Consider the following 124,697-nt stretch of genomic DNA (forward strand, 5'->3'; position numbering starts at 1 on the left):
GTGAGGGGATAAGATAGAGGGGACAGGATGTGCAAAGGCTTGGTGGCAGCAGAGTGCTTATGTGGGGTTGCAGTGTGGACCCTTTTAGGTGTGTGAGACCCACAGATCCCTGTGGCCCATGGAGACTTTGCCTTCGGCTCCTTTTTTGCTTGAGATGAGCGACTGTGTTGACAGAGACCACAGAGGTACAAGGTGGTGGTAGGGAGAGAGGATGGTGGTGGCTTAGCACCCAGGACACTCAGAAAATGCGTACTGAATTGAACTGATCTGCTTTGGTCAAAGCTGCTTCAAAATCCCAACCTCCCGGCTCCTTCCAGGGAATGGAGAAACCCCACAGGAAAGGGGTCTCGATTTCGGTGGCTGCGATTAAAAAAAAGACTTGATTCCTTATCCGGGGACCACAGGGCTATAAAGCAGAGGGGGCAGGAGAGAAATGCCTGGCCAGACCCTGAGTTCAGGAGATGCCTGAACCAGGCAGGTGAAGGGACTCACCCAAGGTCACACAGCAGCTTCGGGGCCACCTGGGTTCTAGGAGGAGAGCTCTTCCTTCCTCTGCTCGCCACTGTTTCTCTCCTGCACTGTCGTCCAGGGTCTCTCGCGGACCTGCCTGCTTGCTCCTACGACATGGATGGCCTCGCCGGGGTTCTGCTCTGGTAGAATGTGCTGTGTCCATCAGCTCAGCCAGGTCCCGCCCAGTAACCCGCACCCTGCCCCGTTGGCCCAGGACCCTGAGCCAGCTCTGGTTTTCCTCCGCGAGGCAGTTTCCGGGTCCTCCCACTTACAACCCAGGGCAGAGGTAGATCTTGTCTGTGATGAACTTTCACGTGGTGTGAGCGGGGGTGGGGGGGACATGCAGCATCTATCAGAATCACAGTCCCCTGCCCTCTGACCCAGAAGTTCCACCTCGAGGACACATCCCCTAGCCGTGCAGGGAGATTCATGTTTGAAATAGCGCTGTCGGTAGGGACTCCTGTGGCCCGGGGTGACACCCTTCCAAATTCCAGTTCTTCCTGATCTCTCCTCTTCCACCTCCACAGGTGACCCTCTTCTGCCACCAGGCTCTAAACCTGAGAGTCTTTGGGATTCTGCTGATTTTCTCGCTGTGCGGGCTGTCTGCGTGGGACTCTGCCTTCTCAGGGTTGTAAGTGCCATCTCTATGCTGACTCTCCATGGTCAAGTCCCCAGTGCCTCCAGTTTCAAATGGCCAACCACCTTTTTTTAAAATTTATTGAGATAGAATTCATCTATCAAAAACTTCGCCTGTCAAGATTTTGAAGTGTATATTTCAGTGGTTTTTAGTTCATTCACATGGTTGTGCAAACATTACCGTTATATGACCCCAGAACAACAAAAAAGTGGTCATTCATTTCCCTTGTCCCTAGACCATGGCACTAGTCTGCTTTATTTATTTTTTCATTTGGTACTGGGGATTGAACTTGGGGCTGCCTAAGCACTGAGCCACATCCCCAGCCCTTTTTAATATTTAGAGACAGTGTCTCGCTGAGTTGCTTAGGGCCTCACTAAGTTGCTGAGGCAGGCTTTGAACGTGTGATCCTCCTGCCTCAGCCTCCTGAGCTGCTGGGATTACAGACATGAGCCACCATGCCCAGCACTAGTCTGCTTTTTGTTTTAGGATTTGCTGATTCCCGTCATTTCCTATAAATGAAATCATACACTATGTAGCCTTTGAGTCTGTTTTTTTTTTGTTTTGTTTTGTTTTAGTTTTAGTTTTTTGGTACTGCGAATTGAACTCAGGGGTGCTTAACCACTGAGCCACATCCCCAGCCCTTTTTAAAAATTTTTTTTTTTTATTCAGAGACAGATTCTCACTGAGTTGCAAGTGCCTCGCTAAGTTGCTGAGGCTGGATTTGAACTCGCAATCTTCTTATCTCAGCTTCCCAAGTGGCTGGAATTACAGGTATGTGCCACCACTCCTGGCCTGGGTCTGTTCTTTCATTTAGGGAATAGACTTGTAGTTCATTTATGTTGTAGGATGTATCAGTATTTCATTCTTTTTGTATCTGAATAAAATTTAATTGCATACCGTATTTTTTGCATTCATTCAAGTTGTTCCTGCTCTTTGGCTACGATGAATAGCATTGCTATGAACATCCAAGTACACGTTTTCCTGTGAACGTATTCTCAGTCCTCTTGGTTGCTCCTTGGGAGGACAATTGATGGCTCCTATGGTAACTCACTTTTTGAGGAATTGCCAAACTGTTCACGCCAGCAGCCCCACCGTTCTGCATGCTCTTCAGTCGTGCATGAAGTTCTAGCTTCTCAAGAGGTTCCAGAAGACTCACACGGGTCAATAGCTGAACACTTTTCCATCTGGGGAAACAGCACATGAAGGTTCAAGCTAGACACCTGGGGCCATTCCTCAAACCTACACTCCCAACCTCTCTGCACCTAGCATCAGGTGCTCTCTCTTCTGCTTACTAAGTGAACCTGGGATCTATGGTAGCTTTTCTCCATTGTCAAAATGACTCACTGGGTCTAGCTTAGCCTCCTGTCGGGTGCTCACTCCTGAGCTAACTTCTTCCCATCTGCTCTACAGTGGAGTTATCTCTTTTCTTTCTTTTTTTTAGTACTAGGGATTGAACCCAGGGGTACTTGACCACTGAGCTACAGCCCCAGCCCTTTTTATTTTTTATTTTGAGACAGAATCTAAGTCACCCAGGCTGGCCTCAAACTTACAGTTCTCTTACCTCAGCCTCCCGAGTCTCTGGATTATAGACATATGCCGTTTAACTTTTTGAAGAATTGCCAAACTGTTTGCCAAAATGATATCATTTTACATTCCAGTCAGTAGCAATATTTCCTTTTAAGAGCACATAAATTAAGTAGTAAGATATTGTTTACTATCTTGAAATGATCAAGGTCAATAATATAACTTTTTTTGAAGTGAACCCAGGTATGCCTTGTCCCTGAGCCACATCTCCAGCTCTTTTTATTTTTTATTTTGAGACAGAGTCTTCCTAAGTTGCTTAGGGTCTTTCTAAGTTGCTGAGGCTGGCTTTGAACCTGTGATCCTCCTGCCTCATCCTTCTGAGTTGCTGAGATTACAGGCATGAGCCATGGTGCCTGGAAACAGACTTATTTCTTAAATATAAATCAAGACAATATTATGGATCTCTTATCCAAGCTTCCCCAGCTTCATCTCCTACCTCTCTCCCTTGACAGCCACACAAATCTCACTGTTCTTCCATCCACTGGGGTCACCCCTACCTTAGGGCCTTTGCACTTCCTGTTTCCTCTGCTTGGAATGTTCTTGTCCCAGATACATACACGACTCTCTCCTTTTTCATGTCATTACTCAAATGTCACTTGCTCAGTGATGCCATCTCTGGTCCAGCTATCTAAAATGACACTATCCTTCTCTCTCTCTCTCTCTCTCTCTCTCTCTCTCTCTCTCTCTCTCTTAATATGTTTTCCCATTGACTTACCACCCTGTAACATAGTGTGGATTTTACTTATTTATTTCCTCCCCTTCTAGAATATAAACTCCACTTTTTGGCTCTTTTACTTCTCTGTCCCTAGTGCCTAGGATAGAGCCTGGCAACAGAACAGCTCAGGAAATACGGGTGGAATGGATGAAAAGCACCAGTTCTGCTGATGGTCTCTTTCCCCTCCTCAGTCCTCTTCCTGGGAGGTGACTGATTTCATCCTTTCTTCTTTTTGTTGAACTCAGTGTTACTAAATAACGTGCCAAGGCCGCCAGTTTTGATTTATCCATTTTAGACATCGACTGACTTTCTCTGATCCTTCTACCATCTCTCTGTCATTCCCAGGCTGGTATTTTACATTCAGTTGAATCCTCGGGGCTGTGTAAATATTGTTCAGTGCAAAGATGTACTTGTCCTCTGTATTTCCTTCCCTTCTCAGCCATTTTCTCTTCCTAGAGCTTCTAATTGCTTGTTTCATTCTCTGCCATGGTTATTATTATTATTATCATAATTTGGATAATTTTCCAATGTTGCACCATATTAGGGATTCTTAGGATCTCCCCCCACTATGATACTTATTGCAATTTGTAATTATGTATTTGTTTGGCTGTTTACTTTCTTAAATATCTCTTTCCTTCACTGGAACCAGAACTTCTAGACAAAGCCTGCCGTTTCTCAGAGCATCCCTGGCACCTGGCACCTGGCACCTGCTCCATTCCTGGCACCTGGTGGGTCCTCAACACTTGTTTCTGGAATAAATGAAGAACAAAAAACATATCTGACCACTAGTTACTGGTCAGTTGGACAATCTGTGAATATCTCTGTAATGGACCAGCACTCAGCATTTAGAAACTGCGAGAACCAAGGCTGGATGCTTCTGGATCATCATTGTTTTGGTTACTGTTGCTGCCAGTGCCCCCAAACTTAGTGGCTTCATATTGATTGCATTATGTTCAAGGATTCCAGGAATTCACCTTCACATTTCATTGTTCTTTAAAAAATTACTTTGTTTTTTATACAAGATCAAAATATGCTTGTCATAGAAAAGTCAGAAAATATCGGCAAAAAGAATGAATAGAAGAGACTCCACAATCTCACTCATTCTAGCAGGAAGCACTGGTCAGTGCTTATCTCAGTGTGTGCTTTCCAAACCCTGTGAGTTTGATTTTCAGGTAAACTCTTCCAGGCTCACACCAATGCTTATACAATTCCACGTCGTGACTCGTATTTTCTACTGAACACCACACAGTTGCAGGCAAAGCCGTTCATTAGTACAAGAGCTCAGTATTGTTCTCTCCCTCTCTCCCCCGCAACTTCTCTGTACCAGGAATGATCCCAGGGGTGCTTCACCACTGAACCCCAGCCCTTTTTATTTGTTATTTAGAGACAGGATCTTGCTGAGTTGCTTAGTGCCTTGCTTTTGCTGAGGCTGGCTTTGAACTCTCGATCCTCCTGCCTCAGCCTCCTGAGCCACTGGGATTACAGGTGTGCCCCCCTTGCCTGGCTCTGCATCTTCTCTTACAGTGCTGCTTAACAGTGCTTTCCCCTCTGTCCACTCTTCCTTCCTTCCTTCTTTGAAGAAATGCCTACCAGCTGCTCTTTGTGTGAGTGACCAGACACACTCTGTGATCACGGGGCTTCCAGTCACAGAAGGGGGCACTGGGATTGGTCACACCAGTCTCCTGGTGGTGGATATTTATGTTTCTATTTTTTCCATCACAAATACAAGCAGCCTTCTAAGTTCGTCCTGAAGCACCTTTTCCAGTGTTTTCTTGATACCAAGTGTTAGAAAGGGCCACCTGGAGTGATGGGCGCATACCTTGAAGGTGTGGATGTATAAATCCAGATTGCTCCCGGCCAAGCCGCTTCCATTTAAATTCCCTGAGCTACAGATGAGACCATCGAGACCATCGTCCATTGGCCTCTCCCCTGGTCCTGGGCCCTGGCCTACTCCCCACTCTGGGATGTGAACGGTGGAAAATGATCATCTAGGTGTCGACTTATTTCCTGTTGTGTCTTGTTGGTTTCTTTCTTTCTGGTGCTGGGGACTGAACCCAGGCTTCTGTGCGTGCTAAGCAGGTACTCTACCACCGAGCTACACTCCAGCGCTTTCTAAATTTTATTTTGAGACAAGATCTCCCTATATGGCCCTGAACTTGTGTCTTCCTGCCTCAGCCTCCCCAGGAGCTGGGATTACAGGCGTGGGCCACTGCACCTGGCTTCCTTTGCGTCTTGCGTGGCCGGAACTCCTGAGGCATTGCCGGGGTGGTGGGTGCGCCTGGCTCTGCTCTTTGCCTCTGGTGTGCTTCTTGGTGCACGCTGGTACTCTGGCCTCCCTAGCACGCAGCCATCTGACTTGTTAGCGAACAGAGACTGCTTTCAAGCTGGCTCTTGGCACACAGCATTGCCCTTTGCCTCCCAGCAGAGGGACCTAATTCAGTCTAGGGAGGGCTTTGGGTGCCCATGTTGGCAGCACCTCCTCATCCATCATTCTGGGAGTGCTGGGTAAGAGAATCCCTGCTTCATACTCAGGCTTGTCTCAGGATTCAGGGGCCACGTGTGTCCTTGCCCTTCTCTGGATATGGAGGGCACGCCTTGCCCACCACGGTGAGCCTTGGCACCTGGACTCTGTCATTTCAGATGGCGGGGGGAGTCCAGGTATGCTGAGTGGGCAAGGAGGAGGGTCAGTTGTGGAGGAGAGACCCCAGGTCCCCCGAGAACTTTTGGAAGGTGGCCCAGCTCCCTCCTGGCTACTCCACCCCCATGCCCTCTCCATCCCATTACCTGGCTGCTCGTCCTCAGCAGCTAAAACATCCGCAGGGTCTCGGTCTCTGGGCTCCGGGGCCTTTGTTTCCATCCACTTCACCAGAGTGCGGCGGGCTGAAGGCCACAGCACAATGGCAAATGGTCCTCCTGCCCGGCTGCCTGGTGCTGCCCTGAAAGCCTGGCCCCTCCCGAGCCGGGCCCACAGCTCCATCAGCCCGGGACCGCCACCCACGTCCCCTCTCAGACCCTCAAGCCTTTTAAAAGCAGAGCGAGATGGAGATGTGACTGCCCTTTGTGTGGCTCCGTGCCGGCCTCCCTGCGCTTTGCCAGGGCAACAGGGGGCCCGGCTCCCAGCCTCTCCCCGGGCTTCAGCTGAAAAGGCAGAGCCCCTGGCGACCGGCTTCCTCTCCATGACCGTCTTGGGGACAGAGGCCAGACCACAACCTTCCAGGGCCTGGTCACCACAGACTGGAGTCTGGGTGGGGCTGGGGGCCAGATGGTGGGCAAAGCTGCTCTCCCAGGAGGAGCGGGAGGCTCTGGAGGGCAGCCTGGCAGGGGCCAGGCCCTTCCCAGCCAGTCCCCTCTCCATTCCCGGGGACAGCTGCCCACCCCATGGCCCTCGATGTGGTGGAATTCGCCTCTCCTAGGGCTTCTGTAAATGAACCTACAGGCTGGTCCCTTCTGACCCCCTGCACTCAGTATAGTGCTGCTTGTTTGTTTTTAAGTGCTGGGCATTGACCCAGGGCCTCACACATGCCAGGCAAGTGCTCTAACCTTTACGATGGTTTGGGGGTTCATCCATGCTGTTGCGTGTATCAGTAGAGTGTTTTGGTGCTTGGGATTGAACCCAGGGCACTTAACCACTGAGCCATATCCGCAGCCCTTTTTTTTTTTTTTTCATTTTTTATTTTTTTAGTTGTAGACAGGCACAATACCTTTATTTTACTTATTTATTTTTATGTGGTGCTGAGGATCGAACCCCAGGGCCTCAGACATGCAAGGCAAGCGCTCTACCACTGAGCTACAACCCTAGCACCCCCTTTTTTTGGTACCAGGGATTGAATTCAGGGGTACTTAACCTCTGAGCCACATCCCTGGCTCTATTTTGTATGTTATTTAGAGACAAGTTCTCTCTGACTTGCTTAGCGCCTCTCCATTGCTGAGGCTGGCTTTGAACATGTGATTCTCCCGCCTCAGTTTCCAGAGCCTCTGGGATTATAGGCATGCGCCACCGTGCCCAGCCCCAGACCCCCTTTTTTTTTTTTTATTTTGAGACAGATCTCACTAAGTTGGGGCCTTGCTAAATTGCTGAGGCTGGCCTCGAACTTGTCATCTTCCTGCTTTAACCTCCTGAACCACTGGGATTACAGGCATGCACCATCACGCCAGTTCTGATGGACACTGACTGTGTTTCTGGTTCATGATTATGAAGAAGAAATCTCTATGAAAAAGTCCTGTAAAAGGCTTTTGTGGACATAGGGCTTTGATTTCTCTTGGATAAATGCCTAGGAATAGAATGACCATGTGATAAGAGTATGTTTAAATGTTTAAGGACTGCTGAACCGTTTTCCACAGTGCCGTTTAACATTTCCACCAGCAGGATATAAGGCTTTCAATTTTTTCACATCCTTACCAGCTCTTGATGTCTTCTGTTTTTTGTTGTTTGTTATTATTTAAATCTCCTCATCCAGTGGGGGTGAAGTGGGATCTCATGGTGGTTCTGATTTGCATTCGCCTAGTGACTAATGATGTGGAACATCTCTTGTGCCTGTTGATCAGTTTTCCATCTTCTTTGGAGAAATGTCTGTGCAGAGCCTTTGCCTATGTTTTAATCAGGTTATTTGGTTTTTAAAAATTTTTTTAAATTTTAATTTGTTATATATGATAACAGAATGCATTACAATTTATATTACACACATAGAGCACAATTTTTTGTATCTCTGGTTGTACACAAAGTAGAGTCACATCCTGTCTTTATACATGTACTTAGGGTAATGATGACCACTGCATTCCACTGTCTTTTCGACCCTTATCTCCCCTCCCTTCCCCTCCCTCCTCTTTCCCCCTTTGCCCTATCTAGAGTTCACTCAATCCTCCCATCCCCATCTCCCACAGCATATTATGAATCAGCATCTTTAAATCAGAGAAATCATTCAGCATTTTGTTATATGGGATTGGCTAACTTCACTTAGCATTATATTCTCCAACTCCATCCATTTACCTGCAAATGCCATGATTTTATTCTCTTTTAATGCTGAGTAATATTCCACTGTGTATATATACCACATTTTCTTTATCCATTAATCTACTGAAAGGCATCTAGGTTGGTTCCACAATTTAGGTATTGTGAATCATGCTGCTATAAACATGGATGTGGCTGTGTCCCTGTAGTATGCTGGTTTTTTAAAATTTTTTTTGAGAGAGAGAGAGAGAGAGAGAGAGAGAATTTTATTTATTTTTTAGTTTTTTCGGTGGACACAACATCTTTGTTTGTATGTGGTGCTGAGGATCAAACCCGGGCCGCACGCATGCCAGGCGAGCGCGCTACCACTTGAGCCACATCTCCAGCCCTAGTATGCTGTTTTTAAGTCCTTTGGGTATAGACTGAGGAGTGGGATAGCTGGGTCAAAAGGTGGTTCCATTCCCAGTTTTCCAAGGAATCTCCATACTGCTTTCCATATTGGCTGCACCAATTTGCAATCCCACCAGCAATGTATGAGTGTACCTTTTCCCCACATCCTCATCAACACTTATTGTTATTTGTATTCTTTATAGCTGCCATTCTGACTGGAGTGAGATGAAATCTTACAGTAGTTTTGATTTGCATTTCTCTAATTGCTAGAGATGTTGAACATTTTTTCATATGTTTGTTGATAGATTGTATATCTTCTTCTGGGTTATTTGTTTTTTTGGTGTTAAGATTTTTTGGTGTTAAAATTTTTGAGTTCTTTATATATTCTAGAGATTAGTGCTCTATCTGACATGTATGTGGTAAGAATTTGTTCCCAATTAGTAGGCTCTCTAATCCTTTTTTTATTTTATTAGAGAAAGTTCTTGCTGAATTGCTTAGGGCCTTACTAAGTTGCTGAGACTGGCTTTGAACTTGAGATCCTTCTGCCTCAGCCTTCTGAGCTTCTGGGATTATAGGTGTGTGCCACTGTGCCCATCCAGGGTGTTTGTCTTTTTATCCTTGAGTTGTATATTCTCCAGATTAAACTAGACTCTTACCAGATATATGATTTACAAATATTTCTCCCACCCTTTGCACTCTCTCTGCATTCAGGCCAACGGCGGGGTAGCTGGTGAGAGCAGACTCCATGAATGTGGCCCCCTGAAACCAAGTTCAGGCTTCTCTAAAGTTGTCAGCTGCACTTGGCATGGCCCTCAGGGTTCTTGTGAAGTTAATCAAGTGACTAAAGGACATGACCAGGCCAGGCTGCTTCCTGGGCTGCCCTTCGGGATTGTGGGAGAATCCTCCAGGGATCATGTTTTCTGGCTCTCTCCACTTTACTTTAAAAAAAATTCAAGAAATTAATTTTATCAGTGCATTATAACTGTACATAATAGTAACATGCAATGTGCCATAGTCGTTCGGGCTGGCTGTTCTAGTCAGCTTTTTCGCAACTCCTCTGCACTTTTCTCGAGGTGTAGATATTATCACATCACCTCTTCCCTCACTAGGGGACCATCCACACTCCTGTTCTCTGACCATGAACAGGCCAGGACCTTCCCTCTGCACCTAATTTGGAGAAAGCTTCTGGGGAGAGGCCAGACCAGCAGCAGATGTGACCACAAGGTCAGTGTCAGATAAAGAGCTTTCAGAGGAAAGATGTTCAAATAAATTAAGCAAACTTTTACAAAAATGTTTTTAATTGTTCTAATTAGTCAAATTAAGCAAACTAATTTTTTTTTGGAACTAATTATGAAACCCAGGGGTGCTCTAACACTGAGCTACATCCTCAGATCTTTTCTTTTTTTGTGTGTGGGGGGACTACCAGGGATTGAACTCAGGGGCACTTGACCACTGAGCCACACATCCCCAGCCATATTTTGTATTTTATTTAGAGACAGGGTCTCACTGGGTTGCTAAACCCCTCGCCATTGCTGAGTCTAACTTTGAACTCATGATTCTCCTATTTCAGCCCCCCACCCTACCCCCAGCCACTGGGATTACAGGTGAATGCCACTGTGCCCAGAAGAATCCATTCTTTTTAAAAACACCAGTACAGATCCGGCATTCACTATCCTAGGTTATTTATAGTCAAGGGCTGCCACATGTTGCTTCGGTGGCGTCTAGGACAGTGGCCCCCTAAGATTATAGGCCTAGTGATGTCAGAGCTGCCTTAATTTATGTGAGTACCTGATGTTTGCGCAATGATGAACTCAGCCAAGGATGCATCTCTCAGAGCGTGTCCCTGTCATTATGGGGTGCATGACTGTACTGGAATGAACCGAAATAGCAGCTTTATTCACTGTCGCCCAAACATGGACACAGTGGAGAAGTACTTCAGTAGGCGAATGGGTAATCTGGCTAAGCACATCCAGAAAATGGAGTGCTATACAATGATAAAAATAAAGGAGCTATCAAGCCATGAATAGATATGAAGGAAACTTGAAGCTCATATTGCTAAGGAAGCCCGTCTGTGAAGGCTACGCTGCAGGCCAACTGTATGACGTCTATGAAAAGGCACAACTCTAGAGAGAACAGAGTGGCCAAAGATGAACACAGGAAGAGAACCACGAGGAGGGCAGAACCTCATTGAGGAAAAGAATGAATGAGACAGATTGCAAACAGGATGTGGTGTGCTAAGTCCCATTTGGACACATCAATTGATAAAAGAGTTGGGTGAAATTTCATAGTAAAAGTTGAGGGGCTGGGGATGTGGCTTAGTGGCAGAGCACTTGCCAAGCATATGGGAGGCCCTGGGTTCCATCCCCAGCATCGGAAAAAAAAAATCTATTGAATATGTCACACATTACAGGAATAGTGAGGGAGGAAAGTGGGCAAGGGAGAATCTTAAGGATGCATGAGGAAAACATGAAGCCTTGAATCATAAGAAAAAGCATGTTTCTGGAACGTTCTGTCACCTTATCAAAGAGGTTTCATGCCTTGGGCAGACTCTTCCTGGATCCTGATGAACAATCCATAGCCTCAGTTCCTGAAATGGATCTATCTGATCAGGTAGATGAATGTGCAAGTAATATTTCTTCAAGCTGAAGAAATGATTTGGATTGAGGACAGGATGGGTTTAAAACATGGCTGTGAACTTTGATGCTCTTCTTATTTAGGATTCTGTGTTCCCTCTGGATCTCGGAGGGCTTATGACTGCTTGACCAATTAAGTGTGGCAGAGGCGATGTGGCTTCAAGGGCAGGTCGTTAAAGAGCCAAGCAGTTTCTACCTAGCTAGCTGGAGCGTGTGCTCTTGGAGCCAGGAGCTGCTGGGTCATAAGTCAGGTTCCCTGAGGCTGCCATGCTATAAGGGTTGAAGGCATCTGACAGCCCTGTGTGGGGGCTCAACCAACAGACCCAGCTGGACCTGGTCCTCAGACCACCCAGCCCGGGCACCAGACGTGAGCGAAGCAGTTTGGGGATTATTCCATCCTCGTATCATGGTCATTGCAGTACAGCACTCGTAGCTGAGGCCCTTGATATTGTGAAATGAAGACCATCCCCGGTGTGTCCTGTCTAAATTTCTGATCTCTAGAAATTCAGGAGCATACTTGTTGGTTACTGTTTTAAGTCACTACATATGGGTGGTTTGTTGTTGTGCAGCCATAGAAAACTGGAACATGTGGTATTGATACATTTTGAACGTTTTATTTATACAGGTGTCTTAACACATTTTTCATTATTATGTTGGTATTTTCTTTCTTTCTTTCTTTCTTTCTTTTTTTTTTTTTTTTTCGGTGGCGGTGCTGGGAATTGAACCCAAGGCCTTGTGCATGCTAGGCAAGCACTCTACCAAATTAGCTATGTGTGTTGCTTTTTGTATACTGTGATGTCAAAAAAAGATCATTCACACCCTTAAGGAGAACTAATTCAATACATTATGAGGGCTGGGACTGTAGCTCAATGGGAGAGTGCTTGCCTAGCACATGGGAGGCACTGGGTTCGATCCTCAGCACCACTTAAAAATAAATAAACAAAAGTATTGTGTCCATTTACAACTAAATATATTTTTAAAAAATTATGAGGACTGAGGAATAGCTCGGTGGTAGAGCACTTGCCTACCAAGTGTAAGACCCCTGGTTCTATCCTCAGAATTAGCAAATATATAAATAAATACACAAGATTGATTCACTAGCTTTTAAGAGTTGCTATAGAGCTTACTAGAATTTGGCTTGCGATATTTGTTAAGGTTTGAAGTTTGAAGATATATTCCATTTGTAAACACGGTTTGCAGTATCTAAGGGAATTGAATCAGCACAGATGGAGCTCAAAGTTTAGGAGATTGAATTTACCACATTCACAAGCTAATTGAGTCTCCATTCAAGATTAAGTAAAAACGAATGATTATTTGATTTACAAGTAAATTTAAGATTTTTAGGTTATGTCTAAAGTTTTTGTTGTAACAAAACAAAACAAAACAACCTAGTTTCTAATTCTCTAAATACTGACCAACACCCCAATAAGTACTTCCTTCTCTGCACAGAAGCCCCCTCAGACACCACCTTGGATGGACACAGCAGTGATGGAAAGTGTCAGAGGAGCCACTCTGGTGAATGGGCTCAGGTGAATCAGAAGGATTCCTTGAGAATAGATATCTTTGTGTTTACAAGGACCTGCCCTTGCCTGTGTTGTTGGAATCAGCGAGTTCTCCAAATATGTCGTAATTTAATAGTTTTAAAACACAGTTCAGAGGTATCAGAGACTAAAAAATAAGAGTTCAGATATAACATCTGAAAAATAAAAAAATAAAAAAACAATAAATAAGCAAGGTGCAGCAGTGCACCCTGCAATTGCAGTGACTTGGGAGGCTAAGGCAGGAGGATCATAACTTTGAGGACAGCAACTTTGCAAGACCCTGTATCAAAACGGAAAAAAAAAAAAATGGGCTGGGTTGTAGCTCAGTAGGGTGCTTCTGAGTTTAATGCCCATGACCAAAACAAACAAACACACAAACAAAACCCAATAAATATATTTGAAAAAAGGAATGTGAATTCTGGCCAGAGGACTCAGTGTGAAACTTCTATGTCCATTCTTGTGGCAAACGAGGCCACTGAAGACCCTTTCCAATGAACATGTCTGAAAAAGCCTTATAAATTATATCATAAACATTTAATAAAAACACATTGCCAAGCTGACAAGAAAATATGGACTTGGAGAAGGACAAGACCAAAGTGACAGCAGGAAGCTGTGTAGGCGTGTGAGCTGGGAACCGGCCTTCCCAGAGGGAGGGTGTCTGTGGAACCTGGAGCAGTGGGTTCCTGTTCTCACCATGGCTGCTGGGCCAGGGCTACACCCAGCCGGAGCTCTCAAGAGGGAATCTGATGGTAGTGAGATAACACTTCTCTTTTTCAAAATATTCTCTCTCTTTTTTTTTTAATTTTTAATGTTATTTATCCTTCTGGATGCCCCTTAGAATCAGCTTGTCATTTAAAGAAAACCTTTGAGGAGTTTTCTTAAGGCTTCACTGAATTCCATCCCTAGCCTCCCATATCACCCATGCATGGATGACTTCCAAACTCACACTCCTATCTTAGGCTTCCTCATCTTCCATCCGGGAACTCAGGCTAAAAACTTGGATGGGTCTTGGACTCTTCCCTTCCTTCACACTCATCCATCCATGGGCCAACCCTGCTGGCCCTACTTTTACAGGACACCCAGCTCTGACTCCTTCTCCTGACCACTCTACCTCTAGGCTGGTCTGTGTTGCCGTTGTATCGTCTGCTGCCTGGACATCTCCTCCATGAGTCCCCCTTTAATCTGTCCTCAAGCTCTCAGCCAAGGGGATATTGCCCTCCTCTGCCCAGCACCTGCACAGAGATTTGTGAATATTTTTTGAATGAATAAATGAATGTTTCGGGGGAATCTTAGTGCACCTTCCACTTACAGAGACACAATGTCATTTATGGGTCAGATGACTCCTCAGTCTGGCCCAGACAAGGCTCAGACCCACCCCACCCCTGGCACCACATAAAAATAAATAAAATAAAGGTATTGTGTCCACTCATAACTCAAAAAAATATATATAGATAGCAAAAGGTCAAGAGATGGTTGCTGGCACACCGGGGTTATCTGTATGATTCCCTCCTAAGTTTGTGTGTTTGAAAATTTTGTCTAGCTTCTTCCAGTCTTGCTTTTAATATTCATCTATGTCATAGCTTGTGTCTGTACCTGATTTCTTTTTATTATTGCTTAACATTCCACTGTATAGATGTACCACATTTTACTTATTTTTTCATCATGAATGGACATCAGGTTATTTTCATGTTTTGGTTATTATTCATAAATAATGCTGCTACAAATAATAATAATCAATGAGAATAAACTCTTATAAAATTTGTATATAAAAAATTTTGTGCATAAATTAGGAGTGGAATTGCTAGGTCACAACTTGATTTGTGTGTGTGTGTGTGTGTGTGTGTGTGTGTGTGAGACTAGGGGTTGAACCCAGGGGTGCTTTACCACTGAGTTACATCCCTAGCCATTTTTAATTTTTTTTTTATTTTGAGACAGGAGCTCTCTCAGTTGCCCAAGCTGGCCTTGAACTTGCAATCCTCTTGCCTCAGCCTCCAGAGTCTCTGGGATTATAGACATGTGCCACCGTGCCCGGCTATGTTTAACTTTTTGAGTAATTGCCAAACTGTTTGCCAAAATGGGCTCATTTGACATTCCCTTCAGCAGCAAAAATTTCCTCTTAAGAGCAAATAAGTTAAATAGTAAGATATTTCTTACTACCTTGAAATGATCAAGATAAAGTATAATTTTTTTTTTGGTACTGTGAACTGAACCCAGGATGATTTGCCACTGAGCAAATCATCCAGGTCTTTGTATTTTTTATTTTTGAGACAGGGTCTCACTAAGTTGCTGAAGTTGGTCCCGAACTTGTGATCCTCCTGCCTCAGCCTCCAGAGTGGCTGGGATTCCAGGTGTGCACCATCTCACCTGGCAATATAAGCTTCTTATGCCCATAATGAGTAGGAGAAAAATCAATAAAAAGACTGACTTGTAATATAAAGGGGACATAAAAGAAACACAATTGATCCATTTAAAAAATGTGACCAGGAAATTCAACTGGCCTTCTCAGGTGAATTGGACCCAATCTGGGAGCTTCTCCCCCACGGGGGGTTGGTGGGGGCTGCCGAAGGCTCAGACCCACCCCACCCCTGGCACCAAGGACAGCTGTCTCTGGGGATGCTTTGAAGGGATTTGCTCTCCATTGCATGGGAAGGTTTTGGTGAGATTGAAGAAAACACATCAAACTACCTTTCAGACGTCTTTGCCCTGTTCACATTGCTTGCTCGCTCTCACACACACATGCACATGTCAGAGAGTAATGGGCTCTTGGAGCCTCTAAAGAGCAGGTCACCCTGCACCACCTCTGCCCGCAGCCTGGTGTCACTCCCTGCACTGAGGGCACAGTGAGGGTGCCACAGGCTCAGTGGCTGTGTGGATCTGCAGTCCTGGCTGCTCCTTCCCTTTGAGCAGCTGACATGAAAATAGAAGCTGGCCCCCAGCGGGTGGGGCGCAGGGGCAGGGCTGAGCCAAGTGCACTTCAGGCCCCATTGTTGGGCCTGGAGGGAGGAGGACAGTTCCGAGGCTTCTGAATGCCTCTCCTGTGATGTACTAATGGATGTGCATTACCAGTGTCCTTCCTGGCCACCACGTCACTCTCCTACCCTCACCCCTTGCTGGAGAACTCTGCATTCTCCTGGAAAAGCAGAAGTCATGCCTGAGGCCCCAACAAAGGCATTGCCCCTACAAAAGGACCATTGTGGTCACGGCTGAGTCAGAATGACGGCTGCTGGCACCTGGGCTCTGTCTGGAACGAGTGGCTGCAGGGACATCACTTAAGAGAGCCTGGTGTGTCTATAATGTCCATGACGTCTTCAACAAAGATCCCACCTCCAGGAAGCCCATTGTGATTGCCCAAGAACAAACCCTCAGTTTGAAAAAACTGAGGGGTAAGGCAGTGCTTCTGAAGGAACACCGGTGTCTTTACAAGGTGACAAATCCATGCACAGAGCTACCCAGGGAACAAAAGAGCTGAACATTACTTTCTTTTTTCCCCTTGGTCCTGGGGATGGAACCCAGGGTCCTCTGCGTGCAGGGGCTCTACGACTGAGCTAGACCCCGGCCCTGAGAGCTCGACGTTTGTCGGGCGGCACTGCCTTTGCAGTGGTGCCTCGTGCCAAAATCAGTCAGCTCAAAGCACGGCAGAGTCTCTTCAACCTGCGGCGGCTGTCCACCAGCCACCTGGCTCCTGGAGGTGGCTGCCTGCTTGAGGAGCCCTGGAGCCGTGGTAATTAGACCAGTGACCCCACCGACTTCCTCTGGGATTTGGAGTGGACAGAACAGAGAATGGGTCACCCACCAGAGGAGCAGATATTCAGAGAGAAATAGCATAAGGAAGGCCTGTGAGACCGAGGACAGGGCTGGGCACAGACACAGGGCTCTGCCGGACCCATTAGGGGCCATATTCTCAACATCCCAGCCCTTTATATTTTTTTATTTTGAGACAGGGTTTCAGCTTTGTTGCTGAGGCTGGCCTTGAACTTGTTATCCTCCTGACTCAACCTCCCAAGCCTCTGGGATTACAGGTGTGGGCCACCTCGCCTGGCTTAATGACTATCGTTTCTGTCACTCCAGAGCTGAACTTAAATCCACAGAATGGCCATAGGGCCCCCCACTAGTGTTCAGATGGGGAGGTGTCTGGCCCAGGTGCCAAAGCTGGTGAGCAACAGAACCAGGGCTGGAACTCAGGTCACCTCGCCCCTCCCCCTACCTCTCCCTCCGCTCTGAGGCTGCCTTTTCCAGGGAGGGGCCTGACCTCTGGCCTGGACCCCCAGCCTGCCCCCTTCTGCTCTGCCGGCATGCCGACAGTGCAGGCTGTGGCTGGCTGCTGCGCTAATGTGTGCATTAGCGGATAAGAGCAGTCTCAAGGGTGTCTTCATGAGGCCCCTTCGGCTGTAATAAAGCAAATTAAAACCCCATTCAAAGGTCAATTGAAATCTCTTTTATTCTGGCTCTCTGAACAAATTGATTCCTCTTTGCCCTTGGGGTCAAACTGAAGGCCAGTAAAGGGGCCCAGCTGTGCACTGAATGAGAGCCGCTTGTGAGTGGCAGGGAGGAGGGGGCAGTGGAGTCTCCTCATTCCCTGGGCCATCTGGAGCACCAGGGACCCTCTCCTATGCCATATGCCAGCTTCAGGGCCCTTTTCTGGAAGGACAGTTCTGTACCTCTCCTTAAAACTCCACCAGGCTCCCTTCACTGGAAGGCTTAATTAGTGTTTGCATTGACCAACTTGATAGTAGTTGGGTTTCCTCAACTTGCATGAACCCTCTCAACCCTCTCAGTCCCTATTAAGCGGGTCAATTTGCCCAGAGAAACTCAGGCTAAGTAACTTGCTCAAGGTCAAAGAGATCATGGTTTCCTTTTCTTTTTTCTTTTTTTTAAAGACAGAGTGAGAGAGGGGAGAGAGAGAGAGAGAGAGAGAGAGAGAGAGAGAGAGAGAATTTTTTTTTAATATTTATTTTTTAGTTCTCGGCGGACACAACATCTTTGTTTGTATGTGGTGCTGAGGGTCGAACCCAGGCCGCACGCACACCAGGCGAGCGCGCTGCCGCTTGAGCCACATCCCCAGCCCGATCATGGTTTCCTTTTCCAAAGCTATTTGCCCCTCTGTCTTCCTTACATCCTTGAATGGCACCAATAGGTACCCAGAAGTTCAAACAAGAAAATCCAGAACCAGAAGACAATTAGAAATTATTTTGAAAACCTATATTCCAATAAAATAGAAGATAGTGAAGACATCGATAAATTTCTTAAGTCATATGATTTGCCCACACTGAGTCAGGAGGATACACAGAATTTGAACAGACCAATATCAATGGATGAAATTGAAGAAGCCATCAAAAGACTACCAACCAAGAAAAGCCCAGGACCGGATGGGTATACAGCGGAGTTTTACAAAACCTTTAAAGAAGAATTAATACCAATACTTTTCAAGTTATTTCAGGAAATAGAAAAAGAGGGAGCTCTTCCAAATTCATTCTATGAGGCCAACATCACCCTGATTCCGAAACCAGACAAAGACACCTCAAAGAAAGAAAACTACAGACCAATATCTCTAATGAACCTAGATGCAAAAATCCTCAATAAAATTCTGGCGAATCGAATACAAAAACACATCAAAAAAATTGTGCACCATGATCAAGTAGGATTCATCCCTGGGATGCAAGGCTGGTTCAATATATGGAAATCAATAAATGTTATTCACCACATCAATAGACTTAAAGATAAGAACCATATGATCATCTCGATAGATGCAGAGAAAGCATTCGACAAAGTACAGCATCCCTTTATGTTCAAAACATTAGAAAAACTGGGGATAACAGGAACTTACCTTGACATTGTAAAAGCTATCTATGCTAAGCCTCAGGCTAGCATCATTCTGAATGGAGAAAAGTTGAAGGCATTCCCTCTAAAATCTGGAACAAGACAGGGATGCCCTCTCTCACCACTTCTATTTAATTTAGTCCTTGAAATACTAGCCAGAGCAATTAGACAGACAAAAGAAATTAAAGGCATAAAAATAGGAAAAGAAGAACTTAAATTATCACTATTTGCGGACGACATGATTCTCTACCTGGAAGACCCAAAAGGATCTACAAAGAAACGACTAGAACTAATAAATGAATTCAGCAAAGTGGCAGGATATAAAATCAACACGCATAAATCAAAGGCATTTCTGTATATCAGCGACAAAACTTCTGAAACGGAAATGAGGAAAAACATTCCATTCACAATATCCTCAAAAAAAATAAAATACTTGGGAATCAACCTAACAAAAGAGGTGAAAGACTTATACAATGAAAACTACAGAACCCTAAAGAGAGAAATTGAAGAAGATCTTAGAAGATGGAAAAATATACCCTGTTCATGGATAGGCAGAACTAACATCATCAAAATGGCGATAATACCAAAAGTTCTCTATAGGTTTAATGCAATGCCAATCAAAATCCCAATGGCATTTCTTGTAGAAATAGATAAAGCAATCATGAAATTCATATGGAAAAATAAAAGACCCAGAATAGCAAAAGCAATTCTAAGCAGGAAGTGTGAATCAGGCAGTATAGCGATACCAGATTTCAAACTATATTACAGAGCAATAGTGACAAAAACAGCATGGTACTGGTACCAAAACAGGCGGGTGGACCAATGGTATAGCATAGAGGACACAGAGACTAATCCACAAAGTTACAACTATTTTATATTTGATAAAGGGGCTAAAAGCATGCAATGGAGGAAGGATAGCATCTTCAACAAATGGTGTTGGGAAAACTGGAAATCCATATGCAACAAAATGAAACTGAATCCCTTTCTCTTGCCATGCACAAAAGTTAACTCAAAATGGATCAAGGAGCTTGATATCAAATCAGAGACTCTGCGTCTGATAGAAGAAAAAGTTGGCTCAGATCTACATATTGTGGGGTCGGGCTCCAAATTCCTTAATAGGACACCCATAGCACAAGAGTTAATAACAAGAATCAACAAATGGGACTTACTTAAACTAAAAAGTTTTTTCTCAGCAAGAGAAACAATAAGAGTGGTAAATAGGGAGCCTACATCCTGGGAACAAATTTTTACTCCTCACACTTCAGATAGAGCCCTAATATCCAGAGTATACAAAGAACTCAAAAAATTAGACAATAAGATAACAAATAACCCAATCAACAAATGGGCCAAGGATCTGAACAGACACGTCTCAGAGGAGGATATACAATCAATCAACAAGTACATGAAAAAATGCTCACCATCTCTAGCAGTCAGAGAAATGCAAATCAAAACCACCCTAAGATACCATCTCACTCCAGCAAGATTGGCAGCCATTATGAAGTCAAACAACAACAAGTGCTGGCGAGGATGTGGAGAAAAGGGTACACTTGTACATTGCTGGTGGGACTGCAAATTGGTGCGGCCAATTTGGAAAGCAGTTTGGAGATTCCTGGGAAAGCTGGGAATGGAACCACCATTTGACCCTGCTATTGCCCTTCTTGGACTATTCCCTGAAGACCTTAAAAGAGCATGCTACAGGGATACTGCCACATCGATGTTCATAGCAGCACAATTCACAATAGCTAGACTGTGGAACCAACCCAGATGCCCTTCAATAGATGAATGGATAAAAAAAGTGTGGCATTTATACACCATGGAATATTACGCAGCACTAAAAAATGACAAAATCATGGAATTTGCAGGGAAATGGATGGCACTAGAGCAGATTATGCTTAGTGAAGCTAGCCAATCCCTAAAAAACAAATACCAAATGTCTTCTTTGATATAATGAGAGCAACTATGAACAGAGTAGGGAGGAAGAGCAGGAAGAAAAGATTAACTTTAAACAGAGACATGAGATGGGAGGGAAAGAGAGAGAAAAGGGAAATTGCATGGAAATGAAGGGAGACCCTCATTGCTATACAAAATTACATATAAGAGGTTGTGAGGGGAATGGGAAAATAAACAAGGAGAGAAATGAATTACAGTAGATGGGGTAGAGAGAGAAGATGGGAGGGAAGGGAAGGGGGGATAGTAGGGGATAGGAAAGGTAGCAGAATACAACAGTTACTAATAGGGCATTATGTAAAATTGTGGATGTGTAACGACGTGATTCTGCAATCTGCATTTGGGGTAAAATTGGGAGTTCATAACCCACTTCAATCTAATGTATGAAATATGATATGTCAAGAGCTTTGTAAAGTTGTGAACAACCAATAAAAAAAAACTGTAAAAAAAATAAATAAAGTCAGGAAACACTCCTTGCCAAAGGCGAGGATGTTTTCAGCTTTTTTTTTTTTTTAAAGAGAGAGAGAGAATTTTTTTAATATTTATTTTTAGTTTTCGGCGGACAACATCTTTGTTGGTATGTGGTACTGAGGATCGAACCCGGGCCGCACGCATGCCAGGCGAGTGCGCTACCGCTTGAGCCACATCCCCAGCCCCAGAACCATCTTTAAGCCCTCTCTTTGCTTCAAATTCCAGGCGGAGAGAGGTCCTGTCAATTCTTCTCAATGGCTCTCCAGAGACGTCCAGAGGCATCAGTACAAAAGAGTCCTACTGAATCGGGTCCCTGCCTGGTTTGAAACCAGCAATAGTCCTTCCTCTCTTGGCATTGTATGAACACTTTTTCCCAACACCTCAGGTATTTAATTGGAATGATCCCAGTAGATTAAGAGGAGAGAAATAGGGGCTGGGGTTGTAGCTCAGTGGTAGAGCACCTGCCTAGCCTGTGAGAGGCACTGGGTTTGATTCTCAGCACCACATATAAATAAATAAAGATCCATTGACAACTAAACAATATTTTTAAAAATATTAAAAAATAAAAAAATAAGAGACAAATATGGCTGAGGGGAGTAGCTCAGTGGCAGAGCACTTGCCTAGCACACATGAGGCTCTGGGTTCAACCCCTAGCAACGAAAAGAGAGAAAGACAGTCAGACTTAATACGTGTATTTTATACCCAGGGAATGAATTGTTCTCAAAGAGGTGGCTTTGGATTCACCTTCAACAAAGACAGTAAATTTTCAGACAAGCACCATGAAAAAGGAAAAGCACTTTGAGTCAGGACAGACAGCTTGGAGAAAGGCTGATAACCAGTCGCCGTCCTCCCTCTAGAAGTGGGCAGGATACCTCTGACTTTGTAAATCTCTGTTTTCTTTTTAGGCAAGTAGAGGGAGGCCAGAGAGCTTTCCTGTACCTGCTTTTTCTTAATGGTCTTTAACTCAATAATCTTTCATATTTTGGGGTGATATATTCTGTTTCTACAACATAAAATCTGTCACCTAGCAACCTTATGGCCTCTGAAAATCAGCCCTTTTGCCCTCCTTTCCCAGGACTGCTTCTCCCCCTCCCTTCCACACTCTAGCAGTTCCTGGAACCTGTCAGATCACGCGGGGCAGGCAGCAACCTAAGGAGGCAGATTTAAAAGGCCCGCTGAACAGGCTTTATTGAGATAGCACTCCCAGGCGGAACTCCATCCGACCCACAGAGGGGACAGGAGAAGGATCTGAGGCGAAACCGTGTGGAAGCTCGACCGGACTGGACTTTTATGGGGCTTACAGCAGGAAGGGGAGGGCTTGGGACAGGAAAAGGTGTTTCTAGAGTCTCTTGCCCCCTTGGAGTTGGTCAGGGAGTTGGCTGAACTCCAGGATTGTCCAGGGGGTCCTGCTGATTGACAGGCATTTCTGAGGCATCTGATTGGTGTTCTTTTCCGTCGCGGGCTGCTTTGATCTAAGTCGCCACCACCGACCTAACAGAACCCTCTGACATTTTTATGCTCCAGGACCCCCGTTGAACCTCTATTTCTTCCAAGAAGCTTTTATCCTACCCTTCCCTATCTCCCCCTGTTTTCTTTGTTGTATTTATCACCATTTGTAATTTTCTTTGTTGACTGTTATTTCAGGTCTCCCTGATGGAGCACGCTTGGGAGCAGGTCTCACATAGGGGTCAGTCAATATTTGCAAGTGAATGATAGAACCAAATCCAGGCCCTCCAGACCAGCATTTCCCCCCGCAACACCTGTGCTGTTCATGAGCACAGTGTGAGCACCCACTGGATGCCTGGCCCTGAGAAAGGATTGGAACAGTAGTAGTGTCAAGGTGAACAAGTGTAGGCTATTCATCCCCCCAGTCCACCCGCTCCCTATCCCTCCCAGGTCCTCCTTATCCCCACCTGTGAAGCCAGATTTAAAGTTAGGCCGTCAGTGTAGTTAGGTAAATCGGGTCTAATATCGAGTAAGATCCAAAATGGAGGCCATGTTGAGAATGAATTCCGGGAAAAGTTGAACAACTCTTGGAATGTTAATGAAGTCCCGGAAAAGCCCAAGGCCAGAGCCCAACCCAAAGAAGTGTTAATGAAACAGCCCCCAGCAAACTCGAAGATGCTGACTCAGAAGTCCTTCCTGCCCAGATTACTTCTTTGGCCCACCTGTGTCCCACCCTTCGGGCCTTCCCACCTACGTGCCATCACTGAAAGGACTAAAAGGGGAAACAACAGCCCTTCCACGGATTCCACCTCTTGGGTCCCCTTCTTCCTCCGGGAGAAGTCTTTTCTGCTGTCCTTTAATAAACTTCTAATTTCCACTCTGACCTTGCCTCGGCGTGCTTCTCTGGTGTTATTCTTCAACATCGGGGAAGCAAGGACTCGTCACCGGTCAACAGCGGTAACACCTGTAAACGCTGCCCACCTGCTTTCTTTCTTCATTCCCAGCACTGTCCGGCTAGCGCCCTTTTCTGACCCTTCTTCTGCAGGGACCCTAGACTTAACCCTTCCTCCTCTTCTCTCTCTTATTACCTTCCTTTTCGGCCTCTACCCCCAAGGCACAGGGCTTCTGCAGAAGCATTAGCCACCCTGATCATCCTCGCTGCCAGCGTCCCACCCTCCCTCTCTCTCCAGGGAAGGGCTGGCCTCCCTGACCTGTGCCTGTGAGACTGCGCCTCTGCCCTGCTCTCTCATCAGGAAGCCACTGTCCTGACACCGTGGTACACGGGTAGGTGGTGCCTCCGGCTATCAGACCGCACCTCAGTATCCACCTCTTCTTACCTTGGAAAGGGGGAGGGGCCTGAAAAGCAAGAAGCCTGTGGTGATTTAGGCTGGGACCATGGGGACAGGAGTGACCCCAGAGCTGTCCATGGTCCCAGGGTTGCTGCCACTAGGGAGGGCTCTGGGAAAGCAGCAACTGGACAGGGACAGCACACATCCCACATCCCATTTTCACAACCTGTGTCCAGCGTGAGCGCCCACCCGCTGCCCGTGTAATTGTCACACTCAACAAAGGGGCAGGCGCTGGCCCTGTTCTGTTCAGACGCCACGCAGGCAGGGGCCCCTCCTGGTGTAAGGCTCTTCTCCCCACCAGAGGGCTGTGGAGAGGAGTCAGAGAAGCATGAACTTCCGCAAACTGGGAAGGGCTCCTGGCCCCTTCCTCCTGGCTGGGTCCCACCCGCCCCTCCACTCATCTCGAGGCCTTTGCCAGGAATTCCCACACGCTGGCTTTTAGACCTGTGTCCCTGAAGACAAGGACCATCAGCCCAGCCACCCGGAGGCCCTGAGACGGTACAGTGGTCCTGATGCAAGGCAGGGCTGGCAGCCACCAAGCTGTCCTCAGAGACCACAGAGGGTGGGCGAGGAGGGTGGGCAGCACGGAGCCGGGCTTCCTCACCCCCACCTATGGCTTGAGTCTGTGCTTGTTCCAGCCCAGTCCCTCAGAGACAGGTGGACAGCAGCCTTGTCCCTAAAGCTTCTCTTCTCCCAGTGAAATGAATGTCCCCTAGTGTACCAAGCCACCCTCCTTGTGCCCCCCAGCCTGGCATTGAGCCCTTTGTCACCCTACCCTTTTTGCTCTCCTCCCAGTCCTTTGTCTCCCTGAAGAGGCCACCTCTGCACCTGCCTTTGTAACGCAATCACACCATGGTGACATCTCTTTTCCAATTAAATCCTCAGAGGTGAAAATCTGGGATGACGAGCGAGCGGCCCCAGCTCCACACCTGCAGCCACCTGGCGTGACTGGAGCCAGGGGCAGGGGCAGCCTACCCCAGAGCCCCCACGATCAAGGTCTGCAAACCAACTCATCTGAAGGACCCTGCAGCTGCTTGGGTGTCCCCCCTTCCTTCCTTCCTTCCATCCTTCCTTCCTTCCTTCCCTCCTTCCTCCAATCCCCCCTTCCTTCAATCCCCCCTTCCTTCCTCCACCAGAACGCCCATGACATCAAGGATAAGGGCTGGCACTTGTCTCTGGCTAACCAGGGGCCAGGCCTTGCTCTGAGAGCCTGATATGCAGTATCTCATTAAACCCACGTGACAGGCAGTGGTTGACCTTTGATCCCCTGAAATACTACCCTACCGCCTGTGCCACCATTGTGTGTGGGGTGTGGGTGAAACCTGCCTCTTCACGTTATGGGTCTTTAAATTCAGAAGAAGTGTTCTCAAGGCACATCTGCAATCTTTAGATGAGGAGCTAAGGGATTTCAAGCTGATGTCACAATGTGCTGAGAGTTGGTTATTTTGCACTGAGAAGGGATTTGAATGATTGTGGCCACAGGCTGGGCTTTAGCTGTACCCCGACCCACCTGCTCTTTTTACAATGCCATGGGGATCTATATCCCTCTCTCTTGAACCCGAGTGGAACTTTGGGACTGCCTCAACCAACGTGGCAGAGATGCTGCTCTGGGACTTCCAAGGCTGTCATAAAGGGCAACACAGCTTCCGCCTGACTTGCCCTCTCTCAGACACAGGCTTGTGAGGCCTGAGCCTATGTGTGAGAAGTCCAGCCACACTTCCGCTGCCATGCTGGAGAGACGACATGGCAAGACTCCAGAGAGACAGAGAGGGGTATCCTGGAGGCCCACCTCTTCCTGACCCTGGAAGTTTGAGCCTTTCTAGTCCAGGAGCCAGACTTGTGAATGAGCACCTTCCAGTAACTATAGATCCTACCTCTGAGCTATCAGGATGTTCCCAAGTCACCAGGGACTGCAGGCCTTGCTGAGCCCTGCTCATGCTACAGTTCCTGAGCAGAATAAATGTTGTTTTAACCAGTATATTTTAGGTTCAACAGGATATATTAGTTTGTGACTTAGGTAACCGGATCAACCATCATTATTAATACTTTAACATCTTTTAATCTTTATCTGTTTCTATCCATATCCACATCTTTATCCACATTTACATTTCTATCTTCTACTCCCCCCACTTAACAATATGTAGTAGTTATTTTCTATGCCTAGAAATAAAATATCCACATTATTTTGAATTGACTGAAACTCATGTATGGCTCTATCATAATTCTTATATCCTACTGTAAGTGTTTAATTTATTGTATTTTATAGTTACTATGAATGATATTGTATGAGGAATCTTTTTCTATGAATTTTTTTAGATGTTTATGGACCTTTATTTTATTCATTTATTTATATATAGTGCTGAGAATCAAACCCAGTGCCTCATACGTGCTAGGTACATGCTCTACCACTGAGCCACAACCCCAGCCCTGTATGGGGAATTTTGAGCAACATTTGGTGTAACTACAGGACTGTTTCCTTGGGGGTAATTCCTAAGAATTTCTGGGTCAGAAGGTAAGGTCTCAGAGTAGATGGAGCCCCTCATCCCCCTGTGGCTTATCCTGCCAGTCTACCTGTTTCTTCACCTCCTTCTCCTTCATCCTGTTATGGAACAGGAGGACCCCCCCCCCCACCACACACACACACACTGTCTGAGACATCAGTCCTTCCTCTGGATTCTCCCTGTTCTACCTGGGACTTGGAGTGTCCGGCCTCTCCGGCTCTCACCCACAGCACCGCCTTCTCCCTGTCCCTGGGCCCTTCCCCTCAGCATGCAGGCGTGCACTGGGACATACTGGCTGTCTTTATCCTTGATCCTAGGCTACCCTCCACAAAACCCCCATTCACCATTAGAATTCTAGAAAGACTTCCTCAGTGTGTGTCCTGCTTCCTGGTTCATACAGACACACATTCTTTTGAAATGTATGTGAAACATGGGTCAAAATGGACCATATGCTCATCTATTAAACAAGTCTTGAAAAATTCTAAGGACTGAATCAAATAGAGCATGTTCTCTGGCTACAGGGGAATGAAGGTAAAAATTGGTTTGAAAATATTAGAAAATATCCAAGGTTTGGAAGTTAAGCAGAACACATTTCAATAAACCATAGGTTGAAGAAGATATTGTGATGGAAAGAAGATATTTTGAAACAAACTGAAATAAATATACAACATATGAAAATTTATAGAATGCAACAAAAGCCATACTTAGAAATTCGTGGCCACATCTACATATGTCAAAAAAAAAGATGGTTGGGCTGAGGATGTGGCTCAAGCGGTAACATGCTCGCCTGGCATGCGCGGGGCGCTGGGTTCGATCCTCAGCACCACATAAAAATAAAATAAAGATGTTGTGTCCACCAAAAACGGAAAAACAAATATTAAAAAAATTCTCTCTCTCTCTCCCTTCTCTCTCTCTCTATATATATTGAATATTGATGATCTAAGTAAAAGTAGTTATTTAATATTCATTTAAGAGGATAAAAAATATTGATGATCTAAGTAAAAGTAGTTATTTAATATTCATTTAAGAGGATAAAAAATAGCCAATTGAACCCATAGACTATAGAAAGCAAGAAGTAATAAGCGTAAATATTTCAAAAATAGAAGGAAAAAATATATATATATATATACACACACAATAGAAAAAGTTAACAAAATCAAAGTTAAATCTTATAAAAGACCAATTAAATTGTTAAGAAAGCCAATGAAGGAAAAAAGAGGATACAAAGAGATGAAAAGGAATCATAAATACAGTGTCCACAGATGCTAAGAAGAAATAGACACAATGTTAAGCCCATAAATTAAAGAATTTAGATGAAATGGACAAATTCCTGAAAATACACACCTTATAGCCAGGGACTGTGGCTGTTAGGTGTGTATTCCCAGCCATTTGGGAAGCTGAGGTAGGAGAATTGCTAGTGTGAGGTCTGCCTGGGCAACTTATTAAGATTCTGTCCAAAAAAAAAAAAAAAAACCCACAAAAAACAAAATCAAAACCAAGCAAACAAACAAACAAAAAAACCCCAGAATATACATCTTATTAAAACTGACACAAGGCTGGGGTTGTGGCTCAGTGGCAGACGGAGCACTTGCCTCACACATGTGAGGCACTGGGTTCAATCCTCAGCACCACATAAAAATAAATAAAATAAAAATATTGTGTCTATCTATAACTAAAAACAAACAAACGAACAAAAAAATGAACACACGGGGGCTGGGGTTGTGGCTCAGCAGTAGAGCGCTTGCCTTGCATGTGTGAGGCACTGGGTTCAATCCTCAGCACCACATAAAAATAAACAACCAAAATAAAGATATTGTGTCCATCTACAACTAAAAAAATTGAAAAAAAAAAAAGAACACAAACAGAAATAAACAATGGGGGGGCTGGGGATGTAGCTCAGTGGTAGAGCGCTTGCCTAGCATGTGTGAGGCACTGGGTTTGATTCTCAGCACCACATATAAATAAATAAAGGCCCATCAATGACTAATAAAATATTTAAAAAAAGAAATAAACAATGGGAATAGTGCTATTTATGCAGCTAAATCTATAATTAAAAACTGCCACAAACAAACAACCTTAAAGATGTAGATGGCATCAATGATGAATGATCCCACACCACTGCACACAAATTCTTCTGCTTAATTATAAAAAGGAATGGGGAGGGGCTGGGGATGTGGCTCAAGTGGTAGTGCGCTCACCTGGCATGCGTGCGGCCCGGGTTCGATCCTCAGCACCACATACAAAGATGTTGTGTCCGCCAATAACTGAAAAATAAAAATATTTTTTTAAAAAAGGAATGGGGAGGGGTTTTTAACTTGTTTTATGAGGACAGCATTATTTTCTTGAGGGATACTGAAGACTGAACTCAAGGGTGCTCTACCACTGAGATACAGCCTCAGGCCTTTTTAATTTTGAGACAGAGTCTCACTATGTTGCTGAGGCTGGCCTGGAACTTGTGATCCTCCTCAGTCACCCCCACCCCCAGAAACTGCAATTACAGACCAAAGCCACCATATTTTGCAAAGGACAGCATAATTTTTTCTTTTCTTTTTTCTTTCTTTCTTTTTTTTTTTTTTTTTTTTTTTGTGTGGTGCTGGGAATCGAATCCAGGGCCTTGTGTATGTGAGGCAAGCACTCTACCAACTGAACTATATCCCCAGCCCCAAGGACAGTATAATTTTGATGCTAAAATCTGACAGGAATTCCATAAGAAAGGAAAATTACAGGCCAATCTCATGTAGATGCAAAAGTCTTAAATAAAATATTGGCAAATTGAATCCAGTGCTACAAAAACTAACACATTATAATCAAATTGGGCTCAACTTCAGAGTGCACAGTAGGCTTAACACAGAAATATCAACAATACAAGGATGCACCACATTACTAGAATAAAGGGGGGGAATTGTACTATTATTTCTGACAATCAGGGGCACCTGTTTCAGGCTTTCAACGAGGAGCTCACTAGTGAGAGTGGAAGGGCAATGGTGACCTCTTCCCTGTGGTATCAGGTAAAGTGCAGCAAGTTCCCACCGTGGGGATAGAAGTGACAAGTGACATCTATATTCAATGCCTGTGGTGTTGACCTTGCTGCTTGGGTTTTGTTCCTGGTACTGGCCTGGTTTTCTTTCTCCACACAGTCTAGCAGCCTGATTTTGGTCATGGTTCCAGCCATCCTTTGTCCCTGCCCAACTTTGGATCTTGGTTCCCCAACCTGCCCAGTGATTCCTAACATGATTCAATGACCTTTCAGTTCACTGGGGCCAAAATGGGTTCTTCCATATGTAATTAGGAACCCAGTTGACAGAGCAGGACTGACACTAGGCCAGTTTGAACCTTTCCTGGTCTGACTATTATGCTCCTACCAGCTATGTACCTCTTAAAATTGTAAAAACAATACAAAGAAAAAGAAGATGTAGTCATTACCTGATTGAAAGAGCTCACAAGCCTATGATGGTAACGGGAGGGGCGGATAGAAGACAGAAAATGGAAAACAGAGGTGAAGTAGCCTGAGCAGTGCAAGCTGTGTGTATAGATGTGAGCAGAATAGGCTTTATGGAGAAGAGAAGGCCAGGTTTCCTTAAAAAAATTAAAGAGAGCCACATTAATGTTTATAGCAGCACAATTCATAATAGCTAAACTGTGGATGACCTTCAGTTGATGAATGGATAAAGATTATGTGGTATATATACACAGTGGAATACTATTCAGTATTAAAAGAGAATAAAATCATGGCATTTGCAGGTAAATGGATGGAGTTGGAGAATATAATGCTAAGTGAAGTTAGCCAGTCCCCCCAAACCAAATGCTGAATGTTTTCTCTGATATAAGGATGATGATTCATAATGGGGTTGGAGGGGGGAGCATGGGAGGATTAGATGAACTCTAGACAGAGCAAAGGGAAGGTAAGGGGAATGGGGGTAGAAAAGATGGTGGAATGAGATGGATATCATCACCCTAAGTACATGTATGAAGACACAAATGGTGTAACTCTACTTTTTGTACAACCAGAGATATGAAAAATTGTGCTCTATATGTATAATATAAATTGTAATATATTCTGTTGCCCTATATAACAAATTAGAATAAAAAATAATTAAAAAATTAGAGAGAGAGAGAGAGAGAGAGAGAGAGAGAGAGAGAGAGAAGAGGTGATGGTAGGTAACTAAGGGAGTCCAAGTTTCCCAGGTGGGAGGGAGGAAGGGTGTCCTAGTTGGAAGCCCGAGAAAGGAGTGCTCATGGAAGTGTTAATATTGGGGATGGCTGGGATGGCTGAGATGCCCCTATGCAAGATGGAGGGTAGGGGTGGAGTGGGGAGGTTACCCTGGAAAGAAGCCAGACCTGGTACTAAAACAGTTCACTTATTAATAAGGAGCTTGGTTTTCTCTTGTGGTCCAAAAGGAAAAGATTGCTGAACATAAAGTCAATGTCACAAACCAGAAAAGGTGAATTATCAAGGGAATCTTGCGGTCCCTAAAGCATCTAACTGGGAATAGAGGATGTTCCTGCCAGATCAAATAAGCAGCTGGATTTGAAGTGGGTTCAGTCATCCAATTTTCCCTGCCACACACACAGCTCCTGGAAGTCTGATTCTCCTCCTCCTCCTCCTCCTCCTCCTTTTTCCTTTTTTTTCCTATTTTTTTTGTTTTTTGTTTGAACCAAAAAGGGTGCTCTACTACTGAGCTACATCTCCATCCCTTTTTACTTTTGATTTTGAGATGGGTCTTGCTTAAGTTGCTGCGGCTGGCCTCCACCTTGCAATCCTCCTGCCTGAGGGAGCTGGGATGACAGGCATACTCCACAACACCTGGTTTTATTTCTTTTCTTTTTTTTTTAAAGAGAGAGTGAGAGGGGAGAGAGAGAGAGAGAGAGAGAGAGAGAGAGAGAGAGAGAGAATTTTTAATATTTATTTATTTTTTTTAGTTCTCGGCGGACACAACATCTTTGTTTGTATGTGGTGTTGAGGATCGAACCCGGGCCACACGCATGCCAGACCAGCGCGCTACCGCCTGAGCCACATTCCCAGCCCTGGTTTTATTTCTTTATCCAGGTTCAGGTAGGTTCTCTTCCACTACAGGGGTGAGTGCTGTTTTCTCCCTGGTCTGGCTTATGAGGCTAAATTCAAGATAGGCCAGATGTCAAAGGCTGTCTGAAAGTCCCCAGACCACTCTGCGAGCTCATGGCCTCAGGGAGGGCTCAGAAGCCATAGGGAAAGTACTTCAGCTGCTCTTCACAGAGTGCCACCTCCTTCCCATTAGGGGCCAAAGATCTTCAGTCCCCTTTCCTTGGAGCTGGGGTGCAGGAAGGCTGCCCTGGCTAAACCTTGGAGGGCAGTACAATTCACTTCCACATCCCCAAGAGGCAACCTCTCCTTGGCCAGAGCCTCACCTTCTCTGCTCCTTCCCTCTGCCCCTAAATGGAATAGAGAAATTGTGATTCCCCACTACACTTTCCATACACTGGGGAAATCTGAGGCATAACAGACGCACTTCTTGGTGGTGATATTTACCTGCAGTCGCCAATGAGGCAGATTCCGGCTTTAGCACGCACATAGATAATTGTCGAGCTAGGCCTGCCTCACACCGGGGCGCTAAGCCTTTGCCTGACCTAGGCTGAGACCCAACACCATCCTTAATTAAGTTCTTCCTGACCACAGGCCGCCAGGTGTGCCCTTAGCGGGATGGTGCTAATGCCAGCCTCCGGGCTTTCCGGGCACGTCTGCCCTGGCGCTCAGCCCCTGCCTGGAAGCCCCCTTCCGCCCCGGCCCCCCTTCGCAGGGCCGGGAGTTGCTCGTCGCTGCAGAGCGCGGAGGCTCACGTCCAGCGCCCACCGGGCGAGCCCTGCAAGTATATAAGGACCGAGGACAGCGACAGGGACAAAGCAGCGGTGCCGGAGGAGAAAGAGGGGGAAAGAAGTGACTGAGAGAGGCCACGGAGCATCCTCGCACCCCAGAGAGCAGCCTCCCCGCGACAGGTAAGGGTGCAGCGGCGCCAAACCTCACTCTCACCGGGATCCCCTGCCCCCGGCCTTGGGATGTTCGGTGCTGGCCCCGAAGGAGGACCGAGTGCAGGGGTCCTGAGCTCATTGCAAAGTTTCTGAGCTGACTGAGGAGTAAGAAGCCACCGGCTGCGGAAGAGCAAGGCCAGCGTCCCGATGGTGGGTGAAGGGCTGCGACGCCGCCGGCAGTGCCTCCAGGGAGCCGGTGGCCTCGGGTCCCCCGGGATCGCTGCTGTCCAGAGTTCCTGAATGGGAAAGGGGGGGCAGCGGACTTCTAGGACCCCTTAAGACTCTGACCACTCCCTAGGGAAAGCTAGGGAGAGCTCCCTCGACTCCCGCCTTGCGTTCATCCTCTTCCCAGTTTTCTGGATGTGTCACTTCTTTAGGGTAAAATGCCATACACTCAAGCGCAAATTAATGTTAGAAATGGGGCAAGAGAAGAATTTGCATTTTAGATTTTTTTTGCACTCAAAACTCCTGAATCCTCATTTCCCTGCCCACCTTGATGCCTAGGTGGTTGCGTTGTGATAACTACATGCTTCTGGGATCAATTACAAGACTAGGCAGTTAAGAGTCCCTCCGTCTCCAGGACCCAGATGGGGTTAAAACAGGTGGCGGGGTGGGAACTGTCCGAGGTCCTGAAACACCCCGTCTGGCAGCGAACCTCCGCAACAGGATCGCAGAGTGAACCGTTCATCCACATTTCTGCACTGGACAACCAGCGGAACTGACTGAATCTCAGGCAAGGGTCATTTCCAATGAAGGAGGGACAGTCCGCTGAGCATCTGGATCCCCCAAATTCTTCATGTATAAACGCAACTGGGGTAGTTTTCACAGAATGACTGGAAGGAGCCAAGAAAAATTAAAATGTGGGTTTTGTCACTTTATAACATATGTACAGATTACTGCTAAGTTAATTTCTTTGACACTTGTTATAGGACCTGTCATGTGTGCATTATGATGCAAGGACTAAACTGTCCCTCTGCTCCTCTCACCTTAATTGAAGGGCATGGCCAGTGTACAGTTTTAGAGTAACAAACATAACGTTTTGTTTAGTTCAGAGACTCCCACCACTCTTTATATTATAAAGGTAATGTCAAGATAACAAATTGTAAGTGTCTATTTTTTCCAGGGCTTTCAATTATTGGATTATATACTCCTCTACTTCAAAAAGTAAAACTTTTGATATCTCTCCACCACTCTGTTGCTTTAAAAAATGGTACGAATATGATGACATGACATTTTTTCAAGGTATAAAGATGGAAATAAACATAACCAAAGCAAAACAAATTGCTTTCAGGAAACCATCTAACTTTTTACAAATAGGAGCTCTGAGAGGGTGGGAGTGAGAGTACCACCATGCTATGCAGCATAGTCAGTGGGGCGGTAGGACAGGCACTGCTCTTTGGGGAATTTTCAGAAAAGTCTGAAATCATGAGGTTAGCCATTAGAAAATGGAAGCCATGCCAGAATGGCCAGCTTTGAAGAAAACTGGAGTGCAGTTGAGGGGACTGTCAGACCTGAGTGATTTCATTTTTTCTACTAATATGTTATTTTATACTATCATTTTTCTGGTTCTCCTGTAACATCTGGTTATACCTCTGACCCAAATGTGTTGTGTGACCTCAGCACTTTGGTCTAATTGTCTTGTCCACCAAGTTCATGCTGCCTGCTTGAACTGGAGCGTCAGGAGAGGAGAGCTAATTTGACCAATGTTTCCCAGTTGCCCTCTATGGCAGAGGCACTGCTGGCCCAACTCTCTGGCTGCCAGCGCCATCTAATGGTGGCTCTGAAAATGCTCCGCCCGAGTGTGGTAACAATTCTACAGCCAGCTCCTTTAGGGTGAGTTAGCCTAGCTCTTGGGGAATGGGGCAAGGGTGGGGCAGAGAGAAGGAAGCGCCTTCCTGAAGTGGACAATGAAGGCCTGGGGGACTTGCACTTCCAAAGCCTCATCTCTGAAAAAGATTTGGCCCATGACTTCCCAAATGAGAGATTTCTTTTAGATAAACTTATTTTAAAATGCAAATATTCACTAGGAGTGAGAAGACACTTAGTCATCCACACCTTAATGTGAATTACTTTTCTCATCTAATTAGATTTCTTCCTAACACCTGGTGGGGAAGATCTTCTGAAACCTTAATGATTGTAGAGTGGGTGGTGAGCTGATTACAGACTTAGGGATGGCTTTAAGGGCCTACCTAGGTAAGGAGGAATGTGGCAGACTGGGAAAGGGCTTGGCACAGGGACCAAAGGCACTGTAGGTGCTCCCCTGGGTGCTGCATTATGATCTCTTGCCCCCAGTATCATCCAAAGGTACTCCCTGGATTCTCGAAAAGTGCCTTTCGTGGCTATTCAAACTGGAGGTAACTCCCTTCCAATCCATTTGTCCTTCTTCTCCTGGCCATCTACATCCTCTTTAAGTCCAGCTACTTCAGACCACATCTGAGAGACCCAGAGAACAAGAGGCCTGATGTGTAACATGTTCAAAAGATGAGCCACTTTTAAGAGAATTGTTTTGTAAACTAAATCTCTCTGAAGTTACTAGGGTCTGGGAAATGGTGATCACCCAAGTGACTTGTGTGAAGGACATCAGTTGGGTTGCCTAAGGTCTTGACCAAATGTCCCAGGAGTTTTATTTGCAAACTAATAGTCATGGATAGCAGAATTTCAGAGGAATGACAGGATCCTGGTGGAGGAGGAGGGGAAATGACCATCCTGGGCAGGAATTTTAGAGTCCTTTGTCTTTCTCATGTTATTCTCATCCACGTATGCAGGGTGTTAGAAATCTAGCTTTATGCAGGCAGTGAAATAAGAAAGCTCTGTGCTGGAATCAGGGGTACTTAGCTTTACCTTATCTCTTTTGAGCTTTATTTTTTCCATCTGTCAAGTGACGGGCAGGACCAGATGATTTCCAAAATACCTTGCAGCCCTAATCTCTTTAGGGGTCAGGTTTTAAGAGGAAATAAAATTGCCCATAGTTTTCCAGGTCCTACTCCCCTCCTCCCTATCACAACTCCACCTTGCACATCTCTCTTCTTCTCAGCACAGCTCCTGTCCTCAAAAAGCCTTGGACTCCACAAGTGAGTGTTGTTAATTTTGGCTCGCAGTCCTTCCTGGTGAGTGGCCAACATTGTTCTGCTCCTTGCAGGGGTCCCTCCAATCTTGTTTGCCTCTGCAGAGCTCAGCCTGCCACCTGGGAGATGCCGAGATCGTGTTATAGCCGCTCAGGGGTCTTGCTGCTGGCCTTGATGCTTCAGGCCTCCGTGGAAGTGCGTGGTTGGTGCCTAGAGAGCAGCCAGTGTCAGGACCTCACCACGGAAAGCAACCTGCTGGTATGTGGGCCTTGGGTGCCACCTCTGGGCATCAGATGGGACTGGGGCTGGGACAGCTCAAAAGAAAGGGACATGGGGAAGAGGAGATTTTACTTCCATTGATTGGGGTGATTCAACCCAGGGCAGGAGCAGAACTTTGCTATGAAGTCAAGATTGAGCCAATGAGAGAGAGGAGGAAGCAGCCTCAAGGATATGGGTCAGAGCCACAGTTTCTGTTTGATTAACCTTACTCCTTGCCCTGTTTTCTAGTGAGACCCCAGACCATTTAACCTATTTAGAGACAGTGCCATAATAATTGCTTTTTTCAGTTGACCCTTCCCCTTCAATTTTTTGGTCCTCAAATTATTCCTTTTAAAATATCCTCATATCACCATTCTTACTCCATATTTCTTTCCCTTTTATCTATTACCAGTTATGAAGCCAGCTAGGTATTTCTACAAAACATCTGTAGAGAGAGAAGGAAAGACCAAAGTACCTTTATTTCAGTAACTGGTGCTGAATGTCTCATGCTTCCAAGTTCTCTGCAGTCTTTCCAGAAATGTAAAGGATGTTGTGCCAGAATAGGGTTTCCTTCAGGTCACCACAGTGGTGTCTGTGTGTATGTGTGTGTGTGTGTGTGTGTGCGCACACGCAAGCTCATGCACACACACCCAGCACCTGCCAAGTGTGGGTGGAATTTCCATTACTGTATCCTATGTTTCTTGTTGGTGGAGAAGCTGAGCTAGGATGAAGAAAGCGATTTCCTCATACACAGAGCTTTCATGTGTAAGTTAGAAACAAGAGCTTGGGGTGTTCTGTGATTTCTAGTTCAGAGAGACCCAAGAGACATCCACTACACAGCCTCTCCTGTTGAGAGCTCACCAGAGTAGGAGCATTGGACAGTCAGAGTCCATGGGCTCTAGTTCCACTTCTGTCACCAATGAGTGTGTGTGTGTGGGGGGGGGAGGGGTTGACCAGTATCTTCCATCTCTCTGAGCCTCCTGTTTTATTATCTGTCCAGGGGAGGGGTGTTTAAATTAGGTAGTTTTTATTGTTCACTCTTCACATTCTGTAGGGTTATAATTCTAAATCCCTGGAGTAGAAAATTCCCAGCTTCACAGAGTGGTTGGAATCCTCCTGTTTCCTCCTTTATAGTTTCCAAGTAGCCGAAAAACTCAAGGATGCAACCTATGGGTCATTTTCCTCAGCAAATATGTACCATAATTGAGTCCTCTAAGGTTAGGGGGCAGAGACACCAGCTTTTGACATGTACTAGGAAATAACCCTGTCTTTCTATCCCTCCCCCGGGTCAGAATGAAGTGATAGAGAAATTAGCCATTATGTTCCAAAGACTACAGGCTGGGGGAAGAGGGTATGGTGAGATGAGCTAATAAGACTCAAAGGAATCAAAGCGAAGATAGAAGTGGGACGTAGAAAAAATTTGAGACATAGGGCAGGAATAGGACTGGGGTGGGATATAAAGTAGATTTGCAGATCACAGGGTAACAGTAAGACATTCTATCACCTGGAGAGCTCCAAATTTCAGCCCCATGCCCCACTTGGACTTGAATGGAACTATAGCTATTTACTCAAAACTCCTGAAGTGCCAACTGCTACCACCATCTGCCCTTTTTGCAGCAGTTCCTATATATCAGGTGTACAGTGGTCCAACACGGAGCGTGGAGGGTGGGTTCCTCATTGCCGCAGTAGGATGGGGTGAACCAGGGTGTTTGCTATAGTTCCCGGACGGTCTACGCAAGAGGACAAAAGGGCCACGTGCAGGGTGAGTCTGGGAAGATGACCATGAGTGTAGAGAGGGCTGCGCGGCCCACGCGCTGGGCAGGCGGCCTCGAGGGGCAACATGGCGCGCTGTCCTGCCCCATCCCGGGAGGGCGGCGGTAGCAGGGCCCGTGCCTCCCTCACGCGCTCGCTGTCCCTCAGGCGTGCATCCGGGCCTGCAAGCCCGACCTCTCCGCTGAGACGCCCGTGTTCCCCGGCAATGGCGACGAGCAGCCGCTGACCGAGAACCCCCGGAAGTACGTCATGGGTCACTTCCGCTGGGACCGGTTCGGCCGCCGGAACGGCAGCAGCAGTGGCGGCGCGGGGCAGAAGCGCGAGGAGGAGGTCGCGGCCGGCGAAGGCCACGTCCCGCTGCCCGCCGGCGGTCCCGAGTTCCGCGACGATGGCGCCGAGCCGGGCCCGCGCGAGGGCAAGCGCTCCTACTCCATGGAGCACTTCCGCTGGGGCAAGCCGGTGGGCAAGAAGCGGCGCCCGGTGAAGGTGTACCCCAATGGCGCGGAGGACGAGTCGGCCGAATCCTTCCCGCTCGAATTCAAGAGGGAGGCTGTGCCCGGCCCCGACGGCGCGGCGGCCCTCGCCGACCTGGAGTACGGCCTGGTACCCGAAGCCCAGGCGGCGGCGGCCGAGAAGAAGGACGACGGGCCCTATCGCATGGAGCACTTCCGCTGGGGCAGCCCGCCCAAGGACAAGCGCTACGGCGGCTTCATGACCTCCGAGAAGAGCCAGACGCCCCTGGTGACGCTGTTCAAGAACGCCATCATCAAGAACGCACACAAGAAGGGCCAGTGAGGGTGCAGCGGGGCGCAGGGGCTTCTCTCCTCCGGGAAGTCCATCCTAAAGCCCCCTGTCTCATCTGCCCTTCTGCCTGGCCAGCTTCTCGCTGGGGCTGGGGGTAGCGACAGACATTCAACCCTTAAAGCTGTCTGTAGTTAGGAAATAAAGCCTTTCAAATTTCACAGCCGTCTCTGACTTTGTGTGAATAAAACTAAAATACAAAGATCAGCATTTACTGGAAGAGAAACATAGTGGTTTCCATGTGACCACGGTGTTTCATTAGATGGGGATAAAATGGAAAGACGACCTTCTCCTCCCCCCAGCCATGGATCTTCAGGGGACCAACTAGTTTGAATGACTCAGGGTGGCTTTCAGTCCAGTGTTCCTAGGATGGCTACCTTTCTCACCCTCCTGCACTGAGTGAAGATGTGCCAAAAGTCACAATTCCTACAAGAGTGACCATGGGGACTCAGGGAGCCAGGCAGGCACCTCGCGAGGCCTACTCATCAATGGGAGGACTCTGGACTGTCAAGTGGGAAGCTGTGGTCATGCTTTTCTCGGACTGTGCCCTTTGCTACTTGTGTGACCTTAGGCAAGTCCCTTAGGCAATTTCAAGTTGAGTTCTTTCATTTACTTCTCCCTTCTTAGCATAAAGGCTGAGAGTTGGTATATTCCCAGACACATGGTCTCACTGCCTTCCACACATGCTCATGGAGAAATATCTGTTTAAATACAACACAATATGCAGATGCCTTTTACAGTTCTTAGGCTCAAACCTGGAGATCCCTGACTGTTTCCCCACTGGCTCAGGCCCAGCTCCTCATCTCCATGTTGCCTGAATGCAGCCCTTCATTCTCAGTCCTCCCCACTCAGGCCTTGGTTCTAACCAACTTGTCTCCAGGTGCTCTCTTCTCCAACCATCATACACAAATTACTCATATTAACATATAAAAATACTTCTCCATATTCTGACTTGTGAGCCAAAACAGTACTTCCACCTCCTGATTTTCTGTTAATTCCAAACTATTGGGCAGGGCATGCAGGGTCCTTGTCAACCAGGTTCACTTCCCTTCCAAGACTGTTTCCTTGAATGAAGGCTCTGCCTCATGCCTACTAGTCTTTTCATTGTTCCTCTGCCATCCTTCTTCACTCTCTAGACCCTCCCACCCCCATTTTAAATGATGTCGTTTTTCAACACAAGCCCAGGCTCAAGTCCAGCTCTGCTGGGCAATGTGATCTCTTCCAGCTACTCCTCATCCCCGGTGTTTCTGCAGTCAGTCCCCTTCAGCATGGAGGGAATGCTCTGTGGCTAGAATGGCAAGTTACTTGCTGTCTGCATGTCTTGTTCTCCCAGGGAAACTTCAGCTCTGTAGGGCAGAAGGCAGGTGTTGTGTGTTATGTTTCTTTTCAATCTCCCTGTGGCATTCTCACAATGCTGGGGCCACAGGTTTGCAGCCACACATTTACAATACACAAGAGATTCACAGATACCTACAGGGCTGCAGGCATATCTGTCACCTGCATTCGGCACACCAGTGGACAGAATATATCAAAGCCAGCTGGGAAACATTTGTATATAGCATTTACACAAATACCCCTGTGGTTGATGCTCTGGGAGTTTGCAATGAAAGAAAATGCGGATTGCACCTGGGAAGTCCTGATATGAGGAGAGTTAGAAAATCAGATTAAGATAGGGTCTCCCTCAATAAGGGTTATAAGAAAAGAACTAGAATGAAGAATGGCCTGAGCCCAGTAACTGAGGATGCGCCTATGTTGGGAATCCTGGCCTCAAGTTTCCATGTTGGTAGCATCCTTTCCCTTACCTCCTTGGTTCTGGGACAGGTAAAATAGGGTCAGTGTGTGTGTGTGTGTGTGTGTGTGTGTGTGTGTGTTGGAGGGGGGTGCCTAAATGTCAGTGGTACACAGTTGGTATTTTCAAATTCTGTTTTTATCCCTCCAAACCATTTACCTTAAAGAAATCAAACAGACAGCCATGTAATGACAACATTAACATTTATTTGAAAAGGGCATCGTGAAGGCTCATTGGGAGATGGCAACTAATAATCCTAAAGAAGGATTTTGCTAAGAATCCTTCCTACGCTCCCCCTCATTCCCCTTTCCTCCCTTCCCTAAAATAAAACTAATTTGATTCAACAAATTTAAAATACAGAAAACTGCCACAGGCACTAATTCTGCACTCACATATAAATATGTCAGCTGTTATATACATATATTATCAACTATGAACTACATTACACACATGCACACATGGGCACACACACTCAGCCAGGTGTTGAAGGTCTAAATGGACACAGATGTTAATGTATGGGCTGCAGCATTTGTAGATTTACAACTTTGCACTCCATATGCCTGAATCCACAGTCATGGAGGAGTAGTGCAAAAGGGCAAGGTGACGGGGCTTGGGTAGCCCTGTGGTCCGCTGGAGGAGAGAAGCCCTGAACTATCAGGCTGATGTCCAAAGAGAGCACAGAAAACTTCCTTCTGGCCACAAAGCCCTTCCTACTGCCCAATGTCTCCTTCTCACCATTGCTGCAGCCAGCCAGGCCTCAGGAAGGGCCTGCCATGAATCTCCTTCTGCAGTCTTCAGATCTACACTGAGCTTGGGGTTAAGGGTCACAGTAACCAGAAAATTTCTAGGGCCAATGGGATGAAGAGGCCCTGAGCCTTCTCCCCAGATATAAGTGATGTCTTGTTTTGAATGATCGGCCTCCCAGGGCTCAGGGACATAGGAAGCAGGTGTGGCCTGCCCTGATGAGACAACCTCCCTGCACACCTTAAAACATGGCACTAAACTGGCCAGCTGCCATTTTCTGGTCATGAGGAGGAATTGGGAAAAGTAGTCTCACTTTTCAATAGCACTTTGCATAGCCAGGTTAGAAGGCCTGGGGACAGCAGAATGGCAATTGGAAGGCCTGGTGAACCAGGAGCCCCCAAGCCCAGAGGTCTGCCATTTAAAGGAAACCTAAGACTGTTCTGACTTCTACTCCAGTTTAGTGTCTTGGACCCAGAACATCCAGGGCAAAGAGCAGCGCATGTATGACATTGGGTTCCTTTGAGTACATTCGTTGGTCCCAGGCCCCACTTTCCCCACTCATCCATTTGCATTTGTGGATGGGTGGGGCTTTAAACAGAAGGGAGTATCTGAGGACTTTTCTGGTTCTTCTCCTGACCTACTTGGGCTCCTTCTCTGTTGAGGAGGCCATTTAGGAGTCAAGAAAATGGGAACAGGCCCAGGCATTGGAGGTCCCAGGGCAAGGAAAATAGAAGATGCCCTAGGAATACACAGGTGATTTCCATTCATCTGCTCCTTGTGCTTTTATGACTCAACCAAATTAACAGAACCTGCAAATCTCAAATACATTCATGCCTATTAAGTTCTACCAGCCGATGACAACCATGCTACCTTGGTCACAAAGCTAGAGTTCTCAGAAGCATTTGGGGCAGCTGGATTGAATGAGCTTGCTGCCTTCTCTTGATTCAAGCTCATGTGAGAGAGGACAGCAAAAAGAGGCAAGAGAGAGTGCTGCCATGCCAGAGGGCATGAAAGGCAGGTGCCGGGACGCTAAGCCAAAGCACCAGGTTCCTCCCCCTTGACCCCGCCCAACTCTGCTCTGCCTCCTTCCCAGGCCTTGTCACACAGTGGTGGACACTTCTGCATTCACTAAATTTTTTGTCCAAGTTAGCATTCACCTTAAACTCTCTGATTCTAAGGCATACTTGGCTAAGATCCAGATTCCACCCCACACCAGCAGGCAAACTAATACTCCACTGAGTGTAAACTGAAACTGAAACTGAGACACACAAGAAACAGCCAGGTCTCCAAAAGCAGCATGGTGTAAAGAAAAATCTGCCTTGGATCAACGAAGATGAAAGACCAGAGGTGTCTCTTTAGAAAGGAAACCCTGTGCCTTTTTTTTTTTTTTCTATTCTCAGGAGGCTGGTGAGGGACAGACATCTGAGTAGACCTACAGGTCTCTGGTTCTGAAACTGGCTCTAGAAAGAAACTCCAGGGAAATGACTCCCAAGGCTCAGAACCAGGAGCAATTGCCATGGGGGTGGACCCTAAGGCTGCATGGGAACAAGAAAGAAACAGAGGGTCTGAATGATGGGGAGATCTGGTGTGGTGAGGAAAGGCATTTTTGTGGTTCAAGGTTTAGGTTTTCTTTAATGTTTCTTCCAAAGGTTACTTTTTAAAAAAAACTTTAAAGTTAAACTTTTAAGTTTGTTTAAAGTTATTTTAAACATGATTTCTTAATATAGAGATATTAAAGAGAAATCTAAGTTCATGCTTGCAAAGTTGGGTTGATCACAAGCCAAAAGCCACAGAACAGAGTTAAAAACCCATGGGGGAACAGAAGTCTCACCCCCTGGGCCTGAGATCATGCAGGCCATGCAAAAGACACGTTCCCACAGCATGGGGTGGTGGCCATGGAGAAGAGCTGCATCCATAGTGTGGAAACTACAGGGATGAGGGTCCATCAGCCCCATGACAACATTTACTGCACACACAATGAGAAATTGCATGTGCTAAGTTTTTCCCAATTTTGGAATAGGTACCCATCTGCCCTAATGACGAGGCTCTCACTGTGTGTGTACACAGGGCCATGCGCAGGGGTATGATCTGAGGGCATCCTGCCCTCCCCTTAGCAGAAGTAGCCCCCTTTGACCCCATGCCACATTGTCTAAAAGTATACCCTAAAAAGTGATTCCTTTAGGTCAATAAATCGATTCTCCCTCCCTTTCTTTAAAAAGCAAATTCTCCAGGGAGGGAACGTTTGACCGTTCACACCTTCCTGTGTGTTACATCAGCACAGAAGAGTTGTGGGAAGTTTGGCTCTAAAGAAAGGAAAGGGCTCCTTCGACCATGGGTGCTTCCAGTAGAGAAGACCCAGGTGGGAATCTGCCAGGGACACCCCAGGAGGAATAAATGTACCTGGAGGTGGGATGGGGAAGCACAGGCAGAGAGGAGGCAGCAAGTGGCCTCCTTTATGCCCTGCTTGGCTCTGAACATGCAAGTCACACAGGGTCAGGCAGGCAAGACTTGGGGAAAATGAATCCCAGAACCTAATGGGGTCTTTACCATGTTTCCCCAGGATACAAGCAAGGTCTGTTGGCACTGATGTCCCAGACTTTGTCCAAAGAGTGAAGAAATCATTCCAATATTAGGTGATAGATCCCTCTTTGCTCAAATGGAACATCCCTAAGGTTAATTTCAGACATCCTTGAGCCCCAAAGTGCCACTTGTCCCATTACCCTCTCTTCTCCCCTGGCCCAGGCTGGAAGCCTCTTCCATGGAAGGTGGCTGGGGCAGGCCTCTGGGCTTCCTTCCCTTTTTTGGGTCATCAAGAATCAGATTATCTTGTTCTACCTTCCCTCAACCCAGAGGCTTGGAAATGTCTTGAGTTCCTTGGAAAAAGACATCAAAGAGAGAACATGACTAATTCAGAGAAACATCCAGAAGACAGAACCACGGAGGGACACCAGAAGCCCCCTCTGAAGAAAAGGAGGAGGTGAGACCAGGCTACACAAAGACAGGACTTGCCCTGCTTGTCCTTTCCAACATAGGAGGCAGGTCCTTGCAGCAGCCTGCTGCCCGGTCTGGGAGAACCAGCCCTTCTATCACCAGCCTGCCCGCCCTTCCCTCTACCTTTGCTGTCCCCCAGGGTATCTCCACCCTAGAAGGACTTGGAATTCATTAATAGTAGAAAGAGACATAGACAGCTGAAGGGTGGACAAGACCATGGAAGACGCTCAGGACTTGAGTAAAGGAGGAAGAAGGCTGCTTGGGGTAACTGCTACCATCTCCCACCTCTGACATGGTCACTTCTCTACAAGGGGAGCATTCCTTGGTTCCTCCAAGTGCCGATTATGGATGGCTTCCTTGGACCAACCAAGTCCCCTTCTACTTCTCTCCTCAGGAGATGAGATGTGCTCCCACAGACACAGCCCCAATAGAAGCCTCTCACCCCACACAGCAAGCGGGACCTTCCCAGACCTCTCAGCTTCTCCCTGCAGATGCCCCCATGATTCTCTGTCCCTGACCGACACAAAAGAGAAGACAAAAGGTGCAGGTGATATGCTTATTGGCCCCAGAGGGGCAGGTGGCTGGATCTCCCTCAGGGAAGACAAGGCAGAGGCAGGAGGGCCATGAAGGGCCAGGGAAGGCCCAGAGGCGCCACCTTTGCTTAGCTGGTCGCCCTCCAAGGTGACTGTTTTTCAGAGACCCCAGCTACATTTCCACAAGGTAGGGGTGGGTGTGAAGGTGAGCCCCTCCCCCAGACCCTGTTCCTCGGAGGGGCTCCATGTCTTGGAATTCAGTATACGCACAGATCGGGGAACTTCATCTCATAGACAGGGATGGAATGGTTCTGTGGCTGGCCGTAGGCTGCGGTGATGGTTCCTGATGGGCTCGGAGGGGGCCTGGGGGGACACAGAGAGGAGAGAGCCATGAGGTGAGAATTCTGCAGTCCCACTCCTGGGCAAGAAAACACAGCAACTGATTTGGGTTTCCTTTTGCACAGGGACCAGAGAGCTTGTCACTCCCTGGGGTCCCAGGTTTCTAAGTTGTTCCAGAATCTAGAGCTTAGGCAGGTCCTTGGAAGAGTCTACAGTGATACCGCTGCTTTAAATTACATACCAGCCTGGGACACTAGGCCTCGCCCAGCCAGCCTCTTTCCCCTCTCTGATCTCAGTCTCCTTGTCTAGGGAGAGTTGGTGACTGACTCCAGCCCTGGGAACAGAGTTGTGGTTTGTGGAAGGACTGAAGGCAAGTGTGCAGATGCAGGATGAGAGCCTTGATGCTGAGGGCACAGGTAGGGGTCCCCTGCCCAGGACTGCCACTTACCGAATGGTGATTTCAAAGATCTGGTTGAGCTTGCTCTGCAGCAGCGATGCCTAGACACAAACAGAGCGGAGTGAGCTGGGGGCTCCTGTGGGGAGCCATTCTGACACGTGATTGGGTGACTCCCGTTAAGGGCCTGAGGCGCTCTGGCTGTGTCGGAGCTATCCCGACCCTTTCCTGATGAGAGAGCCCATCCGTGTGGGGGTGTGCGTGACCACTGACCCTGGAGACCCAATCACTGACCCTGACCTTGGAGTGCAGCCCCCCCTCAACCTTCATTGGATGGAATTCTCCCCTGAATCTCTTGTCCCCCAAATAAAAGGCTACTCCCCAGCATGTTCACTCTCTCTCTCTCCTGCTAGCCCAGAGTAATCCTCCCTGCCCTGCTGGGCGGCTAGAGGCGGGAACCAGGGAGGCGAGCCGTCTCGGACCTAGCAATGTAAAATAAGGTACTGGTTTGTGTGTTTTATTTTGATCTCTTCTAACTAACTTAATGCCTAGAACCTCATTAATGAAACCACTGCGCAGGCCGCGTGGTAGAGGCTCCCGGGCCCCTACCAGTTGACTCACAGCCCACCCATCTAGAGGATGTCCTGGAGATGCTGGGACGCGCAGCCCAAGGAGGACACTCGGGTGTGGGATGCCTGTGGGGCCCTGACTGTAGATTCAGACTGGGAAGAGCTACTGTCAAAGGCTGGCTAGGGGCAGGACAGATGTCCAGGAGTAGCAGGGAGGCTTTGGGCAGGCAGTTCTTGAGTTCAAGGTCATTGCCCCTGAACGTGGGGTGGCAGGGACTGCTGGGCATGGGGCCAGGAGACTCGCAGTGGGCGTCAGCTCCTTTCTCGACTCACATTTGTCCAAAACCTGGGCCTTGACTCCTAGCTCACGAGGCATCCCCCCTGTGGCGCCCCACTTACCCGGGCCCCGCAGTGGGCTGCAATCTCCTCGAAGGGTGCCTTCTGGAATTTCTCCACCACCTGTCGTCGCCGCTCGCGCTCCTGTTCCTCCACTGCTACACTGTCCACTGCAACGACAGCAGGGTTAGTGCCCAGGTCCTCCTCACTGATGAGGAAGCGGAAGGGCTTGGGGAGATGGACAGGGTGTGGACTTGGGCCGGAGGCGCAGGCCGTGACTGCTGCTTGAGCGCTGCCCTCTGACTGCTGGTGAGTGGGCCTGCAGCCTCAGCCGCCAGGGAAGGGCTGAGTCAGAGCGGAGAGGGCAGCCCTGCCCTCCCCTCTAACCAGTCACTGGGGCCCCTAACTTACCAATGGCCTTCTTCAGCGTCTCATAGGTGATCTCCTCGGCTGGCACTCGCTGAAGGAGAGGGGACAGAGATGCTCAGAGAGGTGGATACAAAAAGGCAGCCCTGGCCTCTCAGCTATCTGGCACCCCTTTGCTTCTTAGAAGAATGTCCAAAGGGATCCCCCCCATCCTCCAGGGTCTCGGAAGCTCCCGGAGCAGGCATGGAGGACAGCGAGAGAGGTAGGGGTGAAGAAAGGAATTCCTCATCAGATTCAAACTTACGGGTGAGTCCCAAGTCTAAAAAACCCCCTGTCCCCTGCTTCTCACTCCAGCCTGTCCCTCTCACTCAAGCCTGTCCTGGAGGAGGAAAATACCATGTAATTAAAAAAAAAAATCTTGAGATAATAACAGAAATTACTGGAAGAAAGAAGGGGCAGTTGGCAAGTATAATCTTGAATGTCAATTTTAAATACTAAATGACATTTTTGAAGATTTAATGATATTAAATTATCTACCAAGGTGAGCAGAGTTTTAATATTGGTGGGCCCTTCACTGCAGAGGTTGGTCCAAGGACATGGGTCACAGGACCTGAGCACTCTGTAGAGTCTATGAAAGGAGGTGGGAAAAAATAAAACCCAAAGAAGGGAACACCAGGATGTGTGTGTGGCCTTAGGTCAGATGCAGAAAACAGTGAAGGAGCTTGGACGAAGTTCCAGAAATCCCCACCAGACTATGAGCTCCTTGGGGCAAGACCTGGGACTTACTCATGTTCCATCACTTAAACACAAGTATTTGAAAGAAGCAGACACAGAAGAAAATGATATCATTGACACGAAGTTCAAGGAGTGATCAAGTCAGGCTAGTGGCTCCCTTTGGGGAGAGGGGTGGCCAAGAGAGGGGGCAGGGCCCCTGGGCGATAACTGTTCTATTCCCTGATCTGGATATGATGACATGGGTGCATTTTTCTTTGAGCTGCATATATTTAAAAAATTTATTTGGCATCCAGTAAATGATGGAGTGGAAAGAACAGAAGTGTGGATAAGGGACAAAGTCATTCAACAGCTTTTTTGGGGGGTACCAGGGATTGAACTCAGGGGCACTCAACCACTGAGCCACCTCTCATCTCACCTATTTTGTATTTTATTTAGAGACAGGGTCTCACTGAATTGTTAGTGCCTCGCTTTTGCTGAGATTGGCTTTGAATTCGTAATCCTCCTGCCTCAGCCTCCCGAGCTGCTGGGATTACAGGTGTGCGCCACCACACCTGGCTCAACAAATGTTAAATGAGTACTAATTACATGCAGGGTTCTAAGTGGGTCATTCAATAGAAATCGGAAAAATTTCCAGCATTGGAATTACATACACGAGAGTGCTATGCTGAGCTGTAATTCATCTGAGGATCCATCCTCTGCATATCCATCTATGCATGGTGTGCAACTATCCAATGTCAGATACTCACATGCAAGGTGCTAGGGAACTGTGGTGTTGACAGTCAGAGAAAAAGAAACTCACTGGGCAAGAGCAGGTAGAGAGAAGTGAATGGAAGAAATGGAACTAGAGTGGGCATTGAAGAACAGGTAGTTCACAGGCATGAAGGTACACACACGTGGAGAAGAAGGGTGAGTCTCACATGGACTCCAACATTAGCAAACCCACAGAGGCAGCATGGGGGAGGCTGAGGGCAGTCCTACCAGGCTGGGATGGTGCAGGTATGCTGGGGATAAGTGGGTAGGGTAAAATGATATGGTAGTGCCAGCCCAGATTGTCTCTGAATGCCAAGCACCAATATTGGAATTGGACCAAACCAGCCAGCACAGATTCATCAGCCACCCCTTCCAGAGGCAACTGATAGTAGGTGGCTATGTAGCCAGGTAACCATTGCTCCTCCTCCTGCTCCACTTAACTCATCAATTCCTGAGGGACTCTTGGAAAGGGAGAATCATTTCCACAGTGGGAGACAGCAGCCAACCAAACCCTGAGGCCTGACACTCTGGAGGTTCCCAGTCTTTTACAGTAGGAAGGGCTCAGAGAACGCATCCCACCCCCGACCCCTGTTCCACATCCTCACTTTTGTGGTCCAATTAGCCCAATTCAGAGCTTCCAGCCTTCCCTGGGAAGGTTCCTGACAAGTTTTGAAAGCCCCAAACTGGAGCTCTGCTTGGTAGTTGAGGGCATGGTTAGAGGGAGACTGACCTTTGGGGATTAGAACCTGCAGTACTAATAGGATATCAGTGCCTGTAGGGTACTGTAACAGCAGGGACATGGCAAACCCACAGAACGGACACCACCTAGCGGGAACCCTAATGTAAACCATGAACCGTGGCTGGTGACAATGTGGCAGTGTAGGGTAATCAACTGTCAGGCAGGTGTCACTCTAGTGTGGATGTTGGAAGGTTATGTATTTGTAGAAAGCTTAAAATTTTGAGTTTTGTTGAGTTTTGAAAATTGCTTTCATGTGGAATTGGGCTAAAACTTGTTTCTAGATGAAATTATAATTGAAATTATAATTTGTAATTATAATTTGAAATTATAGTTGAAATTATAATTTGATCTAGAGAGTCCCTCTTGAGAAAAAAAATCATCAAAGTACTATGGTAGTGTTGGGAGCCTTTTTAACAATCTTAGACAGAATAAATGTTTTAGCCCAGAAAGCTATAAGTATATGGGATATCTCTGGATCCTCTTCTCACATTTGCTTTTAACTTAAAACTGCTTTAAAAATAAGTCTTAATAAAAAATATGCCAATATGTCTGGAAGACACACTATGAAAGCTATTTTCACCCTCATCTTTTCTGCTGAGCCTCTGACTTGAAACCCAGAGCACAGAATGCCCCTAGTATGAGTAGGGAATGGAACCAGAGTGCTTTTAGAAACAGTCCCATGGGAGTGTGTGTTGGGAGGGAACACTGATAAGCTTTTCAGATGGAAATATCAATTTTATACAGTCAGAGTTGGTAAGAAAATGGCTTTACCGAGAAACTAATTTCTACTTAAGCTTCAGTGCGTCGGGCTGTGTAGGGGGCTGGTGTATCTGGTGTCCAGAAGCTTCACCAGGACAGTGACAAGGACACTCACCTCCTCCTTCTCTGGACTGTTCCTTGATTCTACTTCCACCTGCAGGGAAATGGTCTCTCCAATGCTCTTTCTCTTGGATAAGCGATCTTCATCTGCAAAAGAGAAGCCGCAAAGCTGGAGTTGCCAGCCCTTGGAGAGCCAGGTTTGAGACGCTGGTCCCTTCTCCCTCAGCCTCTGCAGCTCACACTTAAGCTACATGTGGAGCTTACAGAAGCTTCCTATTGCTGAGAGCCTCCCCACCTATCTTGGGGTGGTCTGTTTGCTGCACTGGGTTAAGGTTTTGTAAGCACTGATGAAAACAAAGAAGCCTCTTTGACTGGAAGGCACATCCAGCTTGCATAAGCACCAGCTGCTAAAAGCACCCGCAGCCGTCATCTGTACGGTTTACTAAGTGCATCTGCCATCACCATCTCCTAGATCTCTCCCGCTGATCATCTATGAGGTATTTCACAGGGAAACTGAAACTCAGCGATGTTTAGAGACTTATCTAAGATTTTTCAGGCAGTAAGTTGCATGGAAATCTCAAATAGATCTCTGGTTCCATAGTCCATGTGTGCTCTTTCCAGGACAATGGGCCCCCTGATTCACATCCACAGGCCAGGCTAATACACGGGCCTGTGGATGTGAGTACTGAGGAGGAGAGGCAGGGAAATCAAAATGTCACCATAAATTCTGTTGTGTCTTTGGACTCTTGTGCAACATTTAAGATGTCACAGAAGGTAAGAGCCCACAAGTCCCTTTCTGGGCCTTTATATAGCCAAGAAAAAGCAGAGGCAAGCTTGAGAGTCATTGCATGGAGCTCGTACCTGTTAGCTGAGGGATGTAGGGTAGGCAGAGCCTGTCTGAATTGTAGCCACTGCCCCCCAGGACTTCACTGATCTTGCTCTGGCGGAAGAGGAACTCGATGACCACGCCATCAAGATTTTGAGACAGCCTGGATGATGAAGGAGGGAAGAGACAAGGTATAACTAAGGTTTCTCCCCAACGAATTCCTTATATTGAAAGTAATGATTTGTTATGCAAAATGATAGAGAAGCAAAAGAGAAAGTCACCCACAGTCCCATTTCCAGAGAGAACTACTATTTATATTTGTGTAGGATCCTTCAGTTACATAGATTTATGCCCACACACGAACGTCTCCTTCTCCAACACATTGTTCTGAATTTTTTTTTCACTTTTTTTTTTAGATATAGATGGACACGATATTATGTGGTGCTGAGTGCCAAACCCAGTGCCTCACATGTGTGAGTCAAGTGCTCTACCACGGAGCCACAATGCTAGCTCTGAAAATGTTTTATTCACCTATTATGTAGTGAATTTTTCACATGAAATATTCTTCAAAAACATCATTGATATTATTTGCCAGATGTTCATTGCATGGATGGGCTGTAGTTTGTAAAGCTATGCTCTCTTGTTGGACACTTTTTTTTTTTTCTAAGATCTTTCCCTTGAATTTGTCTGATGCTGAAACCATGCTGACCCACAGCACAGTCTGAACGTGGTCTGTGGATGTCACTTGGATGGACAGCAGTGTGCTGTCAGGCATGACTCCTACAGGACATATTTCCTGTAGGTTTGGCCAAAGTTCCCAGAGGTCACATCATGTCCTTTACAGCACAACACAGCAGCCTGCCATCATCGCCTGCTTGGGGTATGGACCACTGTACCATGATAGTGTCCATCCGCCCAGGATTTCTGGGTCACGGGCAGGCTCCACTTTCTGCCCTGGATTCCACAGAAGCCCAAGCCTCCTGGTGTGCAGCCTCTTTTGACCTCAGCCTGCCCACGTCCCTACTCAGCTGCCCGGGGAATCCTCGACCATGTCCCAGGGGTGCTCCTCACCTGGGCCTCTCCACAAACACATCCTCAGGGAGCATGTATGGAGCTTCCTTCTTCCTAGTCTCTATCACCTGGAATTTGAGAAGAATCAGATGATGAGAACTGGGTCCAGGAGGGCAGAGGAGCTCAGAACAGGCAACAGAAGGAGCGGCCACCTCAGTGTCAGCTTTGACTCCTCCCCACCACCTCCTTGCAGGGTACACTACAGAGGGGCTTCTCAAGGGAAACCAGGATCCCCAGCGACTCTCAGAGCAGCCTACGAAGCACAAGGCGCCTGCTACAAAACTATCGCCATCAACAACACATGGACATCAAGTGCTCTCCAGTGCAGGGCACTGCTGAGGAACTGCAGTGTCTTGCTCCTGGGTCCTGTTCCTCTGCTAGCTACTAAGACACATAACAGGGGGATACAGGTTGCACCATGTCCCAAAGCTGGGGATTGCAAACACATCCTGATGGACAGTGATAGCTTGAGTTTTCCTCAGCATCTTTTGCAAATTTTTGGAAGAAAGGTAAAAATGACTAAGATGATGAGTAGTTGGGGGAGGGAGGGTATGCAGGTGTGTGCAGGTGAGCTGGCAATGATCCCATGAACCAATGGAGAGATGCCTGGGTGTTGCCCTTCCTGCACTCTCTTATCAGCCCAGAGGCTGGGAGGGTCCAACTCCTTTGGGGTGGTCTTTGATACAGTGCCATGGCACCCTTCTCCATGTTCCCAGGACAGCTGAGACCTGGAATGCTGCTTACTTTCCTTTTGCTAGTGCCTTTTAAAGTTAATTTGGACATCAAATCATTCTACCCATAAATATTCTAGCATATTTTAAAAGATCTTTATGTAACAACAGAGAGCGTTTGACTGTAGTCTGTATATTAGATAATCTCAATGGATTTTTTTGTTTTTGAAAACTTAATTAGATATGTGCCTAGCATGACAGTCACAGGGGGAGATGCCCATATTGTATTTTTTTTTTAAGCCATGCAGACTGATGTATGTAAATTGCAAGGTCAGAGAGCTGGGATTTGTTTTAAAACATTTCAGAAAAGGTAAAGAAAAGGAAACAGCTGAAGTAAAAGTGTGAAAGTCTTCTGAAGTATTTACTCTGCATGATATCTAATGGATGTTGACTGTTCTCACCCTGCTTTTGGTATTTGAGAATTTTCATGGTAGGAAAAAAAAAGTAGCCTTCGTCCATATGATCCCAGGAGTGTGTGCTTCCGTGAGCTGGGAGAGGACAGAGAACAGGAAGCAGGTATAGGGCAATCCCTGTGCTGGACCCCATCTGCTGTGTCATCAGGCAGGAGGAAATGCCACCTCATGTCACTTCTCACTGTCACTAATTCTTCCTTCAACTCTTTCTTCCTAAGGCCAAGAACAGTACTGAGACAATTAAGTAAAAGCTGTTCCTGGGAAGCCCCAAGCTGAGGGCCTCCTGAGCTCTCAGCGTCATGAGGACACTGACCTCGTGGATGTGCTGGCAGAAGGCAGGTACCGTCGTCAGCTGGCTGATGAGGTTCAGGTAGGCTGCACCCAGAGCGTAGAGTGCACAGCGGTTGTACACAGGCAAGTTCTCTTCATTGACCTGGGCCACGTCCTGGGGTAACACAGATGGGCCTCTGGAGTTTTTATCTGAGAAACTATTCTGCAGTCTGCACCCTCCACCCAACCTCTCCCCAGTCTTTAGAGATGGCTCCTTTTTCTAGACTGAGTCTTTCTCAGCATTTTCTCCATAACTTTCCAGGTAGACAAAAGTCACCCTCATTAAAGTGGAAGGGGATGGTTTCTAGAACAATTCATGAACTGGAGGTTCTTAAATACTGAGTATGGTGGCAATGACCTCAACTCCCCACTCTGTGGTGAAGCTGTAGTGACTTTTACTGTCCAAACCCTCGTCATCAATTCCACTGTACGGATGCCATCTCCTTCACTACAATTGATTCTTAGAGAAAGAAATTGGCTTGCTAAACTGGGTTCACATGTTAAATTGAGAAAGCTGTGGGAGTCACCAAGGGGTTGGGGTACAAAGGAATTCTAATTCTGTTTCTTGAGCATAAAAAAGAATTAAGAAATGTTTAGCATTTCCCACTTGCAGGTTATCCCTGCAGGATTTAGCACTGCCAAGTGGTAACCTAAGGCTCCCCATCACTCGACTCCCAGACTTGCTGTGACACTTGCTGATGCCCATCGGGCTTCAGGACCTATAGACTCCAGCCTTTGAGGTCTGAAGGGTCCACTCTGACGCCCTCAGGAGCATACTTCCACCCAGAGAGACCCTGAAAGTCTCAGATCCTGCCCAGGACCACAATGGCTATAAATTGCAAAGGAAGTTTGTTAACTATAGAGGTCTTCAGGCTCGGGAATATGTATTTTTAACAAGCACTCAAGGCAATTTGGAAGAATATCTAAGTTTGAGGACCAGAGGATCTTTAGACAATTAATTTTGCCTAAACAAATTTGTTTCAGGATCACTCAGAGCTTATGAATATCCTCTTGGAAATCCTTGAATTCTCACTCAGACTCTGAGAGGGACTTGAAATACTCAGGGATAAAGGGTGTTTTTCAGGGCTGGGGATGTGGCTCAAGCGGTAGCGCGCTCGCCTGGCATGCGTGCGGCCCGGGTTCGATCCTCAGCACCACATACAAACAAAGATGTTGTGTCTGCCGAGAACTAAAAAATAAATATTAAAAATTCTCTCTCTCTCTCTCTCTCTCTCTCCTCTCTCACTCTCTCTCTAAAAAAAAGGGGTGTTTTTCAATGACCCTGTTCCTTAGGTCTCCCTTAACTGGAGGATGAACCAATGTCATAAATTACGCAATCTCGAGGGTGCTCCAGACAAGACCATGGTTTGGGGTCTTCGTGGAAGAATGGCCAACCAAGAGTACAAAATTCTCAGGCTTCAAAACGGTTGTTAAGCAACTGCTTCTCAGTTTTCTCAGTCCTTGGCCAGATCAGGGCCCCTCCCTACAATTCCTAACCGGTAGGTCCTGCCCACACCAAGCCCCACCTGAACAGCCAGCACCAAGCGGATGAGGTCCACCACCACTTCCTCGTTGGCCAGCTCGATGCTGATGAGCGCCAGCAGGCCATAGAGGGCCTCGTAGTGCTTCTGGATGTTCGTCTCCTCCTTACAGCTCAGGTAGATGTGCCTATAGAGCTGCTGGGAATGCTGGGGACAGGAGTGTGGGCGGAGGACAGCCACAGTGCATGGGGTGGGGACAGGAGAGACAAGGAGAAGGGGAATGAAGACCAATGTGAAGGGAGCGACATGGCTGCATGTGCCCCACTTCCACCCTCAGGGAGGGAGTCTTTTAAAGCAGACCTCGGTGGCCTGTGAAGTGAACGCACGGGAGAGAACATGTTTGGGGGATGACGGACCCCAGGGACACTGGCAACCGAAGCTGCAAACCCAGTTTCAGGAGCACAACATGGCAATGGCCCTGGACTGGCTCAGTGGGGGGATGGCCCTGGCCTTGGCAGGGGGTAACACTGCGGCGGGCTTGGCCTCCCAGGGGAGGCAGCTGGGTAACGTGACCAAGCAGATGTGCAAAGGGAGGCAAGCTGGCGGGGGCAGTGGTCAGCGTGACTCAGGGGCTGGAAGGTTGGGTCCACAGGTCCACTCGCTTACCTTCTTCATGAAGACAGTGTCCTGTCGGGAGCACTTGTCCACTTTCAGCTTCAGGACTGAGATGTCACTGAGGGTACTGGGAGGGGACAAAAGGGGCCCCTTAGCCCTCGTGTGAGGCTTGCCAGAGCTCACACAGTGTCACTGGGCTTTATCCCAGAGCTGTGGAGATTTCCGATGCTCCTCTGGCCCTGACTTTTACCCCAATCTCAATTTTCTTCCAAGGTCTCAAGTTCCTGTTCTTTTCTCTTAATTCTTTGATCCTGATTATCTCTTCTTCCCCTATTCCCCCCAAATTCTTCCAGTTTCTACTGATAACCCACATCCTCTTCCCTCCACCTAAAACTCTCTTTAGTACCTTCTCTTTATCTCCCAGGTCTCCGCTCCCCTCTCCCACTACTCCCAGGCGCAAGTATCTTTTGGTCTTTTCTCCCCTCAAGGACCCAAGGGTCAACATTCGTGATCTGCTCCCTGGTGGGTCCCACCAGCAGGTGAGGCTGCTGGCCAAGAAGACAGAGCCCAACACACATCAACGCCGGAGAGACTCCCAAGTTCACCTGATGGTAGAGAACTTGTGGCGGTTGCCATGACGATCAAGGAAACTGATGAGAATCTCTAGAACAAAGAGACGGATTTCTGCATCCTCCATGAGGGCGGTGGAGAGAAGGCGGTCGAGGAAGTTGCTGGGCAGAGCTGACATCATGTTGTTGCACTGGAAACCTGTGGATACCTGCAAGGCAGCCCAGGAGAGGTGTGCTCAGGAACCCTGTCCCTCTCAGGTGCAGTGAGGAGACGAATGAGCAGCCAGGAGACGTTGGCCTAACTTGTCATCCTCTCAAGACATTCCCCAAGCCAACTTCCCTTCCCTCCTTCCCTCCCAATCCTTGGGCACCACAGGGAAACTTTTTTTCCAGTACTGGGGACTGAACCCAGGGATGATCTACCACTTAACCACATCCCCATACCTTTTATTTTTTATTTCGAGATAGGATCTAACTTCCTCAGGCTGGCTGAACTTGTGGACCTCCGGCCCCATTTTCCCGACTAGCTGAGATTATACTTGTGCTCCACTGTGGTTGGAAGCCACAGGCAACTTTTTTGAATACTCCAACATCTACCTAGATAACCTACTTGGCCCAGCTCAGCAGATGTGCGGGTGGATGTAGACAGGGTGAGGAAGATTAGGTGTTAAAAGCAAGCAAAGGATGAGCACCAGAAAGAAGCAAGAGCAGGAAATCTCTGAACATAATATTTCAGCCAGTCAGGGCACATCTGAGCAGCACCCACCGTGAACACAATGCTTCATTAAGAGCACAGAGTCTAGTACGGTGGCACATACCTGCAATCCCAGCAACTCGGGAGGCTAAGGCAGGAGGATCTCAAGTTGGAGGCCAGCCTCAGCAAATTAGTAAGACTCAAATATAAAAAATAAAAAGGGCTGGGAATGTAGCTCAGTGGTAAGAACCCTGGGTTCAATTCCCAGTACTGCAGGGGGGAAAAAAAAAGAGTCTGGACAGTCTCAGGAACTAGACAGTGGAAGAACTTGTAGCTGGGTCAAAGAATCAGAACTCATACACAGCAACAACCACAGAGCACTCACGGAACTTATCTGGTTATATCTCTTGTAGCGGGATGATAAGAAGGGCCTTCTGATCAGAGTCACTTAGCATAAACAGACACATCATATATGATGTCAAAGCATTCAACAGCACCAAAGTACATTTACCGTTAAGCCCATATTGCAAAGCAATGCCTTTGATAATTCAGAAAGCCTCCAAGAATCCAGCCCAACTTGGTAGTATCTTTAGTGAACATCAATGGCCACTGAAGAGGATGTATGTGAGTGTGCCCCAACCTGTCACCTTAACAAATGCTGGGTACAAATTAATGAGGGTAAACTCAGCAAAGATAGGGTGGGAATATGAAGACCAAGGAGATAACTAATGATCAGACATGGGCAGTGTCAGAGCAAAATAGAATGATGATGATGATGATGATGATAGATGCAGTGATTAGAAGGGTGAGGGATGGAAAAGAGGGAAGGGGAGGCTTGGGTGGGAGTGAGGGTGAATCTGTCCAGACTGTCATGTTCCAGGAACATGGGGAGGGGACCCAGGAAGGAAAAAGGGCAGGAACCAATAGATTCCATCTCCAGACACATACAATGTTGAGTGACAAGGCTACTAGTGACTAATAAGGAACCTTTGTAAAAGTTATAAACAAAGAGTCTGCCCTGCTCGGGAAGACCTGGATCTCTGGGTCCAGCTTGGCTAGTGAATGGAAAACATGCTGAATTTCAGCCCCTCACTCACCCTTTTGGCTGGGCACATTTGTGCAGCATGCAACTGCATGACTGTATGCAGTGGCCTTACTTTTGGTCCTGGAAGGAGTTGTGCCCTGCACAGGCAGGGCAGGAACAGGGATGGGAGAAACTTACCTGCAGGAGGGACTTCAGCAGCATAATCTGGGTCAGCCTATTCCTGTTCTCCCTGTAGACCAGAGACACACAGGAGAATGGTGATTCGGGTGGAGACCCCCAACTTGCCTGCTCAGTTCTCCCTCTGCTGAGTTTCTCCATGTGGCTTATCTTGTTGGGTTACCCAGGATCACCACCCGACAGCCCCAGGAAGCAGACCAGGGAATGAATGGCTCCCCATACCGTGAGGGGTGGGGATGTGGGTCAGCCTGAGAACTGCTGTGGTGTTCAAGGGCCTCACTAAAGGCTGCTGAGGGATTTGGGAATGAAAAACAGAGAGGGCAGAGTGGGCAAAGCTAAAATGGATGGAGTAGACAGCCAGAAAACAGGGGAGGGAAAACTGGGCGGAGTCTAGGTTGGGAGAGGGTGGAGGACTCACCCGGTCCTCCCTGTCTCTATGGCATGATGCAGGGAAGGCAGAGGGACCTTGCTCATGATGAAGAGGATCACCTCGGAGCGCTGGTAAGTGGGCAACGTGCTGGCAAAGGAGCCTGTGGGGGGAAATGGTGGAGAGTGGTTGGCCCAGGGGAGGCCAACAGCTGCTGGGCCACACTTGCTTCAGCCTTTCTGCTGAAGGAGCCACTGTGGAGACTGACCGCTGCGCTCCAGGGACAATTCAGACCCAGAGAGAGAAACTGCTCAGGATGGCCTGGGTGTGATGCTGCCTCTCCTGGAAGAGGAGGCACTTAGAGGACTCCAGAGGGCTCTTCTGGGTTCTGGTTCCTTCACTTATTACTGGGATTGAGGTTAAGGTCTTGGCTTCTTTTCTAGGGATTAGAGAACCCTAGAAATTAGAGGCAGGGACCAGGGCAGGAGCCCCAGGTTTTCCTGCTGGGCACCCTGGGGCAAGTCATGCCTCCACCCACAGCCAGGGCCCCTTGACTCCTGCCCTGTCTCCTTCTCAAAGCGGATGGAAAACTCAAAAGGTGCTAGGACAGGAAGGCTTCAGGTTGATGGGCCCTCACACACTCAGGGGTGGCTTTCCCATTCTCCACATCCAGATGCACATACATTTTCTCCATGGCAACCTCCACCTCCCTCCCTCTTTTCTCTTCCCTCTTTTCTCCCCTCCCCTCAGGTCGCCCCAAACTGGAAGCATCAGGCAGGTCAAGGGTGGAGTCCAGGGTGGGAAACCCAGGGGATTGATTTGTGTTTTCAGGGCCTGCGCGGCTGGACCGTGCACACCAGGGACTGGTTCCATTTCCCCTACTGCACGTGAATAGCAAGACACGGAGTTTGACAGTCCTGCAACCGACACCCTCGCGCGCCCGCCGCTCGCGCCCCGCCCGCTAGCGGCCAGCTCGCGGCCCCGCCCCGCCCCGCCCCCTCCGCACCGATGGTCTTAATAACCGCTTCCTGGAACATGCGCTCCTCGTGTTCCTTGATGATCTTGGTGCCCAGGCTCAGGGCCCCGTCGTAGCTCCCGGTCAGCGCGTAGTCGATGCTGAGCCGCAGCTGCCGCAGCAGAGTGTTGAACATCTCCAGCACCGTGGGCCCTGAGTGCGGAGGGGGCGGGCACCGAAGTCGCCACTGGCGCCCTCGCCCTGCGCCGCCCACCACCTTCCGGCCGACTTCTACCGAGAACCGACCGACACCTCCCTCCTGCCCCTGGCCGTTTCCCACGAGGGCAGATCTTGTCCCCAGGGGCCCCGCCCTCGCTCCGTCTCTCAGGGCTCCTTACCGACTGAGCCGGTGGCTGCGATAACCGCAGCTTCCGACAGGACCTCCACGATGCCCGCGCGCACGGTCGCCGCGCTGCGGCTGTTGGCGTCCAGGTGGCTCAGGAGCTGCTGGATAACCAGGTGCGAGTGCTGCGGCTGGGGGGAGGAAGACGTGCTGGTCCCCAGACAGCAGCCCTGGGTGACCCGGGCCACCCTCTCCTGTGCCCCGGAGGCTGGGGTAAACTAAAGTGAAGCTAGAGTGACGTCCCCAGGCCGGTGGGTGGACACCGCAGGTGGCAACGATATTACGTTCCCTTTCTTGTAGCCCTCCCATCCTGGGCCAGCAAAACAGAGCCAAAACCTAGTGAAGACCTGCTTTCCCCCGTTTTTCCTACTTAAAACGGGCCGAAAGTCCATTTTAAAATACTGTCTTCGTTTTCATTCTAACCTGTCCCCAGGTCTTATTAGGGCCACGAGAGGGCACAGTGCTGCTCGAAGTGTGGACCACGGACCAGTGCCAACTCAAGATCTGTTTAATAGCATGTACGAGCTAAGTACAGAAATGGACAGGAAGTGGAGTGGTCACAGCGGCCAACAGTGTGGTCTGTGGGCTCCCATTTGGGGTGAGATTTTCAATTTTTCTAGGAATTTTTCTTTTCTTTTTCTTTTTTTTTTTTTTCTTTTTTGCAGCACTAGGATTGGATCCAGGGCGCTCTACCACTGAGCTACATCCCCAGCCCTTTTTACTTTTTATTTTGAGACAGGTTGCTAAGTTCCCCAGGCTGGCCTTGAATTTGAGATCTTCCTGCCTCAGCCTCCTGAGTCACTGAGATTACAAGAATGATTCAGCTTTTTCTTTTGTGTTTTATAAAAATTTTGGGCTATGATCTTCTAGAAATAAAATTCAACTGGCCCTTCTCCACAGCTAGCTGAAGCAGCACTGACTTAGACAAGTATGGCCTTAGGAGAAGTCAGAAGGCATCTGGCTTTCCACTGTTCTGCTCCCAGAGCTGCCCTGGGCCAGGGGGACAAGCTGGACCCGGGGAGCCACCGTACCTGAATTGAGTACATGATGATTTTAAAGCAACGGATGGCGAACACCTTGGGTTCCCAAAGAGAATGGTTATCCAGGTGGCTGTGAGGGAGAAAGCATGGGGGAATGACTGGGAAACTCAAAGTGATGTTAGGAAGGAGAGGCAAGCTTGGAGGGACAGTGACACCTCCTGAGAGCACCTTGCAGTTCCCAGGTAAGTGAGGCTGGGCTTACAGGAAAATGGAATTTGTCCACGGTGTGCATGGTTTGGCCCCGCAGGCCCTGAGAGCAGGGATCATGGAGGACCTTGGGGGCAGTTCTAGCCCCAGAGCTAGAGGGAAGTCCAGGACAGGGCTCTGCAACTGGACACATGGAATGAAGCTGGGCACCTTCATTCAGTTTGGGGTGCCCTCCTACCAATACCTCACCCCAAACTGCACCTGTTGTTATAATGCAGGGATAACAGGCAAAAAAAAAAAAAAAAAAAAAAAGGAACTGACGTGGCCATGGCACCACACTGTGCTCTCTTCTTCCCTCCTCCCTGTGTCAGTGGAGAGATGCTGGGTCCTGGAACATTCCAAGGCTGCAGGTTGGGGTGGGCGGAACACTCAACTCACATGAGAACAGGCTTGATGGCATTTTTGATATTGCCAAAGGCAGCCCGGCCCAGCAGCTCCCGCAGGCACCGCTCAGCCAGTTCTGCTGGGTTCTCCTTTTCCTTCTCTGGTGCTTGGAGGGGAGAAGGAGACCGGCTGTGGAAACAAGAGCCACAGGGGTAATGGATGGGATGCTAAACTGGGAGCCAGGCTTTGTGCAAATGGTGAGAGCAGAATGAGCAGGAATTCATTTGACAGGCTGCACCAGGCAACAGGGAGATGTCATAGCCGTCAGAAATTAAATGGGGTAAGGAAACTGGGGGAGATGGGATAGAGTTCTCTTTTGGAAACCCTTAAGGATAAGTTGAGGTGGCTGTGGGAGGGTGTTCTAAGCATCATGGGCTGAGTGAGGTGTGGACCATGAGGGTCTCATGCACTTAAGGCTTCAATAGGAAAAAAAGAGGAGATAAGAAGAGAGGGAAGGGAGGGAGAGAGAAAAGTGAAAGAGGAAAAGAAGAGAGGGAAGGGCATGAGCTGGCTTCCGACTCAGTGGTACCTAAGTCTCAGGGAGTAGGCTCAGATCTGGATAGATCAAGAAGCCCCAGGACTACCCACCCTTAGCCTGTCAGAGAGGGGCTATTCCAGAAATGACCACCAGAGGGAACACTTACTTCTCCCGCCCCTCTAGCATCCAAGGCTCCACCAAGAAAGTGAGAAGCCAAGTGCACATCTTTCCCCAGGATCATGCACACAGCCCTGTTGGACAGCAACACAAACCTTCCCTCCATCCCATTCCATATCAGGGGTGCAGGGTTGGAGGGATGAGGGGCAGGGAAAGGAATGAATTCCATATTATGGGCTCCAAGTTTAAAATCCAATTATCTGCAACTTTTTTTTTTTTTTTTGAGTGGCTATGGCTGATCAGGCAGCATTTTTAAAAAAGTGGTGCAGTCTACGTGTACATAATTATGGGATTTGTTGTTCCATATTCGTATACGCACACAATATAACAATATAATTTGGCTGGCATCATTCCCTAGCCCGTCCCCCTCCCTCCCCACCTGTAAGCAGCATGATTTAAGGCCCTAAATAGCATCAGGAAGTGAGAGAGGAAGGAAGGTCCAAAGGGAAAGTCCTCAGTAATTGGAGCCATGAAAGGCATTTTAATCCTCCTTGGCCTGCTGCTTCCAGAGACAAAAGAGTAACCTGACTCTTGGTCCTTTGTGACTCTTGGTCCTTTTATACACACACTTACCCCTAGGGAGCCCAGCGCCATTGCTCTGTCTCCTTCATTATTGCAGAGGTGAAGGGGTACAGCACCTGGCAGAATGCCAGACCCAAGGCTCCTGGGGAGCTGGGTTGGGACTCACTGTAGAAGTCACAAAACCATGGGTTTCCCAGTCACCCGGGAGGCAGCTCTGGGGGGCTGGCCAGCTTACCTCTCTGCCTCCTCCACATGCTGCAGATTGAAAAGCAGTGACGGGACAATCTTGTCCATGTGCTGCGGGTCCCAGATATTGGCCTGCAATTCATCATTCACTGTCTTCCTCACCACCCCTTGCAGACCTTTGATGCCTGACATCCGGATTCTGCAAGGAAAGGTAGAATGGGACCTTGAAGTCCCCCTCCCCTGAGAAGCACAGTTCAAAGGTTAAGGGGACACTCCACCATTCAAAGGCAGAGGGAGACCACTTGCTGTTCCTCACGTGACCTGACCTGCAGGCGGGTTTCGGGTGCAGGAAGCCACGCCTTCTGGCTTTGTCTTGGAGACTCCCAGACTGCCCTTGCCCTGCGGCCATCAGGGCTTCATCCCAGACCTCTCTGGGTAGTACTCAGGTGGGTTTGCTCCAGATAGAGAGCTCAAAGTGCTTGGGAGAACTCATGAGGCAGAATCCAGGACTGGAACAATTTAGGGCAGGGAGGTGGATCTGTAGGGAGAGGCCCTGAACTGCAGGCTGTCTGGGCACCAAGAAACTGTGGCTGAGACTAGGCTGACCAAGAAACCAGACAGGAAATCCAGTAAAGCACAACGGGGGGCGGGTGCGGGGTGCCCTTTGGCACATCCCCAGACCCTGCTGTAATGGCCCCGTGGAGAGGAGTGCTTTTCACTGCCCACTTATCTCACCCTGAAGTTCCTTTTTTTTAAATAATATTTTTTTTCTGATTATAAAGTAATAATTGTCATCATACTAATTATAAAAAAATAGTTGTAATTATACTAATTATAAAAAAGAAAAATTTACCCCTAACAACCATTGTTAGCATTTGGGCATCTTTTCTTTCTTCCATGCATAGTTTATAACATAATTAAGAACTGATGACATAGTTAATCAGTATTGGCTTTTTTTCCATATAACATTTGGTTATAGGCACTTTCCTATATCATTAATTATTCATAAATAGGTTGAATGGTTAGACTATCATAAGAACTTTCAAAAGTAGGCTCCCATATGGCATTTAGTTATTTCCGATTTCTTTTGCTATTATCATGCTATGATGGACATTGTCATATAAAATATTTGATTGCTCTCTGAATCACAAGAAACGAAAGGCTCCCAGTACTGCCCCCATGCACAAGCGGCAGCCTCTCGCTGTCCCTCCGGCAGCACGGGGGATCTCATTTGGCTCTGAAAAATCCTCACATCCTGTAGCTCTTTTAGTTTGGTGGGTGGTAGTGAACTCCAGCCCGGCCGGCACTCAACCACGCAGCTCCACCGTGAGCTGCAGGCTGTCAGGGTACTAAGAAAGTGTGGCTGGGAGCTGGGGCTCGACCCAGTGAGGCACTGGGTTCGATCCTCAGCACCACATAAATAAAGATATTGTGTCCATCTACAATTTAAAAATATTTTTAAAAAAAGGGATTGTGGCTGGGACTAGATTCACATCTACCTGATTATTATATTAGAGTTGAGCCATTTCTCCAGAAGATTAGTTGCCAGTTATATTTTCAACTTCAGTTTTAAGTGGAGTTACCAGGGTGGAACCCTGGCACTTACTGGTGACAGTCATTGTGGGATGGCAGGAGCCTAATGGCACCAGGATCCCTGGGCCCAGGACCTGTTAGGGCTGCTGGCCACAGGCAAGGATTCCCTGGGGAAACACTTGGCCGCTCTGTCCCCCTCCCCAGTTAAAGATCCTGTGCCAGAGGCTGTCCAAACCTGAGAAGAAGCCAACTAAATCCTGTTCCACTTACTATTTTTGGCCCCAGGTTAAAAGCTCTCCTGAATGCTCGGCTGAAGCCCATCCCAAACGTGCAGACTCAGGATGCCACAGAACACTTTGGGGTCTTCAGTGCCTTGCCAGACGTGTCTTCTCTAGCAGCTGCCACTCCCCCTGTCCACACAACTCAGGAAGGGGCCTGAAGATCAGGAAAGGGACTCCTAGCCAAAGCGACCAGCTCAATCAATCAAGTCTACACTGGCCCAAAGGGAGCATCTCCATCTACACTAGGCCAGGGGGAGTGAGTCTCCTTCTAAAATGGTTCAAGGAAAATGATTCCCTGTCTACACTGGCTAAAGGTAAGTGAGTGTCTACCATGAACAGGAGAGGGAGGCACAGTGGTCCAGGCCTTGGGGAGGAAAGATGGCAGCCGGGCTCCTGCTCTTGCCCTGAGGTCTCCCCTTCTCTTTATTTAGTTATTTGTTTATTTTAGTTGTAGATGAACGCAGTACCTTTATTTTATTTGTTTTTATTTTTTTAGTGGTGCCAGGGATGGAACCCAGTGCCTCATGCGTGCTAGGCAAGCGCTCTACCGCTGAGGCACAACTCCAGTCGCTGTAACATCAATTTTATTATACAATTTGTGAGAAACAGAAATGTATTAAGAACCATTTCTGCTCTCCCAGAAGCATGGGAGAAAGGACAGAGAAAAGCAGGACAGGGGAAGTGTCCCAGGGAAAGGAGTGTCTGACATCTCTTGCAGGAGGGGGCGGAGGAGACTCCTGGTGGATCCAAATGCACTCCCGGCTAGAATCTGTGCCGAGAAGCCCGAGCCCGTTGGCACGATCTGGCTCCTGCAGCTGTTTGAGGCCCTGCCCGAGCGATACCCGTGCCATGATGTCAGGATCCACAGAGCTCAGGGTCTTCTGGATGCCCACTGGTGTTGTCGGCCTCAGCCCTGCGTTTTCATTGGAACCACTTCTTTTTCTGAATGCCGGCCTGCAAAAAGCATGGCACGCGACACCACAGTTGTTGAGTGGATGTGGCAGTCCTCCTAGAGACTCCTTTCCAGTCCTTGTTGTTGTCATGGGATTGCCCTGTGGAGGTACCTTGGGAGGCTGTGCCGCCTTCTGCTGTGACTCACCTACTGAGGATGGTCCTGGGGGACACAGGGTCCTGCTGGGAGGAGGGGTCCTTGCACACAGGAAGCAGAGATGAATGGTAGGCAAGCTGGCACTTCCACCGCCCTTCTGCCCTGGGCTTCCTCAGTAGCTGTGCTCACAGGGCAAGGGGAGGTGGGGAGGGCTGGTTCACTGGTACTCTTCTTTGGGCAGACATGGGAAAGGTCCACTGGGCCTGGCCTGATCCCCCGACTCACTTCATCTGGAACTTGCAGCCGGCTCCCCGGGTTATCTGGCGCTGGAGTATCAGATACATAGCTATCACCTTTTCCTATTTTCTATTTGCCAGGGAAACTCAGGTCATAATCGAAACCCATGTCAAGCATGGTTTCATAATTACGGGGTCTGAGTGTTTGGGGAGTGGCTCTCTAGAATGATTGGGTGAATATTCCTCACCCAGGTGCCCCGTTATCTGCTCTACTGCGGGCCTCTGTGTGGAGTCCAGTGTTTGATTGCCGAGGTTCTGTGTGTCTCGGAAATGTGTGGGGGAAGGTAGTATCTGGACTGCACCATCTGCTTCTTTAGCTGCTTAGCAGTGGCCGCCACAAATGGGCATCCCCCTGTGACCATAAAATATAGAACGACATCCAAGCTCCAGATGCCCATGGGTTGGAGTGGCTGCCCTCATATTCAATCCAGTGGATGACTTCAGGGGCAACGTACAGGAGAGCTCCCCAGATCTCGTTCAGCTTCTGCCCCACCGCGAACCTGGTGCTCAGGCCAAAGTTGATGAGTTTGAAGTTGCCTCTGGCATCTACCAGGATGACCCTGCCTTCAGGTCTAGGTTCGTGATTCTCTTCTTGTGGCCGTAGCACATGACACAATCTGCCCCAACAGTCTCCAGGTCTCCTCTTTCTCTCTGCATGCCACTGGGCTCTGGGATGGGGTGCTGTCGCTGTCCCCCACCTGCATACTCCATGACGATGTAGATATTTTCAATGGTCTCAATGCCCTGAAAGAGCTGGATCACATTTTGGTGTTCCGTGGCCATCATCGTATCCAGTTCAGATAGGACGGGGATGTTCCGCTCCACAGGACTTTCACCACCACCTCTGTCCCAGGGAGGAGACAGCAGGCTAATTCAGTCGGGGCAAAACCACTCTGCCAGGTGATCCTCAGGACCTGACGATGGTCCGTGTAGGTGGTCTCCTTGCGGGAGCGAGTACCTACAGCTACATTACTCTGACTACTCTTACTGCATATCCTCAGCTAAGGATGCTAGCTTAAAAAAAAATAACAAAACCCAGAACCAAGCAAAATAAAAACCCCAAATCAAAAAACCAACATCCAAAGACCACAACCACCAACCACTAAACGCACTAACTATCTAAGAGTCTGACAGGTGGCCACCAAATGCTTCCTGCACTGAGGGACAAAAACCCAGCCGCAGCCAGCCTCTGCTGTACTCAGTGTTTGAGATGCCCTCAATGGCTCCTTGTGAGGTCAGAGCAAGAAATGGCCCATTCACGCCTGGGGATAACCCCCGTGGTCCACTCTCTCTTGGGCTTCCAAAACCTTTTCCACTTTCATAATAAGAAAGGGCTACGGACGCTTTTGGGTTCAGTGGGGTATGGAGGCTGACATGGACTTGTTTAGAAATTAAAATTTGTACAATACTTAAAAATGTGCAGGACTCATTTGTCCCACCCAAGGGGACTTTGCCACTGCCACCCAGGACTGAGAATGAGGAGGAAAAGGGACACAGGGAGGACCCAGGAAAGAGATGAAGCCAGAGGACCCCCCCCCATTCTTATCCAGTGGCCTTCCTGTCATGGGTGACAGGCTCCCATCTGTGGGTGCTAACGGCACTGCCCAGCATCCAGTGGAAAACCCCAGTGGCCTTCCTCTGATGCTCAGGAGGCTCCCCGTGTTGTGGAGCTCAGTGCTGACCCTGCTGCGCGAGTGCAGCAGCCTGAGCAGCGTCCCTGAACTTCCTCCCACACCCCATAGCTTGGCCTGCTCCAGTGGTCAGCACCTGTCTGGTGACAGGCTCCAGTCTGTGGGTACAGTGACAGTCAAACGTCCTGTCTTCCGCCTTCCCATCACCTGCTCTGTGGCCTTGCTTTGCTTTTGCAGTATTGGGGACAAACCTACAGCGTCACAGGTGCCAGGCAAGTGTCCTTACCCCAAGTTACATTCCCAGCCCAGTGACACCTGCTTCAGGACACACTCCAGCCTCTTCTGCCTTTTCATAGCTGTCGGGAGTTCGGGGGCTACTCAGGAAGTGGGGTTCCCCCTCCTGCACCCCTGCTTGCCTCAGAGGCACTGGGCAGCACAGCCCAGGGAGTCCGTGCCTGGTTGGTTCAAAGAAGACTCTGGGTCCGAGAAGGTCCAGAAGCTGCGCTGTGGTCATTCTGGGGCCTGCCTGGGACTCTTCACGTTGTCTCCAACAGCTAGAGGGGCTGGGTTCCTGTCTTTCCAACCCAGACCATCAGCTGTCATAAGGGCGCATACTCAGTTAAGTGACACTTGGGGTCCCTCTAAGGTGCTACCACGTCAAAGGAACCACCTAACTGAGAATCAGCCTCCTCCTGGCACACTGGCCATGTGACCCCTTCAGCCCCAGCCACGGTCGCCCCCAGCCCTCCACAGCTCTGGTTGCTATGGGCCCTGGCCTTCCCCTCCCCCCTTCTCCTGTCCCCTCCAGTGTCACACAGTTCTTCAGGAGCTGATAACATGCTCTGTGGATAGCAACCTATCATTCTTCTGCACTTACAGTTCCAAGGACTATACTTGCCACAAAATACCCATTCACTGCTCTGCCACACATGTACTGATTCATCAGCCTGACTGTAGGTCACACTTCATTTATGTTTTTAGTGGTAGATGGGCATAATACTTTTATTTTATTCATTTTTATGTGGTGCTGAGAATCCAACCCAGTGCCTCATACATGCCAGGTAAGCGCTCTGCCACTGAGCCACAACCCCAGCCTCAAGGCTACTCTTTAAATACCCATGTCAGCATCATTTATTTTAGTTTCTTTGTGATTTTATTTGCAATGTTTCACTTCTGTGTCAATGAATATATTTCTGTGAGACTATAAATTTGACTACATGGACATGTGTATTTTGTAATTTGAGCTGGGGTGGCACATGCCTGTAATCCCAGCAACTCCAGAGGCTGAGGCAGAAGGATCATGAGTTTGAGGCCAGCCTCAACAACTCAATGAGTCCTTGTCTCAAGACAAAAAATAAAAAGGGCTGCAGATGTAGCTCAGTGGTAGAGTGACCCTGAGTTCAATTGCCAGTATATATATATAAATGTCTATCTGACCGCATCCACGCACTCAGCCATCCACTCAACAAATACATATGCAATGTCTGCTGCTCTGGAGCACTGTATAGCACTTGGATGGCATCAGTGAACCAAAGGACTCCTGTCCTCGAGAGCTTACGTTCCAGTGGGGAGAGACAGACAACAAGACACACAGTAAAGAAATTAAGAAACATGTCAAAAGGGCATGACCACAGCAGGTTGTGGGGAGGGGAGCAGGCGTGTGGCAGGCTGGGGGGGGGGGACCAGAGCAGGTTGTGGGGAGGGGAGCAGGCGTGTGGCAGGCTGGGGACAGGCTTCGTCACAGAGCACAGCGAGCAAAGGCTGGACAGCAGAAGTGGCGAGCCCTGCAGAGGCGGGAGGAAGTCTTCTCGCCTGGGCACAGAACAGGGGAGGGAAAGCCCTGGGGCAGGGTGTCCCTGGAGGGAAGTGAGGGCATGGGGTATCCAGGCAGTGGAGTGGGCTTAGGCCTCTGTTGTGGGCATAGATGCGGCTGGACAATGGGCAGGCTGCTTCGAGAGTATATAAAGCATGTGCTCTGAACAAAGGAGCGATGGAAGGGATGTTCTATTCAGCCCTGTTTGCTGGCCCAGTAGGTTTTTCCTTCAGAACCAAGTGGTAGAAGCTCGGTGCTGCCCACCTGCCCACCTACGGTCCAGCCAGGTGCTCTTTCCTCCCAGCGACACCAGAGCACAAGGAAAGGCAAAGAAAGCTGCCAAGCAGACCCCCCTGGAAGCTCTCCAGCACCCTGGATGCTTCTGCCCGGACCCAGCAGCCCCTGGCCCTCCGCACTCACTTGGTCTTGATTTCCAAGTCATCGTGGCTGGAGTGGCACATTTCACTGAATCGGGACACAAAGAAGTCATAACTCCGGTGGTAGGATGGGGTGTCCTCCTCGATGTTGGCAAACTTCACAAACTAGCGGGACAGAGGGAGAGAACGCCTGTGAGAGGTGACAGCCCCGCCCCTCACTGCGGGGTATCCCCAGACCCTGCTGTATGGTAAGCCATGGACCCCGCCTTGGGGACCAGCTCCTGTCTCCTCTGGAGCACCGTGGAGCACACTTGGGGATCTGCTGCAGTCCTGCTCAGTGTTCCTGTCTATAGCGGGCTGGAAACAGTGACACTGCTTGGGTCTTCCCCAGGGGGGACGAGAGGACGCGTGCTCTCCCACAGGGGCTGGCAGGCTGGCAGGCATGATCCTGACACTGAGCCCAAGTCGGAGTTAAGGCACACAGCACCAGTGAAGGGGGGGGGGGGGAAGCAAAATTGGAAATCTGATGTAAAAATGCAGTTACATTTTATTTTTGAAAATCTGAGTAAATGTTTAAAGTTTTCCATTCTCAGTTTAGTAAATCTTGATCGGCTGGATTCTCCTGTGCTGCATATTTACATTTCTAAATAGGAACTTAATTTCAACCGAGCCCTGCAGAGAAGCAAGTATCATGGACTAAATGGAGGTAAATTATGAAAAATTTAATATAATTCTTACAAGTTATCTTGTTTAATGCTAGAAATTTAGTGCCCCAAACATCTCTAAAAAGATTAGATTTATAGGGGCTGGGGCTATAGTTCAGGGGTAGAGTGCTTGTCTAACACATGCGAGGCACTGGGTTCCATCCTCAGCACCACATAAAAATAAATAAAGATATTGTGTCATCTGCAACTAAAAAATAAATTTTAAAAAAGACTAGATTAACAATAGATTATATTCTCCATTATTTTGCTATGTATTATTATTTAATTTTTTCCAATTTTTTTGGTCAATAAATAATGTACTGTTTTTCCTAAAAGTATCTACTTTAATGCACTTACACAATATTAACTGTTTATTGTCAGTCTGTATACTTATTTAACTACTTCAAAGTTGTTAACCTGGGTGCAATGGCACACACCTGTAATCCCAGATACTTGGAAGCTGGGGCAGGAGGATTGTAAGTTGGAGGCCAGCCTGGACAACTTAGTGAGATCCTGTCTCAATGTAAAATTTTAAATAAAGGGAAGGGATATTGCTAAGTAGTAGAGTGCTTGCTTAGCAATATCCCCTGCTGCCATAAGGAAAAAAGTTGTTACCTTTTTCTGAATGAAAAGGAGCAACTTCCATGAACATCACTCATCTGTTATAATGTTTGTTCTTGCAGTGGTAAATGTTCAGTTATTTCCTGCTGACTTTCAACATATAGATAAGGGGATCCCCCTCCTTCCAAGCTACATCTAAAATGCATACCTGAGAATGAATGTTCCGATATTAGCAATAAATACAAATGACAAGGCTGCATTTTTGATGTGGGGATGCAGAAGAATCACCTGATAATCCATGTGATCACAGCACCGGTGGTCCTATGGAGGTTCCTGCACGGCCTCCTGATCCCCTAGGTTAGGCCACAGACTTGGGAGATACCGAGGCTGAGTTGGGCTTGGCTAAAGGCAAGTTTGAGTGCATCTGTGCTTTAAATCACTGACAGGATGGTCCCAGGCGACCCCACTCACAGCCAAAGGCTGGCCCAGTTAGGGTGACCGTTTCACACCAAGGGGACATGCCGCTCTCAAGGGTTCTAACTGCAGGTCTGTCTGTCTATTAACTGGAAGTGGGAACTTTGGGACATTTAACTTCTTTTCATATTTTGGTCTTCCCATGTGTAAAACAGGCAGCCCAGGCTTCACTAGTGTTCTTTATTTTAAGGCTTTTATGGTCTGTCTACTTCAAATATGAAGAGGCAGCTCAAAAATCAGACTTCCTGTGTGTGGAAGGTGCACACATTTTAGGAAAGAAAATTAAAAAGAGGACAATAATAAAGGGAGGAAAAAGAGTCAAATTAAGACTTGGTCCCCACTGTGTGGTGACGATGTAGTCTCAAGAATACACCAGGAGAATGCGTGACCAAATTTCTTGTTCACTGGTTTGGGAGTTTAAAACTTATAGACTGTCAGGAGCTGCCCTAAGCACTTCACCTACATCATCTCTTTTATTTTATTTCTCAAAACAACTCTCTAAGTTAGATATAGATTATTCTTTTCATTTCACAAAGAGACAGACCCATAAAAGCAGCCCCAGGCCTGAGGTCTCACCATGCAGCTGTCCAACCTCGGCCTATCCGGCAGGAACACCCTTTTTTAAAGGTATATTTAATGTTTTGTTTTACAGGGCTGAGCTGCATCCCCAGCCCCAAGGCATACCTGATGTTTTAATGTATACACACATTGACATAATCACCACAGTCAAGCTGTTTAATGCACCACTTACCCTATGACCACTTTCTCTCCTTCTCCTTCCCTTCTGCCCCCTTCCTTTTCTCTTTCCCTCAATGCCTCCCTCCCTTCCTTCCTATTTTCTTTCTGTGAAAATATTTAAGAAATAACCTAAATATCTAATGACAGATGAATGAATAAAGAAAATGTAGTATATGTGCACACCAGAGAGTGAGAGAGAGAGAAAGAGAGAGAGAGAAGGAGATCCTGGGCTGGGGCTAGGGCTCAGCGGTAGCACACTTGCCTGGCATATGTAAGGCTCTGGGTTCAATTCTCAGCACCATTATAAATAAAATAAAGATCTAAGAAAAGGGCTGGGGATGTGGCTCAAGCGGTAGCGCGCTCGCCTGGCATGCGTGCGGCCCGGGTTCGATCCTCAGCACCACATACCAACAAAGATGTTGTGTCTGCCAAGAACTGAAAAATAAACATTAAAAAATTCTCTCTCTCTCTCTCTCTCTCTCTCTCTCTTTAAAAAAAAAGATCTATGAAAAAATAAAAAAAGGAAGGCGATCCTGCCATTTTTGACAGCATGGATAAACCTGGAAGATATTATACTAAGTGACACAAGCCAGACAGGCATAAATACGGCACAATCTCACTTCTATGTGGAATCTGAAATAGTCAACCTCAGGAAGCAGAGTGGTTGCCAGGGATGAGAGAGGGGACCTGGGGAGGGGCTGACCAAAGGGCACCAAGGGCACGAACCTCTCCTGTTCTTCATCCCTGCCCTCTGCTTCCAGTAGCCCTTCAGGCCCAAAGGGCCCAGGAGAGTTGCTTTTTTGGGGGGTACAGTATTCTTAGGGAGGAGCAAAAGGAGCATGAAGAAATGACTTCATCCTCCCAGAGTCCTTTGGGCTGACTAAGAGGTGGGGCACAGGCAGGATGGGGCTGGAGGATTGAGGACATATTCAAACCTGGCAGGTATAGAAATCAGTGGGGACTGGCTAGCCTTGGGGATTCTGCCCCCAACTCTAGTCACATGGAGTCAGTCTGGGGTCTCCCTGGGACAGTCCACAGCCCATATGGAGAGCCCCTGTAGGCACTGGTCACTGATGGGCAGCCTGACCTCCTCTCCTCCTCACTCCTCCTAGAGGTGCTCCCCATTTGGTGGAATTGTGACATCAAGTCCCCTCCACACTCAGCTTTGACTCTCCTCTTCTTCAAGGTGCTGTGGAGCTGCAGCAGGACAAGCATGTCCAGTGTCTGTCCTGCCGTCCAGGCTCCAAGTATTTCAACTTAACAATTACTCTCTGGTTATGAGTTTTAGATTTTTTTAAATTAAAATCCACTTTTTTTAGAAAAATTGAAAATTCTGCGACAACCCTGGGCTAATGCAGGGCAGGACACATGCACAGGATTTCCTTTTCTAAAAGCCCAGATGGCCTTCCCTAGTGACTCCCAACCCAACCAGCCACACGGCTAACTGCACGGGAAAAACCCTGCTTTCTTTCCTCCTGGGACTCTATTTGTCCTTGGAGTTGGGCTCTTCTTGCTCTTCCTCCTGAAACTTCGTTTTGAATTTTTTCAGTGTTCACTTTGGCCTGCTGCTGGTTCCATGCAAGTAGACAGGACTCCACCCACACAGGCTCCGACACCCATATCCCTGCTCCGCCTCTAGTGACCTGTGTGACTGGACAGAGGCTATGTAACTTCTGAGTTCTGCTCCTCACCGGTACCGTGGGGACCTGGGACAGAGGTTGTGTAACTTCTGAGTTCTGCTCCTCACCTGTACCGTGGGGACCTGGGACCTATGTCATAGGCTGGCTAGGAAGGAGGGGGCATATGCAGAGCAACCAAGGGAAGCTTAGAAAATTGTCCTGGAGCAATGGTCACCTATGGCCAGCTCCATCAGCTCTGGGCTGGGCTCCGATGTGATTTGAATCTTGTCATTCTTCATGGCTCCAAACCAGGAGCCCAGATGGGCAGCATGGACTGTCGTGGGCAACCCACCTCTAATGTGACACTGTGGGGTGTGGAGAGAGGAAACAGGTGACAGCCACCCCTCACTGACCTGTACTGGAAGGTAGGCACAATCGTAGGGATGATGGGCAGGGGGGTAGTATGATGGCGGCTAAGCCCCCTGACGCCCCATGTTGGGACTGGAAACCACCTGGTGCAACAGGGTAGAGCAGAGCCCGGCCCTGGGGGACAGGAGGGGGCTCCAGCAAGACCAGGCTTTAACATGTAAATAAGAAGATTCAGAAAAGCTCCCTGAGCACTGAACAGCAGAAACGGTGCAAATTCAATGCATATTATTAACAAGGTTTTTTTTTTTTTTTTTTTTAAAGAGAGAGTGAGAGAGGAGAGAGAGAGAGAGAGAGAGAGAGAATTTTTAATATTTATTTTTTTTAGTTCTCGGCGGACACAACATCTTTGTTGGTATGTGGTGCTGAGGATCGAACCCGGGCCGCACGCATCCCAGGCGAGCGCGCTACTGCTTGAGCCACATCCCCAGCCCAACAAGGTTCTTCTTCTTAGGGCTAAGCTTTGTAGGGCCCCTGCAGGAGCCAGCACCGCACAATCATTGAATAGCCGTGTTTGCTGGGCGAGGTGCAAACACACTCTAGACGCCACTTACAGATCAACAGCATTCCATTCTGAACAGGCCCAGGAGCACTCATCGTCCCACCCCACTTGCCTGGAAGGCTAAATTTCAAATAGAGTTGTAGTAAGGTTTGCTTTAGTTTAACCCAGGCCTTTTTCTGCTGGAAGCCTTCAAATACTCACAAGGCACCCAGAGCACAAGTTCTTGAAGAAACTATTCATAGACAGGTGTTTCTGTCAGGAACAACCACACCAGGCTCAGCGTTCTATCTTTTCTTCTTTCTTTTTGAACTGGGATCTCACTAAATTGCTGAGGCTGGCCTTGAACTCCTGATCCTCCTCCCTCAGCTTCCTAAGCAGCTGGGATTATAGGTGTGCACCACTGCACCCTGCTTCTGTGCTTAATGCCAGGGGTGATGTCAGCCACATGCACATGCAGTTGACCTACATGCTCTAAGAACCATACATCAAATGCTTCCATGGACTTGCTGTTTACACCTATGTCAGTTATTTCTAGCTGCATCGCGTCTACCTATGTCTTCACGTGGTCCTCTCTTCTGAGTGTCAAATGTTCCTCTGCTTCTCTTAAAAACATGCTTGGGACTGCATTTAGATCTCTGAATAATTCTGCATAGCCTCCCAATGCCAAGATCCTTAATTCAATCCTGTCTGCAAAGCCCCCGCTTAAATACAAGGTAAGAGGTTCCAAGGATGAGGGCAAAGCTTCCTACAGGGCTCCATTTTCAGTGAGTAAGCAGGACATACATTGCTCCTGTTTAGAAATAGGAAATCGAGGCTTGAAGAGAGCGAAGGTATTATTGCTCCAGCTCAGCCAGCTCGCACTGCATGGCTCTGGGACTCAGATTCAGGAATTCTGACACTGGGTTCCGTGCTCTTTGCCTTTTGAATTTTAATGTACATTAAAACTAACTGGGGAGTTTCTTTAAAATGCAGATTTCTGAGACATTTAAAAATCATCCCACCTTCCAGTACAGGTCAGTGAGGGGTGTGCCCACCTTCCAGTACAGGTCAGTGAGGGGTGGCTGTCACCTGTTTCCTCTCTCTACATCCCGCAGTGTCACATTAGAAGTGGGTTGCCCACGACAATCCATGCTGCCCATCTGGGCTCCTGGTTTGGAGCTATGAAGAATGACAATTTGTTTTATTTATTAAGATAGAGCAACACTAATCTGTTGAACAAGACTCTATGAGGATAGGGCTTAGGTATCTGCCTTCTTAAGCCTTCCCTACCTCTTACCCTGGAGATTATGAGGGAGGGGTTCTACAGCCCTGGCATGAGCTGGACCTATAGCTATAGACACGTCCCCAGGCTGGCTGGGACGAGCAGCACATTGGGAAAACCTGGGGGAGTGTGTCGTTGGCAGTGAAGGTCAGTGGAGGCTGTATGGCCATCTCCTTAGAAGGAGAGAACTAGGGTTGAAACTAGATTGTCTGGGAGACTGCACTACAGCTCCTTCTCTGGATGACAGTGTCCTCCACTCCAGGGCCCAGTATTGCCTGGGGGACTGCAGCCTTGGGGCTCAGGCTGTTGACCATTCCAGTCCCTTGTTCTGCCAGAGCTCCCGCTGTGTTATGGGGTCTGGTGCAACTGCACTTACCACCAGTCCTGAACCTCCTCTAAAGAGAGTGTGTGGCTGGGTGCAAGCCTGTAATCCCAGCAGCCTGGGAGGCTGAGCAAGTTCAAAGCCAGCCTCAGCAAAAGCAAGGTGCTAAGCAACTCCATGAGATCCTGTCTCTAAATAAAATGCAAAACAGGGCTGGGGATGTGGCTCCGTGATTGAGTACCACTGAGTTCAATCCCCCACTTATAGCATTAAGGGTGGAAACAGGGCTGGCCTTGTTGGCACCAGGCTCTGTGAGCACCCTGGGGACCCCTCGGCTTGATGCTTGATGGGAGGAGCTTCCCCGTGAGCCTGTAAATACGAAGCCAGACACATCAACCCAGATGGACTACCTGCAGGGAGCACTGGCCTGTGTCACTGTGGGGCAGCTCCAAACAGCCCACCCCACGCTGCTCCTGAGTCTTCCAGGGGTTGACACAGGGGCCAAGTGGGATATTTTGGTGAACATGATTTAGAGGTTCTGACAGGGGCACTTCAAAGGGCTACGTGCACTGTGGGATTGTACCTGAGAAAGGGGCCCCAACCTGGCTCAGACATTGTTGGGACTCTTGGGCTTTCCAGTAAGGCAGGCCTTCATCCCTCTTCCATGACGCAGTGTGAGGTGGGTCTTGGAAGCAGACTACGTGTTTGAAACCCAACTGTTTATCAGTAGGATTATCTGGGGCAAGTAATAAAGCCCCCTGAGCCTCAATGTCCCCATCTGTAAAACAAGGGTCACATAAGCACCCACTTTTTCTGCCTGACATGACAGAGCTCTATCAGCCCTGCGTATCATGCTCACGGTTGCCTCCCCTGGTGCATCTTTGACTGGCTATCCTGAGTTTTCACTGGGCTCCACCTGTGTGACTGACTGGTCACTATTTTTCTAAATGCATGAGACAGCAGGGACTTCCTATCTGCTTCACCTCTACCATTGCTCATTCACACTTTACCAATGGCTTTTATTTAAATGCTAGTTGTCTAATGCATGAAATCATGGGAGAATAAAGTTGGGTTTTTGTTTTATTTTTTTAAGATAGAGCAATGATGAGGAAGATCTCCATAGCAACAAACTGAAGATACGGAACATGTGACTTTTCAAAGGCCATGGGCACGGCTAGGGTCACTCTTTCAAGATCAAAGTTTCAGCTCTTGATATACAACAAAGGGTGCCAAGCTTGCTGGAGCTGATCCATCACCCACCCTCCGGTACTGGCCACAGGAGCCACAGTTGTGTGAAAGCTGAGAGTTACTAAGGGCCTCGTTAAAAAAGAGAAAGCAGACTCCAAATATTGACACTGCACACACAGCTCTCCCCTGGCCTGAAAAAGGGAAGCAGAGCTGCGTGGCCTCGCTTTGGCACCAACCAAGTGTCTCTAAGCAGAGTTGGCCTTTCCCTCTCCTAGAGATGGGCCGTCTGAGCCAAATGACCTCCAGCTGTCAACAACAGCTAGGAAAGAGAGGGAGAGGGCGGCAGGCTTTTTTGGTCTGTTTTCTTACCGGAGGGGAAATGTGACCTCCCTCTTGGTTTCAGAAGACAAATCCTGGCTGGAAAGCAAATCTTGCAAACCACATGGTTGGACTTGCATGCCGCCTGCCCCTTTCTCCTCACTGTCCTCGTTTAGAGCAACTCCCTAAGCAGCTTTCACTACAGCCAGAGAATAGTCCCTAGCAACTTGACCGTGTCCTGCCAACGTCCTGATCGCCAGCCAAGGCATGGAAATTCCCTACACCCAAGGACATGCTCTCCTGACTACCCACGTTACGCCATCCCTCCTTCAAGAATCTTTGCAAAACCAGCCACAGTTCCAAGAACTCTGGGGACACTCTCTTGTCCTTGCTGCCTGTCAGAAGCCAGCCCCTCTGTCCCTGAGTGGCCCCACAAGGCCTGCACTCAGGAAGTTGAGACCTGGGGATGCACCAGCTGCCTCTGCACCCCTGTTCTGTTGCTGACCGCTCTGACTTAAGCATTCCTGGTCTTGCAAGTTCTGAGCCACCAGATCCCCTGGAACCTGCCGCCAGGAGGTTGGTCTCCAGAAAGGCTGATGGGCATTGGAGACGGGACCGTTTCTAGTCTACAGATGACAATTAAAACCACAGAGTTGAGGACTTTTCCAAGGGGAGCATCCAGGGTGAGAAGGTGGTGAGGTGCAGAGCCTCGGAGACCACGGGCACCTCAGGGGCGTCACTCACACCCTTCCCGTGCCTCAACCCTTCTCCATGTTCAAGGAGAAGCTGATTGAGGCAGCTAGACCAGGTCTGAGGAAGAAGCTATAGGGAGGTAGATTGGTGCAGGGGGAGGCATATCCTCAACTTCTCACCCTCAAGACCACGGGCCTCCTTGTGGCGGACAGAGACTGGTCCCAGGGAACATCCGCCCAGGGGCTGGGTGCCAAGGCTTGGGCTGTGGGGAGAGAACCCCACACTGGGTGGGACGTGGCAATAGGCCTCTGGCCTTGCAGAGTCTCCAATTCTGCAGAGGATACAGGGGCTGAACAACTCACCAGCTGAGCTAGCTGTGCAAGCACAAAAAGTTACTTGACCTCTCTGGACCTCCCTTTCCAGGCAGAGAAACCCAGCAAAATGAAGAGTTAAATGGGTTCAATTTTTTTTCTTTCTCTCTCTTCTCTTTCTTTTCTTAATAGCAAAACCACTTATCTAAATTAAAAAAAAATAGTTTAAAGGCATTTAGGGCCTGGTGAAGGAGGAGGAAAGGGCCCAGAGCCTTCTATTTCTCTTCCCTCCACTTCTGTTACTTCTGCAAATCCCGGAAGACCTTTGTGATCCTCGTAGGCTAAACTTTCCGAGCTTATGTTAAAGATTAGCATGCTGGCAAGTCTAAAACGAAGAAGAGTCAAAGAATGCTCTTCTCAGGAAGGCTCCGGGAGGTCTCTGGTTAGAGACAAGGACACTGGGAGGCAAAGCTGTCTCCAGATTGGGGTGTGAATCCATGGCCATGTTTCCCTAGTTGACTTAGAATAGCCCCCCTCCATCCTCCACCTCCCTTCACAGGACTCTGAATTTTCAAGGCTCTAGTGAATCAAACCCCTACCCTGGGCTAGGATTTGCTGTGGGAAAAATGAGAGCTGGCAGCCACCTGTTCCGCGCCCCTATGGATGCACCATGGCTAGTTTATTTTCCATTTAGATGTTCCCTTGAAGACTTGTAGTTATCTTGAACAAGACAACTAAAACAGTATCTGAAGCTGTTGCCAGGGCAACCTGACAAAGGACTTTGCCCTCAGCTACTGTATACGTCATCTGTCCAAGGCAGCTGGTGCACAGGGAGAGGGAGGGAAGGGAATAGGCGGTCACTCCTGGTCCTGGGAAAAGATGTTAGAAGATACTTTTTGTTAAACCAACTTCTGTGGAACAGGAAAAAGTCCTGATCTGCACAACAAGAATCACAAGTGTCAGGCTGGGAACCAGGAGAAGCTTTCCACCTTTCTCTCTGCTCTCGGTAGGTAGATAAGGCCCCACCCAGACCTGGAAGACAGTCATATCTAAGCTGCTTGAAGACCCAGAGCTCAAAGCATGCCCTAGAGGGAGGGATGAGGCAAGAAGGCCAGTAATTAAAGAAAGCGTCCAGAACATTCAAGAATGTATCGATACACAGATGACCCAGAGTTCTCTGATAGCTGTTCTCTCACAAATCATAACCTCCCACAAGAGCAGCACTTGTACTGAGACCAGCCCCCGCAGGGCCTGCAGAGGCCAAGTACAACCTGCTGGTGGTGTGGACAGAAAGACGGAGGCCCATGAAAACAACCTGTCAAGGCCGCACAGCTGAGAAAGGGCAGAAGGGAGTCAGGAGCCCAGGGCTTTGCCACTTCTCTAGTGTCTTCGACCTGTGGGTATCAGTTTACCCTATGTATCCTGGACCAGCTTTCACAAGATGCCTTTTGGGATCCTGGGTTATGAGAACCCTGGGTTTCCTTTAAGGAACGTCTGTTTTGATCTATGTTTTTATCTCTGGGGGGCCCAGTTAAATTTATTTAAGGGAGCCATCTATTAGAAAAAAAAATTTAAAGATCAGTCTAAAGATAAGTACCTTTGATATTGTTGATGGTTGTGCAACTTGTTGATATACTAAAGCTGCTGAAGTGTGTGCATTAAAATGGTAAATTTTATTTTTAAAAACTATTTTGTTATATGTTCATGGAAATGATAATATATAAATTATACAATATTTATCTATTTATTTTATTTCGTGATGGTGAAGTTGCTGAGACTGGCCTCCAACTTGCAATCCTCCCACTTCAGGATGAGATGCTGGGGTTACAGGTGTGTACCACTGTGCCTGCTAAATTATGTGAGATTTATTTAAATTAGAAAGACAAGCAGTGGATTGTGCTTAGGGTCAGAAACCAAGGAGGAACAGAACAGAGCAGTGCTGACCCCGAGGTCTCCCACCCCCACCCCCACCCCCACATCCAGGCTGGGAGACCCCAGGGCCCCTGGCTGCTCCTTACCGAGTTGGTGCCGAGGATCTGCAGATTGGGCTTCTCTGACTCCAGCAGCTTGGCCACCATCTTGAGGAAACTCTCCACAAAGAGGTTGATGCTCTGACAGTGGCAGGCCATGAGCAGCTGGTCCAGCGCCTCCATGGCGATGCACACGTACCTGGGGAGAGGGGCACCATGGCCTTCACTGGGTGCCTGCCCCTCCCACCCCTACTGCCTGGCTGGGGAGAGCCTGTCGTGGATTCAGTGACCCCCTGGGCTGCGTCCAGGAGACTCCACCTCAGCCTGCCAGTGTCTGGGCAGCCAGTCCACCCAGCACCTGCCCAGAACAGAATCAGGATGAATTAGGGCTGCACGGGGGCTTTAAAATGTCACAGCTGCCTGAAGTCTGAAGTCAGGTTCATATGCTGCATATATAATAAAGGAGGAGTTCAAACATTTATTCATCTTTATGTCTTGATCCAAATCATATCCATGTTTGACTCTGAGTACCAGGCAGGTATTTTGAAATTCTTGATTAGCTATTGTGTGTGTGTGTATGTTAACAAAGTTTGGGTAAATAAAAAGAAAGTACTGGAAGTAGGACTATAGGACAATTTCTGGCCCCACAATATTTCTGGTGGCAGCTGCCCAGTGTCAGACACTGTGGTCAAACCGCCTCAGATGTGAGCCAGCAGCTTTGCAAATGCAAACATATAAAGTTACGGTAGTCATGGTGTCTTCTAAAATTTTTTTTAAAGATATCAGATACCAGTTCTTAGATACCTTTCACTGACTTCTATACCAAGCAACCATTAGGAAAAAAAAAAAGCCTCTTTACTTTTTTCTTTCCACATCCCTGGCTCTCCCTAGCTTTGCCCTTCAGAGAGGTCACAGTCACAGCCCAGGAAACCTTCTGTGCCTTGCAGACCTGGTCCTGGCATATTGCAGGGCGCTGTGGGGGCCAGTGCGGCAGACCCTGAGTGCTGCAAGGCTGGGGAAGCAGACTGGCCTGGAGGCTTTCCAGAAGGGACTGACTTTCCCTGCAGAGAAGCTGACAGGTTAAGACAGCCCACCATGGTGGGTAGGATCGAGGGAAGACTCTCGGGGATCATATCCACATCTCTCTGTATGAAGCCATCTGCTGGCATCTTGCCATTATTTTAGAGTTGAAATGAGGTAAATAAAGGAAGGGTGGGGCGGGTAGGGTTAGGCAAGAGAAGAAATCAGAAGGCTTTCTGAACCCCAGAGCTTGGATTACTCCTTTTCCTTTTCCTGGTGGGGAGCGGGGAGAGAAAAAGAAAAATTCCAGAATATCTTGATAAGCAAAAATCATCCTTGGTTAGGAAAAAAAAGCTACTGACCAGGACCAGAAATTTTGATGGAAAGTATAAATCATGGTAGAAGTAAAATTGAAACACAAAGTAGTAAAGAAGTATAAGGCCTAGTTCTTTGAACAGACTGCCCTGTGTTCTAGATCTCTGATTCCAGTACAAGGATGGCATGACTGTCACTTGAAGTTTTCCAAGTATTTTAGAAAATTGAAGCCCCCCAGCCCAACGTTCTCCATGTTTGTTGGATTTTATCATAACCTTCCCAAGCATGTCTAGTCTATTAAGCCTAAGCTCTCAGAAAGATCAGAGCTTGGGGTCCTAGGGCCGTGTCTACTCAACAGGACCATGGTCCGAAGGTTACCATCAGCAGAGATCTGACCTGGTGCTGTGTCCTGGAAGGGGGTCCAAAGCAGCAACAGGCCTGGAATTCTGAACTGGCTTACAGTGGGTTAGGAAGGCCAGAGTGGACTACAGACCACAGCAGTTGATGACAACTAACCCCCCCAGAAGGGCTTCCCAGTAGGTGAGGCCAGTAGAGCCCAAGGTGTCTGGGATGGACTGGGTGGGGTTCATGGGCAGCAGAAGGGACCAGGGAACATTTGACAGTCTACAGTAGGAGGAGGTTACGGTTGGGGACCAAGCCAAAGGTGAGCTATAGTCACCAAGGCAGACACATAAGGGGCCTGGTGCTTAGGAGAGAGGCAAGTCCCTTATCCCGAGTCCTAGGAGAGGTAACTGGTTCCACTTGGACCCTTGTCTTCAATCAGGAATGGCTCCTAAAACCAGGAGGAGGCGTGGAGCCCCCAGGGAAGGAAGAGTGGGGTCCATAATCCGGGAACCAAACTTAGTTGGAGAGGAAAGGTAGATCCAGGGTCGGGGACTGGGATCAGCAGGCAGGAAGGGGGGGCATATTTACTAGGGCCAGTCATTGCCCAGGAATCACTCAAAGGACAGTGGCCTTGACAAAGAATCTCTTATTCAGGGCAGTGTGAATGTATTTGGTCAGCCTGCTAAGGACGGCCCACTCTGGGTTTTAAGTCCAGAGGCAAGGAAACGGAAGGGAAGGCTGGCCTTTCTCGTCCAGAGGGTCTGCAGTTTGCTTGTCTAGAGGGTTAGCCATCCTCCTGCCAACCTCAGTGTCCTTCTGGACAGTGACCCCAGGTCAGCTCTGAGCCAAGGTCCTCAGGTTGGAGTAGCCTAACCTTCCTTGGCCTCAGTGTCTCTGTCCCCAGGAATCAGCCCTGGGCTGGTTGACAGTTCCGGGCATTCGGGAGTCTGACAATGTCTAACATGGCACCCTGCATGTCATAGTCAATGCTCGGTGGTCACTGTGGATCAGCCCAAGTCTCACTCAGCACTGCTATTACCGCCCCTGCTCCCCTGTTTCTAGGGGGTGTGCTAGCAGTTGGGTTGGGCTGGAAAGGAAATGCACAAAGAGGAAGGAGAGGAATAGAAGGGTCATTTTTTGCTGCTCTGCGGTCACTGCCCATCCTCTTCCATGCCGATGACCGACATCTGGAAATTGACTCTTACCCTCTCTGCCGACACCTGGCTTTCCTGATGCCAAACACCCGTGAACCAGGAACACCCACACAGCTGGAAATGGGTGACGATGCAGGGAGGAAGTGGCCAGAAGAGGGGGGCTCTACCATGGGGACCAACACCCAAGGTTCATATCCACTGTGTCAAACCATGGAGCCCCCTGTGTCCTGCCAGGGAGACGCACCGCGCCTCCTGCTGTTTGCACCTGAATATTTTGCTCTTTCAAAGGCGCTGCCAGTGATGAGGGAGATAAAGATGGATGTGGGGTCCCATAGGGAAAGACAGAAAAGGGGAGGAGAGAGAACGAGAGAGGAGCACTGACAGATTTTTCTTCTCCAATTGTTCATGATTAAAGCCCACAATGAAGCCTTCAGGCTTTAAATACCTAGATGCTGTAATGGCTATTTTTAACAGGACGATGCCAATTTTGAATCGAAATTCTAAGGGCAGTGGAAGGATTCTAAGTGGCTCTGTTGGCTACCAGACATTTTTTTGGGGAAAAAGAAATCACTGCAGAGAGGGCAGGCAAAATCAGTATTAAATGTTTAATGTGTCCACTGGCACAGGGTCAATCTAGCATAAAGCCATTTTCACTCGCTTGAGTACACTCTACAGTAATGTCAAGGCCCTTTATATAATCAGCATTCGCAGTGCATTCATGCTCCTTTTATTGGGTATATAACCTAATTTTATTACATAAAATTATTATACAGACATATTAGTTTACATTCTCCTTTTACATCAGGGGTAGCCTGATTTCAGATTTTCTAGGGCTGAGGGTAGAGCTCAGTGGTAGAGTGTGTGTTCCGTATAAACAACCCCCGACCCTCCACATACACAAAGGTTTGCTGGTGGTACCTGGGGAATCTGTTCCTCAGCACCCTGTTAGCCCCGTGCAAACCTTCTCACTCTAGTTCAAGGGCCTTTCCAATTTCCTTACCAGGAAGAAGGGCCTTGGAGAGCTGATGGACAGTGTGGGGGAGGGGACCAGGGAGGTCCAGGTAAGAGAACACCACAAAGGCCCAGAGAGCCAGGGTGTCATCAGCCAGTCTGTCTGGAGTTTTATAGCAGGAGTGGTGGGCACGGCTGTGTTAGGGGCAAATAGTGGGAGAAGCCAGAAGTCAAGCTGAGGAACATGGATTTTATTCTAAAGGAACCAGGAAGGTATAGTTTCAGGTCTGTATGTGAAGAACCCAAATGCACCACTCACAAAATGAGTACTCTTAACATATTGGTATATTTGTATTATATTTTCTAGGCACTGAGATTTGTTGTTGATGTTTATTTTTTAATTTTATTATTATTATTATAATCTTTGAATATAATTATGCAGCTGATTTTTCATTAACTTAAGGCATTTTTCATACCATAAAAGGTAAGCATCACTATAAACACCATTTTTATTGACTAGATAATATTTTATCAAACAACATACACCATAATTTACGGGGTGGGGTACCAGGGATTGAACTCAGGGGCACTCGACCATTGAGCCACATCCCCAGCCCTATTTTGTATTTTATTTAGAGACAGGGTCTCACTGAGTTGCTTAGTGCCTTGTCGTTGCTGAGGCTGGCTTTGAACTCGTGATCCTCCTGCCTCAGCTTCCCAAGCTGCTGGGATTGCAGGAGTGCACCACCACGCCAGCTTGAACTCTTCTCCGATGGATAATTAAGTTATTTCTATTTTTCATTATTATTTAAAAAACCATAATTTACATCTCTGGAGGTAAAAGTAGGTTTTATATAAGATCAATTCCTTGGGAATAGTGAATAGAAATGGAACTATTAGATCAAAGGGCACATATTTTGAAGCCCTTGATACATATTTTAAAATTACTTTCTAGAAAATTTCAATCAGTTTTAACTCTTTCTAGGAATCGTGCCATTTGCCGAGTAGTACTGAAAGTATTTACTTTTTTTTGCTAATTTGATAAAACAGTATCTTAGTATTTATTCTTCATCTTTGATTAAAAATTTGTTGAATATTATTCCATGTTTGTAACAAGTTCTAGCTTCCCTTCTGCAAGCTGATTATTTATGGCCTTTGCCTCAAATCTGTTAGTGTCTCAACCTTTCCAGTCCACCCCAAATTATTTATTATGCACACTACTTGTGTATGAGTTTGAATCCTTTGTCTTACTTTTAAACTTATTTTTTAGTTGTTGGTGGACTGTTATTTTATTTATTTATTTATATGAGGTGCTGAGAATCTAATCCAGGGCTCACACATGTGAAGCAAGAACTCTACCACTGAGCTACACCCCAGTCCCATGTCTTACTTTTTAAATGATATTTATTTTTGGTGTTTGCCTTTAAAATTTTGATTGTTTCTCTTTTGACATCAAAATATTTAAATTTTTAAATAGTTACATCTATTCATTAGTCATTTTCTTTAATACATCTTCTCTCCTCTAATTCCCTCTCAGAAGATTGATAAGTATTTCATTTCAGTGTATTTTCTTATTTTTTCTTGGTCCTGGGGGTTGAACCCAGGGCACTTTACCACTGAGGTACATCCTCAGCCCTTTTATTTTTTATTTTGAGACAGGGGCTCACTAAGTTGCTGAGGCTGGCCTTGAACTTGCAATTCTCATGCCTCAGCCTCCAAGCCTCTGGGATTACAGGTGTGGGCCACAATTCCTGGCTCATTTAGTGCATTTCTAAAAGACAAATCGCCCCAGCCTTGTCTTCTCACTAGACCATGGACAGCTCCTCCTGACTTGAAGACAGTAAGTTGAGTGAGGAGGGATCAGTTTGATGAAAGCAATATTGTGTCCTGGGCTGAGTAATTCCTCAGTGCCCCAGATGTGTGGGAGGGCTTCAGTGTAGAGACTCAGGACTAAAGGATGCCAAAAGAGGTGCTTGGAGGGAGCCAACACCACTTCTTCCCAAATCATGGAACGTGGAACCCACCCTCAGTTCCTGTTCCATTCTCTCAGTCTGTCCAATAATCCAGCCTACTGGATTTTCTTAAAATGGTATCTGTTGTTTTCCCCCAGTGATATAACGGTTTCTGGACAACTCCCTCCATGCCACTGTACTTACCCGTATCGATGACGACCCACATCACGGATGAGCCTCTCGGAGAGGTAGGCGCCGATCCGATCTAGCTTTTCTGGAGCCGAGAGGGCATAGAAAGTCAGCTTCTCCATGTTGGTCTTCACCAGGCCATCCTGGAAAAGAGGGTTCAAGATCATCGTAGCAGGGCTAGGGCAGAAGAGTTCAGGTCTGGAGGTAGATGTCATTCAACTGAATCAACATTCCCAGTGTCTACTGTGTGTCTGCCAGACAACAGGCCAGGCATTGGGGACACAGAGGCAATTGGGACACAGTTCCTGCCTTCCAGGTATTCAAAAACTAGCCCCAGCTACATGTGCCAGCTACAAACAAACAAGAATAGTGAATAACAAAAATATAAATGTGTGTGCATGTGTGTACATATGTATATGCACCTATGCACATGAATGTACACACGTGTGCATGGGTGAGTGTGAAAATGAATGACAAGGTCTCATTAAATGGGACTCAGGATTAAGATGTGCTAGGCCTCTACCACCAAGACATAAAGGAGGCAGCTCTTTATTCTCACAGAATTCTCCAGAGGATGCTAGAAATGTGATCCTCCAACCACCCATCCAGAAAAGCCATTGATTCCCAAAGAAACTCAAGTACATCAAATCCTGACATTTCTTAGACTACAGCCTGATGCATGGGGGCAGCTTAGAAGCCAAGAAGCAGGGTTTCCCGTGGGTGCACACTGACCCCTGGCAGATACCAGAGGGACTGGGGCAGAGACATGGGCTCTCCAAAGTGCAAGATGGTAGGGGGGTGATCCTGCTAATCTGAGAGGAGATAATTCTCCCAGGAGGGCTAGCGCCTCCAGGGACAATCACTTAGACAGTAGTGAGAAGTGTCTCCACACCAAACGAACTTCAACTGCCTTCTTCTGCATGTCCTGACTTTGGAGCAATCCAATGTCCCATCCTTTCTGTCCCCGCGGCCTCCACCATTCCCTTCAGGGGGCTCAGGTTGTGTGGGGTGGTCCAGTGTCCCGGGTGGGGGGCACCAGTCCTCCTGAGCCTGCCTGGCTGGGGAGAGCTGCGGTGCCTGCTAGAGATGTGACCCACCTCGGGATCCTCAGGGAAGATGTTGTCAACCAGCCTTTTGTACCTGGGGCGAAGGGCGCCACAGCAGCCGCACACACCTGGACAGGAAGGAGAAAGCCATGAGCGAAGCCTCCTGGTCAGGCTGAGGAGTGGGCACCAGGCCAGGCCCCACAAGTCTTGTAAGGAGCCGAATCCTGCCTGGAAGCAGAGGGCCTTGTCCGTCTACTTCCCCATCCCCACAGGCCAGGACGCTGGCCACTCTGTGCCACGTCTTTCCTTGGGGTCAGGCAGGGTGGAACATGCAGGGGTGAAGCCAGGCCACAGAGGAGCACTTGGAGGGGTGAGTCCTGGAGAGGGTTGAGAGGTCCTCTAAAGGTCAGGAGCCCCCCAATGTCAACCACACACACACACACACACACACACACACACACACACACACACAGAGGCACGTGTATTTCTAGGGTCAGAAACTATACAACTGCCCCCTGCAGCCTCAGAGGTCTAACCAGGTGTCCTGGGAAGATGGACACAGCATGCAGGCCCCGCGGCTCCTCCCTGAGCCACGCTGAGCTCCCAGCTGTCTCTTTGCCTCCATCTCCCACCATCCTCTCCCCTGCCGCCATTTCCTCTGCGGAAGGCCACGTGAAACTATGATGGATCAACACGGCCATTAATTATTAACGTTTGAAAATGCATCTTTGATGCAGTGTGACTGTGACATTTGGGAACTACAGCATTCAAGACTTAGGCTGGGTCCTAGGGGCCACCCAGCACGTGGTTCTCAAATGCCATTCCCCGGGAGGCTTTCATCAATCAGTGGCAAAATGAAACACTAAGAACAACGTGGCATGTTTTTGTGAAGCTAAATTTATTCCATTGAGAAGACCGAGATGACTTCCTTCTTGATGTTTGGCACCGGGAAGCGACGGCGTTAGGAAATCAAGGATAAAATGAACTTTGGCAAAGTTACTCCGGGTCCCACGACATGTTTAGTTAGAGAGGAAATCAGAACATCTGGGAATCATCGCTCTCCTCCAACCCTCTTCCCCAGGCAGGAACCTCTTCCGCACCAGCCCTGCTCCACCACCCTGCAGGAAGCAGAGGGGAGGGGGCTGCCAGGGAGGGGCCCGAAGGCCTGGGAAAGTCCCGCACCCCCCAGGAAAAATCAGCACCCTTTCATTCCACCAATTAAAGATGAATTCCGCTGGTACAAGTGTTCTACTTGACATGCAAATGTGCCCTGGGAAGATTAGACTGTGGGTCACTGAGAAAAGAATGAATTCCTTCAGTGGGAATGACTCCAGCCACACAAAGAGCCCTACACAGGCAGAAGGCTTCCCAGTTCTGGTGGGGAGGGATGGGGCCCGCACTGCCTGCCAGGAGGAGGAAAGAGCCAGGATTTGGGTTCTAGAGTTGATCTGGGTATGAGGGAATGGGGGTGTCCTTGGAGAAGCCCAGAGGCACCCAGAGGCGGGGCATCAGGTGACCGACCTCTTGGCATTGGGTAACTGATTTGTGATCCCCGGCCCCCTGCCCACAGGGGAAGCTGTGTGGCTCTCAGCTTCCATCCCAGGTTGGTTTAGCTGACCTCCCTGAGTTTACCTGGCATCTGTCTATACCATCCTGCCCCTGTCTGGGAGAAGGTGTTAGGGCTATGGCTGGTTGGCACCCAGGGTCATTTCCCATGACAGGACAGCTCCTATTACATCTCTTGGGCTGTGGTGGCTGTGCCTGTCCTCTGCTCAATAAGGCTCTCAGGATGCTTTATCCCGGATGCCCAGGTAGGACTCTCCTAACCTGTTTAATCCTGACAACATCATGGGGTGATACCAATTTTATCCCCACTTCACAGATGAGGAGACTGAGGTATTTAAAGGTTAAGTTACCTGATGAGGGCCACACAACTCAAACAAATGGCAGCCCAGGATTTGAAACCTAAAAGTCAAGCTTCAGAGGCTGTGTAACTAACCACTGTACCTGGGATGGATGGGCTACGTTTTCTCAGAGCCAGGAAAACTCTAGGCACATATGCAAAGAGACGACCTCAGGGCAATGCACCTCAGACCTACCAGAGCCACTAGAGGTCTTGTTGAAAGGCCATTCTCATTCAACAGCTCTCTCTCTCTCTCTCTATATATATATATATATACACACACACATATAGGTTTCTGCCCGGGGGGTTACTTGAGCTAATGCACCCCATTGCTTCCTCTTTACTCCCAACTCCCTTGGGAAAAAACAAACAAACAAACAAACAAAAACAAAAAACAGACATGGAGGATCAGGCCGGGATCAAACTAAAGACAGCTTGAGCAGACTTAAGAATTTAGGTTTGGCCTAATTTCCCCCATAGATTTTATTGGTGCGTTATAATCCTACATAATGGTGGGGGGCTTGGCCTCATTTGAATAGGGTGCTCTGAGAGCCTCCTGAGAAGTGGGTGACAGTGAGGATTCATCCAGAGGTGGCAGGGAAGATGACACAGGTGGGTGCCAGGGAGACGTGTGAGTGAGTGGCTGGAGGCTGAGGCTGGGGGTGGGATGTTTGAGCCCAGAGATGACAGCAGGGCACGGGAGGGAGGGCAGGAGGGTGGAAGCAGCCAGACTGAGGGGTCCCAAGAGGAGGGAGAGGAAGAAGGCAGGTAAGCCGCCTGGGTTTTCCATGGGACGCCCAGGAAAGAGCAGGAAATAGGGGTGGCTGGGGGTGGGGGCAGCAAACATCTGGATGGGACCATCCCGCTGGCTGGCAGTCGGTGAGGAGAGCAAGGGCTCCTGAGAAAGACCAGGGCTGAAGGCCTGAAGGTCAAGCTCTGGCTACGACCCACTGTGCTGTGGGAGAGGAGCCAACTGCAGAGGGACGCAGGGAGGCAGGAACTGTGTCATTTTCTGTAAAACATTCCATATTTCTTTCCCTCGTTTCTCTTCTTCTTTAAGCTTCTCTAAGCTGAGATATCTGGAGTCGGGCCAAAGAAAATAATCTCTAACAATAGAACCTTCAAGAAATTTGGGTGTCGGGGTGTCTACATGAGGAAACCTGTATACAAGTGCTGGCAAACCAGCCCGCTCTGTTGGGCTCTGGAGTTTTGCTTGTTTGCTTGTTGTTTTCGATCCTTTATAAACACAGTTTTGAGAAAAAAAAATAAGGTAGGGAGGCAAAATTAATAGCCTGGCTTAGGAGGAAAAAGTATAGAAAAAGTAACAGTTTTGTTGGCTTGAAGTAGTTCCCCATTGGATGAATTTGAAAGTGGCTGTTGTGGGTGACTATAAAGGCAGACAGCAAATTCCCAACTGGATGAAAGAAACGCAAGAAAGACTCACTGGGGAAAACGAACCTAGGGCTGATACTTTACCATCCTATCTGCTCCACTTTAGGAAGAGAGAAATCACAGAGATAAAGACATTTTTTGGAATCTCAGCCAGAGGGCAGAAAGCCCTGTGCCACACAGCCTGCACCTCCTGGGTAGGTATCCAGAGCCCACAATGAGGGAGATAAAGTTCTCTCTCAGATAGGGCACGAGCTGGGGAGGGCTTTTGTCAGGTGCAAAAGTGCCCCACCTCTGGGAGCCAAGCAGCTCCGGAGGTACTGGGAACCCACGGGGGCCCCTAGAAGGCTCCCAGCTCTAAGAAGGAAATCCAAAGTAGCCACTCTCTGGCTAGGGGAACAAACAAGAATAGAACACATTAAAACAAAATTGAAAACAGTTCATTGTAATGAGTGTTTAAGTAATATGCTTTTATATATTTCTCTAATTTTGCTTCTGAGGGTAGTTATTCTTAGTGTTAGTACATAGTAGAAGGTAGAGTTTATCTCACAGCCACATCCCCTAGGGAACCATTTAATTCTGAGCCATTTTATTTGGAAGAGAGATACACTCTCTACCAGGGTCCTCTCTCACTCCCTGAGGATGATATCTGGCAGATCCAACCAAAGCCTAATTGACGAAGGATCCTTTTGGATCTGTAGTACATAAATTGTTTGTTTGTTTTTGATTCAGGGTCCTGCTATGTTGCCCAGACTGGCCTCCAACTCCTGGGCTCAGGGGATCCTCCAGTCTCAGCCTCCCGAGTAGCTGGGACTACAGGCCATACCACTGCACCTGGCTTTACATAATCTTAAGAAACAGTGATACAGGCAACTTCACTAGTGTGAACCTGCAGTGGTTACTGAAAAGCCGAGTTACTAACAGCATGTTCAAAGACAAGATTTCGGGGGCTTCATCCAACTTTAAAACCCTATGACCTGTCCCAGTCCCCTGCCCTCTTGCTCCTGTCCTGGGGCTCATTTTGCCCCTGCCTCAGGCCCATGCACCAAACATCCCCCTTCCAGAATGTCCTTCCCAGTGTCTTCAGGGCTCCCCTCTCATCTCCTGAGGGTCTCTGCCCACATGCCCCCCCGCTGTGCAAAGCCACCCTGGCTACAATCCCCCTGTGATTCTCTGGGCCCAATTTATTCCTTTTCACCATCCTGCTCCCATCTGCATCCACACCGTGTCCCCGTGGAGGGACGCTCCCGTGTCTGGGCTGCAGCAGGGTCTAACCCCTGGGTGAAGGAGGTAGAAACTGCTTGTGCAGGTTTTCGCCCAAGGAAGGAACCGTGATGAAGCCGAAGAGCGTCGTGCACGTCCAGGTGGGGAAAGCGTGGAAAGGCGGTGGCCGTTCTCGGGGTGTGCGCTGGACGGTGCTCCAGAGGCTGTGGGGAGAGCTCCTGGACTTGGGGCCCATCTGTCCCCAGGGTCAGGTCTCTGAGGCCCACATGTTGCCTGTGGGCAGCCAGGGCGCGGGTCCTTCTGCCCAGATCCCGGATGCTCGGATGCTCTTTGGAGCTGCCCTTTCGGCCTGAGGAGGGGCAGAGGTCGAAATGCCGTTCTGTGACTCTGACACAGAGTCAGGGCGGGAAGCTGCCCTGCACGTCGGACTCTGCCTCGCACCTGTCCTGCCTCTGCGATCGACGGCCCGGACCCCTGTGCACCGCGGCCCTGTCTCTTCTTGGAACTGCTCGCCTGATCCTGAGTCCTTGACTCATCTGTCCCTGAGGTCAGACCTGCCCACTCCCCCCAGCCCCAGGGTGAATGGAGGTTTGCAACAAAGACGCAAACACTAGACACACTGAACTTGTCAAAACTTAGGCACCCCCCTCCCACTACCAGCCCGGTGTCCTCTGCCAGGCCCACTGAGGTAGAGGTGGGTCCCTCTGGACTCCTTCCTCTCCTTCATCACTGCCTTGCATCTCCCCTGGGGCAGATCTGTAATATCTTTAAAAAGTCCCAGGCTTTACCACCTGCGCTGGGCTAAGCACTAGGCTAAGCACTTGACCAATATTTCATATAATACTTGTCACAACCCCAGAAGGTAAGTTCTATATTCTCATTTCCCAGATAAAGAGGCAGGATCAGAGAGGTTAAGGGCCCTGTCCAAGGTCACACTGCATGTACCTCTCTGCCATGAGGGTCCCTTAATTCTCCCATTACTCTACCCCACCCGGGACATCCCCACAACTTCTCAAGTTCAGTCTGTGCTTTCCTTTGCCACCGTCACTGTTGAACACCTCCTTGGCATCTGATACTAGTCCTACACCTGGCCATCTTGCTTCAATTCATTCTCTATGCAGCTTTGAGGCAAATTTTTGATTCGTTGCTTCACAGTCAAACAGTTAGTGTGGCTCCCTCCTACGTTAAAGTGTCAACACTGCCACTTAGTCTTTAACAAGGGACGCCCACTAAGGGTCGGAATCACTCCACCCTGAAGCTCTTTCTCCTCTTGCCCATGCTCTGCCTCCTGGACAGTGGTATCCAGTAGTCAGGGGCCACTGCAGAGACCAGAGGGAGGGAGGCCAGGAGGTCCGAGGAGAGGCAGCCTGGTGGGGGGAGTGCAGCGTGGGAGCCCCATGGTGTGGACGAGGGTGCTCGGGGACAGGGGCTGGCACACACAGTAGCATGGTGAGAGCCCAGGTCTGGCTGGGTCCTGACACCTGCTGCGACTCCCTGGGAACCCCATCCACAGCAGGCTCCCCCAGGGCCACTGTGTCCCTCCACCACTCACACCCCACGTCCTCGGCCACACCACCTTGTTCAATCCTCTACTGCTGCTGTGCAGGCTGAGATATGTGAGTGACGCCTTTTTTCTCCCCCTCCCCCAGGTAAACTGTTCATTGCCCAGGTCTCGTGTTCTTCCGACCCGGCACCATATCCTGAGCCCAGAGGACCTGAGGAAAGCAGGAGGATGGCCATTCCACCTGCCTTTGATCAGCATGAGACCCGGGGAAGTCACCCCCTCCCAGGCCCTCGGCTTCCTCTTTATAAACATCAACTCCATTATCCCCATTCATCAAGAGAAATGCCTTTTTGCTCAAAATAGTTCATATTTATTTTCTTATCTTTACAGTCCCCGTGTGAAGACAAGGGCTGCACTCGGTCAAAGCAAAGGGAATTCTTCCAAACAATTTGTCATAAAATTGAACCCAGGGCTAATGGCACAGGCACCCCTTTCAAATGAATTGGAGGAAATGAAATAAAGTTCAGAGAGAAAGGTGTGTCCCCCCCATCCAGTGCTTCCCAGGGGGGCCAGGCCTTGTGCGCAACTGACTGATGTTAATTAAACTCCAGCAGTTTGCACTGAAGTTGCCGAGTGGTGGGGGGATGGGGGGAGGAGGAAGCTAAACATGAAGAATCTGCCACCAAGGAACTTCCTCCCAAGTTGGGGACATGGGACTCACAATTTAAACTTGATGATGGGTCACAATGAGCCCAAGGAGTTCATAAAACTGAAGAAATCCCTGAGTCGGATGAGTCTAGAAAGGCGTCCTGGAAGAGATGAGACCTGCCTGGATCCTTAGGGGTGGAGGTAAGTCCAGGGAGTCCATGGAATGAAAGCGCAGCCTGTCAATGCAGGAATGTGTAAGAGAACCCAAGACCTCTTCTGTTCCTCTCCTTTTCTTCGCTTCCATTTTTAAAAGGAATTCGTGCTCATGGGGACAAGTTTATAAACTAGGGGTAAAAAATGGATATAAACATCACTTATAATCCCAGTATTCAGAGATAACTATTTTTTTTAAGAGAGAGTGAGGGGAGAGGGAGAGAGAGAGAGAGAGAGAGAGAGAGAGAGAGAGAGAGAGAGAGAGAATTTTAATATTTATTTTTTAGTTTTCGGCGGACACAACATCTTTGTTTGTATGTGGTGCTGAGGATCGAACCCGGGCCGCGTGCATGCTAGACGGGCGTGCTACCGCTTGAGCCACATCCCCAGCCCCCAGAGATAACTATTAACATTATAATGTGTTCTATGGATTTTGTTTCTGTGTTCATGCATATTTCTAAAAAATATTTACCTTCTCACTAGATATATTTCAAAATTCTTTTTTTTTTCTTTTGTGGAGCTAGGATTTGAACCCAGGACCTTAGTACACGCTGGGCAAGTGTTAGCAAATCCAAGTGCTGGGCCACTCTCCCAGCCTTCTTCAAAACCTTGTCTTAATGGTTATTTCATCTTTTGAGCTGACCCCAATTTATTTAATTATTCTTTGTTGTTTCCAATTTGTCATTATTCAGAGGAAATCATTTGTCCTTGGTAATTAAAGCCCAGAATCCCTCCAGAGCCTGGTTTTGTTATATTGGTGATGAAATCTATGGCGCTGCCTGTCTGCAAGACTGGAGTGCAACAGAGGGGAACATCTGCAGAGACCAGGACCTGTGTCTTGCCCAGGGAAGGTTCTGGATTGAAGAGATCAAGAGGAAGTACTGGTGAAAATGAAATTGGGGGAGGAGGCAGGGACTGGGGTTGCAGACAGATCTTACTGGAAGTGGAATGAAAAAGCAGCTGAATTCTCCCTGGGGAGGCAGACAAACCAGCAGCTGGCAGGAGCCTGACCTTTCGGCACTCCGTAGCTTCCAAGACGCTCACCGCTTTCTGGCCAACCTCAGTTAATCTGATTGCCACCTTAATTGAGGATGGGAATTTAAAAAGAAAGAAACGTGTCCGATTGATTTAGTGCCAGGCCTTCAATTCTTTACTAACTGTAGGCTTCCTTGGGCTTTGGGATCACTTTTCAAGTGAATAATAGATAAAAATAAACAGAATCTTTTCCCATTCACTGTCCCTTGGGACCACGAACAGTAGGAAACATTTATCTCGACCATGTTCAAGTGCCAGGCTGCCTGGCTTCAAACCCAGCCCCCACTGTCCACGCTGTGCAAACTGAGGCAAGTCATGTGCCTTGGCCTCCCTATCTGCAAAATGGGAGAAGGAGAATGACCTCAGGGGGTTGTGGCAGAGACTGGGAAATGTAACACAAAGTTCTTAGAACTGTCCCTGGACACGACAAGTACTCAATGACTGCTAGCTTGCTTCATCATCATCACCATCATCACCAACACCACCACCACTACCACCACCACCACCACCACCAGGGTAATTAGTTATTAGTAAGATTTCTTTCCCAATCCAGGAGAAACAAGGCAGGGTAGAATGAAACGGAATAACAGACCAACAAGGGCCCCTGCAGTCTTTCTTCTGTGCTTGAAGTGTGGGGCACAAACAGTTGTTAAGAAATCCAAGTCCAAATACAAATAGCCACACCATTGCCTCTTAGAGGGGCAAGGACAAAGAGTGGGGAAAGGGAGTCACTGTGACCAGCAGCAGCAGCAGACCCCAGCCTGTCTGTGCCAGGCACTGTGCATTCTTTTGTTAATCTTTAGAGAAAGTCTCTGAGGTTGATCAAATTATCCTTCTTTTACAGACGGCACCAAACCTAGGCTCTTCTCCATTATGTGGACTTGTAGAAGTTACAGAACCGAGGTCTCTGCTTGCAAAGTCCTCATATTGTTGTTAGATAAAAATGGAAAAGAAAATCTATTCAACAGGAATGTAGAACATATCATCAGGATCCTATAAATTAAATGTTACACACGCACAGAGCAGGGTTGCTGAGGAAACTAGAGATGGGATGGGAAAGTGTCAGAGGAGACTGATTTTGAACATTATTAAAACAGAAGGATTCCATTGTATTGTGAGGAAAAGGTGGCTTTCCATAGAGGATTTCCATGGAGAGGGGAGAAGAAAAAAAGCATTTCCTGAATGCATATTACTGTATGGGCCTAACTGGAACACTTTATATAAATCCCACAAGATTAGTTTTGTTACTATTCAGATGAGAAAACCAAAGCTCAGAGAGGTTAATTAATTGGCCCAGCCAACGTCATGCAGGGATCAAGGAACAGAGCCAGGAAAGCCCTCTGACCTCAGAGCACTGGTACCTGCACAGATCTGAAGTGAGAGTAAATATCAGACAGGAGTGTGAAGAAAATATGCTTCCTGGATGGACTTCCAGGATGGATTACGTTTTTTGTTTCTAAAGTCATCTATGGTGAAATTTGAGCCAGTTCTGTGGATCCTCCCAATGTCAAGTTCCTTGTAGAGACAGTGAATCACAGCTAAGTGAGATGTTAGCATTGGGGAGGCTGGGTGAAGGGTACTTGAACCTCCCTGTGCATTTCTTTGCAACAATGTAGAAATCCATATCTAAAAATAAAAAAAATTAAAAAGTTGCTTATAATGCAGGCAACTATGCTTCCTTTGAGTAGAATTGAGAGCTGGCAGAGGGCCTAGCCTCAGCTTGATCTGCTCAGGGGATCAAGGGTAAAACTTGTCATGCCAGGGCCTCCCCACTGCCTGTGAGTGGCCAACCAACCTGCACTAGAGTGGCCATAACTGGAGAGAAGAAGATTGGTCAATGCATATATTGAGCACATTGTGGGTACCCATGGTGCTAAGGGCTACCTGGGGAAATGAAACTTTATAAGACCCAGGTCAGGTTTGGGGGACTCTTAATAGTCAAGCTGGAGAGAAAAGGCACAGCCAGCTAAATAAAATTAGGTGGCCTGGGTGATCCAGACTTCTCACGGAAAGTCTTGTGTGTTAGCATGCATGCTCCTCAGGCTGGGTTGTCAAGGCAGACCCTGCAGGGGAGATGGACTGGACACAAAGCCTTGGAGTATGTAGGCCTACATACCTCTGTGCCAGGGGTGCACAAGGCAGTGGCTTTGGAATCTAAGTTTGCCTGGGAGTTCTTGGAGGTTCCTGGACCCTAGGTCTCAATGTGGGGTGGGCATTCAATAAAATGGTTGAACAGCTTAAATAATACCCACCAAAGACAATTTCTAAAGAATGATCCTCAATAATGACACTCCAAATAGAAATTATACCATAATGTAGATACAGCTTTGCATTTTATAGCACAGCAAAAAGGTGCTAGGAGTCTACAAAACTGGGACTATGAGCTATGCGACCTTGGGCAGGTCATCTGAGCCCTCAGTTGGATTACTTGTCTGCAAGAGGTAAGCAAAGTACTTCTTGTAATTTGGTCCAAAATTATTAGATGGAAAATTTTGGAAGTAAAAAAATTCATAAATTTCAGAGTGTGTGTTGAGTAGCATGATGAAATCTCACAAAGTCCTCATGAGCTGGTATAGAGTAGGTGCTATAAATATGGGCTCTCTGGCCCCCTTCATCCTATTTCATATGCATTTTCCTGTTGTCAAACTGTCATCATAATTATAATTTTGAATGTGTGCTTTAAATAGCAGTGGTGCACACCCAGCTACTTGGGAGGCTGAGGCAGGAGGTCACAAGTTCAAGACAACATAGAGCCTGTCTCAAAATAAAAAATATTTTAAAAGGATAGGGAATATAACTCAGTGGTAGAAAAAGAAAGAAAGAAAGAAAGAAAGAAAGAAAGAAAGAAAGAAAGAAAGAAAGAGCAATGAGAGGATCCACAATAATTACTGAAACTTTTCAATACCTTTTCCATATTATTTGACATTTATCTTGTTTATACTTTCATGCTATTAAACTTAATGCTAGAAAAAATGTGTGTGCATTATAGATTTTTTTTTTCATTTTCTGAATTAGTCCCTTAATCCTAAGGGATTTCCAGAAATTGAGTCAAAAGGTATGAATGTTCACAAGACTCAAGCATTTGAATTCTCTCTTCAGGGACAGGACAGGACTGAGTGTGGCTGGAGAGAAGGCTTCAGGCAGCAGTGTTGTGCATCTTAGGCTCCAAGAGCCCTAACAGTCCAGGTAAGGAACTCAGCATTTATTCTAAAGGTGAGGGGAGGTCCTGAGGATTTTAAATTTTATTTATGTATTTGTTGCTGTTCTGGGGATTGAACTCAGGGTCTTGCACATGTTAGATAACTGCTCTTTATCACTGAGCTACATCCCTAGACCTACTGGAAGGATTTTTTTGAGCTGTAAGAGGATGAGAGCATCATATTCAGAAGAGTAATCTGGCTAGTTGAATTTGAGTTTAGAGAGAACAGAAGGGAGACCATCATGCGAAGGATCAGAAGCCAGAGAATAAGAAAACAAGGGCCAGAGCCAGGGGAGAGGCAAAGATAGCAAGAAAGAAAAGGCCAGATGGACCCAAAACTGAAGAAGAACCTCCTCTGGTCACAGCCGACAGCACAGAGCAGGAGGCGTCCAAAGCTTGGAACTGGTGACCAAATGGGAATCCCTCCCCCACTCCCAAGGGTGCTTCAGGAGCCACAATGGTCTGAAAGGTGGATTAGAACTCATTCCGCCACTGAGAAGTGACACTAGCAATACTCTCACCAGAGTGACATGAGAAAAGTCCTGAGAAACAAGGTGGGTGGGCCAGAGTGTGGAGACTGCCCAGACCAATATGCTGAAAAGCTGATTCAAAATCTGAAGGGAAAACAATGAAGAGGAGGCTCCCAGGAGTGGCACCCTGTTTTGTAGGTATTCACTAATCACAGGACACACTTTCACCATGAGGTCTGTAAGCAAAGGCACTCTGGGTGAAACTTCCCCAACTAGCTGAAATGTATGTGAATACACCATTTTAGGTACAAACATCACTGGCATTATTGTGAAAGCTACACAACATGGAAAAATTTCCAGGGTGGAATGTTTAATGGGAAAGGTATAGCATCCCCTTATCCACAGTTTTGTTTTCTATGGTTTCAGTTACCTGATGTCAATTTTGGTCCAAAATTATTGGATGGAAAATTCCAGAAATTAAAAAAAAAGTCATAAATTTCAGATTTCATGCTATTCTGAGTAGTGTGATGAAATCTCATGCGGTCCTGTTCCATCCTGCCTGGGTTGTGACTCACCCCTTTGTCTGACATAACTATGTTATATATGTTCCCTGCTAAGATGTTATTAGGTAGACATCTTGAGTATCAGATGGACTTTTGCTTGTGTTCAAGTAACCCTTTTTTTTTTTTTTTTTTTTTTTAGTTTTCGGCGGACACAACATCTTTGTTTGTATGTGGTGCTGAGGATCGAACCCGGGCCGCACGCATGCCAGGTGAGCGCGCTACTGCTTGAGCCACATCCCCAGCCCTCAAGTAACCCTTATTTAATAATGGACCCATAGTGCAAGAGGAGTGATGTGGGTCATTCTATTGTGTTATTTATTATTATTATAATTTATATATTGCTCTATTTCATTATTATTGTCATTAATCTCTTGCTGTGCCTAATTCATAAATTTTATCATGAGTAGCACTTATAGGAAAAAAACAGCCTACATAGGATTCAGTATGCTGTGTGATTTCGGGCATCCACTGGTGGTCTTAGAATGCATACCCTTCATATAAGGTGAAAGGAATTGATTATTGTACACTAAACTATACCCACAGTGGGACCAACACTGTGAAAATTAGATTAAATGAGGACAGAGGATGCTCAGAAAAGAAAGCAGCCTGATTTGCTGGAGTAGCAAACCACAGTGAAGTTTCTCCTTTGTTTTCATTTTCATTAATGCTGTGTAGAGATTTGCAATTCCACCCCAATTTTGTGTGTGCCCCTTCCTGGCCTGTTTATATGCCTGATTAGCAGGGTCCACTCCTGAGAGCCCTCTCTCCCCTCACCTGTTCACACTTGCACTCCTTCCCTCAGTTCTGTTGGACAACACCCTGTTCCCGTGGGATGGTCCACTCCTAGCTGCTGGAGGGACATTTCTAATTGAAAGGACGCCAGCTGCTCTTCATTACTTTCCTCCTCCATTTATTTATTTATTTATATTCAACTCAGGCATCACCGACTCCTCCAGTATTGGATTTTGAAGTCATTATAAGCCCTCAACAGACATCTTGGCTATCAGATGGACTGTTACTTGTGTTCAAGTAACCCTTATTTAATAATGGACCCAACATGCAAGAGGAGTCATGTGGACTCTGTAAAGTATAGAATCCTTTTAATAATCTTTATTTCAGCATGTTTTGAAATTAGGAGGAAGAATACGTTGGGTAAGCTATACCACGGTCACCAGAAGTCGGCAGTGGCTTCCTGGTTGGGTTTAATTTGCACTGGATTTCCAGTCAAGACCTGCACCCTCTCTGCTACATGTAGAAAGCGACTCCACAAAACATACGGTGGATCTTTGTTTTATTCACTGCCAACACCTAGTATCCAAATAGAAGCGAATACATGGGCCTTTAACCCCAGCGATCTTATACTTTCTCCCCAAGATGAGTGCCATGAGGGGGGCTTGAGCAATCTGACTCAGAAACAAGGCCCTGAGCATTCTGATTTTCCTCAAGTCTGCACTGAACTCAGTCAATAGATGAACACTGTCTGTGTCTGTCATCTTCAAATTGTTATTAATGTCTCAGAATTTTCAAAGTTCATCACAGCCTGTTTGATAAAATCTAGGTTTCAGCCTCTCAGCATGGGGAGTGAAAACAGAGATCAGAGTAGGGCATGGCTGGCAGCTTCCTATAAAAAACAAATAACGGCTCACAGCAGAGTCTCAGATACAGGGCCAGCCCCACACCTCGGCCCTGACCCTGCACAGCCAGGTCAGGAGAATCGGGTGGGGAAAACACAGGCAAAATATGGAAACGTTTCTTCCCCTTAGTTCAAAAATTCCATGTTTCAGTGTCTGCACCTGCTCTTATGCACAGGGAAACAGGTCAGAGATGGCTCTGGTGGCTTTGTTTAGAAATAGCCTAATGCGCTTTACTGGAGGCCTGGCTGAATAAACACCGGGGACATCCATGCTGTGGACACTATGCGGCAGCTGAAAGGAATGATGCAGAGCTATGAGCGCCACCCCAGACAGCTCTCCATGCACAGTGGTAATGAAAAAGGAAGATGTAGAGTGTGTGTGGTGGGACAGCATGTGTGCGACAAGCTTGGTGGGTGTGGAAATATGTGTGTAACATACGCTGCGAATGCACAAAGACTGACCGGCCAGGATCCCTAGCACAGTGTTAATGCTGGTTACTGGCTGGAGCTGGGGGACCTGGGAGGAGCGGGAGGAGGTGATGACGGTCCTGGGTTGCACCATCCAAAACGGTAGCTGAAGTTGCCTGTGACTATAATAAAATTTAAAATCCAGCTGCTCCACACACTGGTTGCATTTTATGTGTTCAATAGCAAAACATGGGAAAAGCTGGTGACTGGGCACTAAGTTATAGAAATTCTGGTGTGGTATAGCCTGGTAGGGTGACTGTAGGTAACAACCATGTACTGTATATGTCAAAAAGCTAGGAGAAAGGATCTTGAATGTTTACTCCATAAAGAAATGATAAATGCGTGAGGAGATAGATATGTGACATGTTTAACCTGATCTAAACGTTACATACTATACATGCATCAAAACATCACAGGGTACCCTATGAGAAGATGCAATTTTTTTTTTGGTACCAGGGATTGAACTCAGGGGCACTCAACCACTGAGCCACATCCACAGCCCTATTTTGTATTTTATTTAGAGACAGGGTCTCACTGAGTTGCTTAGTGCCTCGCTTTTGCTGAGACTGGCTTTGAATTCGCGATACTCCTGCCTCAGCCTCCCGAGCCGCTGGGATTACAGGCATGCACCACCACACCTGGCTGCAATTTTTGTTTTTAATGTATCAGTTAAAAATAAATTTAATATTAAAGTTCTGAACTTCAAAAAATAAGAATAAAAAACAAACAGCAAAGATAACATAAGCTTTACTGCAGAAAGTTCTGACTTAGGGCTTTCATTTTTTTTTTTGAGAATTTTTAATATTTATTTTTTAGTTTCGGTGGACACAATATCTTTGTTTTTTTGTATGTGGTGCTGAGGATCAAACCCGGGTGCCAGGTGAGCGCGCTACCGCTTGAGCCATATCCCCAGCCCAGGGCTTTCATTTTTAATTAAATTTTCTTCTTCAACAGAAATGCTTTACATATTATTCATTTAATTAAAAATAAATATAATTTTTAATGTCCCCCCCCCAATTTTCTCTTCAGGATTAAACTCACAAAATCTAATAATTTTCTGTTCCAGATTTGGAATCCTAGAGTTACACACACACATATGCATGTGTATACACACACACACACACACACACACACACACACAGAGTTTTCTGTATTTGCTCAGCTCTGTTTTTTGCTGAGATTTTGATGCAAAGGAGCTGATTCAGACCAGAAGTCATTTTGTCTGTTCCTTCGTGCACACGTGCAGCACAAAGGCATCGAGGACATTATATACTGTGGAAGGTGAAAGAAACAGAATGCACAAGTCCCATCCCCTTGGAGTGAGGGCACAAGCACAAGCAGCCATAACAAAAAGAAGGACAAGGGTCACCTGAGTCATACAAGCCAGCACGCCCGAGACTTCAAGGGGTGGCGATGTTGAAGTTTAGATTGTCAGATGTTCCCTGTGGGGACGGGTGTCAACAGCATGGGGGCCGAGATGGGAAAGGCCGGCATTCCAGGCCATGGGGACAGTATCAGCAAAGGCACGGAGGAGTCTTTGCTTCCTGAGAGAAGTCAGTCAGCATTAGGAGCAGCGTTAGGGATGCTGGAAGCATTAGGGAAGGGATCTCACGTGAAAGGCCCTCAAGTACAGGCTGAGGGCTGGGGTTGTGGCTCAGTGGTAGAGCATGCCACTGGCATGTGTGAGGTGCGGTTCAATCCTCGGCACTACATAGAAATAAATAAATGTACGGTGTCCATCTACAATAAATAAATAAAAAATAAATAAATAAATAGATAAATAAAAACTAGGCAGAGAGGCAAGAATTGTTCTTATTACTCAATAGCAGCCCCCATCACCTTGTACTGTGCTCTCAGAGTGTAAAAGGAGCCACTTCCAGCAGCTCAGTGGATGCTGAATGCTGGGCTCTCCCAAGAGGCCACTACGAACGTGACTGTGCTAGAAAAGGAGCAAGACAAGGCCCTGAACTAGCAGTGTCCAGTAGGAGGTTTGACAAATGAGTCACAAGTCACACTGGGTTAGAGTGTGGCACAGGTGCCAGGGACACAGTGAGTCTCTCCAGTGAAGCACTAGGTAAAAAAGACGGAGAGGAAGCAGAGGTGTCTGACAGGTGTCCGCTTGTCCCACAGCCAGGTGATGGGCGTAGAGGACGGAGGATAAGAAGGGCTACATACAGGGGGGAGTGCCCACAGGGCCACTTAAGAGAGTTGGCAGATGAGCAAGAATGGAGGGGCTTTAGGGGAGACATTTAGAGGCAGAGAATGGCAGAGGGCTGCAGATGGAGCCTCATGACCTTGGCCTGGTCACACTGGACCAGCCAAGGAGCAGAGGAACATGGTCACAGAGGGGCACCACATTCGGGCAGCCAGAGGGGAAGTGAGTTTCAAGAAGGAAAAATGGCCGAGAGAGGAAGAAACAGTGAGAATGGGGAAGGAGGCGAAGGCACATCCCGATGACAACCCCGCACAGCCGGGGACAGATGTGTGGCTCAGGCCTTCCTCCCTTGTCAGCTGTGCCTGAGGAGGCTACCGATGCTGCCAACAGCACAGGCCCTTTGAGGGCCTGTCTGCACTGGGTCAGAGGTGAACTGCTGAGGTGGTCCCGACACCCCCTGATTCAAATTATGGCTTTAGGACCCTAAATATGTTTTGTAGCTTTAATGGTGAGATCACTGTCAGAGCATGGTGGGTATTTGATTGGTACAGTGTTCTCACTTTATAGCATCGTTTATCAGTATAAATCAGTATATTGGTTACACTTAGGGAAGGAAGTGCTTTGTGGATCTTTTAAACCCCTGGAATGCCTATAAATGAGGCTGAAAGGGGAAAGGAAGTTACCCTTGCGTGTGTGTAAGGTGATCTGAGCTCCTCATGGGTATCCATTCATTGAATATCTACTTCTTGGCACCTTGCAGCAAGCTTTTTTTCCCCCCTAGTATATGTGAACTATGGGGGATAAAAAGGATCCCAACCAATAGGTCCCACTCTCAAAGAGCTTGCAGCACAGAGAGCCTATCACATGAAAGCAAAAGAAATACAGCATTAAAAAAAATTCACTGGTGATTTGGCTTAAGTTTGGAGCTAAGAATCAGGATTTGGGATGTACAACACATGTATGCTTTCCTCTTTCCCCAAATATACCCAGTTTCCTCTTGTGGTCACCAGCCAGCCTATAAAAAGAAGGGTTACTCACCTCCAGCTTCCCAAATGAACACACAGTATCAAATATAGAAACCAGAGGAAGCTTCATTGTTACCGTGCCAAATTGATTGAGAGCAAGTGCGAGTGCTTTAAATACACAGACGGACTAACAGAATTTAAGAAGCAGACTCTTAAAGGCTAAGAACCCAAGATCAATCATTCAGATGCCCAAAGATATCATCGGAGAGTGCTGCAGCACACATGGGGTGCCAGAACACAAAACAGGCTGTGTGCTCGGGGCCACTAAAATCTAAAGCCAGGGCAGGGTGGTCACAGCGTGCCAATGGGAAATTTCAGAAAGGATGCTTTTGAAATGCAAAACAGAATCAGGAGCAAGCACCAGAATTCTGCAAAAATGCAAAACAAGTACTAGGTTGAGCCCTACTAAAAATGCCAAGTAAGCAGCAGTCCAAGCGGAGCCAAGACCCATTTTTAATGAAGCAGCTCTAGTGCGCATGGGCATTCTGGTATACCTGAATGAGGAAGAAAGTCCTTCCACAGCTGCGCAAGCAGGGAAAGGCAGAGAAAGGCGGAGCGGGGAAAGCAGCTCCCCAGAAAGCTCTAAATGAGGAGAGGCAGGTCCTTCCTCCAACACAGTTCTTCTGGCCTCGGGGGAGGGGCTCTGTTACTGCCATGTTGTCATCAGAAAGGACTGGTTGGTGGCAAAGCATGTAATACAGCCTCTCCTATCACCAGGGCCATAAGCTACCTCTCATCACAGCTCACGATGTGTCAGGAACTATCGGGAGGCTTGAGTGCCTTTTAAAAAATTTAATCCTCCACATGACATTAAGGTGGAGTCTGTTGTCCCCATGAGGAAAATGAGGCATAAGCCAGTTAAGTAATGCTTCCAAAGTCACATAACTGGTGTATAGGGTAGCTGGATTCAAACCCCAGCCTGCCTGACTCCAGGGTCTCACTTATTATCTTTGGCCTGCAAAAGAGATACTGAGACACATTCATTTCAACGTGTCATTAGAGAAAAGAATCATTTTTTGAGCCAGGGAGATGTAGGTCTTTGTGCAGAGATGTCACCAGCCAGCAAGTTACTGAGAAGCTGGTGACTGATTAGGCCACTAACTGCTATGCATTCTTAGGAGAATGCCATTACTGTGAGGCCACGGAAGTCCTGAGGAGGAAATGGGAAAATCAATCCTCTGCACAGCTTGTGCTGGTGCTACCCCAGGGCGGGAGGCCTGGTAGAGCTGGGCTTTGTTTTCTCATTTCGGGTCCCCAGGGAGTCAGTGATGTCAATGGCAGTGCTCAAAAGGCAGGTCTTACACCCAGATGGCTCTGTTTACCGGCTCTCTGCCCAGTGCCTTGCCGGCACCATGGGCCTCCCAGCTGCCAGCAGGCTGGCCTTCTCTGGTCTGCTTCTTCTGCTTGCTGCTCAGCATGAAAGTTGTCTTGCAGCACCAGGTTCTGCCCAGCAGCTCTCAATGAGCCCTTTCAGCTGGGTGCTGGGGACCGTCTTGGGCTGTGGTAGGAGCCCTGGTGCGGGCTGGCACAGGCCCTTGGCCATCTCCTAGCACACCCACTGCCAGAGCTGCAAACAGCCCTGTGATTGTTTGCCTGCATATTTTCTTTTTCTCCTGGGCTTCCTACTGTTTTATTGTGATCTAATTAACATTCCCTAAGACACATAGATTTAAGAGTTCAGCACCTTGAGTTTTGACAACTACTCTTAGATTTGTGTAACCACCAAACAAGAGCTAGAATGTTTCAAGTTCCCTCAAAAAGTTCCCCTTTCCAGGCAATCCCCCCACCCAACCATCAATTCCTATCAATTAAATTTGTTTTTGCATGTCTCCTTGCATAACCATTTCTAAAACACAATTAGAAGATTCCAGATAACTATCCACAAAGTCATTAGTGATGAAAAATACTTTTAGTTATATTTATGTTCTACTATTAAAGTGCTCATTATACAAACTATGGAAAACACAAAATATTTCTGGAAAAGAAAATTAAAAATCATCTGTGATCCTCTTATCCAGAAATATCACTGTTCCAGTCCTAGAGTTTCTTCCAGGGCTGGGAAACTCCACTGACTGCAGGCTGGCGCGGGGGTGTGGCATTAGCTTTTTCTTTCTTTATTTTTTTTAAAATTAATTAATTAGTTTGTTTTTGCATTACAATTCTTAATACACCATTATATCATAATTTATCATATCTCTGATTATATATAAGTTATGTTGACATCAAATTTTTCCTTTTTTAAATAAGTAAAGCTTGCTGCTCACTTTAGAGTAGGCCATCTAGAGATGCTCATGCAAGGCAGCTCAATCAAGAATCAGCCTGTAATTCAGGAACCGCATGCTTGTGACTCAGTTGGAGCTGAGATCTGAATTCACATTTATTTTCTTCTTCTCCTCCCCCCCCCAAGACTTAGCTGATCTCAAACTTGCAATCCCCCTGCCTCAGCCTCCTTAGTTGTTGGAATTATATGCATGTATCACTAAGCCCAGCAACATTTATTTTCTTCTGTAGAACCCATCTGGTTCTCCATTGACAGTCACATGGCATCTGCTTCTCTGCTCAGAAGGACAATGGCTAGCTCTTTGGGATTTCCTCCCCAAGTGATAGTGCCTTTGCTGTAACTCAGCGGATTCCTAATACATACTACAGACCCAACAATTGTCCCTTCAACCACTTTCACAAAACATAGTACCAGACATGCCCTTAATCTTAATTATGTAAACTTTCTTTTAAAAAATGGCATTAGCCAGGTGTAGTGGCGCATGCCTGTATTCGCAGCCACTTGGGAGGCTGAGGCAGGTGGTTTGTAAGTTTGAGGTCAATCTCAGCAAATTAGTGAGACCCTCAGCAAATCAGTGAGAACCTGTCTCAATAGTAATAATAATAATAATAATAATAAATGTCTGGGGATGTGGCTCAGTGGCTAAGCATCCCTGGGTTCAATTCCTAGTTAAAAAAAAAAAAAAAAAAAAAAAAAAAAAGCTTTAATGACATTCTCAATTTGAGTTGGAGGAGTTTTCCAGAAAGAAAGTGATGATATCAGTTTGAGTCTCCATTTATTAAGCAATAAGTGACTAATGCTGTCATCATTGTGATCTATGTGATTGGCAAAGGGTGTGATTAGCTCTGTATTGGTGCGTGTGTGTGTGTGTGTGTGTGTGTGAGAGAGAGAGAGAGAGAGAGAGAGAGAGAGGGGAAAATTTTAAAACACTTTTTGGTATAATTTACATAACATAAAGTTTACCATTCTAATCATTTTGAAGAGCCCACCTCTGCGGCGTTCATGGCCTGAGCTACCTCCACACCATGGCCAGCATCCCCACCACGCAGCTCCAGGGTGCTCTTCATGGGCCGAACTGCAAGTCTGCCCTTTAAACTACAGCTCCCCCTCCTCCCTCCCCTGGTCCCTGGTAACCTCTATTCCACTTTCTGTCTGTATGACCTGGACTTTTCTAGGGACATCAGACTAGTGGGACAGACAGAATTTGTCCCATTGTGACTGGCTTAGCACAGTGTCCTCAGGGATCTCCATGCGGGAGCCCGTCGGGATGGCCTTCCTTTTTAAGACTGAGGAATATTCCACCGCAGGGAGATGAAACACTCTGTTTACCCACTCATCTGGGGATAGACAGTGGAGTCAAGGACATTTGCATCGCTGGGCAACAATCACCACCATCCATCTCAGAGCTTTATATGTCAAATGTCATCAAAAGTCTCCTGCCTTTGGGCTAGTGTGAATCATGCTGCCGTGAGCATGGCCGTACTGACCTCTCTTCAAGTCCCGTCTTTCAGCTCTTGGGTATGTACTCAGAGGTGGAACTGCTGGATCATAGAGTAATGCTATTCTTAATTCTTTGAAGAGTTGCCACAATGTCTCCACAGCAGCTGTACCACTTTACATTCTCACCATAGTACCCAAGGGCTCCGATTTCTCCACATCTTGTCAACACTGTTATTTTCTGCTTTCTAGACAATAGCCATCCTAATGGCTGTGGAATGGTATATCACCATGGTTTTGAGTTGTAGTTCCCTCATTAGTGATGTTGAGCATCTTCTCATGAGATTTTTGGTCATTTGCATATTTTCTTAGAGGAAATATCTAGTCAAGTCCTTGGCCCATTTTTGAATTGAGTTGTTTGTATTGGTGTGCTACAAGCATTCCTTAAAAATTCTGGGTATTGATCAGTCAACAAATATGTTCAACATCTCTGGCAATTAAAGAAATTCAAATTAAAACAATACTGAGATTTCATCTCACTCCAGTCAGAATGGCGATTATTAAGAATATAAGTAACAACAAATGTTGGCGAGGATGTGGGGGAAAAGGTACACTCATGTATTGCTAATGAGACTGCAAATTGGTGCAACCACTCTGGAAAGCAGTATGGAGATTCTTCAGAAAACTTGGAGTGGAACCACCATTTGACCCAGTTATCCCACTTCTCAGCATATACCCCAAGGACTTAAAATCAGCATACTACAGTGACGTGGCCACACCAATATTTATAGTAGCTCACTTCACAAAAGCTAAACTATGGAACCAATTAAAGTGCCCTTCAACAGATGAATGGATAAAGAAAACGAAAAAGAATGGAATCATGATATTTGCTAGTAAATGGATGGATCTGGAGACTATAATGCTAAGCAAAATAACCCAATCCCAAAGAATCATAGGCTGAATGTTCTCTTTGATATGTGGATGTAACACACAATAAAGGGGGAGAGGGAAGAATAGAAGTCCATTGGATTAAACAAAGGGGAATGAAGGGAAGGGATGGGGAATGGGAATAAGAAAGATAGTAGAATGAATTGGATATAACTTTCCTATGCCCATATGTAAATACCACAAGAATGGGAAGTTATATGCCATGTATGTATATGTCAAAATACATTCTACTATCATATATAACTAAAAAGAACAAATAAAAAATTTTTTAAAGATTTTGGGTATTAACCCCTTATTCAATATATTATCTACAAACATTTTCTCCAATTCTACAGTATGAGCTGCCTTTTCACTTTGTTGATAGCATCCTTTGATACACAAAAGTTCTGAATTTTGATGTTGCCCAATTGATAATAGTGCTTTCAAGAAGAGTCCATGTGGAACAGAAGAGAACAGAGGTGGAATAAACAGACCTGGTTCTTTTCTTAGCTATGCCACGAAATGAGCCAGGTGACCTTGGACAAAGAGTTTAACTTCTCTGAACCTTATTATACTTGAAACTGGGGAGAGCAAATGGAGAAAGGAACAGCCGCCAGGCAGCATTTTTCAGAAACTTGAATGCATACAAAGCAAGAATGGTACACAGGGCCCTTGGAAGGTGCACGACTCTTCCCACTCTGCCTCAGCATTCTTTGTTGTGGTAGTTGTTATAGATGGACACAATACCTTTATTTTATTTGCTTATTTTTTAAGTGGTGCTGAGGGTTGAACCCAACGCCTCAAACATGTGAGGCAGGCGCTCTACCACTAAGCCACTACAACAGCCCTACCCCAGCATTCTTGGCAGCATGGATCTTCCCACTGGACAGCACCCCAGAGCAGGCACTGAGCTAACAAAGAGATCCTTATCCTTTTCTTACCAATGAGAAAGTTGATGCACAGCCAGGTTCCGCAAAGAGTCTGAGTCACAGTGCCAGTGCTGCCATTCCCACCAAGATCTCCTGTGAACTGCTCTGGGTGCAGCACGGCCCTAGGTGCCTTAGCCAGGGGAGAGATCTGTTCACAGAATGCAAGAGCTCCACAACCCTTGGAGACTGTCTAGTCCGGTTCTTCCAATATACAGATGGTGACGTTAACACTGAGGGAGGATGAGAATTTTGGCCAAATTCACACAGCAACGGAGCCTGAATCAGCCCTATTGGCTAATCCCCCCTCCCAACACACGCACACTCCAGAAACATCCTTGATAAAACAGGACAGTGTTGGTGATGCCCAGCGCCGCCTACACCTTCCAGAACACTCAGTCCTGGGAGTACTGTCTCAGGGAGAAGAGAACATTTCTAGCAATCCTGGAGAGTAGCGACCGGATAGTCAAGTGTGTTCCTGTATTTACCAGCCACTGGGCTCAGCCCTGCTGGTGGGACCACACACTTTAGGAGTTTGATGACAAGAGAAGACTCTGCTGCCTTATCCACACCCCCCCCCCCCAGCTCCACCTGCTGCATGCACACTCTGACCTGGCGCCTGAAGGTGCACAGGGCCAGGCTGTGCTTTATCAGGAACATTCTGGCCAGGCTCCCAGGCAACCAGAAACACATTTGCTGCCTTTAACTCAAAGGGCCTTTTCATATTTGTTTTGTAAAAGAATGATGCACAAGCAGGAGTGGTAGCACATGCTTGTAATCCCACTGGCAGGAGGATCACAAGTTCAAAGCCAGCTTTAGCAACTTAGCCAGGCTCTAAGCAAGTTGGCAAGACCCTGTCTCAAAATAAAAATTTTAAAAAGGGCTGGGGATGTGGCTCAGTGGTTAAGTGCCTCTGGCTTTGATGATGATGATGATGATGATAATAATACACAAATAATATGACTAGAAGTCAAAATAAAGGCTTGTCCACAATTATACCACTAAATGACTTTCTTTTTTGAAAATATTGTGACAGTTAACTTGAACTCCACAAACCAAGGAGGAAATACATGACAATGTCTAACTGCCTTAACCACCCCAGCAAGTAGACCAATGGCCATTTCTTATGACTAATACTTTAAAGTGAGAGGAAAAGCCAATGGTTATACTCTGGTCTTTTTTTTTTTAAGACTTATGGTCAGTGTGGAAAGGCACAGTTAATACAACAACTTACTGTTGCTGTCACTGTAGGATTCTCTCTGATTTTAGAAAATCTCCAACTTGGTCTGGGGATATAGTTCAGTCAGTAGAGTGCCTGCCTCACATACACAAGGCCCTGGGTTCAATCCCTGGTAAAAACTCTAGCTTAATTGACATTAATTCCCTGGAAGCATGGGCTGCTATGCTATGCATACAGGGAGGTAAGAAGGATACTTGTAACTATTTAATTAATTAATTTGTGGGGATTGAAACAAGGGGCACTTTACTACTGAACTACATCCCCCTCCTTTTTTTTTAAATTTTGAGACAGGGTCTCAGTAAATTCCTGAGAGTTTCACTAAGATGCACAGGCTGACCTTGAACTTACTATCCTCCTGCCTCAGCCTCCATGTCCAGCTTACATGTGATTATTTTATAGTTTAATTCAAACCTTTGAGCTCTTACTACCTAACTTCTGCAAGGTACTAGGAAAGCAAGGCTGATTAAGATAAGTGATTGCATCCTCAAGAGGGTCACAGACCTATTATGTAAATAAATAACTGACATCCAGGTATAGGGTACACACCTGTAATTCCAAAAAAATGGGAGACTGAGGCAGGAGGATTGCATGTTTGAGGCCAGCCTGTGCAACTTTGTGAGATCTTCTCTCAAAAGAAAGTTAAGAAAGGATGGGGGCATCAATCAATAGTAGAGTACTAAGCTAGCATGCATGAGGTCCTCAGTAGTGTGCGCACATACACACACACAGAAATGACACTCAGCATGACAAATGACAAAAATAACTACAAAGTATAAAGCACATCGTAGGTATGAAGATGGCTTGGTGGTAGAGCTCTGGATTTTCCCAGCACCCCTCCTGTGTTTCTGTTCTAGAAGTTTCCCTCTGCACAGGCTAAGGCTGCAAGATGCCTGGAGTGCATTATTTCATCCCAGTGACCAGTGACTCCTTTCTGTAAGATATTCAGACAAGATCTCTGCAACTGTTCTTTTAACTTAGGAATGATTCTTCACACAATTTATAAATATTATTCCAAGTATGACCCACCACAAAGAAAATTGGGACCTAAAAAGAAGATTTCTGAATAGTTAAGATATAGGCAGGAGCTTGATCAAGCTAAGAATCTGACTCCTGATTCTTGGAAGTTTGAATTTATCTGGGCTCTTCTGTATGATAACAAGAAAGTTGTCTTTTGAATCCAGGAATCCTAATTCTCAGATTTATAGACAGACTATTTTCAGGCAAGAGGACACACTTTGGAATCCTGAGCTGAAAAGTCCTAAGTGCCTGATGAGTGCTTCCTGTAACTAAAGTCCTAGACACAGCTAATGAGGTAGAATCTATTAAAATATTTAGTCTGGAATTCTCTTATACTGAAATTTGCTGTTTGCTGTCAGGTATAAAAGCAGTGTTTTAATCTCACATGAAGTTCTGTGCTTGCTTAGGAAGCAATGGAGTCAGTGGATTTGAACTAGCTATAGGACCTTGTTGAGTTAATTGGACTTCTGAATTTCAGCATCCTTGGGTCAACCACAGAAAAATGACACCCACTCCCAGAGGGTTGTTCTGAATTGAGATAATGAATACACTGACATGGAAGAAACAGTGCTAAACTTTGGTGATGCACATGAATTTAGGATTGTATAAAGGTTTAAAGATTTACAGAAAGATGTCACCTGTCCTTTCTGTGGTCTGAGTTTTTTTTTTTTTTTTTTCCTTTCTGGTGCAGAGATGAGAGGAACACAGTCACGGACCACTGACCTGCAGTGGGTGGGTGTTCTCTAGGAGACAAAGAAACAGTCAGGGTTATTGCCCTGCAGGGCCCCAATCTGTGGGCAGACATTGCTGAAGCAGACTCACCAGCAGTGTGGGAGCTGTTTCTTCATTCCTCCTATCAGACCTTTGTGTAGGGATTTTAACAAACTAGCCTAACTGCGACGCGCTCATCCTCGTATGCAGGGATTGTCAGTTTCTAGAAAGGGTATAGCAGCGTCCCAGAAGGATCTGTGAGAATTGCTTGGATGGTGATAATTAGCCTTTTATGGGCAAAGAGATCTGTAATGGAGGATATATTGTATATAGGCATTACTTTATTTGATCCCCTGACTTCACCCTCAAACTAATGATCCCCATTTTCCAAGGGAGGGAATGGACTGAGAGGAAGATGAATTGCCTGTGGTCCTATGGCTCAATAGTGGACATATGAGACTTGGGCCATTGTCTCTCTTAATTCTAGTCAGGCCCATACACTGTACAGCTTCTTTGCCTTTAAAGTATGAGATCCACTCAGGATTGGGTCTGCACCTCACAGCACAGTCCCAGCCCCACATCCCAGAGATAGCACTCGTTGCATCCAGACTGCCTGGACCTGAAGACCTGAGGTCATGGGAAAGTTGTCCCCCACCCTGCCCCCAGTACCCAGGATTGAATCCGGGGCACTTTACCACTGAGTTACATTCCAGTCTTTTTTTTTTTTCTTTTGAGACAGCATATCACTAAATTGTTGAGACTGGCCTTGAACTTGCAATCCTCCTACCTCAGCCTTTGGAGTAGCTGGGGTTACAGGGTATATGCCACCATACCACACTTGACTAAGGAAATTTTATTTCACAGCCAAACTATCAGAAAAACAGAAGCTCCTCCTATTACAGAAGGTCCCCTGATGTCTGCTTATCTCCAGGCAGAGCCTTGACCAGGGAACACCTCTTTAACACTCTTCCAACTTACTAAACCTGTGTGATTTTACTGAATGTGCCTTTGTATCATTTAATTCTTTGCCAATATAGGCATGTGTGCAACCCCAGTCTTGGTGGGTCAGCCCGGCTCTGCTTTGTCGATCTACCTGCTGCCTCCTGTCTCTGAAGTGCATGCCCAGACGTCCTCCTGTCTCACGCCACCATTGGATTTTGCATTCTGCCACCCACCCTCATCAACCTACTCTACTGGCTCTTCTTAACTTACCCATTCTCCTTTAGACCCCCAACCAAGACTCTTCCTAGAGCCCTTTCTGACTTTGACAAAGCAAAACAATAAGGTTGATGGGAAAGGTGCCAAGAGCCAGGGGGCTCCATCAGGAAGTGAGAGCTCCCAGCTTTACTGTGGACTGGTCTGGGACCAGGAAAAAGGCATGTCCCTCTCAGCAGCTCAATGTAATGCACCCAAGTCTGTCGGGGGGGGGGGGGATGGGGGGCAGGGGCAGTACAGTGAACTCAGGAAAGACCTGAATTCTCTGGAAGTTTTAGCAAGTTCTAGGCACAATGCCATAGAGGGGCCTTATCATATGACTGGGTATGGCTGTGGCAAGTTCTGTTTCTCAGTTTTCTCATTTCTAAAATGGAAATGATAATCCGTATTTCATAGAGCTTGGAGAAAATGAAATCAACACAAAATGTGCTCAGTCTTGTCTGACCACTGGATGGGTAACACTCTTCCAACTTATCAAGCCTGTGTGATTTTACTGAATGTGGCTTTGTATCATTTAATTCTTTGCACATTTACAACTTGTTTGTCCACTTAAAGTATAAGCTTCTGTACTGGAAAGAACTTTTACACACATTTATATCCCCTCTGATGCCCTGTGTCATATCATACATAGCTGATACTCCACAAATACTCCATGGTTCATGTTTGTTTCCCTTCAACACAATATAAAACAAATGACAGCAAACAGTGTCTTCAATAAATAAAGCACTCACACCCATATGACAATTCACTGAAATGGTTAAAAAAACAGCAAATATTAAACTTCACTAGTGATGAAAAATACAAGTAAAAATAATATAAACTATCAAGTTAACAAAGATGGGGGGGTAATTTTCAGTACTTAATGCTTCTGAGAGTACAGGGAGATAGGTACTCCCATAACTGCTGGTGGGAGTGTAACTGATACAAATTGAAAACAAGTTGATAATATATAACAAGTCTTTAAAATATTTTTTTTTTTTTTTTTTTTTTTTTTTTTTTTTTTTTTTTTTTTTTACCTACAGACCTTGACCAACCTACTTGGAGAGCTATAGGGCAGGGAAAAATTCCAAAGTTCAGAGAAAGCTTGGAGTACCATCTGCTTCTCCACTCATTGTACGATTACATAGCTATTAAAAATGGCAGTGAGCTGGCTTTCCATGGCATAGTAGGGTGAGTACAGGTCATAGCGATGTTCTGCTTATTTAAAAAAAAAAATTCTAGGGGTTGGGGCTGTAACTCAATGGTGGAGGGCTTGCCTCACACACATGAGGCACTGGGTACGATCCTCAGCACCATATTAAAATAAATAAAATAAAGAGATTGTGTTCATCTACAACTAAAAATATTTTTAAAAAATTAGTTATAGAAGGACAGCATGCTTTATTTTATTTGTTTATTTGTATGTGGTGCTGAGGATTGAATCCAGTGCCTCACATATTCGAGGCAAGCGCTCCACCACTGAGCTACAGCCAGCCCTGTACTGCTTATTTTTAAAAAACTAGATTTTGAATGTTCTCACCATAAGCAAATGATGAATATTTGAGGAAACAGATATACTTACCCTGATTTGAACATTATACTATGTATATGTGTGTTGAAATGTCACATGGTACCCCATAAATATGTACAATTGTGTGTGTGTGTGTGCGTGTGTGTGTTCCCCAAAGATCCATGGGGCAGGAGGGCATGGTGGAGCACGCCTGTAATCCCCGCGGCTCAGGAGGCTGAGACAGGAGGATTGCAAGTTCAAAGCCAGCCTCAGCAATGGTAAGGCACTAACAACTCAGTGAAACCCTGTCTCTAAATAAAATACAAAAAAAGGCTGGGGATGTGGCTCAGTGGTTGAATGCCCCTGAGCTCAATCCCTGGTACCACGCCCCCCCCAATAAAGATCCATGAGATAAAGGTTTAGCTCTCAGTTTGGTGCTATTGGAAAGTTGGTGGAATCTTTAAGAACCTGGTTAGGGGCTGGGGACATAGCTCAGCTGGCACAGTGCTTGCCTTGCATGCACAAGGCCTTGGGTTCAATACCCAGCACCACAAGAAAAAAAAAAAAAAGAACCTGGCTGGTTGAAGGTCACAGCCCCTTTGCCATTGGGGGTGTGTGTCTTTAAGGGGCATAATGGGAGGGGGCATAATGGCCCCTTCCTGTCTCTTTTTTTGCTGCCTGGTTGCTAGGATCTGGGCAGTTCCTCCTCCTCTAGGTTCCGCAGCTGTGTGCTGCCCTACCCAGGGCCCAGAAGCAATAGGACTAACTGACCATGGACTGAATCCCCCACACCTTTCCTATTTTAAGTTGATTTCTCTCCAATATTTGTTACAGCAACAGAAAGCTGACTAACACAGGATCAAACTCAGGGCCTCCCATGTGCCAAGCACATGCTCTACCACTGGGCTGTCATTCTAGCTCCATATAAATATGTGTTTTAAATGGCAGCCAGTGCGATAGGGGTGGGGTGGAAGCTTATATCCTAATGCTATGTGGAAAAAAATAGAATTTGAAATTGTGCAAAACAAATAATCCCAACCATGTAAACAAACGCATAGAAGGAAAGAATCAAAACCAGATTTGTTTATAACTTGCTGTATTTTAGTGGGTTCCAGAAGGATTGGCTTGTTAGCCAGAAAAAAAATGGTCATTTTTTTTTAAATATTTATTTTTTAGTTTTTGGCAGACACAACATCTTTATATGTGGTGCTGAGGATCGAACCTGGGCCGCACGCATGCCAGGTGAGCGCGCTACCGCTTGAGCCACATCCCCAGCCCAAATGGTCATTTTTTTAAAAATTAGGTTTTCCTTTGTTTAATGCAAAGAACAGTATCACAAACACTGTCTTAAGCTCTGGGACATAAGTTTTGGTTTGTTCATTTGATTTTCGACTCTTTAAAAATTAATAAGCAGAGAAGAAAGAGTGGGGGGGGAAGTGGGGGCGCTCTGTTATTCTAACCATCTCTGTGGTGAGGTAGGCTTTATTAGCTTTTTAGAGCCAGAGGAAAAGGTCAGGTCCAAGGTCATCCAAGGGGAAGAACCAGGGTCGGGACCCAGGCCAGTGGGTTCTCCCCTTCAGCATCATGCCTGCCAATCAGGGGTAACAAACAGGTTTGGAAAAGAAAGAGAAAGAAAAAGGCAAATGGAGGTAAACAGCAAAATCATAGTGGTAATTGGTTTCATAATAGAAAAATCTTTTTGTTTGTTTTGTTTTCTGGGGTCTGGGGATTGAACCCAGGACTGAGCTATATCCTCAACCCTAATGAGCAGAATTTGGGGGATGATTTTTTTTAACCATCCTCTCTTTTCCAGATTTCTGTGATACTAACTTCTTATTTTTATTTATATGCAAGAAGAAAACAGCAACTGCCTGAATCGCTGAACTGTGAGCATCAAGAGGGAAAACAGACTCTACCTACTGGGTTCCCTCTGAGAGGAATAAAAGAATGGGGGTCCTGGAGACAGCACTTGGAGATGTGGGCGAATTAAAGTAGCTTTTGGTGGCATCAGTTGGGAAACCCTCTCCAGTTGCTCCTTGTGACTGGCTGCCTTCAGTCTGGAGACAGCATTTCTCAGAGAGCTGTTCACCTCAAAGGATAAGTGGGGTACTCCCAGGCAGGACAGCCAGGGGTCAGGCCCAGGTGAGTGGGGGAAAAGTCCTAGTTATGTAATACCAACAAAAAGAAAAACAAAGAGACTAACAGAGAATGTGTCCATGATCTTCCCAACCCGGTACAAAGTGCTCTGAGTTTTCCAAGTCTCTTGTCAATCTATGTTCATAGTTATACGCAAGACTGTGGGAAGTCACTGTGTCCATTCGGAGAGCCATTTTCAGAAAGTGATTGGGGTTTAGGCATGAGTGAGTGGTAAGGGGAATTTCCCAAGAGGACTTGAAAGGGACAAGCTCTTACATAACTTGTCTTGCAAGTACAGAACCTTTTTAGAAGGCACAGTGACATCAGTACCCAGCTGTGAGGCTCCCAACAGAACTGGGAGATAGATGGGCATTTCACCATTTTATACAGAGATAAAATTTTGAGACATGACTCCATTTGCCTCAGGTCAGACAACTAGGAACTGGCACTTGGATTGAGAGGGCCTGACCCTGGGTCTAGGATTCCTTTTGTCCCAAATAGCTCTGTGCCCTCTAGCAAAGACAAGGGGCACTTCATCTCTCATAAGCAGAAGAGACGAAGGACCCAGGAAGACTGAGTTGTGGAGCGAAGAGGAAAGGTGAGGAGGGGAGAGAGGGGAAATGAAGACCTGTCTAAAGCTGGCAAGATGGGAAGACAGAATTAGAGAATAGGAATTTATACTGGATCAAGTCCCCAAGGTGGGTGCTTAAGAGTCACCTTTACCTAAAGCTTTTAGGCAACTTGCTTCATACAGGTCCTCACAGCCCATGAACCCCTGGCGGCGTTCCCCTAAGGAGTCTTCATCTGAGTAGGTTCAGAAGGAGATGAATCCAGGGGTCCCTAGTTTTCACTTTATTTTAGTCCCTCTAACTGTGTTACCTTGGACAACTCACTTGGAAAATGAGGGAAAACAAGACCAATCATAGGAAGTCTAGGATGCTCTGTGTCCTCCCAACCTCTTTGCTCCTATCTTTTTTTTTTTTTTTTTTTTTAGTCACCCAATTGACTTCTCAGGAAAGAAAGATTACAGGTATCACGTGGACTCCCATTTCTCAAAGTCAGAAATACACTAAATCCAGGCAGATGAGCCTGCCCCTTGGAGAGAGGGCTCCCTTTCACACCTCCCTAGACTAGGCTTTGCACAGAGCTAAAGAGCAACACTGTAACCATCTCATACCAGCCCTAATGTGACTTTGCTGCAGGCAACTGCCCAGAGGATTCCTTCATCACAATCTTTCTATGAATCATTCAGAGTAAGTCTCCACTCTGCATCAGGGGAAATAGAAACATGTTATTAAAGAGAAATGAAAATCTGTGGTGCATCTGAAAATAGCATCCAGATATGTTGACTTCCCAGTTCACCCTTCTGTTCTATCCAGCTCTTCCTTGACTTGCTGCATCCAAAAGAGGCAGAGTAGGACTGCCAACTCTCAGACATCCTGGATAAGTTACCAAATTATCTACAGATGCAGTGGGGTGGTCTGAAGGATCAGGGTTCCCAGTTCTGAACCATTCTGATGGACCAGACCTAACTACTTCCCTACTGCAGGTGCCCCTGCAGTCACATGCTTTTGTCAAATGATCTGCAGCTTCAGGCTGCTCCCTCTGCAGAGAAGAATAGGGGGGAAACAGAGTTTAAAAAAAATAAAATAAAATAATGAAAAAGTACAACTCTCTCCTGGGAACCTCACAACCTCCCAGCTTATAAAATACTAGTGCTAGGTCATCTTCCCCAGCACAGCCTCTGAGGTCAGCTCCCCCCCTTCCCCTACTCTGTCTACCCAGGAGAAATAATGCTGGCCAAGGGGACCTGCTAGGGTTTGGACCTGAATCAGAAATGCAAATGGATTACAAACTAGACAGAGACAGAGACTGATTCAAAAAGTTGAGTCTTTGTCTTCTAAATAGGGAGGCACACCAATTGCTGAGTCTTCAGCAGACGCTCAGCTTCCTCTGCCTCTAACAAACTTTGTGACTCATGGTCTGTTCACAGAGAGAGAGAGAGAGAGGCAGCTGAGCAGCCTTCATGATGATAGGTTAAATTGGGAACGTGCTCTTCTGGAACACTCACCCCTCAGGTGCAGACTGAGCCCCTACCCTGCAGTGGGAGTGGGAGGTGATCACAGCTCCAATTCTTTTGCTGGCTTTAGAATAACCACCAGATACCTGGGTTTTGATGAACTATATCCGTGGGGATCAACACACACACACACACACACACACACACACACACACACACACATACAACCCACTCTTGGAGGCTTTGTAATGCAGCCCAATCCTAGACTGGTCCTGATCTTCAACGCTCCACTCACCAGAGCTGCAATGTGGGACCCAAAGCACTCTCTTTCTTCACCTACACTGCCTGCAAAACCAGAGGAATTCCTGGCAAATTATCAAGCAGAGCAATGCACAGCGAGGGTCTGCGGAACTGTTGCATATCAGTGGAGGCGATAACTGTGGAAGGGGATGATGAGAGGTCAGGGCTGAGCTGCTCCCTCTCATCAGCTTCTACTCCCTTCATCCTTACGGAGGGCCAATCTGGAAGTTAGGGAGACTGGATCCCAGAGGCAGGCAAAGGCCAAGTCCATCCAGGGCCGAGAGCTGAGGCTCCCAGCTCTGGCTCACTCCCCGGCCCCTGAGCTTCGGGCGCCGCCTCCCACATCCTCGAAGCGGGCAGAAAGCCGGCAGCAAGGATCTCCTTCCATTCTGGACCAAATTCCCGCATAAAACTCCCAAGCACAAACCGCTTTTGTTAATTCTGCCAATGCTGTCACACGACCACCTCCACCAACCCACCCTGTCTGCGCGGCTCCAGAAGAGACTCGCTTTCCCCAGATCCCCACCGCTAGAGACCACCGGCTTCGCCTGCCCCCGATGGATCACCTCCCACCGCCCCGGCGCCTGCACACGCCGGGCCCAAAGGACTTCCCAGGACCCCAGAGTCTCCTGACCCAAAGCATCTTTGTCCTCTCCGCACAGACACCCGCGCACAGAACAGCCGATGCAGCCCAGCCAGGCACCGAGTCGGCGTTTTCGCCTTAGGTCTGGGCCACGCACGGGGACAAAGGTTCGCGTCCTGGAAGTTTGCGGAGTCGACCCCCGCGGCCCCGAGCCCAGGCGCGGAGCCCTCCTTACCGTACATCTCCGCGGGGCGCGCGCCTCCCCGGAGGCCGGCGTCGCCGCGTCGCTTGCAGCCAGCCCCTGGTGGCGCCTGCCTTTCATTCACAGCCCGTGCGGGGGCTGGCGGCGGCCGGCCGAGGCCCTGGCGCGGCGGGATCGGGCGCGGGGGCCGGCGGCGGGCGGGACGGAGCCGGGCGCCACCAGCCCATTCAGTACCGCGGCTGGCCGCAGCCGCCTCCCGCTCGGGTCTCTGGGCGAGGCGGAGCGCAGGGGGCGGAGGCTGTGCCACTTGCCACGCCCCCCTCCGGGCTCAGCCACTGGCCAGCCGCCCCGCCCCGCTCCTCCGAGAAACCCGAAGCCCGAGGTGCGCCTTTTCCCCAGCGGTCGCTCCCGGCCCTGGGTGGCGTTTCACCAGGCCGCAGCGCTGAGTGGGGCGTCACCCGCTCCAGCTCCCAGCGTCTGTCTGCCTACTGCAGATTCCCAACGCCCGGAGGGCAGCCGGGCGCTTCCAGCTATAGGTGTACCCCGCCCCCAGCTTTGTCCCGGCTGCGTAGACTGAGCCAGGGACAGCGAAGTGGGCGACTTGGGAAACGACCCTCCGCCCTGCTTTGGCTCCCGTAGCTAAACCCATCCTCTAAGGAAACCCTCAACGGCGGCCCTGCCGGACACACTCTGATTGCTGTTTGCTGCCAAAGAGCGTCCTTCCTGCGCCAGGTACGCAGGCAACGCGTCCCACTCCAGTCCCCAAGTGCTGCAGAAGTCTGCTCGCTTTTCCTCACCCAGATTTATACGTGTAATTTGCAAGCTTTGTCTGCAGGATCCTGTGACCCAGGGCCCACTTGAATCTCATCCCTCTACCTGATTTGACTCTGTGAGAAACAGACAGAGGCAGAAGTCTCAGGCTAGTGCCTCGCATCTTGGAGAGCTCTCCTAGTCTAGGTCGAACTTTCCATTTTACGTATTTTTTTTTAATTTATTTATTTATTTATTTTTATTTTTTGCTAGGTACTAGGGATTGAACCCAGGGTTGCTTAACCACTGAACTATATCCCCAACATTCCCAGCCGTTTTTTTTAATTATTATTTTATTTTTATTTTGAAACAGGTCCTTGCAAATTTCTGAGGTTGGCATCGAACTTGTGATCCTCTACAGGCGTGCATCATGTTTCCCTGACCTTTCCATACCTGTTTCTTACTTTCTCCTCTTGCCCCATGATTGAGGTTTTATGTTATTTTCCCCCTATTAATAGAAATATCCTACTAGTAGAAGTTAGAAAGGGAAGGACCTTAAAGATATTTTATTTAACCTTGAGAGATTAATTTGCATTCTGATTCCCAGATGCACTTGACTGTGTCAGTAGTCAGTCATTTACTCTCTCTAACGACTATGGGAAAATTTGATTGAACCTTACATGAAAGTACACAGTGGGCACTCACGTATTTATTTTCTTTTATTCCTTCCTGTCCCAAGGCAGGGACAGAATCAGAGATCCCCCATGTTGCCAATCCTTGAAACAGTGCTCTCTCCCTTGTTTCCCAAACCCAAGTTTCCTATTTCTCTCTGACCTCATCCTCCAGTGCCTCCCCATACACATTCCTTTCCTGTTTTCAAGTTTTACTCCCCTTTCCTTACCTTTATGTCTCTTAGCAGCATACAAACCCCAGAGAACCCCCTAGAAGTCCCAGGAGGGTTCCTGGAGCTCACAGTTAGCCTAGATCCTCCAGTGACTCACAGAGAAGCCCTGTCTCTGCTCTCCAGCTCTAGGACCAAGCTAGGTGGCTTTGAGGTCTGCTGAGAGTCGACTTGAACCAGGGCAGGAGGGATAGCCTAGGTCTAGCTCTACTTGGACACCGGGACATCCTCCCTCCCTCTCTTCTTCTGTTCAACACAGAGTGTACTCGGGAAGCACTGGTGTCCACAGCATAGAAGGAAGTGCAGGGTCTGTCTTCAAGGGGTTAAGTATCAAAAAGTGGGGACACCAGAGGCATACTGATGGAAATTTTACATGACAAGGGAGAATGTGGTTGATTCTGGTGAGAGGCACAGACCTCTGTTTAGATATTCAGAGACACAATAGGTTAATTCGTTGTTTTCTATCAAGTATATTGATCATTATGTGGAAGGTGCTTAGGAGATGCGCGAGACACACAAAAATTATAATAAAGTCTTATGACTGTGGAGGCACACATAAGGAATAAAGGAGAATGGCCTGGAGGAAAACCACTCCAGATGGGCTCTGAAGAACAGTCAGTATTTCTAAATGTGGAGATAATGTAAATAATACCAGCCAGGGGGACTGATATATGTAAAGGTCAGTGATAGCTGGTAGAGCATATGTGAAGTGTGGCACGCAGCCCCGACTGGGTGACACAGAGTTGAAGAAGGGAACAGAAGTAGACAGTGAGGCCTGAAAGGGAGTCTGGGGCCTGTTGGGAGGACTTCAAGTGCCTGACCTGGAGGCCTTTGTGTCAACTCTAGAGATGCCAGTTGAGCAAATAAAAATACAAGATGTCCAAGGAAATTTGAATTTCAAATAAATAAGAAATAATTTGTAATGTATGCTGTATACCGTATTTGGGACATACTTATGCTAAAATTTTTTGTTGTTTTCTGCAGCTGAAATTTAACCTGTTTTGTCTGGCAACTTTATTTAGTGCCATGCCTTAGAGGTGTTCTTGGAAGCCCCAGTACTCAACCAGGCCTGAAGTCAGCCATTGTCTCCATCTGTATTCCCAAATAAATCCCACAGGCATGAGCTTCCTAAGGGGACAGGAATGGGGCCACTAGGGTCAGCCTGCACTCTTAGGCATAGGCACATTGGCCAGAAGGCCAAGGCCCTGTGTGTGACACTGGGAGTCCCTCCAGGAAGAAGGTTCTGCAACCAACATCATGCCTTCAAGAACCATGAGAAGGGCTGGGATTGTGGCGCAGTGGCAGAGCACTTGTGTAGCATGCATGAGGCAGTGGGTTCCAACCCAGCACCACATAAAAAACTAAATAAACAAAATAAAGATTCTGTGAACATCTACAACTAAAAATATTAAAAACAAACGACGAAAAAAATGATAAGAGGCTTCTAGTCCCTGCTCTTCCCCAGGCTCAGCAGCTACCACGGCCCTCTGGGCTCTGTACATTCAGTGGTGAAGGAGTCTGGCCCATGCCCAGCTTCTCAGAGGCATAGCCGAGATGTTCAGATAAAATGTGCTCAGAAAATGGCACTGCAAAAGACTATGGTCATGATGTCACATACACAGAAACAGACCTGGAGGGAACAGTCACCTGCTCGCGGTGTACAACCAAAGAGCAGAATTTTGAGAGCTCAGCTTCCAGAGGAATGTGCCAGTCCATGAAGATAGATGGAGCAGGAATTTGCTGTCTAGGTGAAGTATGGAAAGGAGGGGAGTCAGAACCAGGATTCCTGTCTTAAATAAATTCTTACTTTCTCTGCAGAAATCCAAAATAAGGCGAGACAAGAAAGCGAAAAGGAAATCGCATCTATGAAAGGCCCCCGTGGCTCTGTGCCGGGCACTTCCTGGGGGGTCTCTGTCCACATTGTTTGTGTC

The 124,697-nt window shown here is 47.4% G+C and overlaps 2 protein-coding genes across 4 annotated transcripts; one reads left to right on the plus strand and one right to left on the minus strand.

Moving 5' to 3' along the window:
• Window positions 1–35,683: 35,683 nt before the first annotated feature.
• Window positions 35,684–38,550, plus strand: POMC (proopiomelanocortin; the record flags this gene model as incomplete). The annotated part of the gene is made up of 2 exons (XM_081265165.1): window positions 35,684–35,815; window positions 37,736–38,550. The coding sequence occupies 2 exons, from the start codon at window positions 35,684–35,686 to the stop codon at window positions 38,381–38,383; spliced, it is 780 nt and encodes a 259-aa protein (XP_081121291.1). The 3' UTR covers window positions 38,384–38,550.
• A 1,849-nt stretch (window positions 38,551–40,399) lies between these two features.
• Window positions 40,400–121,368, minus strand: EFR3B (EFR3 homolog B). 3 transcript variants are annotated; one of them, XM_081264928.1, is made up of 23 exons: window positions 121,149–121,368; window positions 87,254–87,330; window positions 86,172–86,299; window positions 80,279–80,429; window positions 69,187–69,308; window positions 62,214–62,363; window positions 60,796–60,930; window positions 60,202–60,280; window positions 59,166–59,271; window positions 58,819–58,980; window positions 57,864–57,975; window positions 57,446–57,497; window positions 55,566–55,738; window positions 55,012–55,087; window positions 54,391–54,552; window positions 52,848–52,979; window positions 51,391–51,458; window positions 50,355–50,482; window positions 49,549–49,640; window positions 46,496–46,544; window positions 46,148–46,254; window positions 45,234–45,283; window positions 40,400–44,809 (listed from the first exon to the last, which is right to left on the minus strand). In XM_081264928.1, the coding sequence occupies exons 1-23, from the start codon at window positions 121,153–121,155 to the stop codon at window positions 44,704–44,706; spliced, it is 2,424 nt and encodes an 807-aa protein (XP_081121054.1). In that variant the 5' UTR covers window positions 121,156–121,368; the 3' UTR covers window positions 40,400–44,703. The 3 variants fall into 3 exon arrangements, with proteins under 3 accessions (XP_081121054.1, XP_081121053.1, XP_081121052.1); XM_081264927.1 differs by having other exon boundaries at window positions 59,166–59,274; XM_081264926.1 differs by having other exon boundaries at window positions 59,166–59,301.
• Between the last annotated feature and the right edge of the window lie 3,329 nt (window positions 121,369–124,697).

This window comes from Spermophilus citellus (assembly GCF_964194105.1).
Source record: "Spermophilus citellus genome assembly, chromosome: 13".
Lineage (NCBI taxonomy): Eukaryota > Metazoa > Chordata > Mammalia > Rodentia > Sciuridae > Spermophilus > Spermophilus citellus.

Excerpts from the sequence above, each read along its gene's own strand:
- EFR3B (XM_081264926.1), bottom strand. Across the intron at positions 57,976-58,818 it reads AGCGGTTATTAAGACCATCG|GCTCCTTTGCCAGCACGTTG; the intron begins GTGCGGAGGGGG and ends TTCCCCCCACAG. Across the intron at positions 57,498-57,863 it reads ATAGAGACAGGGAGGACCGG|GGAGAACAGGAATAGGCTGA; the intron begins GTGAGTCCTCCA and ends TCTGGTCTACAG.